This window comes from Wyeomyia smithii, chromosome 2 (genome assembly GCF_029784165.1).
Source record: "Wyeomyia smithii strain HCP4-BCI-WySm-NY-G18 chromosome 2, ASM2978416v1, whole genome shotgun sequence".
NCBI lineage: Eukaryota > Metazoa > Arthropoda > Insecta > Diptera > Culicidae > Wyeomyia > Wyeomyia smithii.
In genome coordinates this window covers 118,086,743-118,229,585 of record NC_073695.1, presented here as the reverse complement: position 1 = coordinate 118,229,585, position 142,843 = coordinate 118,086,743, and the positions used below count along the sequence as shown (strand labels likewise).

Genomic DNA, 142,843 nt, shown 5'->3' with positions numbered 1-142,843 from the left:
AGATTTGAAATGCTCGAATGCAAGCCAATCTCGACCCCTCTGGGGCACCGTCTAAAATTACCGAAAGGAGAAGAGGAGAAAAGGATTACGAAGCCGTACCGTGAATTGGTAGGCTGCCTGACCTATGCGGCAATGACAACAAGACCTGATCTAGCTGCTGCGGTAAACTTTCTGAGCCAGTTCCAGAGTTGTCCGAACGAAATTCACTGGGTGCGTCTGAAAAGAGTTTTACGATACATCAAAGGAACAGTTACTATGGGCTTGGAATACCGCAGAAAAAGTGATGTACCAACGATGGAAGTTTATTCGGACGCTGATTGGGCTAACGATCAATATGATAGGCGTTCAGTCAGTGGCTGCATTTTTAAAGTGTTTGGAGCAACGGTTGGTTGGATAACCCGGAAGCAACAAACAGTCACTTTATCGTCAACGTAGGCAGAACTTACCGCATTATGTGTGGCGCCATGTCATGAAATGTGGTTGAATCGTTTACTGGAGGACCTGTGGAATAAACCGAAGGAGGCGACTAGGTTCTATGAGGACAATCAGTCTGTGATGCGTATTACGGAAAACTCGAAGGACTTTGGCAGGCCATGGATGTGAAATTCCATTTCCTACGAGACTTAGTTAAGCAAGGCCGAATTCGTCTTAAATTCATGCCATCGTCGGATCAGCAAGCTGATTTGATGACAAAGGGTCTAACGGTGGCAGTTTTTCAAAACATCGATCTGCTATTGAAATGACAAGTTGCAGCGATTGAGCAGGGGTGTTAAAGAATAATCTCTGGCCGCACGATTGTGCGTTCCCTTATGCAACCGCCGCTACTGTGGTTTGCCCGTGTGCCCCCAATGAGTGCGCCGCTGGTATAGCTGTCACCTTATCGATATTATTTTTTCATTATAGTCGTGAAATACAAACGTGTTTAATTTCTCTCTCAATTGCCCTGTCGGCTAATCCACACCATTCCGAAAAACCCTTTTCATAAAACAGTCCTTCGGCAGCTTCGACAAACACTCGTCCGAGTTGTCCCGAGGTTCGAGCAAAAACCTCGAGAGCCCACTGCTTACACGTGTTTTGTCAAACGCCTTATTTTTGCAAAAGTACTACGAACAAATATGCGGTGGCTTCATGTTATCCAGTATTATATCACTGCCGTTAGATTAAGATCTCATCGTGGCGACTAATGCTTGTGTTCCCCGAAACTACAAGACTTCGATTGCCTCATGTACCGAAGTCAAAAACCCTCGGCTCTCGTGTTTGGGTATGGCTTGCCGTGTTTTGTCTTGAGCTCGCGGCGTGCTGGTCACGTGGCACGAATGTCGGAGGCGTGACCAGCGAAGATAATATGCAGCAAAGGTCGGCGACTCCGTGGTAGACCTCGTACTAGGGGTGGGCGAAACGGCTTTTTTGCAAGTGTTCCATCCGTCACGACAGCAACAATAAGAACGCGAATACATAGACAAGGCAAAATGAGTACACACATCCCTCGCTACCTAGCAGCTCAATGGAGTGAGCACCGTTTCATCGATTCTATTCCCATTCATTCTATGTACGATCATTGTAGTGTTTTCAGCTCGTAGTCCGCGCGATCATAAATTAAATTTAAAGTTAATAAAGGTACCCAAGTAACCAAAAGTTCGGATAGCAGTAGAATTCATAGACTAATCAGCCAATCTAACGATCATGAATAGAATTCTATTCAGCTCAGTTTTTAAGTAACTAACCGTACTTTCAAGTTCGCATTTGTTGAATAAACTTCGAGTAGCATGCAAAGCAGCTTCTAAACCGAACTAGAAAGTTCACATTAAGTTCGGTTAGATCGCTGAACAGAGCGCTGTTCAGCTTGAAAAGAAAACTTCAAAATACTTAAAATAAAAATCAATTTGCAATTTTTCAATTCTCTCACTCATCATTCGTGTTGCTTCATCAATCATTAACTAAAGAAATTTAGATCAGAAGAATAATGTCTGGCTCCATTTATTATTAGATTTCATATTTTTTTGCAACTTACTACACCGAGCTTCGAACTCGAGTCCTCCCTCTTTGAAGCCTAGATTCATACCACTGCTCCGTTCCCGCTATATGAGACCAGCATCGATTTTACTCGATGTGCTGATATCTCTTCGTTACCTACACGTTCATGGCTAGAAACATACCGGGTCTCTCTTTCAGCTTGAAAGTTCAGATAAAGTACAGGCGGAACCTCATGCGAACTAGGAAGTTCAGAAAAGGCTGACGCGGAACTTTCAAGTTCAAAAGAAGTACGCGCGGAACGCAATGTGAACTTTAGTCTGACAGTTCTCTAGTTTGTTTTGATTTTGCTGCAGTTCGTTTGTAATGTAATTGAGAAAGGTTGTGTACGCAATATTTTCCTTCCAAACGTTAACTGAAATTTCATTCTGGTAAGCAGTATATACAAAATATGATAAATGTTCAAAATAAATAAAAAACTTTTTCGGTCAATAGATATGCTGTGTGCCACAGTCGAAACGACGAACGCCTTGGAACACGCAACTCTCGGTGGTGTCCGAGCAATGGATTCGGACCTCCAAAACCGGCAACATCATGCTGTGGCCTGTGGCCTTAATAAAAAAACACCCAAGATTTGGGCAAATTGCTCATGGATGAAAGCATCACGCACAGCAAATATCTAACAGTAATTCACAGCTTACATCCGGTTTATTTTTTTTCTTTTGACCTGCACATTCATGAGTATCTAAATTCATGATTGATTTCCTGTAAGGTAACAAAAGAAAGTGTTTAGATAGAGAAACCTTTAAGCATACTAATATTACCTATTGGAATCATAGATTTGTTGTCTTTTTGACATTAATTTATATAATAAAATTCCGATGATAATAAAATAGACCACTTTTTTTATTGCTTTTGAAAAACTCATTTTTTATCACCAATCTTGAAGCAAACTTCACTTTCGCCAAAGAAGAGTAAAGCACGAGTCAGAACTTAACATGAACTTTAAAGTGGAAATGAAGTACGACATAGACTTTTCCTGAACTTTCGTGCTGATTAAAGGCACGGATAAAATGCTAACCGTACTTTAATTTCCGGCGGCTTTAAGGTTCACGTGTGAACTTCAAGGTTCCAATGAAGAGGAGCAAGCAGCTTCTCCTGAACCTTCGTGCTGATTAGAAGTACGGATGAAATGCTAACCGAACTTGAATTCTAAGGGTTTTGAAGTTCACGTGTGAACTTTATGTGAGCTTTAAGGTTCCAATGAAGAGTATTAAGCAGCTTCTACTGAACTTTCATGCTGATTAGAAGTACGGATAAAATTTTAACCGAACTTTAATTTCCGGGGGTTTTGAAGTTCACGTGTGAACTTTATGTGAACTTTAAGGTTCCAATAAAGGGGAACAAGCAGCTTCTCATGAACTTTTAAGTTGCTTTCAGGTATAGACGGTACTTTATTTAGAATGTAGTTCGGTTTGTGAGTAATGAGTCTTGTTGTTCAGCAAGAAAGTTCCGCGGAACCAAATCCGAACCCTATGTGAACTTCTAAGTTCGTTTGTTAAGTGAAATTCGAACTTCTGGTTGCTTGGGTAGTTTGCTAAGTGTTAATCACGTGTATTCCATCGATCGATCAACCGTTTACCGTCCACTTCAAATTAATCCAGCCAGGGAATCGTAAACAAACTTTGAGTGTCACGGGTTTCACGTTTCTAACCCACGTTTTATGGTCCAGTTCATAAAAGGTTTCCTTTCAAGAAGGAATCATTCCAAGAACACGTGATAAAACAGCAGATCGGAGAGTACAGCCGTCGCGAAGTACAGTCGTCGCGTGCGCGTCGCGAGGTAAAAATTGCAGAGTCGATACAAGAGAGAACGTGTTCAAGGACGTTATCGCTGCGCGTGTGCTACGTTGCCGTTTGTGGGTGAAAGAGAGTCTCGAGACGTACACTGTGTGAGAAAAGCATCGAACAAAAAAGAAGTGAAGTGAGATGTTTCGAAAATGTCGCTAGAACGTTCACCAATGAAACCAGTAAGAAATATGCTAGAAAATGAAAACCAAGTGGACCAACTGCAAGAAGGTCAGAATGTTCCATTTCTGTGTCGAAGCCAAGACAGTATTACTCCAACCGGACAACATTCAAGGTCCAATTCGTCCGCTTCATTTCACGGATTCAACTGGGAGGAGGGAATGGAGCTGGAGCCGATGCGAAAATTGAAGGGCTTGTTCCGGCAGAGAGGACAGATCGAGCAGAAGCTAGTGAGGATTCAGTTGACTTTGCGAACGCAGAGTAGTATGACGTTAGCCCAGTTGCAGTGCGCGGAGAAGAAACTAGTTATGATCTACACCGAGTTCAGCCACTTCCATAAAGAAATCATGGCCTTGATTCCTGATGAAGCATTGAATGAGCAAGACGAAATTTACTGCGCTTTTTAGGATCGTCATACCGAGTTGTCGAATCACATCCAGGAAAGAATCAATGCTGCTACTCCAATGCAAACCGTAAGTTCATCTGTTTCCCCACAGGTTATTTTTAAGCAGCAGCCGTTGAAAACACCTATCCCTACATTTGACGGTGACTATGCTAATTGGCCAAAGTTCAAGGCAATTTTCCAAAACCTGATGGCACAGTCCGGGGACTCAGAGGCATTAAAACTGTACCACCTAGACAAAGCATCGATTGGGTCCGCAGCACAGTAGGTATATTAGTTGCAAAAATAATCAACGAGGGTAATTATGAGCAAGCGTGAAGGTACTAACAGACCGTTACGAAAACACACGTGTAATCGTTGAGTCACACATTCGAAGATTGCTTACCCTAAGAAAAATGTCTAAAGCAACATTCAAACAATTAGATGGCCTGCTAACTGGAGCAACCGGTCATGGTAAAGGCCTACGGTACCAAAAACAACAATTGACGGGTATCTCCGAGCACATCGAGGTGCATCTTATCGTCAGTGCTTCGGATGATTCGATCCGCATGGCCTGGGAACGTACCCAGCAAAGAGTTGTACTCCCGAAATATGAACAAACAGTCTCCTTTCTCAAAACCAGTTGTCAAGTGCTGGAGCAGTGTGAATCGTCGCAAGCTTTTTCCCAACGAACCGCCGTAAAATGAAAGGTTGCACCAGTCAACAACAAAATGCCATCGCTCCCACACGGTTGTGATATCAAGTTCGATTCCCGATCGAGTCGAGGATCTTTTCGAGCTGGAAATTTTCTTGACTCAGCACTGGGGCACGGTGTATCGTTGTACTAATCCTACAAATACAAAATGTGCCAAAAACAATATCGATAACGAATTCTCTCAACTAATCTAGTAGATCGAGACCGCTATTAGCCCCAAGGCCGTGCGATATTGTTGTAAAGACCAACGCAGCTACTTCAAGTTCCAGTAAGTTTCCAGGTTCCTGCCACTTTTGTGGAGGTTCACATCCTTCCAATGTGAGGAATTCAAGCAGCTGACAGCAACTCAAAGGGCAGAAAGGGTTCGAGCAAAAAGTTTGTGCTTTAACTGCCTCCGGAAGGGACATCAGTCAAAACAGTGCACGTCCAACAACACGTGTCGAAAATGCAGCCGCAAACATCACACCATTCTCCACCATGATGATGAAAGGAACAGCGGTCAGGATGCCAAAGCCGACATCGCCGCGCCAAAGCAACCTGTCGCGAATAATCAACCAACTGTTGTTCAACCTTCTGTTTCGGTGGTGGATCAACCAGTATTCACTACATGCTCAAGCAATCACGTTTCAACATCAAATATCGCCTTGCTACTGACTGCTGTCGTTTAAGCTATTGATGAACATAACCAGTCCCACCCTTGTCGAGTCCTACTTGACAGTGGTTCTCTAGTTAATTTCGTCACCGAGAAAATGGCAACCCGCCTCGGTTGTTCTAGAATTTACTTTACGAACTAATTTCATTTTTGTCATTTGACTTACATTTTAAGTTTAGTAAAGCGGGCAATGTATGCAGTTTACGAGAATGCGAAAATGAACGGGAATAGAAGGTGTGACTTTAGGCTTAAAAAAAAAAATTTCCTCGTCCAGACGGAACTCGAACCCGCAATCTCCGTTGTGCAGCACATTTTTTGGGGTTCAATTTTTTATACCCATTTTCACTGCTTGCACAGTAAAATTTCACTGTTAGGCGCTATTATTTTAGTGACAATCATAGTCTCTCCTAAGTCGAGACTCGTACCTAGAAGTCAATCATCGTCAATTTCTTGTAAACGTTACGTTTAATGTTACATAAAACATAATTACACAAATTTTCTTGTAAAATAGATGTGAAAATTACATTGAGTACAATTTTGTAAAAATATTGCAACTTACCTTCATTGAATAGTTGAATTTGTAAAACAAAGCACAGCTTTACCATTCCGCAAACGAAATTTGATCTTGATCTGTTCAAACCATTGACTGATTCCAACTGGGAGGTTATACTGAGTGAATATTTCCTAAACAATTGAGAACAAGTGTACTTTACTATGTCGCAGCTAACAAAAGGGGTTCTCAAATATTATTCAACAAAAAGATTTCAATTTAACGTTTATTACGATTATTTGTTTATCAATGATCCTGTATTGTAAAAATAATAATAGAGTGCAAGCTGATACAGATAAAACAACGGATGTCATTTCAGTACTCCATTTGCGTTTCGTGAGGATTTTCTGCTTGGCAAGGGAATTCGATTTTGCTAATTATCTACCTTGATGAGAAAAACGAGTCAAGTATGACCATCATGCTGTTTGGTGACAAACATATCATATCATATCATCTGGTATTGAGCAAATTCCACATAAAAATAGAGATGTTTATGTTCAGAGTGGACAAAAAATATTTTAAATATTTTTATTGCATGACTTTAATTTTCTAAATTTCAAATCTATAGTTCATTTTTAGTTCACAAGATTTGCATTCTCTCTTTACTTAAATTCTTCTTGAAATATCAGTAATCAAAACTGAATATTTGGGAATAAATTTTTATTTCCTATACATGTCCCAACTGAAAGAGAGTAAAAAATTCATAAACCAGAATAGCATTGTGAGAAAATCAATTTTATCTTCAGCTCGATGCATTCATTTTTTTTAACTGTTTGTGTTGATAGTGGTACACAATAACTACAGGGCCCTATTACAATTGACGAGTATACTCAACTCGCCTACGTATTTTAAATGAGGCAAGCTGCTCGTCGATTCTGTTCTACGGCCCACAATCTTCGTTCACTAAGGATTTGCAGCTGTTTGTTGTGTATTCAGGTTATACAACACCTGTGGTTATTTTTCAATTCATGTTAATTTCAAAGGAAACGCATCAGTTTTATATTGTAGAACTAGATTCGTACTACTTATTCGATTATCGTTTGGTTTAAATCGTTTTTTGCTTGATGGCTCTTGGCTCAATCATCTCATGTGAAATCCATTTGTTTTCGATTTTGATCTTCAAAATTATTTCCTGTGATTCCAGTCGGTAGTATATTCGCTGCCTCCTTGCTTTCTCTTTACTTTTCTTACATCTGGTATTGTATGTGTAGTTTATGTGCTTTTGTGTTAATTCTACGATTCTGATATTGCATAAACTGATGCGAGTGGTGTGTGGATCGCATTTGCTTAAAACATAACTTTTTTACTGTTGATGCATTAGTAAGTACATTTTCAATGTTACGTTTATTTGTGAAAATTGATAAGCTGTAAAATGAGCAATCGTGAGATGGTCAAATGGAATACATTTCGCCATTACTTTGTTGCATGGATTTTTTTGTTGAAATTATGTAAGAGGCCTCGAATTTAAACGCGCATACAATAATAATTGCATCTTTATAGGCAGTCGATTTTTCTCATTTTCATAAATCTTTTTTCTACTCTTTATGTCTGGTTACGATAACTAGCAACATCTTCTAACTCCTCTAGCAGTAGGTAATAAATTTCAGCCTGTATCTTTGCTGCGTGTTATTATAGTTTAGTACGACACTCATTGGCAAAAACTGTCTTTATATAAGGTATAACGATTACCAATCATAGCGTTCATCGTGGTAAACTGAAGAGACAATTTGAAATGTTTATTCAGATGATGACATGGCTATATTACGAAAGTGGTGGATTGATAAGTCATTGCGAAAAGAAATCTTTTTTTTACAATGATTTGTTCCACGTGCTTTCTTAATAAAACTTAAACGACCGTTTTCTTCGATGGAAATAATGAGTCTGAGATAGAATCATTTCATTGCGTAATTCTTTTACTATTTTATGATTGCAAGGTAAAACAGACGTAATTTTAACTGACTATTCTGCGGATATTATATCAAGAATGTGTCCCGAACATTAACCCAACAACGTTTGCAGTATGTTTACAATATGAAAGTTATTAAAAATTTGAATTTTTCAAAACTGGTTCGGTGTCTCATATTATTCAAATTTTAACAACCCCAATATACCAATAAGATTATGCCAACATACTCAACGGGCAGAGATCCCATTATTTACCATTCTATCACATTAAGCACGGCTGCTCTTGAAGTTTTTTTTTTCATATCGTTTCGTATTTTTGCTACGTAGTATCTTGCTGTTGCCATGCACGCACTCAAATAGTTGAATTTTGTTTTACAAAATAAATGTTATATATGTAAATGACTAATTCATAAACAATAGTTATTAGAAATAGTAAATCAATTTAACAATGAGGAAAATTCATTATGCATTAAATGTTCATAAATCCTTCCATTCGATTTGCTTGCTTTGCTTGCTTCTTCTGCTTTTCGTTCTTGTTATTTACGAACACACGTCGTTTTCTCTTATCGAATTTTGAATCGTGAAGATAATGAAACGTATTTAGTCCTTATACATTGAAGTATCCATTGGACTGGCCGGTTGCACAAAGGATGTATTTCCACCGAAGGAAATGTTGCTGCTAGTGTTATATGTTGAGGACGATGTCATACTATTGTTGAGTGAATTATTGGCACCAGCACTTGAAACGCCTCCACCCCCGCCACTACCAGTGCCTGCACCAGTGGAAAGCATTGGGAAGTGGCTACTGTTGCCACCGGCACCGCTTCCACTGCTACTGCAGAGACCAGACATACTATTGTGATGATGTAGCACATTTGGTGCAGATGTATTGAGTCCAAGCGGAATCGCTGGCTTGATGAATCTTTCGCTTGTTCTACGTGTAACAAGTTGACCGCACGCGTGACATCTTGTTAGAGCTCCTGGACTAAGCGGTCGATTACTGTTGCTACCTGTACCACCGAAGGCAGACACACTCTCATTGAAAAGCCGCTCCTCTTCAAACTCCAGGGAAGATTCCGATTCGGACAAATGTCGAGAAAGAGCTTCGCGGCGCTCCACTTCCTGCTGTAGTTTTCGCTGTAAACGCTTATTTTCATCTCGAATGCATTTTTCTTCTTGAGCAAATTGTTGAGATTTTTCTTTGCTTTCCTTTTCTGCAGCAGCTAAATTACTACGAAGCTGATCTACTTCCGATCGGAGGTTTTGAATATGTGCTGTCAGTTGCGAGGCAGTGTCATTGCCGTTTTCGTTACGATGATGAATTTCCCTAAAAAAAAAATTATATATTTGGTTTGATGTTACATTATGTTGAACTATAGCTAACTTTGGGCTGGTTGGATCCGAAACAGGTTGATCGAGTTTAATCTGTAGTGAGCGTTTTTCAGCTTCCAACTTATCCATTCGCTTCCACAGTTTATTAACTAGTGCTTCCTGTTCCTGTTCTAGTGTGTTTTCTAATTCAACCATTTCACGTCGCAACTGTTCCAAATGATTTTGCTTAGCGGACGTTTCTGCCTCCAGCTTTTCGATCTTTCGCATCAACTTGTTTACTAGACATTCTTGTTCCTGTTCTAATGTAAGTTCAAGTTTACATTTTTCTTGTCGCAATTGGTCTAATTTACGTGACAAATCATTTGTTAGGCATTCTTCCTCGCGCTCGTAATGATGAGCCAAGGTTTCTTTTTCTTTTTTCAATGCTTGGATCTTCTTCAGCAAGGTATTGGAAATGTATTCTTCCTCTTGTTCGGCTTTTGCTTGCTGTAAGAATGGAAAAAAAATCTAAATTAATCATGTCTTCTGAAGATAGCTTCATTATTCTTTCTGTTATATTTCGTAATCAGGACAAATAGTGGCAACATATTAAAATTGTCAATTGGTCTTATGGTTTGTTAATCATAGTCATTTATCTATATAAACATAATTAAACAATGTGTTTATGATAGCAGCTTGTTGAATAAATAGAAGGTCAATTTTAAAATCGGGATATAGTGTATTTACTTGTCCCTAGATTTTTTCATGGTTAACAATATCTTTCGATTTCACAACTATTTTCAATTCATCCATGAACGAAAATATGTCAACAACCGGTTTACTGCAAACGTGTGAAAAAAGTGAAAAAAAAAAAAGATTTCAGTTGACCTGCTGAAGCATTCATCTCAAGCAGCCTCTCAAAAAATGATTTTCAGGAGTTTTTTGAATTGAGATAGTCTTCCAGCTCAAAAATTTTTAGGTCCCAGAAAGCCTTTTTAACACCAGATCTCGATGTTCTATGTATTTCTAAGACATTTGACATCAAAGAAATTTTTTTAATCCCGAACATTTTTCACGTATCTTTTCAAAAGGACCTAAGTGGCAATGTGAGACTCTCTCATCTTTCACTCTGTTACGTTAATTAGATCGTCATTAAAAACAAACAACTGTTTCTCTCCACAAATCGAAAGATTATAAATTTGCCTAGCTCATGATCATTTCTTTCGAGAAAATGAACCTTTTGAGCCATAATTATTTCTTTTCAGAAAAAATCCCTATGTCACTGAAAGTCAGTTTTTTTTTTTCGAAATAATACCAGATTCTTACAATTTATGCATTTCTGAGATATTTGGTATAAAAAAAATCGATTTCGACAACTCCATGAACTACTGTGTCTGTGCTTCCTTTCATCGGTCAAAAAGTAAAACAGGGTGGCGAAATTGTTTTTGAAATTAAATTCCCTGATTTTCCCAGAAATATAATGTAAATTTCCCTGATATTTTTCAGCATTCAGTACCAAAAAGGGCAACGTAAATGAACAATTCTGGAATCCTTATTAAAGAAGTGTTTGATTGGATATGGAACCAAATAGTAGAGGACCGCATTAGCCTTTTATGCTAAAAAAACCCTCTGTAACCCCGCCATATTTTGTCCGAGGGGCAAGGCATCATTTTGCCTCGATAATGCTAGAAAGTTGGTGCCTTTTTCAGTTTTTCTGATAGTTTTATTTATTATTTCTAAACTTCACAACCCTCACGCCATTTTGCGAAACTGTGGTCTAGTTGCTTTAAAAACTGCTAGTCCAATGACTAAACGTCAAGACGTATCGCACGTAAAATGTACCACATCCACAGAAAGTATATTCCCGAAAATACCACTTTCCCGAAAGATATTTCACCGAATAAACTATTTTCCCGAAACCCAGTATTAATTTTTTTGATTTATTTTCACAGTAAGTATCAAGTGTAACCAACTAATACTCCGGCTCAAAACGTGCATTTATAACTGTTACTGTTTCACCTGCGCTATGTATGTAGTTCTTTCGTTGAAAAGTGAAAAAAAGAAAAACGTACCGCGATAAACCCAAGTATCCAGAAGTCCAGATAAATCTTAAAACTATAACTTACAAGCTCATGCGAAATCAAAACCAGGTTCTTGGAACTTCTTGTTGGATTATAGGGTCAAAACCAGTATTTGAGAAACTACAGGCCACTTGTTTGGCTCTTTCAAGTACATACAGTACAACAGTTCAGTCTAATTCTTTTTAACTGTTTCTTGATTGATTAGCATTTGAAGCTGAACTATTTCCACTATAAACATTCTAAACAGCTGTAAAGTTCACAAGTTTCGTTCGAACCTCTATTAGTTCATAGTCTGTCATTGTTTCAGTTGGTACCGTGTAAGTTTGTTATTATTTTAAGTCAATTTGTAGATAGGTTCATTCTATTATAGGTGCCAGAAACTATTGAGTGAGTAAGAACCAGAGAATCTGTCCGATCCGAAAAGTACTGAGACTTTTAAAAATTTTCTAGGAGAGAGTGCATCACTTTCTAAAATTGTACTTGTGGAGCGAACTAGAGGCATGAATTGAATTGACACCCCATAATTGAATATGCATCTTTGTCCGCAACTATCAATTCAAGAATCTCGGCCAAGCCATCATCTACTCTATTCGTGTTTCAGTTTGAAACTGATTATTTTACTTCAAAAACATAAATATAATTGACTACCAACAGCAAGGTTGTTACTGATTAAAAATGTTTATATGATATATATCACTTCTATTCTCCAATGTTCCGTGTATACTGATTAAAAATATATTCTTTCTTACTGACACGATATCAAATTTTCATAAGAGCTTCAAAATAGTTAATGTGGAGGTTACGAATTCATTACGAAATTTAAATAAGATTTGATTATCAAGAATTTTTGTACTTACAATAATAACCGAAGCTTGACGCAGTGCGCGGTTTTCTTCTTGGATAACCTTTACACGAATCTTATATGTTTCTAGCTCCACTTTAAGCACCCTAATTTTATCATAAAAAAAGATATGTGAAAATTAAAGTTGCTAGTGCGCTAATATTTGCTACTTACTTATTCTGTTGTGTCAGGCTTTCGATACGCTTCTGCAGCTGTTCACGTGAAACTGGACTTGGTGGGAGCATAGCTCCACCATCCAAAGAGCTCTCCGATTCACAGGGACTATCCATTTCTATCGAAGTTTGAGAATCTGAAAAGAAAAGCGTATATTTTTTGTAGGACGCGATCCACTGCAACTATTATTTTAATTATTTGTGATATACTATGTTATATTATTCACAATCAAGAAACATCTGGGTAAAGTAAATAGTAAAGCCCTAAGTTATAAACTGATATGTGGTTTTTAGAGTATTGATTCAATTATATCTATAAGAATAGATATGAGAGGAATGATGCAAGCTAGATTGTTTGAATATTTTAAGTTAGTTTAAATAATTTGTAACTGTTTAAATTCTGTTTAGCATACGGATCAATTTTCTTATTTTTCCTAGCATTTCCTGGAACATAAAATAAATTTCTCTTATTTTCAAAAGAATGTTTGTTTTATTTAACATAGTTTTGCAGCTGACAGTTATGTTATTTGTTTCTGGTTAAATTGTTCATTCTTGATCACAGCTGGGTCATTATATCGTTCATAGGTTGTTCAAAGCAAGTGAGCTTCTTAAAAAACTTTTCAGTTGAAATTTTTCTGGTTGAATAAATACCTAAAATCCCTCACATGTCGAGATTTCATGTTCACTGGTTATACTCTAATTTAGGGGATTATCATTTGTTAAAGTTATATCATGAACTAAAAAAGTGGAGTTCTACCTATAAAATATATAGAAACTATGAACAAATTTTCATAAACCTGGGTTAATGTATTACATTAGTAAAGGTGAATAGGTAACACAAGTTAACTACTTACAATGGCTTTTCTTCAACAATGATTCTTATAGAAAATACAATCCAACAAAACAGGTGTTCAATATGTAGTGGATTTTTACTGTATGCACGTAAAACATAAAAAACATTAGTTGCTACAAATGGCCATTGCAACTTAGTTATTTTCTGCTGATGTCAAAGATCACCGAAAAGGGGGCGAACGACTGACTGCCGTCAAGAGCTACTCGTCACGAAATCCTTGCTATCTTCAATACATCAAATTTGCTAGTTTCGATCACTTCAAAAGACGAAATTAATCAACACAGTATTTTCTTTATAGAAAATACAATTTCTCACTAGAAATGAAACAAAACGAAATGAATATTGATGCGATAATTCCCGAAATTTTCGTAATGGTTCCGAAAAACTGCTTGCAATGCAAAAGCGAAAACTGCGACGAAAGACTGGTTTCTGCTCAAGGTTACCATGCGGCAGGGCAGGCTAGAAAATGGTAATTGACAGATGACGTCAGATTAATTGTATAACAGTTCAAGCTTCTAAAATGACATCATATTTTAGACGTGTCGTGGGTAAAAATGTCCTAATTACATGTTTGTTGCTGAAATTTTAGGGGGGGGGGGGGGTAGGGTTTTGAGGGTTCAAAATAAGTGATTTGGACATTTGGACATTCTTGACGAAAGTTCTATACTCTATGGTCCCGGCATTGATGATTCTATGTGAGTAAAATAAAAAATAAATAGCTTACTAAGTTTCATCGGGGTCTTTTCGCTACGAAAAACTTTAAACGCGTTTTTCTCAAAAGTTTTGAGTCGGTGCACTCTGTATCTCAAAATCTATTCAACCGATCGTTCTCAATTTTTTTACAGTATTTCCTTACATAATTCATGAGGTAACCCTGTTGAGATTTTTTCGTTTTTGATTTTATTTTTTTTATTATTAACAACAATAGTCATGAATTTAGGCCAAAAATCGGTATTTTCACTTTCAAGTCTTGTAAAAAGTTCAAAAATTAAAAACAAATGGAAAAACTCGACAGAGATACCTAGAGGGACATAAAAATTAAAGGAAAAACTTTGGTTATTTCATTTGAGATGATCCAGTGCTGAGGTATGACGTGCACTGCAAAAAGTATTTTTTCTGAGTCGCCTGCGAAGAATTGCTACCATTCGGTCAATTTTCAATATTTTTCAACCAATATTTTACAGAATATAGTTCAATTACTACTCTTTGATGTACAATAATCAGAAATAAATTTACTTTCACCGTACGCCTAAAAAAAAATCTGTAAAAACCTGTTTTTTTTACCTTCAAAACTCTAATGTTTTTATAATCAGTAGATAAAAAATAAAATTACTTCGGTTTGTTCCGACTTTTTTGTAAATTTTCGAGCATCAGCTCAGCTAATGCAATTTTAATAATAATATAGTCATAAAGAACAGATTACTCGCCAAACATCTGAAAAGGGCCCATGTGTCATATGTAAACAAGTCAAATTTTGTCGTTTCTTGATTATTTCAAGAATAATCTACCCTTGCAAATAAGATTTGCAGTGGTGGGTACCATTCCGCTAATTCGCTAATTCGCTAATTAGCGACGCTAAAATTCAGTTAGCGATTTAGCGATTTCGCTAATTTTTAAGCTGATTAGCGAAACTGTTAGCGTAGCTTAAATTTTGGCCTTCAAAACGCTAATCGCTAATTCGCTAAATTTTGTGGAGAAGCGACAATAGAAATATATAGAAAAACTGTGGATTGTTGATGGCGTACGTAAATTGCTTCGAAAGATGAAAGATTTTTTACCCTAGAATGGAGTTCCAGTTATCGTACAAGCCACAGGAGCATTTTGAAGAACAAGCACAAGGTCCCCGATCAGAAAGACAAAATAAAAATGTAACAGAAGCTGTTGTTTTGTTATACAAAAAACCTTTCAGGTTGTGTTTCAAATTAGATCTCGTTAGGTGTTAAAATAACAGAAATTATAACAATAAATATTCTACTAATATCAAACCCATATCAAGTTTTGTTACTAACGTATCAGCTTTCTAACAAAATGAGATAGCATATGGAACAGTATAATAACAACCATTGTTATAAACTACAGGTTTTGATAGAGACGAAAAAAATGTGAGATTTGTCTCAAAACAACTCTATTTCAGGATCTGTTTTTAAAACTCATTCAGATTATATTTTGATATCAAAAACATATGGAAAAATACAAAATCGTATCAAATTATGTTATTTGTATCTCGTGTTGATAGAATTTTGTAATTTTTTTGTTATGCTCTTCTGATCGGGTCTAGATTGAATTTTTGGCACACCAAGAACTTTGGTAAATTGCAATGCGCTTGAAATTATGAGAACTTTGGTTCTACTTTTTCGATTCCGATAATAATTGAATTTTCATGAAAACATTCCTAAGAGTATCTATTTTCAATGCAAGCTAAATAACTTTTGTTATTCTTGTTTTTACAAAATCAAATATGAATACCGTTTCGTGAACCTCTTACTGTAAATAGCTTTAAAAAGTAATTGTTTTCGTTTGTTTAACCAAAACAGATCAAAGTGGTCCAAATCTTACAAAACATGAGCAATAAATATAGTGATAAGACTATTTTCATATTAAAAAGTAAGTGATTAGCGATTAGCGAAAGTTCCGCTAATGTGGGTTTAGCGTTTAGCATTTAGCGATTATCGAGCTAAATTTTCCGGTTAGCGACTTAGCGATTAGCGTCGCTAAATTTTCGGTTAGCGGTGCCCACCACTGAAGATTTGTAGTCTAAAGATTCAAACAATCTTATTTGTACAGATATACTTGCACCATAATTGGGTTGTTTAGCTATATCAGTTTTTTATATCATCTGAAAGATCTGCATTTTCTGAGTAAAACGTGATTTTAAATAGTAGGAGGGTGGTATTCAAGACACGACCGCATGACGTTGACTACCGTATTCTTATATTCCATTAAAACAAATAGTAGAGGGAATTGCAACTCCAGTATTTGTTGCAATTTTATCTAACAGTGCATTTCTGAATGCTGAGACGTTAAAACGTTATAAATAATAATATATACTAGAAGAATGGATCTCACTTATTTAATCGCTGTCATTTCATACATATTCGAATCAAACCTTTGTTCGTAACTGCACTATCAAGACAATCATTTAATTTAGCGAATTGGGTAAAATTTTCCTATCTAAGCAAAAGGCAAACTCAACGAAACTATCTGAAATTGGAGACCAGAACGATTCAAGCAAAAATTTTAAATTTAAAAATAGTTTGACATTAAATAGATAAAGCTCATGCTAGGTTAGGTCCAGCCCAGCATATAACTTCATGTATTTAAAATAGTAGAAGGGTGGTATTAAAGACCCGACCGCATGACGTAGGACTCTATATTTTTCATCTAACAGTGCTTTCTTATTTGCTGACATTAGAGCGCTTTGAACAATAATTATTAAATAATATAAATGACATATATGGATGAAACCTTATTTATATTGGCATCCCCGCTTCCCAGGTATTCTTATTAGAAAAGCATTTGCTCGTAGTTTGAAATGACAAGACAAACATTAGAATTAACAAATTCGCTGTATTCCGAGAATTGCGCTTATAGATCATGTTCATGTGTCGAGACATTGCGAAGATTCTCAATATATTCGTTTTAGCACTAGACGAAACTGCTAGCAAATTACTATAGCTGTAAACCTTTATTACAAAAATCTGTATCGTCCGTATGTCACTGGTGCGGTTTTGGAATCAAAATGATGGGGCGCCGACCGCTGTCGTAAAATTAACACCAACAATCATAGTGCGTCTTGAGCTGCCCGACAGATCAGACGTATTTTCGGTTGCTTGTGGACTGGTCTTTGACTGCCTATAGCTTCAAAGTTCGTGTTTTGTCAGTGTGTCTTTTAAAGATTACCTGGAAGCACAGACTAACAGACATAACAAGTCGAGCAAATTTTCAATAAAATCATCGTTTGGATGATTCCAGTACTTTACGTTAGTAACACTAGCACCATCTGCTGTCGTGTTCGCGCTGCGTCATGTAATTCGACATCAGCGCCAGCGTTACTGCATGTGTCAAATGGGAAACTACAAAAGATGTATGAGATTGCATGACAGCGCCCCAGACGACGTTTTCGCGCGATGACTGTTATTCGATTGAAAATTCGAAATGAACGTTTTTTGTGGCGATGGAGCTAGGTTCCAGTGTTACGTCTGTTAGTCTGTGCTAGAAGTTAACTTACATCAGTCTTTCTCAAGAGTACCTATTTCTTTCTTTCTCAATACTTGCAATTTGATATTATTTTTGAACTTTTTTCGTATCACCTGAAATGGCAGGACGAAAAAAGAAACCACGCATCGCTACGGGGAGGAAAAGAGAGGCATCTCTTTCTGAAACTAGCTTATGCAGTGAAAATTTATATGATATTCTGCTTGAAAAAGAAGCTGGCGAAATTGAAATGTTCGAAAGTAAAACCACAGACTAACAGACATAACACTTCGAACAAATTTTCAATAAATTCATCGTTCGGATGATTCCAGTACTTTACGTTAGTAACACTAGCACCATCTGCTGTCATGTTCGCGCTGCGTCATGTATTTCGACATCAGCGCCAGCGTTACTGCATGTGTCAAATGGGGAACCACAAAATATGTATGAGACTGCATGACAGCGCCCCAGACGGCGTTATCGCGTGATGATTGTTATTCGATTGGAAATTTGAAATGATCGTTTTTTGTGGCGATGGAGCTAGGTTCCAGTGTTACGTCTGTTAGTCTGTGGTGCTAGTGTTACTAACGTGAAGTACTGGTATCGTCCGAACGATGATTTTATTGAAAATTTGTTCGACGTATTATGTCTGTTAGTCTGTGCTATAATGTTGAGTTGTATAAACAGGGATACCATCTGGCCGGAGGTGGAAATCAGGACATTTCATAGTTTCATAACCCACCCTGGTAGAGACAGTTATAATAAAACCGGAGCGCTAGCCCCGCAATTATTTTGTATGCTAATAGTTGTCTGCGAAGTCTGTGCTTAATAAATAATAAGGTCAAGTTTGTACAGCGTGATGTTCGTACCAATACTTTGCCCACAGACTAACAGACGTAACACTGGAACCTAGCTCCATCGCCACAAAAAACGTTCATTTCAAATTTTCAATCGAATAACAGTCATCGCGCGAAAACGTCGTCTGGGGCGCTGTCATGCAATCTCATACATATTTTGTAGTTTCCCATTTGACACATGCAGTAACGCTGGCGCTGATGTCGAATTACATGACGCAGCGCGAACACGACAGCAGATGGTGCTAGTGTTACTAACGTAAAGTACTGGAATCATCCAAGCGATGATTTTATTGAAAATTTGCTCGACTTGTTATGTCTGTTAGTCTGTGCTTTGCCTTTTATTTGATTTACGCTTTTTTGATTTAACTGTTATAGATGTGAAGAGGCAGAAAAATGAGTAGAATGCTTGTCTGAGAGGCACACTGTCGCAGTGAAAAAATATGACATCGAGTGATTCAATTCTGTTAAAACCGAGGGGCATTTCAAAGGCGTGCGACACGCCTCGCGGGACAAATTTCTGAGCGGGCGTGTTGTTGAAATGAGGGACCGTATAGTCACTTCATAACTAGATGTTTAACGATTTCAACACCTAGAAGATTCCTCTCGTCACTTCGCTGAGATTCAACAGAAGAAAAAATTCGTTTGCGTTGTGTCCTGAAATGGTTCACTTTGAAAACCAGGACAAAAGCCAGAATATAAAAAATTAATCAGTACGCTCAAATAGGATCTCAGAATTAGGACATGCTCTGCTAAATCAGGACGGATGGTATCCCTATGTATAAATGTACATATATGATTGTTTTGAACGCTTCGTATCGTATTTGTGATCGAACGCAATTTGGTCGAATCAGTTGAATATATGATGTTCACTTATACGAGAGTGTTGCATCGATTTGTTCGTAAAAGGGATACTTGGTCAGCAATAATAAAAGTGTTAAAAATATCTATTTTTAACACTTTTACTATTGCTTACGGATGTTCATTTGTAACTCAAGTGTTTTATGGTAAATTATCAATTGTTTATTTTGTGTGGCTAATCAATCAACACTATTTTAATGTGAAATTATAATTGTTAGGATTTATTTGCTCTGGCGATTAGGGCTTTTTATTCGTAGGGATTTAAACCTTCTTGTCAAGTAAAGAGAACTAATCTTACAACTAATTAAGTTGCTCACTAATTGACTATGAGGAAAGCTTATCGTAGCAATTGGGGGTTGCAGCGATTTTTATCGAATGTTGGGAATAATTTTATTTGACATAGCTTCTAACATTTTGATACCAGTAAGTCTGTAAATCGAGTGTACCAAACCAATGATGACGCTTTAAAATCTTTTGAAGTAGAATACTTCTCTCAGGAAGTTCGGCTACATAGGGATGAGAAATGAAAATCTAAAACCGAAAAAAGTGAAAAATATGTCCAATTTCAAATGCTAATAAATCGGTTAGTATTCGATGGACTTCCTTCGCTCTTGCAGCAATAGATTGGGAAATCTTCTAAGATTTTTCCCAAATGAAGATAATTGTAATTGTATTATTCAAACTATTGTACTATTGAAAATAGTCAAGCCTTGTCAGTAAGAAAATTTCGACCTCTGATTGGTCGTTATATGATTGCTTCCCAAGCTCGGTCGACAGAATCATATACCTTGCAATTGAAAATATGCCTATATATGAGCCTGTTTCAGCCGAAGCCGCTCATAATAGTTCTAGACAGCGACAACAGCAGTCATCCCTTAGCAGCAGTAGTAGCAGTGCAGTGGATACCAGCGATAGGGGATAGCGGCCACAGCTGTGTCGTAGCAATGGATAGCGCACTAGTTGCAGCGGATCTCAGCATCGAAAGCAGCTGGGTCAGCTGATGCATATATCTGACCATGAAGCAATAATGCAATAATTGAATGAAAATTGCAATTGCAGCAAGCGGTCTTTTTCAAGGCTACTAAATGTTTTTGGAAGAGCATAATGAACGGTTATTAATAAACTGCTACTGAGGTTTGATGATGCTGCAAAAGCACAGCAGTATGATGTTTATTACGATTTGTTTATACTGTGCATACCCTATAACTCGGTGACGGAATCGTGAATGGAATCACAAACACGATCCGGAGGATTCCCAATCACGATTCTTATTTCAAGAATCCTAGAGCCATATTCAGGGCATTCCTGAGGATTCTTTTTCAGGAATCCTTTTCAAGGACGCTCAGGAATCCAATGTGAGAAATCTTAGAGAATCTATGCGAATCGTATGTGTTCGTCCGGGTAACAAGCGATATATACGAAACAAATCCGATTTTAAACAGAAAAGTTCGGCACGTTCTGCTCACGATGCTGAGTCTGTTTTAGAAAATTCACAACACTGCATTAACAAGGATGTGACGCCTTGAAGAAGACGGTTATGGTTAGACATCACAGCAGAATTTCGATACTCATGTCTACCATCGGCAATATAAAACACGCGACAATCTGCTTCCATGCGACACGGGGACGGGAACATTTTCTTCTTCCAAGCCGCGCAACACGATATAATACATGTTATTTTGTTGCCTTTTTTTTTATTCTCGCTTATTTTCCGTCGGTCTATTTCCGCCACTGTTGTGGCCAATTACCGACGCCCAGGGAGGCGACTCCACACCCAGGTCCCTAACTCACGACCCGTTTATTAACGGACTGGCGCCAACGGCTTTACTTCCTCATGCGATGGAAGGCGTGATCCCAGAGATTTTTCGCCTCAGAAAATCTCCCGGTGTCGGCTAGGATTGAATCTAGACCAGTTGGGATGGTTGTGAGTGGATCACGCCACCCCACAACCATCGACACCTATGTCGGCGGTGGGATTCGAACCCAGGCGTCGAGCGTGGTTGGCGGAACGTTACCAACCACACTAGGCCCCCGCCGAATTTTGTTGCCTTAATGAGTGCTCTATCGGTCCGGCTCGACAGAATGTCCACAAGAAATCATTTTTGTACTTCCGTGTTACGAAACTGAGGAAAAACTGTAGGAACTGAAAATAAAGGCGTGGCCAGGATGAATGAGATGTATTTTTTTTTCGTATATGAGTATTAAGACATACGAAATAAAAATTTTCGAACGTTGTAGAATGGTATAACTGGAAATAATTTAGCCACACCACAACGTTCGAAAAAGTTATTATGTCAGAGCGGATATCGTACGCTATCTGACCATGAAGCATTTATGCAATAATTTAATGAAAATTACAATTGCAGCAATCGGCCTTTTTTAAGGCTACTAAATTCATTGGGAAGAGCATAATGAATGGTTATTAATAAACTGCAACTGAGGTTTGATGCTGCTTAAATACACAGCAGTGTGATGTTTATTACGATTTGTTGATACTGTGCTTAACAAGCGGTATCTATGAAACAAATCCGATTTCAAAATGCACACAACCCTCCTGTGATTTTTCAGAATTTAATTCTGAATCCTTCGAAGCGTTTTTTTTCTCGTTGAACATCAACTCGATCAGGTTGGTATTGCATAAAGCATTGCTGGTCTGAAAATTTGTTTGTAAATCAAAAGTTTATTCTTCAAACAAAGTTTAGGGTTACTAGTAATTAGACGACATAAAAATCATATATATTTATTGCACTATGCCTGTATACTTTCAATTTACTGTTTGAAAATAAGTTTTATGATTAAACTATCTGTTTTTCTAGTTGCTGGAGGAGTGATTACTGATGATGCGGGAGGAGAGGGTGGAACAATGTAGCTACAACAAAACGACAACACAGAAAAAGAAAGGTGTAAAAGATTGTGTATTAGGCCATTTTCTACATAGTTTTAAGTTATATATATTGTTTATTCAAAAGCAAGCTTAATCTGTAATCTGTAAATCTGTATTAGGACATAAAAAAAGATTCAACATTATGTATTCCTACTGAATGTACGAAAAAAGAATGATTTTTATTTAATAAAAGGCACTTTTTCATCACACATCAATAAATTTCAATCGGTCTCGTTTCTTTCCAATAGGGTGCTTAGTACTCAGTATTATTGCAAAACAAAAATTGAATTTCGATATCTTTCGTGTTATAGATTCAAGCTTTATGCAATGCAATGACGCAACCGGTTACGGAACACCGGAACCAAGCTGAACGCGAAAGACGATTCTGATAGAATTTATTGTAGTGAATATTTAACTGGGTATGGGGCTAACAGCAAAGGCATGAAAACGCTGTTAAACGCACCCAAATTTATGTTTCTTTAATTGATTATTACTGATTATGCTTTGATATGAAATAATCCACCTTGTAACCAACCTGATAACCTGATTTCAAAATACCTAATCGTAACAAACTCGGTTGACTGACCGTTTGCTTAATTTATTTATTTAAGTTGTGTGCTCGACGGAGAATACGGGTGCCTTTTTAGGTATTTCATTTTTTTTCACCTTAATCTATAGTGCTAGAAATTGGTGACATCTCAGAACTCGTTGAAAGGCAACTTTGGATATTAGTTTTTAAACAGCAGCGGAGGGAGTGGGGACTAGCATGAGGGACTTTTTTTGCGCCTTACGTGTATAGTGGGGTACCCGTGTACCCAGAAATTAATATTCTTGTAACGTTTGCAATTTTTATCCGATTTAAATAGTTATAGCACTAAAAAAATCAGCAACTTCAGTTTTCCCGTGGGTATATTCCGAAACAGAGGAGCTCTATGAATTTTTGAACAGAATCTCACACTTATTGATTCATAGTTTATGAAATTACTTCAACAATCTATTTTCATGGTTTCGTGTGCTCTTGGTGATATACCTCCAACATGGTCCTTGTTTTGTTTACTGAATGATTACTCTAGAAGAGCCCCATAAGAAATTTGTTCCCGAAATGGCTTGCTAAAGTTAATTCATGAATTGGCTTTCATGATATGGCTATAATATCGTCAAATTTTTTTTTGTTTGGAATAAAAAAAAACTTCAGGGGGAACACTGAAAATTTTAAAAGAAGATAAGCTGCGAATCTAAGGCAATTCATGAGACAGTTGCGATCAGCTGAAACCAGTTTGTTTTCATCTTTTGACATCTTCACGTTTGTACGAACGGTCGCAACTTGGATGCAATGCGAATCGAAAAGCGTGAAAAACAACAGTTGTCCGATTGGTTGCTCTAGTATTGCGTGGAGCAATACTTTACCCAACAATAGAATACCACTTTAGATTTACTTTCCAACGCTCAAAGGTCTCGTGTTCGGTTATGTTTTGGAGTTGCAACTTGAAAAACAACAACAATAACAAACCAATGGAACGTCACCCGTGGATTGCCTTTTTTAGTGGTTTGAAAACAACGTTTATGCTGCGTTAAACTAACTATACGACGCGTTGAGAAGGATGTTCCATAAAACCGGTAGTCTAACGTTCGCGTCGTCCATCTGATGACTCAAAAGCGCAATCTGTAAATCTGTATTAGGACATAAAAAAAGATTCAACATTATGTATTCCTACTGAATGTACGAAAATAGAATGATTTTTATTTAATAAAAGGCACTTTTTCATCACACATCAATAAATTTTCAATCGGTCTCGTTTCTTTCCAATAGGGTGCTTAGTACTCAGTATTATTGCAAAAGAAAAATTGAATTTCGATATCTTTCGTGTTATAGATTCAAGCTTTATGCAATGCAATGACGCAACCGGTTACGGAACACCGGAACCAAGCTGAACGCGAAAGACGATTCTGATAGAATTTATTGTAGTGAATATTTAACTGGGTATGGGGCTAACAGCAAAACGCTGTTAAACGCACCCAAATTTATGTTTCTTTAATTGATTATTACTAATTATGCTTTGATATGAAATAATCCACCTTGTAACCAACCTGATAACCTGATTTCAAAATACCTAATCGTAACAAACTCGGTTGACTGACCGTTTGCTTAATTTATTTATTTAAGTTGTGTGCTCGACGGAGAATCCGGGTGCCTTTTTAGGTATTTCATTTTTTTTTCACCTTAATCTATAGTGCTAGAAATTGGTGACATCTCAGAACTCGTTGAAAGGCAACTTTGGATATTAGTTTTTAAACAGCAGCGGAGGGAGTGGGGACTAGCATGAGGGACTTTTTTTACTCCTTACGTGTATAGTGGGGTACCCGTGTACCCAGAAATTAATATTCTTGTAACGTTTGCAATTTTTATCCGATTTAAATAGTTATAGCACTAAAAAAATCAGCAACTTCAGTTCTCCCGTGGGTATATTCCGAAACAGAGGAGCTCTATGAATTTTTGAACAGAATCTCACACTTATTGATTCATAGTTTATGAAATTACTTCAACAATCTATTTTCATGGTTTCGTGTGTTCTTGGTGATATACCTCCAACATGGTCCTTGTTTTGTTCACTGAATGATTACTCTAGAAGAGCCCCATAAGAAATTTGTTCCCGAAATGGCTTGCTAAAGTTAATTCATGAATTGGCTTTCATGATATGGCTATAATATCATCAAATTTTTTTTTGTTTGGAATAAAAAAAACTTCAGGGGGAACACTGAAAGATTTAAAAGAAGATAAGCTGCGAATCTAAGGCAATTCATGAGACAGTTGCGATCAGCTGAAACCAGTTTGTTTTCATCTTTTGACATCTTCACGTTTGTACGAACGTTCGCAACTTGGATGCAATGCGAATCGAAAAGCGTGAAAAACAACAGTTGTCCGATTGGTTGCTCTAGTATTGCGTGGAGCAATACTTTACCCAACAATAGAATACCACTTTAGATTTACTTTCCAACGCTCAAAGGTCTCGTGTTCGGTTATGTTTTGGAGTTGCAACTTGAAAAACAACAACAATAACAAACCAATGGAACGTCACCCGTGGATTGCCTTTTTTTAGTGGTTTGAAAACAACGTTTATGCTGCGTTAAACTAACTATACGATGCGTTGAGAAGGATGTTCCATAAAACCGGTAGTCTAACGTTCGCGCTCCTTGAAAGACTTAAAATTCATATGTGCAGCATTTGAACAACACGTGCAGAATAACAGTCGCCAGGTTTCCGTTTGAAATGTTCAAATCGCTTTTATTAGGCGAGAACGCAACTGATGAGCGGAGACCTTTAAAGCGCTTTAACGCAGCACATATTTATTAGTGTTGCTAATAATCTCTTGCAAACGTTTAAACAACTTCTGTTAAGCTGGAGTTCCACTATTGGAATAATATATGAATAAAGAATGCGGCAACGTTTGTACAACAAATAATTCAACGTGTTGTTTATTCAGCACCGGTTGCATCTACACTGCTCTTATTCCACATTTGCCTTTATAAGGGCTTCCAAATTGTTCCTTGGGTGGTGCTGTGTTAAAAGTGAATATGCTTCTAAACGTTCAGATCTAATAAATAAAACTACACTACACACTACACCGCCTATCACCTGATATCAGGCGGCTCGTGCTATCGAGGTCATATCACCATCCATATTACCTGATTTCCCATACAATCGAGCTGTCAACGGATATCACCTCGGCTACATGCTATCGCGGATATCATGTTCGAAAACCAGTAATAACCACATTTCCAGCAGTTGGCAACACGGCCAACAGACATTTGACGCAACCCTACAAATTTCGCAATTCGCGTTGCATGCGAGAAAAAAAGAAGGAAACATTTTTGCTATTTTCATCCCGCACATTTTGACAATTGCATATGAGAGTTCGCGTGGGTGCGAGTCAACTAGCTGACATCTCTATCCTAATCCCATTGCTCTTGTTGTCTTGTTTGAGCTTTGACCTGTTTTCGTTTTCTTCTCTTTTCAATTACCAAAGCAAATGTCAAATCATATCAGCTCACTGTAGTCGGAACGCTCGAAGTGATATCTGATGTCATCTGGCGATATCAGGTGATATCCGGCGTAGTCTGAACAAGGCAAAAGATGACTAGAATAAGATACCTGACTTCCAGTTTTTTTCATACATTTTGCCCATGACACCCTTACAACGGTTAGTGCTACCATCTGATGACTTAAAAGCGCATAAAATTAATTATTAGCAAAATCAATTTATCGTGCATAATCCGCCAGATGAAAATGAAAACTAGATGGCAGCACCATATGAGAGTATTGAGTGATGATAAGAGTATTGAGAATTGGTTGGCCGCACCGAGCAAGGATTTTGAAAATCAGATGGCAGGACCATGCAAGGATATTAAAAAAAAATGATCCACCTTTCTGTCATCACCAATCACCAGTTCTATACAAATATTAGTTCGACTTTCGTTCACGCGCAGCGTTAGGGACGAATGACCGTTTGGGATTATAGGTATCTCGTTCTTGTCATCTTTAGTTGCACTAAACCGACGATATGTGCTCTAGTGAGCCTGTATATAAGAGAGGCGACATAGAACTCATCGTTATTTGCGACTACGAAGCTTCAAGAGGTTTTCAAGACTGTAAACTCTCATATAGATTGTCAAAATGTGTGTGATGACAAAACGGACAAAACCAAATAAATATCAGCAGCTGCGTAGTCCTGAATAGTAACTGTCATAGCAATAAACCCGATGAGCAAAAACTTTGCGGCCTTTTGACGCATTTCTGCATTCACTAGGGGCACCAGAATTTATAGGAATGGTTAATAAGTTAGAATCTTTTTAGGGCAACTTTAATTTCACTTTTGTCAATCAGCGTTATTTAATAACCGGAGCATCACATAATCGATAAATCAAAAGCATAATTTAGATAGCCTTATTTCAAGACTATAATATAAATAATAATGTATAATAATTTTTCATCGTCGTTGAAGAATAAACGAAACACACGTAAAAAAACACTGCAAATGTTGGGATAAAATCTCTACTCTAAGATCTATGCCAAACGCAATACCAGAGATAACAGTTTTTCAACTATAGAGTTCATATCCTTGACAACTCTTTTCTTACTCTTAGATATGCTATAATATAGAAATATAGGACGTTTTTTATGTTTATTAACATGAGATGTTTTTACAGTTTTTAAACTTAGGTACATTTAATTAAAAAATCAATTGAGGGAAATTTAATGTTCTGCATTCTGTTACTATATAAAATGTAGAAACTATTTTTGTTTCATCTAAAAAAATTACTTTCTTTTTTTCAACTCTTCGAACCGCCTGGACAGTTCATCAAAATCAATCTCATCGTTGTCATCGCGATCGTTTCCACCTACATCCGGATTATCATCATTGGGTATATCCGGCAAATCAGAAGGAACGTTTGGCAGAACTGGGTAATTCATCTCTGGTGAAAACTTTGACCGTGGCTGGGGTTTGGGTTTTGAAGAGTTCTGTGTAATAAACCAAAAGAGTGTAAATTCATTGTAAAAATATTTTACTTTCGAGCTTACATTATTTTTTAAACTTTACTATTAGAAACGTACTCACAAGGATCCAAAAATCAGGTCATTCGAGTATTGAATAGAAAAATTATGAAAATCATGCAAAAACACTTTCACTAACGTGGCTTACCTGCATATTATCGTCTGGACTTAGCGAAGCGTACGATGGTGGAGGTTCCAAATCTGAATTTTTTTCCTGCTTCAAAAAGTTTGAATTTATGTTCAAATCTTTCTCTTCATTTGTAGGTAGTACAGACGGATTCGGCGGAATATTATAGTTAAACGGTGGCGCTGAAGCAGAACCAAAGTTCTGTCCACTAGAACCCTGTGAAATAAACGATTCAATTTATCCGTTTGGACATATGAATATCGACAGGTCTCATCTATTCTAAGAGATGATTTGGGGAAAATACGGTTTTAGCTATTGAAATGCTTTACATGTTGGTATATCTGCTCTGTATTTTTGTGCCGAAAGAGGTGCAGCTTTCGTAAAGGTATGTTATTCATATAAATTTGTATTTTTAATTAAATTTATAATTATATTTTTTGTTTTATAAAATGTTAAATAAATGAGCTTGATTTTGCTTTTACTTTTTTGCTAAAAACTATTTTTTTAAAATGCTTATTTTTTTCGAAAAGACAAAATTATTATCTACAACTTTGCTTCAATATTTATCAGCCTTTTTTCTTGTGAAAACAGTCGTGATTAAAAAAAAATATTACCAATAAGCAAAAGATGACATTTTTAGCTTATAGGAACATCTGAGCAGATTTTCATCCAGGTCAAAAATGGTAGCTACAAATGGTTGCCCGTGTTTTGTGGAATTTCACTATTTACTTAATGTCGAAAATTAGGATTGTCTGCTTACCGGGTAGCTGAAAGGTACAGTCGGTGGTAGAATAGGTAACTGTGGTAAATTTGGAGGCTGTGGGTAACCTATGAATCCGGGTGGAGCTGGTGTTCCACCTCCTCCCCCAGACGATGATCCACCATGAGAACCACCATCAAGATTGTTTCGATCCGACAGATCTATAAGTATACTATCCCCAGAATTCGTTTTATCACTCTGCATGACTATCGGATCTGGTTCGTAATCAACGTTAAAAATCTTTGCAATTTCGATCAAATATTTTTCAACCAGTAGCTTCGGGGGAGCTTGTATTGCCATTTTATGCATTAGTTTGTCAGAGACTTTATGAGGGGGAATAGCCGCTCGTACTGACTCTGCCCACTGTTTTCCATATTTAATAGTAAATACATCAGCACATATTTTGAGTTCTTGCACATCTGCTTGCAGTCGTGGTGCAACCCAAACAATGCTGCTGACTGCTTCCTCTATACCTTCATCGATTTCTTTCATTTGTGTGACTAATCCGAATCTAGCTAGAATTAAATCGCAGTACATTTCAACTATTTCCATTGCTTCCACCAGGAAATCCTCCCGCACTATATGTTCCACTCGAATTTTGGCACGCTCAGGTTTTCCAGCTACTAAATAATCTGCTATTTCCTTCCGAGCTTTTTGGGCTAATTCCGTTTTCTTTTTCTCCAACAGTTTTAATCTATTGACTGCCAATCGAAGATTGGTTTTTAATTTCGTGTAGTTAGGACCACTTGAAAACATTTTTATGCTATTTTCTCGTCGATCTTGGTTCAAAATTAGAGCATATAAATTTTTATCTTGCGTGAGTCACAGAGCAAATTTTCTACTATCGTTGAACACTAAGAACACTGTATTTGCGTTGGGTGACTTGATGAATGACAGCATTATTTACCTATTTGGTTTTTGCTAGAAGTATTGTGATTTCAGAGAAAAATTAGAATTTTGCGCTCTAACTGACAACCGCAACTGACAACCGCAACTGACAACCGAAAATGACAATCTCAGACAGCACCGATAAAAATGCGACTCATGAACTTGTTTGTCAAAGCGTATACACTCTTAATTTACTTCAATTCAAATTAAATAGCATTGAAGCCCCCTTGATTACTTGCTTTCGACTATGCAGCAGAGCCGCATTGATATGGTTTGCAATCAGAATGTTCTACGAATAAACTAGTTGTAATCCATTATTTGATGTTGCTTAAACAGTATGCAATATAACCTAGTTTTCTGGTGAATGACCGCCGGTTAAAACCTCAACAAAAAAATGTGTCGATGATATATATGGGAAAAAGACCTCTGAATTTCGTTCAGAGATTTAGAGGCACGGCTCAAGAGTTTCGTCTTCTCGAAAAAAGTCACTATTCTAAATTCCAGCACAATCGGACTTCGGGAAGTCGTGCGGGTAAAATTATACCTTTTCACCAATAAAAAAATGTTCGATAAAAAAAATTGTGATGCCAAATTCCTTAAAGATGCAATAAACGTTAAAATCTAGTGTTTTTTTTTTTTTTTTTTGTAAGATTTGGACCACTGCCATTATTTTGATCTTTAGTGGTAAAAAAAAAAATATATATTTTTCAGCTGGGAACTCTCTCAGCTTTAATTCATTTTCACCATTGAGGACATTTTTCGAAAAACCGAAGCTTCTGAGCCCTACCGCTAAACGAAATTCGAAGGCCTAGTTTCCCCATAACTTCTGTTGGTTCCAGCTTGAGAATTCCTATGCTTCAGAAAGTCTTTTTTTTTTGAAAATTTGTTTCCTGAGATAACATAAATGTCTTCCAGTACCGCAAAAGTCTACAGCGCATCGTTTCTATGTCTGTCTCCTGCATCTTCAAAATTGAGCTTAATAGACATAGGGTAGGTGAGCCAGATATGGCAAGTGCACCAGTTATGGCTATATCGCATAAACGCAATGGTACCAGTTATGGCAATACTCCATTTAAACTCCATAGGCCATAACTGGTTCATGCCATAACTGGTACATTTTTTAGGTATTGCCATAACTGGTACTCCTCCCCTAGTTGTCCCACAACTTTTATTTTATATCATGGCATTGTTGTGATAAATACATCAAATCACCAAAAGCATGCGAACTTTAACAAACCCGTACCCGATGTTGTCGTATCATATTCACTAACCGATCTAAAAATAGGCGAAATGGTGCCCATCGCTGTTAGCAATAAATCGTACATGCCTTTGATGATGAATATGATATTCTTTGCTCGATCAAGACAAACGAAAACCTAAGAAACAAATAAAAAGACTCTAATTAACTAATGAGGTGTAGAGAATAAAACTTATTCGGATATTTTTGTATTTCAATTACGAACATTTCACTATCCCCAGTTGAACGTGTATCGAGTGCTATTCCTTACAGCACTTTTTACCAGTGTTTGAGATGTCTGTCAGTTGCGGGTGTTGCTTCTTCTTTCTCTTAAAAATACCCTGCATTCTAATTTTTTGTGAAAGGACAATATTGTTATTTTAATCAAAAAAAGCATTTTGCGCTTGAACTAGCATTGGGCGATACGACGGAGAGTATCGATACTTCAGTATCGATACCCGAAGAACCAAAGGTATCGAGATACCCGGTCAAAAAGTATCGATACCAGCAGTATCGATACAATAGCTGATATCATTTTTTGAATTTTTGATGCTTACATTTACTGAAAACCAGTAATCGATTCAGTGATTCGCGAAAATACAGCAGACTATTTGCTGCACAGAAAACAGTAAATGAATGTTTGCTGGAATCCAGCAAAAGAATTGATATGGCAAAAAATTTACGTCAAGCTGTCATTAGTAAAACGCGCCAAATCGCTGTGCAGCTGGTACGGGATCATCGCTAAGCCCCTGATAGCGAATATGGGACCATAGCTAAGTCCTTGTTGGGCTAGATGAACTTATAAGTTGAAATGATAATCATACATCTCTAGCACAACAGTAATTTGCCTATGATCCGATGGGCGGATGGAATCTGGTGCCTGACGGAAACATGGTTCCCTTGAACTAACTGGTTAACCAGCAAATTGATTGATGCTTTGCTGAATGAACAGCAAATTGTCATAGCTGCCAACCAGCAAGTTGTATTTTGTTTTACTGAACATGCAGCAAACGACCTGTCACTTTTAAGCAATTGAGCATTACTGAATAATTAGCAAATTTCATTTTGCTGAACAGATTGCTGGAAGCACAGCAAACCAAAAATCAGCAAAATTTTGGTGGTTTCCAGCAATAAAAATTTGATGTGCCGACTTTTTGTTGTTTTTCTGGTATCTATCCGCATTCTCTAGAGCAGCATGAATCAAATGACTTCACAAACAAATACATACAGGTAATGCAGAAATTCTGAGCTTTGGCAAACAAATGAATTAAACAACTTATCTTCAAGATTTGTATTCACTGGCCCAAAGGGCTCTGAAGCTCCCGTCTTATTTGTATAAATTATTGACACGCTTCCATATTAATTGATGAGGAAGTTGATGACATAAAAAGTTAGATATGTCAGCGAAAATAAGATAGTGAAGTCTACCGCTGATTTTTTCTAACTAATTAATATTGCAATTTTATTTTTCACTTGTAGTTAGAGAACTTGTGTCGACGGAAAGCATGAGTTAGTTTCCACTTGCCAATATTCGATATGAACAGTGTAACCAGAAAACTTATATTTATTTTTGAAATACAGTCAAATTTCGCTCGTTGGGCTACGTTTAGGTTGGGCTCCCGCTCGTTGGGTTATAGCTAAAGTGACCAGACGTCCCGCATTTCGTGGGACAGTCCCGCGTTTTAACAAAATGTCCCGCGTAGAAAAACGTCCCGCGAAATGTCCCGCGTTCATCTTAAGTGTAATACGCGCCTTTGAAAAGTTCCGCGGTTTCAAGATATTGAACCACCAGATGTCTCATATTTTCTATGAGACGCATATAGGAGTCCTTCAAGTAAAAACCAGATCAAAAGTCAAAAAAGCAAAAGTTTATTAACCATGATCTGCATGGTCTTATTATGAAGTGTGATACCTACTGAATCTTTTGAAAAGTCATGAGCGTCCAGAAGTATTGTTAACCTTTGCTACAGCTGGTTGAAATCGATAAAATTTTAGTTGTCTGTTGATGCATTCGATGCTCCCGTACTGTTCACTGTTTTTCAAAACAAGTGCAACGTAGTGTTTTATGTTTTATGTAATAAATGAGTGTTTTGAGACATTTTCAACAGGTTGCTAATGGATTTGGATCCTTTGATTATGAGCTCTAGGCCAAAATCCATAAAAAACGGCCATTCTTTTTCGTCTGAAGCAATGCAAATGTTGCGAGTGAAATGTTCGTACACGGACAATGATGATCAAACTAAGGACTCTTCAGACTCTTTTGAGTACTCAGATTGATTAATGAACGAATAATAGTTATGTTTCATTCATAATGGTTCAGTCATTTATTGTCGACAAAAAAAATTACATTGAATCTGAACTAGGGTATGTTTATTTTTTTTTATGTTTATGTAGGGAACATATTCTAAGCAGCTTTAGGAACCGCCCGTGTATTCAGACGAAATACTCGAAATGTGTTGGGTGAAACTCAAACAGTAGTATATCAATCTGTTTTCTATCGTTTTCTCTGTCAGAACTTGTTTTCAGATTGTAAAACTAAGTTAGCAAACTTTAACAATCATCAATCAAAGTTACCATTCGAGGGACACTATTCCAATCACCCCGAACCTATTTTAAGCAGTTTTCATCTGTTTTGCAGGTGTTTTTTTCAGCACCCGAGTGGCTCCTGAATGGCTGCAATATAGGTCGATTTGTTTCAATTGCAATAGTTCACTGATTTCTTTGTGATTAACGGTATTTCTTACATTCGTAAGACAGCTAGACAATCAAAGTTTTCGTTTCCATAATTGAAATTGTCGATATTGATCAAAATGCAAGAGTTTGAGGCCTGTTTTCTCCGACTGATTAAAATAGGCGCTACTGCTTAAGTCGTTTCCTACCCTACATCATCTGAATAGTAACAAATTAATCAAAGATGAATTATTCCATAAAAATTTTCAGTTACAACTAATAATTATACAATATTTTCGATTCATGATACATTTTTAGTCCGAAAAACCTTCAAAATAATTCTGACCAGGTTTGATGTTCAAAGTGCTCCACTGTGGCACGGTTGTCGGTTTCGAACTTTTAAATGCCAAATGTCTTAAAAATACATGAAACGTCGGGATCTGGTGTTATCCTGGTAAAACGACTTCGTGGGACTCAGAAATTCCCGAGTTGGGCCAACGGAGAGTTTTCCAGCCCAAAAATTTCCTCGAAAAAAGCCCAGAAAGTCAATTTTTCGATTTTTTAGATAACATCAGTTCCTGCTGTTTTTGCATTTTTAAAACATTTGACATTAAAAAATTCGATACCGACAACCGTCCCAGTTACAGTTTGATATCGAAATGAACATTTTATGAACTTTATCAGATAAAATAGGGAAACTTGGGCCGCTTTGAGGCATAACTTTTCGAAGTCCAATTGTGTTGTATGAGAAAATTGTTCAAGAAAATTGTTCATACGAATCTTTTGAATCTTACTGCACAACGAAATTCAAACATCAAATTTTTCCCATACAAGTCAAGTCATTGCCACCCTACTACAGTGACATGCGTTCGTTTAGACGCACCATGTTTTTCATAGATTTTTCTTTCAAAACTATTTGGATTTTGAATGTCGTCACCTCCCCATGCCATAACCGTTCCTCCCCCAAAATTTCGCTCGGATCGGGTGACATTAAAATCCACCAATGATCATCTCGAAGAAAAGTATTCAAACCAAACCACACAACCCTCCCCCCCTCGTCTAAGAATTAAATTGGTGTCCCGCGCTTAAGCCCTAACTGTCTGGTCACTTTAGTTGTAGCCCAACTAAATCGAAGCCAAACAACATTTCTGATAACGTTGAATTTCGTTTGAGGGGTTTGTGGATGCATTTTAACGCAGAAAGTAGAATTAATTCAAATAAAAACTAATGAAGTTGAGTATAAATGTAAACAAACAATATTTTAATCAATTGTCAAAGAAACAATATAAGTTTTGTGGCTTGATAATGCAACGTAGAGCTATGCCTTTTTTTGAAAGTATTTGAGAACACGTTATTATTGAGCACTCCTTTTTGGCTTTAAATGTGTGGCTTAAGTAAAACAAATTTCGAATTTGGCCCTATGCAGCGCTTGGCTCAGACAGTTCGTTTGGCTCACAACATTCTCTCTATCTATTTCTCCATCTAAGTTTTGCTAGTGCAAATAGACTTGTGCAATATTTATACTGACAGTGGCAGCTTTTCAGTGGTTCCAGCTCGTATCAACTAGCTGGCATCTCTATCCGATTTGCTTTGCTTTATCGCAGCAAACATCGCAGCGGTTCTACGATGTGTGGGCTCCACTGACACTGACAGACAGCATAACATAGCGTATGAAAAGTGGCGGTGATCTCGTGTACACATTGAAATGTTAGCCCTTGTAACATGGCGCGATGTCAGCTAGCTGGTCCGTATGCATAAAAGAATATCGATACAAATATCGCGGTTCTCAGTATCGATACGGTCGAGTACCGGGCGCTTGTGTATCGATTCAAAAAATCGAAATATCGCCTCAAAAGTATCGATATTTCCGATACCGATACAATATCGCCCATTGCTAGCTTGAACTGACAACCGCAAAATGGCAAGCTCAGGCAGCACACGCTCGGACATTTACACTCTCAATTGAGTAGAATTCGACTCAATTGAGTAGAATTCACTGACTTGAAACTTAATTTATTCCTACGCAACAGTATCGCCCAATACTATTCGCCCTGTTTTGCTTTTTTGCGAAGTGTCACCCTTTACTGTACGCCCAATTTTCCTTTGCTTAACAGTATCGCCCTTCACTTTACGCCTTGTTTACGTTACAGCTCCGAATACGCCTTTTACTTTTCATTGGTTTTAAATAAAATCTAATGTTTCAAATGAGTAATAATTTAAGCAGTTTGTTAAATATAAACACTTCCCATTAACCGCTTAAACAGCATATGGTAAATAATGTATGTAGATTTATACAGTTAAGATTCGCTCGTTGGATGTTCGTTAGTTGGGTGTTCGCTAGTTGGGCTGTGACCCAACTAAAAAGCACTCTAATGTCAGAATCCAACGTCATTCAAATGCATTTCAGGGGTCCGAAAAGTGAAAAAAATATAACTAAAATAAAATTATATTATTTGTTGTTGTAAAAAAATTGTAAACATGTTTAGTTATTACGCTTAATCCATTCAGCACTAATAAGTTTGTTCCTCAGTGCTATTAACTGGACACTTCATGCAGATCATCTCTGGCATAATCAATCGCGTAACTTGAAAAGTACATGTTATAAATTTACAACATTTTGCGTGTAATTTAAAGGTTTACTGTTCGGTTGTTTGTTCTTTTATTTCTTCAACGCCGTCACCGAAAATATCCAGCGTAGCGATTCTCCATTTTTTAGGCAAGAAGCAGAGTGATGTGCTTGCGCTTTATCGTTTTGCTTCTCGTTGGATTTTTTGTATGAAAAAGTATTGACCAAATGCATAAAATATTTACTACAGCAGCAAGACAGATAAGCAAAGTTAATTTTCTTTGACATAGTTTTACCGCAATGAAATTAGGAAATTTTTCAAAGCAGGAAGAAAACAATCGGCGCTCCCCTTTGAAAAATTTGCCCAGTTGTCAGTTCATCCAACTAACGAACACGATTCGCTAGTTGGGTGGCAGTTGTGTTCCAACCAACGAATTTCGGCTGTATTACCGAATAATATATAAAAGATTTTTTCCCTTTACAGATTTTACTCGCAAATAGATAACTATTTCGGCATAAACGCGTCCAAAAGATTTAGATAAACCGCATTTAAGTGAAACTGAGGCTAGAATGTGTCAGGAGACTGTGACGAAATTAAGCCAAAACTTATTTTTCGTAACCACGAAGCATAAAACATGCTTATGCGAGCTCAACCAATGTTTGAAATATCCATAACTGCAAACTAACATGGATATCAGGGCATCCATGTCCATCAATCGTTCACCAACAGTATCTTAATCTTTATTATGAAACGGAGAAGGCATGCTTTTGCTGTCTACTGATTTGAGGAGCATAGTACTGTGCCCTTTAGAGCGTTATGGGATTACACGTAGAACGTTCATTATACAGTTTTTTAGCTAAGACAAGACGCGACAGCTGGCTTCTTATTTTTCTTTTCGTAACGGCCGTCATCCCCGTCGGAATTTTTTCGAACGTTCCATACCGTTGATGCCAGAATGATTATTTTTAACAACTTCTGCAGGTCAATTAAAAAAAAAAAAAAAACAAATTAAAATTGCAATATATAGGCGAATAGTACTCAATTTTTATTTATTATGTTATGTTTAATAAAGCATACTTCTACTATCAATTTTTTTCTTCCTAAGTTTCTTGGACTTCAACCGAAATAGTAAAAACCGATTAATCAATGCATTTTTAAAGTTATAACAGTGAAATACATTACTCGGTAATATCATGTACCTTGCATACTTTTGCATCATTATTTATGAACAATTATAATAGCTAAATTATGACTCTCCAGCATCACTGCTTTACAGTGAAAAGTAACCAGGGGGAATCTATCTGTTAAATATCGTGAAACCGTGACCAACTCATTTGGCAACAAGGCGTCTGTATGTTTTGGTATTTGTCGTTTTGATCGAAGTGAAATGGAACGTTCTCTTTTACCAAAACTCGAGAAATCGCGGAAAACTTTTATTAATAATGCGTTCCGTAGTGAAATTTTGGGACAGCAACAAGTTTTGATGGTGATGGTGTTTTATCAAACTATTTATCAAACGTCATGGACCAACAAACTTCATGGACCAGAGTTGATCTGCGATAACGCACACATATATGAAATTTGACAGCGGTAAATCCTCCCTGAAAGTAACCTCGTTGTATTTTCTAGGTGACGATTGCGTTATCGGATTCAGCCAATCAGCAGCCGGTTCAAATTGGTTGAATGTAACGGTGACCAGCTGTCGCGTCTTGTCTTAGTTTTTTCGCATAAATAACACACGGTAAATAATGTTCTTATGTCGATTTATGTTACCGCATAATATGAAGAAATATTTTTTTTCTTTACGGATTTTAATTGCAAATAGAATACTATTTTGACATAAACACATTCAAAAGAATCAGATGAACAAAATCTAAGCGGAATTAAGGCTAGAATGTTTCGGGAGGCTGGCGCAACTAAGGCAACTTTTTTCTCGCAACCACGAAGCATAAAACATGCTTATGCGAGCACAACTCATTTTGATGTTTCGAATTAAAAATCAATAGTCATATTAGACACAGGAGACACTCGATAGGGCTCCAATGAGATAAAGTGACGTACATTGAGTCGAATGGATAAACCTGGAGGCAGATCAAAACCCGTGGAATAAGGATAATTTCTTTTTACAGCAGAAAAGATACATTCCGTAAACATATACTACATGTACCAAAGTACAGTGGGTTAGTTTTCAAATGTATTTCATTTTATTGAGAAATGATTATAAAAGTCAATTTTATGAGACTTTCCAATCGGAATTTTCTTCCTCAGTCAAATCTGCATCATAATTATCCTTTTTTTATTCTGTGCTCGTCTTCCTCTTTTCTTGGGAACGAGATTTTTCAAAAATGTTTCACAATATTGCTTATTTGTTACAAAATCATCAGCTTTTCAAATCTTGCAACTTTTCGGGTGCAAGGGGAAGTGGTATTGTCGCGATGGGCTCTAATTCGGGAATCTCCTTCAGTTTCAACTCTAAACGATTGAAATTCTTCCTAGACATGATACTTGTAACGAACAATATCTGGTTTCATCGAATTATATTCAAATGCACTAATTTCTCGGAATTTAATTTTTTGACCGATGGTGTTCATAGTTGGACGTTTGAAATGCTGTTCGAGTTTTTTCAATGCCATGAAGTTTTGGTGGTTCAATTCGTGAACTTTAAATGGAACCTTCCTCTCTATGGATCCTATGAAGACTGCCCAGTCTCTAGGGGTTTCAATATTGATTGTACATTGCTTTCTCGCTTTTTCTATCGAGGCATGTACTGAGTCGACCTCCATATGGCTGTGTCCAGACGCCATCAATTTATGTTGAATTGTTATTTCTCGATCGATCAAGTGACTCAACTTTAAAAATGTCATGCATATCACAAAATTTAGATTTTGACTGGAGCAACGATCTGAATAAAAATATACTAGTGTAATGGTAGTAGCCATGTTGTTCAAATCATGTAGCAGGCAAGATCCAATTTCCTGGGAGTAAGCTGACCAGACGTACCGTTTTGAATGGGACAGTACCGTCTTTTCGACTATTTTTAACCGTCCCGTCTTTTTACCATTTCGAACCGTTTTCGGATACTCCTTGAAAAAATCTTAAATAGAGCTTTGCATTGAAATTTCCCTAAATTGAAAATAAGTTCCCAAGCAGCCAGGATTTCTCTGAAATTACTGAGTACGTTTTGTGCATTCTTGAAGTACCGCACCACTGGAAGGACATCCCCTATCGTGAACTGATGAAAAAGTCGCGCTTGAAATTTGAGACCATGATAATTGATAGTCAAAATCTCGATCATTATGTGAAAAGTTTCAGGAACTCATTGCAAAAAATCACACTCTTCAGGATCGGGCAAGTTCATCAAAGCAATAAATAATTGTTTGTATGCTTTGATTGGTAAAAATTTCCAAAAATCTATTTTATCATGTGTTCCGTTTTTTGAACCTATTCGTCCCGTTTTTATCTCGAGAAAACCTGGTCAGCCTACCTGGGAGCCACGCTTAGCTTTTGTTTCATCCCACAGGTAGCAATCAGTTTTGTTTTGGTTACCTTCAGTGCTAAAAATAGTAAAGTTGAATGTATAAAACTGTCGACTATAATACGCCGTCCCGCACTGTAAATGTGGCGTTGGCAGACACTTTTGCATTGCAGGTCGAAGGATACCTTCCTACCCCCTTTTAACATTCTTGGCCTCACATACATCTTCCTTTTTTTCACCGTACATGCGCTTCGTGTAATGCTGATGTACATCACGAAGTTTAGATAAACTCGACTTTTCTTCACCTGAAGCTTTCAATTTTATTGCAAATTTGTCACACTCAAAGCATGTGTCTTTACTGGGTCTGCGAAATGCCAATTTAAATGTCCCAAACACAATTCTATACCAGTTGTAATTTCCTGGTTCGAGCCCTTCATCGAAGCATTTCTTCTTGTACAACCGAAACATCTTTGCAATGGATAGATCGCTACTCAAGTACATTTTTGAAGATTTCTCTCGGCCGTAATGTGATGCATAAGCTGGAAACGAATTAATGTGGTTCTCTATATACTTGATGTGCTCCATCGGTACACGACGCTGACCGCCATTTTAGCTCGTTGGTCGTCGTAGTACATCCCATTGTTGAAAATCATCTTTTTTGAAAGGCAACGGTTTTTTTATCTTTGATATTGAGCGTTGATTAAAAAATTTTTTTACACACTCGAATTTTCCCATTAATAGCTGGTAAAAAATATTTACGTGTGTATAATCTCCGTGAGTTGAGAACTTATAAAAATAATGTATGTGTTATTTTTATAGTTTTGAAAATTAATGTTATTTAACTAACCGTTTGTCGACTTGTTTCACTAATCACTATATGATTACTAATAAATTGATTTTGGTCTGAAGATGAAAGTTTCGAGAGATTTGTTAATAACCGCTTACGTATAGCATTACTGTACTTTTCATAGCATATATCAAGAAAAAACAGTTGCATGGGTCCTGTATTTTCCTAGCTGGAACAACTGTACCGTCCATTCTTAGATATTTTTCACCACGTTCCTTAGCAGTTTTGTTTATTTGCCACAGTGACATTTTCTTTATTTTCTTACTACAATCATCTTTCCCCACTTCTTCAAATCCAGGATCCTCGTTTTCATGTGTTGATAAATAAATTAATAGATAGTTAAATATTCTCACGTTAAACAACACTGGTATTAGTGACGCTAATTTTCAGTTGGTTTAGTAATTTTTCAAATTTTTAAGCTAGTTAGCGTCGCTTAAATTTTGGCTTTCAAAACGCTAATCGCTAATCCGTGGGTTTAGTGTTCAGTGATTATCGAGCTAAATTTTATAGTTAGCGGATCAACGATTAGCGTCGCTAAATACATTTTCCATTTTATTTTTTTGTATTTTTCCTGGCGACTAGATATGAATGCCTTTAATTTGATCCTAAAAGATCGAAAATTGATCAACTGGTGTTGTAGTATTGGCGCACCCCTCGTCCATTCCAATACTACTACTATTATAATGCTTCATACTACTACTACTATCGATAGGCTGTACAAGTCTAAGAACAAGAGAGTGTTAAATCAATCAGTTAGAGACCACCGCACGGTTAAGTTCGCTCATAATAAATACTCGTTAAATCGTAGAATACGGAGTTTTATACGACGAGAACATGGTGTCAGATGCGGACACGGACTAGTTAGTCATTTGTTGTATTTGTGTTTCCCCGAAATAAAAAAAACGGGAGTGAAGAACATTTTGGACACGTTTTGTGAAGGCATCGGAAGCCATTTTGTAATACGGGTGATTTTTGCATATAGGAATTCGGAATCCTCATCGATATGGATGCTACACAATTCCAACACTTTATGACCCAACAGGCAGAATTTCTGATGAGGCTGATGGAGGGAGTGACCACGGCGGTCAATCAACAGCCGTCGCCGTCGTCGAGAATTCCAGTTCCCCAGCCATCACCGTTAGTCGTAGACGGCGACATGGAGGAGAATTTAGATTTTTGAAGTAGAATACTTCTCTCAGGAAGTTCGGCTACATAGGGATGTGAAATGAAAATCTAAAACCGAAAAGAGTGAGAAATATGTCCAATTTCAAATGCTAATAAAACGGTTAGTTTTCGATGGATTTCCTTCGTTTTTGCAGTAATCGATTAGAAAATCTTCTAAGATTCCTTACAAATGCAGGAAATTGCAATTTTATTATTAGAACTGTTGTACTATTGAAAATTCTTAAGCCTTGTCAAAACACAAAATTCCCCGACCTCTGATTGGTCGTTATACGATTGCTTTCCCAAGCACGGTCGACAGAGTAATGGACCTAGTGAATTGGGAATGCATTATTTGGCCTATATAAGAGCCTTCATCAGATATTAAACAGACATTTCATCAGATATTAAATTGAACTGAAATTTGAAGAATACAAATGAATATTTGAAGAGTTAATGTTTTCTCGTTTTGCGCTATAATCCAAAGTTAATTATCTTCATCTTCATGCATACTTTGACTATAATTTCGTGTTTGCGTCGCTAAGTGTTTGGCTACGGTTATGCAGAACGCAAATGACGGCGCGATGCGATTCGGCAATACGAAATGTGTTGAAATGTATAGTTCTACTACGCTGTAAAAAGAGCTGTACATTTCACCACAATAAGGCGAATCGCATCGCGCCGACATTCGCGTTCTGCATAACTGTAGCCTTTGTTCCGTTCACGTTCAATGATGTCGTATTTAATGTGCATACTATAATTCTGCAGCACTTCAACTGCTCGTTTGCGCAAAATTTTAAAAATATTCAATAAAGTTCATTCAAAATATCAAACAAAGTGAAATTACAATACTGCCAATGAACGGTCAACGTTTATTTACTAGAAAAAATGACTGACACGCAAGCATCCGGGTTATCTTTCTTGTGAAAGTATTCTACTTCAACCTTGCGGTCGTGGCTTTGCATACAACCTTCCTGTGATTTTTTTTTATTAAAAGCTGGAACGAATATTCGAGAGCTATCGGGATGGACCAGTGGCCGATTGCAGAGAACGCCAAGAAAGTCAGCATTCTTCTTTCGGTGATCGGAGAGACGGCCAGAAGAAAATATTTCAACTTCGAAGCGGAGCAGCAGGTAGATCCGATCACAGCATTGGCCGCCATCAAGGAAAAAGTCGTGGCGAAGCGAAACATTATTATCGATCGGTTAGATTTCTTTTTGGCTGGTCAACTCTCGCATGAGTCGATCGATGATTATTCAGCACGTCTCAAAACTCTTGCAAAGTTGGCAAAGCTTGGTAATCTAGAAAATGAGCTTATCACGTTTAAGATCGTTACGGCTAACCGATGGTCACAGTTGAGGACAAAAATGTTGTCGATGACTGATATAACACTAATGAAAGCCGTGGATATGTATCGAGCCGAAGAGATCGCGGCCAAGCGGTCACTGGATCTGGCGATGTCAACACCTAAAACGGCAGATGTCAACAAAGTAAATAAAGATAAGTCAGTAAAAGGATCACTTCGATGCAAGTTCTGTGGAGATCGCCACGAATTTTCCAAAGGATCTTGTCCTGCCCTGGGAAAACGCTGCTACAAGTGTAACGGTAAAAACCATTTTGGAAAAGTTTGCAAAGCTAACAAAAGACCGCAGAATCGGCGATCTCGACGAATAAAGGAAGTGAAGGATGAGAGCAGTGAATCCAACGACGCAACGTCATCGGACGATAACACTTCATCGGAAGAATCAGAAGAGTACGAGATCGGGAAAGTATTCGACAGTTCGGACCACAGCGGTAGCGTTTTAGCGAAACATGATTTGAAATTCGCCAACGATTGGAAATCCGTAACTTGTGAAGTCGACACCGGGGCTAATACAAGTCTGATCGGATTCTCGAGTCTTGCTAAGCTTAGCGGAATTGACAACCCACCGGTACAGCCTTCCAAGCTGCGGCTTCAAAGCTTTGGCGGTGGTCCTATCAACGTGTTAGGACAGGTCAAGATCCCATGCCGTCGAAATGATAGAAAGTATCGCTTAGTTCTCCAGGTGGTGGACGTTGATCACCGTCCTCTGCTTTCTGCTAAAGCTTCTCGAGAACTTGGTTTCGTGAAGTTTTGCAAAACAGTGCAGTTCACTCAACCAAAATCTACGGCCCCACCAGAGAACCTACTTAACATTTACCGAATTGAGGCTCAAAAGATAATCGATAATCATCGGGATCTTTTCACTGGCTACGGAAAATTTTCCGGTACCGTTTCGTTAGAGATCGAAAAAAATGTACCACCATCAATCCAGCCTCCCAGACGGATCCCGGTAGCAATGAGAAACAATCTGAAGAAAGAACTCGAGCAGCTAGAAAAGGATGGCCTCATAGTCAAGGAAGCATCGCACACTGACTGGGTTAGCAATCTAGTAATTGTACAACGTCCTGGATCGAATGGAATTCGAGTTTGTCTGGATCCAGTTCCCCTAAATAAGGCGCTGAAAAGACTACATCTGCAGGTTGTCACGTTGGATGAAATTTTACCGGAGCTCGGACAGGCGAAGGTTTTTTCAACCGTTGATGCTAAGAAAGGATTCTGGCATGTGGAATTAGACGAAGCCAGCAGTAAGCTGACCACTTTTTGGACACCTTACGGACGCTTTCGTTGGACACGTTTGCCTTTCGGTATCGCCTCGGCACCGGAAATTTTTCAGCTAAAGTTACAAGAAGCTATTGAAGGACTGGATGGTGTTGAATGTATTGCAGACGATGTTTTGGTTTATGGATCAGATCACGGATTAAAGCCAGACGAAACTAAGGTTACTGCCATTCGAGAATTTCCTAAACCAACGAACAGAAAGGAAGTGCACCGCTTTATCGGAATGGTAAACTACCTGAGCCGGTTTGTAAGGAATCTCAGCGTCAATCTCACTTACCTACTTAAACTAACCTACGACCTAACCTACGAAAACTAATCTCTGAAGAATTTGATTGGAATTGGACAAAAGTTGAAGAAGAGGAATTCAACAAAGTAAAGTCGCTGTTTGCTGAGATCGGGACGCTACGTTACTATGACCCCAATCTTCCAATAACGATAGAGTGTGATGCCAGTTGCTACAGTTTGGGTGCGGCAATATATCAGCAAGATGGAGTGGTCGGATTTGCATCGAGAACGTTGACACCAGCAGAAAGAAACTATGCGCAAATAGAAAAGGAGCTGTTGGCGATCCTGTTCGCGTGTGTACGGTTTGATCAACTTATCGTAGGAAATCCGAAGGCTGTCGTCAAGACTGACCACCGACCATTGATCAACATTTTCCAGAAACCACTGCTGTCGGCACCGCGCCGGCTGCAACACATGCTGCTCAACCTACAACGGTACAATTTGTCGGTAATGTACGTAACTGGCAAAGACAACGTAGTTGCCGACGCTCTTTCTCGAGCTCCATTAACCTCCAATGAAACAGTGAACGAATACCGAAAGCTGAATATTTTCAAAGTTCTGAAAGAAATCGAAGATGTAAAACCAACCACTTACCTAAGCATCTCTGACCAACGTTTTAGCGAGATAATTCAAGCAACAAAAGCCGATTCGTCGATGCAGTTGATCATTAACTACATTCAAACCGGTTAGCCGATGGTGATTGATAAAGTGCCTGATGGTGTTCGAGTTTATTACAACTACAGAAACGAATTGAGCACTGTTGATGATTTGGTTTTGCGAAATGATCGAATTGTGGTACCATACGTTCTACGACGCAACCTGATTGAATGCTTCCATGTGAGTCATGGCGGAGTAGAAGCAACATTGAAGTTGGCCAGAGCGAATCTCTTTTGGCCTGGCATGAGTTCCCACATTAAGGATGTCGTGAAAGAGTGCGAAGTCTGCGCGAAATACGCCGCTTCTCAACCAAACCCTCCGATGATGAGTCACAGTATCACAGTGTTCCCATTCCAAATGGTGAGTATGGATGTATTTTTCATAGAGCACCGCGGTCGCAAGCGAAAATTCCTCGTCGACTCGTCGAATTACGGTCGATCACTACTCCGACTACTTTGAGGTCGACCCCTTAGAAGATTTGACTCCGGAATCCGTAATTAAACTGTGCAAAAGAAACTTTGCGCGGCATGGTGTGCCGCAGATGGTTTTGACGGACAATGGCACGAACTTCATCAACCGCAAGATGGCTCAATTCGCAAAAGACTGGGACTTCGAACACATTACGTCATCGCCGCATCATCAACAGGCAAATGGAAAGTCAGAGGCAGCGGTCAAAATTGTCAAGAAAATGATGAAGAAATGTGAAGACACAGACGAAGATTTTTGGTTCGCCCTACTTCACTGGCGCAATGTTCCGAACAAGATTGGCTCCAGTCCGGCTGCGCGACTTTTCTCACGATCCACACGGTGCAGTGTTCCAGTGTTCTTCAGTCACTAAGTTGCTCCCAAAAGTGGTAGAAGGAGTACCGCAAGCCATCGAGAAACAGCGTAAAAAATCCAAATTCAACTACGATGCAAGAACCCGAAACTTGCCTGATTTACAGGTGGGTTCACCGGTTTTCGCTCAGCTAAATCCTGAAGAAACTAAAATTTGGACACCAGGAATTGTAACAAGACGCTTGAATGATCGCTCCTACTTGATAAACGCAGCTGGCACAGAATATCGACGTAGTTTGGTTCACCTTAAGCCACGGCATGAGACCGCCGAGAACATTTCCGAATCGCTTACTTTGGTACGAGTAAACCAACCATTTGCTGAGTTTTCCAATCGTCATGAATCAGCAAATTCGACTGCTTAATTCGCGAAGTTCCCGAGGTAACGTCTGATCAAGCGTATGATGCGGCGACGCGTAATCACAAACCGAAGCAACGCGTTGAAAGGTCAGCTAAACCGAGGGAATGCCTTTCCCTATCCCTCGCTGTACATTTGACAGAGTATAACATCGAAGATACGAAAACGTCAAACCTGATACGGAAACGTCAAACCTGATACAAAAACGTCAAACCTGATACAAAAACGTCAATATCGGTCGGATTATTTTCATTATTTTGCTGTTTCGGTTGGAGCTTAGCCCTTGCGCTTCTTAAGTAGACACAGTGGATCTGGTTATTATCCAAAAAATTGATGTAATCTAAGTAAAAATTTCTTCCAAACACAAGCAAGAAAACAGAAAAGAGCAAAAACATCAGATTTAACGTTTCTATGTTGTACTCGATGTTATAACTCATAGCACATTCCCTCGAGCTAAACAAGCAGACTATACCAGTGCGACCAGACCCAAACGTAAAACACGCATGCCACAGAAGTTGAAGGATTACGATGTGAGTTTTAAATAAATGTGATTCTTTCCAAAGTGTTGTAATATTGGCGCACCCCTCGTCCATTCCAATACTACTACTATTATAATGCTTCATACTACTACTACTATCGATAGGCTGTACAAGTCTAAGAACAAGAGAGTGTAAAATCAATCAGTTATAGACTAGGGATGGGAAATATCGACTAAAATGGCTATCGATAATTATCGATCAATTCCCTAATACCATCGATAACTATCGATAATTATCGATAGTTTGACAGCTAGAACCAGATAAAGAAAAACAACAAAGTGTTGCTCCCGTTGTGGACAAAAAAACGGAAAGGAAAGTTTATTCGCACGCATAATTCGCACTTAGCGACTTAGCGAAATCTCGCCGGTGTCCGTGTAAGGTAGAGTGAGCGAAAATGAGTATCCTTCAATTTTCTAACAATTTTAAAGAGGATTTCATGTGAGAGCGAACAATCATCGAATTCTCTTTGAACAAAGGCAAGGCCAATATATTTTTTCAGTTCTGGCATCATTGTGGAGTAGAAATGCCATGCCAATGCAAGGAAAATATCAATAACTATCGATAATGCGAAAAGCTTAACGATTCTATCGTTAACCGGCAGCTATCGATAATATCAATAATTATCGAAAGGTTTCCCATCCCTATTATAGACCACCGCGTGGTTAAGTTCGCTCATAATAAATACTCGTTAAATCGTAGAATACGGAGTTTTATTTACGACGAGAACAACTGGTTCAATGACAATACAATTTTTTGGGAAGTGAAATACATCGAATAAAGTCGTGTTTTATAGTCACCCTATGGTTGCCCTTACTACCCAACAAAGATACGGGTTTGATTTTTTACGACGAAGATTCCCTACAGTTCCGAAATAGGGTTACGGTAGTTATTTCTAGTTTTAGGAGAGAATATCAAAAAATTAAATCTTTATGCTTTCACATGTGAAATCTATAAAAATATTACAATTTTTGTCATGTTTTTAACCCATTTTGGACCGGGTGTTCGGTTTTCCGAACAGTACTTTAGAAATTTTTCACGAATAACTGAGATAAGATAAAAACATTCCGTCTTCTGTATATGATAGCTGGGAATGTTGGCTACAAAAAAATGTTCTGGACACCCCTCCCCAACCATCCCGTAGGGTGGCTAGAGTTTCGCGCAGTTGTCTTCAAAAACACAATTTTTCATTATAATTTTTAAAACTGAAAAAAATAATTGAAGCTATTGATATTGATATATTCTAGTTGCCAATGGATGACTTTTATTGTATACCATTTATCAATACTCTACGAGCATTACAACGCGCGTACCCTTTGATCGAAAATGCCTGTTCGTTTTTCCGAACAGTGGTCCTATAGGTGTTCACTTTGTTTACGTACTGTCAAACGCAGTTAGTTGAATGGCTGGATTGGTTTTGAATGTTTATTTTATAGTGCTTCAATCATTATTGTTTTATGTGGGCTGAATCTGTATTGAAGCTATCGTAAGTATCAGTTTCATGTCTTTTGATTACTTTGCTCTAAGTATATCTATAGTGAATTCGATCCTCATGTTTAGAAATCAAGATGAATCGACGCCGCGCATTGGCGATGCATGAAGTTTTTGCTACACTGCAGGAAAAGAGTGATGATGAAGAAATTTTAGCTATTCATCGGGCATCTGAAGAAAATGTGGTATATATTCCCCCTCTCGTTGATTTTAAGTATTAGACTACACTTTCCAGCTAGAGCTCACGATGAAAAGTCAAGTAGATGCAGGCATTGTCACAAACTTATAATATTCATCTGTAAAAAATGTAATGTTCATGTACATCCCAAATGTTTTGAAGCTCTTGAACCACATGAATAATAATTTTAAACGAAATCATAGGACTCAGGATTCATTGATTTGTTATCACACATTGGCCCACTGTTCGGAAAAACGAACAGTAAAATACTCGGTTGTGGAAAGTCGGAAAATTTTTTCTTCACCATTTTTTTCTTGATGAGAACAATACAAGCCTGTGTTGTGAAAATCGATTTGGAGAAAAATCAGGATCTAGGTCCGGTCCATAATGGGTTAATTTTAAGCAAGTGTAGAAAAAAGTTTTGCTCTATCTTTGAAAATAACCGATTTAAATTTTTTTTCAATTCTCACATTCAAACTGTCTTTGAACAACTTTTAGGGTTTTTCATGGAAAACAATTCACAATACTGACATCATGAGTATTTCAACTCTACCTAAAGTTATTAATATTTTTCATCAAATGTGTATTAACATTTTTTTATTATTGTTAGTCGTTCTTTTTGGGATAAACATGAAAAATATCTGTGGGCCTCATTTTTAAGAACACATTTGACTCTATATATGGAGAATTTTTTTTGGAAATGTGTTATTTTTATATTTGAGTAAATTCATTTTAACGAAGATATAACATTGTAGAACAACTTTTTGTTCTATCTACAAACACAAAATAATTAAATAAATGATTTCATCGGTAATTCGGGTTACCCTAATTTTTGATAATTTTCGAATAAGTTGTTACATATGTAACACCTTGTAGGAGAAAGTTCTACTCTCAAATATTGCTGTCGAGCTCTAGATAATATTTTCCCCCTAACTTCGGTTTCTGCACCATTGTGCAATGGCCTAAGGTCAAGTAACTCCCAAAATGATAAAAGTCCAAAATATTATACCTGCATACTTTCTATTATTGTTCGCATCATCTTCTAACTCATTATCGCTGATAATGGTTCTGTTACAATATTGCGACTTTTACGCCAAATTGGACTACCCCGAAATACATGATTATCACAGTCGAATCTCGCACACGATTTCGCAGTTTGGGTGATGGGTATCGATACTAGCGTTATCGAAACGCTTGAAAGAAATATTTTATTATATAGACAAAAAAAATCTCTATCATGACTGCAACCTTGGTAGGTTAATAAGAAATCACTCCAGCAATGGTCAGTGCTTGATACCTATGTATATTGGCCCTGACACAAGTAAAAGAGATTTTTAAGGCTGTTCGCACCTACGCGAATTTTCATATGCAATTGTCAATTTATGTGTGAAAACAAAAACAAAAATATTTCCTTCCTTCACTTTCACAAGTAAAAACCAAACCAATATCAACAGAGTCGTCAGGGCCAAATAATAAAGTATTCTTAAAACCGTGAGGTCTGGTATCGATACAATGACAATTGAGAAAGTATCGATACTTAGTATCACCCAATCAATCATGCAACACTAGTTTTGTTTTGATATTCAACCTAATTTTCAACTAAAGCTGCTCAAAAATATATACTTAATGTTGCAAATGAAAAACAAAACAAACAATGCACCCAAAAAAAACTGCCACTGCGCTACTGGGGTGTCAATTTGATAGAGCGAAATAAGAAATTGGGGAATGAATGATTATCACAGAAGTCCAAATAGTCATGCGAGGGGCAATATTTTTCAAAATATTCATCCATCGTAAAATTTGTCATTGGTTCAACATCTCCTATTATATTATACAATCTTTCATCGTCTATGCCACCATCCTCAAATTCATCATATTCTGAGTTCAGATCACCTGGCTCGTATTCTGAGTCGAGAAAATCAATTTGGAGGTGATGATATGGGGTTTCTTCGGTATTCACTCTATTTATACCATTCGCGAACTCACAAACTTTTAAATGTTTCGGTGTACTACAGTAAACGTTACGGAATGACAAATCATCCAATCGAATCCAATGTTAAATTTGGTTCAAGTCTCTTTTCTACTGAATTTAGTTGAAGCAATGATCGACTGTGTGGATAACCAGAACGCCCCGTAGGCCTTGTTGTTGACCAATCTTCATCAGTGTTTGATTTATACTGCCATATTCCATAACTTTTTTCATATTCATCGTTTGAATAGTTATTCTGATCGTCCTTCTTTCGCATGCTATAGTGTTTAGTAGGAAGTCTGGTTAATAGTATATTGCCACCCGAATAACGTGCGAGACTTGTGTCATCCGTCGTACTGAGCTTGCTACTGCGTTTTGTGCTACTATCATTTTGCTTTGCACATCGCAATGAGCTAGAATTTTCTCGATTAGAGTTACTTTTGAACAGTATGTTACCTCTAGAGTAGTTAGTAATATTCAATAATGGGAGTGTGTGGACAAGTCTATTACTAGTCCGACTGCTGCTGACATTCGGTCTTTTGCGTGATCTTATCTGTGAGCGAAAAGTTTCATCAGCAGGGATTCTTCTCGAAAGCAGATTTTCACCCGGAAGGTTAGAAACTCTGCGAGCAGTAAGTAAGGTACTGAATCTATCGGTGACCACAGAGCCGGATTTGAGGGGAGGCCCAGGGGGCCCGGGCCCCTACATTTTTGGGGCCCCCACAAAACGAGAAAAAGTTCTTTTCGCTATCAATAATGAGATTCAATCAAAAGTTCAATTTACAGCAAGAAAATTTAAACAGACCATTCCAATCTGAAACTTTCCTTCAGTGTTATTTTTCCGCGAGCGTCAATATCACAACTACATCCATAAGAGTTCACCTTCGATTCTCTTGGAATGACACACATTACACAGCGCGCATGGAAGGTAAAGCAAAGGAAGAAAATAATCCAGAAGTTTTTTTAATGCATTGCTGTTGATTCCAAAGAAAAATAAGCTTAGCTACTTTTTTTTTTATTCTCGCTTATTTTCCGTCGGTCTAGTTCCGCCACTGTTGTGGCCAATCACCGACGCCCAGGGAGGCGACTCCATACCCAGGACCCTAACTCACGACCCGTTTATCAACGGACCGGCGCCAACGGCTTTACTTCCTCATGCGATGGAAGGCGTGATCCCAGAGATTTTTCGCCTCAGAAAATCTCTCGGTGTCGGCTAGGATTGAATCTAGACCAGTTGGGTTGGTTGTGAGTAGATCACGCCACCTCACAACCATCGACACCTATGTCGGCGGTGGGATTCGAACCCAGGCGTCGAGCGTGGTTGGCGGAGACGTTACCAACCACACTAGGCCCCCGCTCTAAATAAGCTTACTTGTCCGTGTGCAAATTTTATTGACCTGCAGATGTGTGTAGTTTTTTCCTAGTTTCTGTAGATTATTGCTTATATTTGCGCCTTATATTTGCGCAGTCTCTCAAATCGTGTGCAAATTTTTGCCTGTGGATTGCAATTTTTTAAAATTGCCGTAGGATTTTTTTAGATATCAAGAAAAAATTTTCGAATTTCAGGTTAGGCTGTAAACAGTAAGCAAGCACCGAATTTATTATTACATTTGTTCAAAATGTGCGATCGCCACAAAACCCCGCGTGTATATCAAAGTGGAGCTTGAAAAAGAAGATTACAGAAGAAAAAAATCAAAAACTCTTTAGTGCCTTCAAAAATCATTTTATTTGAGGATTTATTTGAGCCTAATACCCCGTTCACACTACACTCCTTATTACCCGAAATCGGGCCATTCGTGCTGTCGAGGCCATATCACCATGTCATATCCATATCACCTGATATTCCATACAATCGATATCATGTTCGAAAACCAATAAAAACTAGATTCGCAGCAGTTGGCAACACGGCCAACAAACATTTGACGCAAGCCTACAAATTCCGAAATTCGCTTAGCGAAATAGAAGGAAGGAAATATTTTTACTCTTGTCATCCCGCACATTTTGACAATTGCTTATGAGAGTTCACATTGGTGCGAGCCAACTAGCTGAAATCTCTATCCTAATTACATTGCTCTTGTTGTCTTGTTTTTGCCTTGACCTGTTTTTGTTTTCTTCTCTTTTCAATTACCGAAGTAAATGTCAAACCATATCATCTGACTGTAGAGTGAACACCCGAAGTGATATCCAATATCATCTGGCGATATCAGGAAATATGCGGCGTAGTCTAAACAAGGCATAATGATCTCGAACGTAACTGGAGAAAGGTCTTTTTCGAAGATGAAGATGAAGATGATTGGAAATAGGTTGCGTACGACTATGAAAAATGAAAGGCTGTCAAACTTAGCATTTTTAAGTTGAGAGTACGATATTCTGAAAGAGTTGAATGTTGATTATTTAATTAATAAGTTCTCTGAACAAAAAAACTCTAACAAATTTTTGGTAACTTTTCAATACGATTTAACTCGTACGATAAAAAAAAACGGTTTTGTTTTATTTCGAGGCCCCCACTGTAAACTGGGCCCCGGGCCCCTACAATCGTAAATCCGGCTCTGGGTGACCATATCGTTTTTTCCAAGTCCAATTAAGGTTTTCATGTGCTGATTATTCGAAAGCCATTGTGGCTCTAAATTAAATCCAGAAAACTGTGACAAATTGTAAACATTGCTTGAAATCATTATTTAACAATCTTTGGTGCATTCGCCAGTTGACATTTCAGCTGAAAATAAAAGGGAAATATTTTTTTTTAATTAATGTGATTGATTACCATTAGATAGACTGTTCAACGAATGATCCAACTTCTTCGACAGTGACTCGTTGTTAAGTATTCCTGTGCAGTCATCCACTGTGATACTTTCGAATGTTTGATTTTGGAATCCGCTATATTTTTCATGTGACGGCTTGTAAGCAGTTAACGTAGTCTGTGTACATTCTTGGCATGATTCCAGCCGTTTCCAATCAAGTGAAATTCTTATGTTTACGGTTTGCGATTTTTTGTGCGCTGCAGTGCGTAGTAAAATATCCGAATGTAAATAACATACTTTTAACCTATATAAATCAATGAAAATACAATCATTCGTTATTTGTATAATTAATTTCGCGATTCCCCGGAAATGCAGTAGAAAAAGATTTTTCTGTGTCGTTCATCGCATTTAAAACATTACACTCACAGGCCGAAAGGCTTGTTCTCGCTTTGTCATTCCCGTTCACGATTTTTTCATTGTAAACCTCTAAAATGTTGCTGGGTTGAAGAGAAGAGTGCTCAGCAGTCAGAGTGGTTAGTGTTGGTTCACATTCCGAAAACGAGCTATCTATGAACGAAACAGGCGACTTGTCCAACAAAGCAGCTGCATCTGAAATTATTCAAATGTTGCTTATGGCCTTTATTTGGTTGTAAAAATATTATCTTACCAACTAGCATTCGAAAATTCGAAAAATTCATCTTCAGTCTTTAAAAAAAATGCTACATCGATTTTACTACAAACCCCCCCCCCTCCCCCCTTGTCACAGCTTGTCACAAAATGATGATATCCCCCCCTCCCCCCATAAATGCTACGTCATTTAAGTATGGTCCCTTAGCAGCAACCGGTACGGTATGAAGTGATGATAAGAGCGCTACCAAACGGGGTATCCAGCTTTTTACGCGCCATAATGGCGGACGCTATACTGAAAAATTCGTAATATGTTACCTACCCTTTTGACAACTCTGCTTACGTCAGTTTGACTCTTCATGTATTTCGTACAAAAAACAATAAATCTGGCAACATTAATGTTGCCAAATCTACAGAAATCACGAATCTGACGTAAGCAGAGAGGTTCACAAATTACGAACACGCATTCTAGCACCCGCCATTATGGTGCGTAAAAAGCTGGATAGAAGCGCACGGTTAAGGATGCCCTTAGAACTGTAAACAAATTCGATCCAGCGAAATCAAAGATTGTGGATCGCATCTTTTTCACTTGGGCTTACTTTTTTCACGCATGCACACACTCGTGAAAAAAAAGCAGCTAGCGAAAACTTGACTTTTCAGCGCGTTTATATTCTGTCAGCTCCGGCGCATTTTCACTTCGCATGAACTGTAAACTGCAGGCTGGTGAAATATTTGTGTGTATCATTAAGCATAGTTTACAGTTTCAACCGAAGTGAAAAATCTGAGAAATGAAAAAGCATAAATTTTCGCTAGCGAAATCTGTCGTGAAAACTCGGTTGTTGAACACACAGGTATTTCCCCAGCCTGTAGCTTACAGTTTCTGCGAAGCGTAATTCACGATTTTACACTTCGAGGAAAGTGAAGATTGGCCGGAGCTTACAGAATATAAACACGCTGGAATGTCAAATTTTCACTAGCTGCTTCATTTTTCACAATTGTGTGCATGCGTGGAAAAAGTAAGCCTAAGTGAAAAATATTTGATCCACAGCCTTTGATTTCGCTGGATCGAATTTGTTTACAGTTCCAAGCGAAGTGAAAATTTTGCAGATTGCATGAGATTTTCACTTCGCTTGGAACTCTAAACAGGTCTTAACCGGATTTTTACGACAGATTTTGCCAACCTCTTTTTCACTTGTTAAATTTTTCACTTCGCTTGGAACTGTAAACTATGCTTACAGGCGAATCTAACAAATTGTAAACAAACAGAGATTTTACCTTTAAACTTTGAGGAAATATTGTATGTACTTCTTTTCTAAGTATTAAAATACTCGACATTTGTTAAGGGCGAAATCTACTTTATTTCAAAACGAACATAGAATTAGGAATACGCCCTTTTTGTTTACGTCAGTGAAGTGCGAAACTTGGCCTGACAAATGGGCGGAATTGGCCCTGACTCAAGTAAAAGAGATTTTTGAGGCTGTTCGCACCTACGCGAATTGTCAATTTATGTGTGAAAACAAAAGCAAAAATATTTCTCTCCTTCACTTTCGCAAGTAAAAACCAAACCAATATCAACAGAGTTGTCAAGGCCAATAGAAGTTGTCAACAAAATAAACATAGAAAGCAGAAGGCCTATTCCGATACCATAACGTAAACACGGCGTTTAGTAAAGGACGATACTGTCAAGCAGATGAAAAAGGGGGAAAGTAAAGGGCGATACTGTCGAGCAGATAAAGCAAAGGAGCATAGTGAAAAGCGAAAAGATATACTGACGCCGTTAAACATTATGTTGTGCTGTGAATGGAAAATAAGGGCGAAAATAACAAATTCTTGGATGTACAATGTGACGAGACTGAAATTCAAGTTTTGAGCGTGGTATGTACTGAATTTTGCTTTTATTAGCATATTTGGATGACAAATATAATGTTGAATCGTTAATTAGGGACCATACTTAAATGACGTAGCATTTATGAGGGGAGGGGGGATATCATCATTTTGTGACAGGCTGTGACAAGGGGGGAGGGGGGGTTGTAGTGAAATCGACGTAGCATTTTTTTAAAAGACTGATTTTTTTGCAGGAAAAATGTATTCTAAAAATACACTAAAACATTGCACAAAGTATTGCAGCGAAATCTATCGAAATGTTTTTATCTGTGGCATTCTGAAATCTTCTAAAAGCTTTGCTACATAAACAATCACTTGGATTTCCAAACACACAATCTGTTTTGAATACAAAAATCGTTTGCTTTTTTGTGAATAGTGAAAATTACAAGATACTCGTTTCATTTCCGGAATAGTTTCTGTGTTTTCTGCAGACATGGATCATACTAAGTTGTTTACATCTTTACGCCTTGTACCAAAACACAAGCCCTTCGAAGCAGAAGATGTAGTCACGAGTCTATAAGTTATAAATAAATTGAATTAGACACGGTTTTTTTTCAAGTATTTTTTGTATGTATGTTACTACAGTAAGGTTTTAATTACGTACCTCGTAAAAAACCGCGTTAATTCGAAAATCCACGTAAAAAAACGCGCTAATTCAAAAATACGCGTAAAAACCGCGTTATTAAAAAATCCGCCCCAGCAAGAAGGGCTTAGAAAAAACCCGAGACGCTCTGGAACCAGTATTTAAAATTGTCCTCTTTGACGGTCATTCCGGATCTTTCGGAGGGCGGTGGGTATTTTTTGGACTAAGTCTTCTACTAGATAAACACTTAAACGTTTCTGGTTCCAAACCCACCGTAATTCGAAAATTCGCGAACAAGTTTTTGAATTAGCGCGGTATCGCGTCAAAAAACGCGTTAATTCAAAAATCCGCGTCAATTAAAAAATCCGCGTAGAAAAAAAAAATCCGCGTATAAAAACCGCGTAAAAACCTGACTGCACGTATTTCTGTACGTTTTTTTCAGAAGCGGAGAAGGGGGGGAAGGTATTCGAATGCTAGGTTTTTTTTCAGGGGGGGTTTAGGTTTTGGGACCAAATGCTACGAGGGGGGAGGGGGGGGCTTAAAAATCATGAAAAAAATGCTACGTCATTTAAGTATGTTCCCTAAACGCGCTAGAGAAATAGTAGCCGGGCCTCCGGGAAGCATCGCGCTCTCAAATTTGGCAGCCCGGTAACAGCGCTGCTAAATGTTTATGCTGGATGAAACGCCAAACAGAGACGATAGCAACGACCGGTGTGAAAACGGGTGAGTGCGTAAAATAGCTGCGCTGTACACAGTCGCCATAACAACTTAAATAGTAGCGCACTGTTAAGGATGCCCTAAGCGAATGCACGTGAAAAAACGAACATTTTGTATGAGATTTTCACTTCGCCTGGAATTCTTAACAGGGCTTTATCACGAATTATTCCGGATGTGGTTTATTTCATGCATTCGTTCATTGTTGTTTCGGCCGCTGGTGAAGTACGTGAATGAGCAGAGAATACCCGTATGTTAAGAATTATCGCTCTTTTTAAGCTTGTTTTTGGTACTTTGACACGAAAAATTTAAGACCTTTTTCCAAGTGCATTCAAGCATTAAATCTTAGCGTTTACAGTAGCACCACAGACAAACAGACGTGCCACTCGATGGCGATTTCATCGACCAGAAAAATTACGATGATTTTGAAATTTTGCTTAGTGTGCAATAATGCCGCTAGTGTCGCTATTAGCAAGCGTGCACATTCATTATCAAAGACAAAAACCATTTTACGGAAATAAGTTAGTAGGCAATAAGCTAACATGGTAACGCATGAGTGTAACGTTTCGAATAAGGACGAAGATTTTTCAGGATTTTTTTCAAAGAGGCACGTCTGTTTGTCTGTGGTAGCACTGTTGTTGATTAATAGCGAATTTCTTTATTCCACTGTGTGCGGGCAAAACTGCCGAGCAATAATAAAACGTCATTTCCATTTAAGACGCAAGAGAGAGATGCCAGATAATTGTTTACGAACTTAGCACGTGCGGTGGTGGGTTGAAGCTGACAAATTTTACAGTTTTTTACGCTACAGTTTTACGCTTTGGGCAGCACGGCAGGTCAAAACTCGGTCAAAATCGAGCGAATAAAGAAGGGTTTTGACAGCAGTTAGTGCGCTTCCAGGTCAAAACGAGGTGAGCTGGTGGAATAAAGAAATTCGATATAAGTTGGATATCTATGTTTCAATCATGATGAGTAGAACATGGTGCAACGGTTTGATCAAAAAGTAGGCGCGGGGTGAGGAAGCGTTTGTTCTCTTTGGAGGGTTGGAGACGAAGCATCACTATGCAACAGCGAATAACTTTTTCGTGTTTGTTGATATATCCTGACTAACTAGACAATTGAATACCGCAAATTCAGGTGATTTAAGTAGGAAATTGTTTCTTAAATTAATGAGCAAGATATGTAGCATTGCCATATTTATGATTTAATGCATTCAAATGATATATTATGAGATGCGATAATTTTTATGCCCTAGTTGTTTATAAACAAACCTACTCGCTGGCAATTTTTTTTCCAATATGGCCGATTCTGCTTTTGACATATCGTTATACCATGTACATTGTAGTTTCAATAAGCTAATGCCGAATTTGTTTTCGCGACGGTGCTGCACTTTTTAGCTCGAAAACGAACACTCAAACGAAACTACACTCAACTGTAATTTTTTCCGTTGGACATTTGACAGTATTTGTTTTTGTTGTTGGTGTTGCTTTCGGGTGTAGTATGGGACAGAAAAAGTGTAGTTTTGGTGTAGTCCGGAAAGTAAGAAGGACAGCTACAGGGCTAAAATGTAGTCTTCATGTAGCTACACCGCATAGAGCTTTCTACGCCAGATCTCACCAATACAGACTTAGTCTATATCCTAATAAAATCGATTTATTTTCAACCAAAAAATCAGCTGATATTAAATTTCGAAAAATATTGCACTTATGAATCCTAGTTCATTAGTGTTACCTGTTTTAAAAAACTTTGTTTTCGTGGAAAACCAGATGAAATAAAACTAAAAATCGGCTTACAACTTAAATAAAAGCTCGGGGCAGGAGAAATTTTTTTGTTACTACCAGCGTGTTGATTATTTGCAACCAAAATTAAACTTGTATTAGTGAAATCGACCACTAATACTAGCGCAAATAGGAAGGTCTATAAACAAATTCGACATAAGATAAAACTGTATAAAAGCTACTCAATTTAGAGTGAAATTGAACGAGCGTGCGTAGTGAATCGCATCGTTTCTGAAGGGTTAGCATCAGAAAGATGATTCGTCTTGACAGAAAACAGTTTTTCCATGCTCTTCACACTGTCGCGAGACTGCATATGTCAATTTGATCCTTGATCCTTTCACTTTTCCTCAAACACAAACCAAAGCAATACCAACCGTAATGGCTTTGAAGCTAGCGCCGTCATCGCAAATTCCGTCATTTCACCCTCAGTGGTTCCGCTATACAGTGATAGTGGTCCTGCTAACACACGTTGTGGGATGATGAAATGAAATACTCAGAATGTAGGTTAAAACATTGATCTGAAATGGAAGAAAGAGAAGCGTTTTGGCCTATGTTTCAAAAAAATATTTTAAAATATCATACTTGATAATGCAATAAAAACGTTTGCTTTCTTTACTATATGAACAATTTGTATAGAACATCGATCATGTAATTTGAATGTTGAAATATGCAAAACACGAAAAAGACACAAAGCGAACACAAAATCAGCATTGTTTCTGCAAGGTATTGCTACAATGAAACAAAATTGTGCGTGTAGTGATTCGAACGATTCGAATAATGGGGTCTGCGAAGTTTTTAGCCTACCTTACTGAAGTGGTTTACCGCGTTGCTGATAGTTTCTACAAGATGGCGTCTTGATTGAAGTGAAATCCGTCAGTACAGCAAGTATAGACAGAGGAAGACTACTAACATAAAAAAGCAGAAGGCAACCTTAAGATTTTTTCACGCTGTCGAATTTCGAGACGGGTGCAGGGAAAGTTTTGAATTACTCCTGTGATTGAAAGTTTAATCTTCGATTACCTGGTAGCGTAGAGATTCGTGAGCTATAATTGGTTGGTTAAAAAGTTGTCGAATGTGAACAAAAAATCCCACTTATAATGCTGGATTTGCATGTCTAGGCTTTTTTTCTTCCATTATGTCGCTTGGCAGACGAAAGTGGAGCAATCAAGCGCTGCTGCAGTTTGATGTGTTGGTGCGACTGATTGAGTAATACGCAAGAAACTAGTTATTACAGTGTGTGTGCTCCTACTGTGGGTGACAGGTATGACAGTAGCAACAACGGTGAAGGTGACGCGCTTGAACAGAGAATCGTTTCTCGGTGAAAAAATTGAAGCTCATAAAGTTTACGCGGAATATTCGGTTATAAGGTTGAAAAAATCAACGATAGGCTTTAAAAAACAAACAAATCTCAAATTTTTTGTTTTGTGATTGTTGAATAAGCAAAAAGTATAGCGGTGATAATAAAAGGTGCAAAGTGATTGCGTTAAGAGCATGATACAGCCATAGTAAAAAACATCGATTTTACTAAAATCAGCAGTTAGCGAAATGGCTTACTATCAAATCGTTCCGACTGATGATTTGAAAAATTTGTACACACAACTGAATATTGAAAATGGAGGCATTCAATTGGTAATGGGAGACGATGTTCAATTCGGTTCACAACAAGTGATATTAGCTCCAGAACAGTCGGATTTAATTTTGAACGAAAATAACCAGCATCAATTGCCGCAAATTGTGTATCAAGCCCAGCAGACACAACAACCACAGGCTCAACCTCATCGGCCGCAAGCGCAACAGCACGAAACCCATTATTTAATACAGCAGGAAGATGGAGCGTTGACGGAGGCATTTGGGCAGCCTAGTCAGACTCAACATATCTATTATTCGGAAGCCCCTGGTGAGAATTCTCAAATGATTCCGGCTAATTTGGTCCACGAACAGTCCCAACAGACTACACTGCATACGATGCAAACCGCTGCAGAACAAATTCAACAGCAGCAACAACAGCAGCAGCAACAAGTTTTACAGGTGGTTCATGGTGTTCCGCGATCAGGCCAGCAGATAATATTGCGGCAGCAACCTCAGGAACCACCTAAATCACAGCCACAACAAGCACAGATAGCTATCCAACAACCGCAACAACATATTCTTACACATCAACCACAGACACAAGTTATCCTTCAACACCAACCTGCGCATCAGATTGTTCATCGACAGCCGCAGCAGCAGCCGCAACATCAAATCATTTATGAACATGTACAGCAGCAGGGACACGCTGTACAGCAGAATATTCAGCTCGCACCCCAGTTGGTACATCAAACTATTCCATCTCAGTCCGTTCCGCAATTGCAACAACCGACGCAGCGCGTTAGTATCCAAAAATTGACCCCACAACAGCAACAACAATATTTACAACAACAATTACATCATCAACAGCAACAACAAGTAATCCAACAACCAGGTCAAATCTTGCAACAACAATCCGGCATACGTCCCTGCTTAATCATCACTAAACCTCAGAATCCACAGGTGCAACCAAACACCGTAGCAGTTGCTTCTCATCCTCCTTCTACTCAACAGCAGCAACAGTCGCAGGTTCCGCAAACTCAAACTACGCAAAGCGCTCCGCGGGCTCGCAATTATCGACCTAGGCCACCTAAGAATTCTAATCCACGTCCTCGAGCCAATGTTCCAGTTACGCCTATAGCATCGAATCAGTCACAAGTTCGTCCAGTTCGTCCTGCTGCTCCTACGACAAAGGTATCGCAACAGTCGGTAATACGTCAACCTGGTGTTGTCCAACAGCAGCCACATGTTCAACTTCAGCAGCAGCAGCAACAACAGCAGCAGCGAGCAAATATTATTCTCACCAGCACTGGACAAAAAATAGTTACTCTGACAAACAGACAGCAACAGTTGGTGCCTACAACGTTTGCCGCAGCCAAAGGAACTCAGGTTAAAAGAGTAGTTGCAACTTCTACATCACAATCTTCCCAAGCGCCACAGAATTCCCAACCACAACAAGCACCAGCGGACAGTGCCACTCAACAGTTACAACAAATACAGAAACCTGAAAACTTTGCAAATGACTTGGAAGATCTGGAGGATAGTATTCAGGCAGCCGTTGTTGCCAAAGCTCCGCCCAACTCGACATCGGCGGGTTCCCAGCAACAAGCAGTGATGGATCAAACCACTACTTATGCACAACCATCGATTTCTTCTATGCAGCAAACGCAACCACAGCCATCGGCACAAGTTGTACAGCAGCCTCCGCAGTTGGCTCAACAACAAACCCAACAGCAATCTCAGCAAACACTACCGTCTCCCTTTGATGATCCCAATAATATAATTCAACTGGGAAATGGACAAACAATGACGGCAGTACAATTCCGACAATTTCAGGAAAAACAACAGCTGCGCCAACAGGAGAATCTTCGAGGTGGCTTTACACAGCGTGGTCGAAATGTCATGACTGCACGTGGTATGGTGATTCGAAAGTCTATACCTCTGAACCGACAGCAACTTGCTCTTCAACAACAACAACAACAACAGCAGCAGCAACAACAACAACAGAACACTCAAATGCAGTTATCGCAGCAGCATCATCTTATGCAGCAACAACAAATGGTCCAACAGCAACAACCACCACCTCCACCACCACCACCTCCACCACCACCACCACCCGAGCCAGAACCACGCGAAAGTGCTAAAATGTTAGTTATCTTGCAAAGCGGCGAGCAACGATTGATTACTTTCACCTTACCGAAGGAAAGCTGCACTGTGCAGGAGCTGTTAGAACAAGTTGGTGTTCAATTTTCTCCTGATAGCAACATCCAGTGTATCTCGAATCCAGGTGCCGACATCGATTATATCGTAACAGTTGGTGTTACTATGCAAGAAACTACTGAGTACCTAAAGGCAGCTGAGAATACTATTAAAAGTCAACAGCAGCAGCAGCAGCAACAACAGCAACACCAGCAGATGCAACAGCAAACAGTAAGCTCGTTTTTAAATATTAACCTTAAATCCAGGAAAAATTATATAGATGCTACCTTTCGAAAGTTTGGTTGTGTACGTTTGTTACGTAGAATGTTTTTATTCCGTATATTTTACGAAAACCAATTGTATGTATTTTTTGTAAAACATTCACGCCAAATATTTAAACACTTTTAAATGCAAAAGCGTAAACAAATGTTAGCCTCGAATCATTTTTTGGCCGTTAATGCTCAACGTACAAAATTTTCAAGTAAAAATTGTGCTAAAGTTTCACGCAAACGTAGTAGGTTGAATATTTTTAATCAAACGATATTGCAAATTGAATTCCTGATCGGCATAAGAGCGGCTTCAGGTTCAGTCAGTGTGGTCACATTTCAAAATAACGCTTTTATTCTCGTTATTGGTTGTCTGTTTTATTTTTCAAGGAAACGTTATTTTTCCAGATTTTTTTTATGTTAAAGAGCTCCATCATTCTGCGTAGGTTCACTAGTAAAATAATCTATCCAGAACATGTAAATAACAGAACACCATTCTCTCAAAGTAAAACATTACACATAGTATTCGTGTACGCCCAAGACTAAATCGAATATTGTTGTAAAAACACAGAATTTGAACGATGTTTTATACCTAATAGATTTATTATATGTTCAAACTTTTTTTTATGAAAAATAGAACATTACCTTGGCATCCATTTATTAAAAAATGGCGCTCAGTTTGGTTTTTATGAATCTCGACCAAATAAAGTTTGGAAAGAAGCTACGCCAGCTAATGTTTCAAAATTGATGGATTAGAGTTGTGGCATTTGTTTGAAATTAAAGGCTTTTAATGAAGTGAATGTAAATTTTAAAAATTCACATTGTTTCCAAAAATCATGAATCCCTCTGTCGACCTAATAAGCACCTAACAAAATATAAAAAAAGTCTCTGAAGTTGCCTAAGTTTTTTGCATAATCACAAACACCACTAACACACTTAATTCACCCCGTGTATTCGTTATGCCTTGAACCCCCTTATAGTCGTCTGAATAAATGAAACAGATTGTTATTGTGGAAACGATATTTTTGCGTGTTTTCGAGAGATCCAGTTTAAAAAGTTTTCATTTTCATTTCACCAGCAAATCGTTCAACAGCAACAAATGGTTCAGCAGCAGCAATTGGCTCAACAACAGCAACAGCAGCAACAACAGCATCAGCAGCAAATACACCAGCAATCGTTGCATCATCAAGCCCCGATGGGTACTGCACCTCAGCAACAATTACAACAAACGCCTTCTCACCATCAGCAATCACGTTTCAATGATTCGTTTCGAGCTACAATGACCCCATCTACCCCAGCGGTGCATTCTCAGGCGTCACAGCATTCTTTGGTTGTAGAAACACCAAAGATAAGCGTTGAACAGAGTGATTCCAAGAAAGAACCGCCAGTAAAGATTGTAAAAGGTTTTCTTGCCGTGTGTCAAACTTGCGGTTATACCGGAATTGATCATGCTAAATGTCAGCGTTGCAAACGTATTTTCACTGATCCACCTCGCAGGATACCGGAACCTGACAAACCAATGATATCGCCACATCCACCACCACTGGTTCCGACGGCTACGTCAACCCCGGTTCATACAAAAGTATTACTGTCGAGTGACAAAGCTGGTTTAGTTGGCGGTCCTGAACGTGAATCATTAGTTGGTATTAAGGGAGTAACATTGCAGAAGAAGACATCACAGAACTCACTCGGAAATATGTTGTCTATTCGGGGTATGGCGCGAGGCGGTGCGTCGGCTGCACGCGGAGGCCGAGGTGGTCGTGGTAGGGGTACGTCTTCCAAGTATCAGGATGTGGAGCCGGTGGTTTTCACTCTGAGCAGTGACGACGAGGACCACGAATCAGCTGATAAGGCTAAAAATGGAGGCAACGTGGCACCGGTATGCGGCCCACAGAGGGTGAGAAGTTGGAGTTGAACCTTAAATATAGAATTCTAAGATTTTTCGTTCCCAACAGGCACCAACACCAAAGGTTATGGAAAAACGTGAACCACTTAAATGTGAGCCAGTGATAAATGAGAATGATAGAATTGAAGGTAAGTTGGTTTTTGTTTCTTTGAATTTAAAGCTAAAAGAATGGATAACTGGAATCCACGATATAACCACGATATAACGATATCCACGAAGTTGAGGGCGAGGGGAGGAATTGGGACGTAGAAAAGGGTGACATCCGCGAGATTAATTGTCAATTAGGTGGAAGTCGAGCTGAAACCCTCGAAAATTGTATAAATTTTTCGAAAATGGGTAGACTTAGTGCAATTGAAAACGAGCGTGCTAACTCTCAAAATTTTTCATAACCAGATGATTCCACTACAATCTGGGGGGAGACGGGGGGTGAGAGCCAAATTTTATCGATAGTATCGATAGAATCCTTAAATTTTCAGCGTTATCGATAATTATTGATATTTTTCTCGCATTGGCATTCAGCGAAGCGTTATATTGCGTGTAGCAAACATGTAGAATTGCGTTACATGGAGGTGGGTGGGTATTGAAAATGGCCAAATTCCGCGTTATGTAATATTTGAATGGTTCCTAATAGATCATTGCACCATGACGTCACCAAACAAGAAGAAGAAAGAGATTTGACAGATGTCGCCGGTTTGTTTACATGGAAAGTTTTTGGCTCGAATAAAAAAGCGGAAGTTTCTTGTTAAAAATTGCGTTTCCAAGAATAAACCAAAATATCACAGTAACGAATTCGCATAGGCGAAGAGTTTTCACATCTTTTTCGTACTCGTATCATTCATTTTCACTCCGATAACATAAAAAGTGAATAGAACACCTTGTAAACAAACCCGTGGGAAGTGTCAGAAAAGTGAGGTTATTTTTCGTGTGCAATGATCTATTGCAGCCCAATGGCATCGCGCCTCGTTTCAAGGGCGAACATCTCAACATATGTGTAAACGAGATAGCATATCATCGCCACTTTTCATACACCTTTATCTGACAGCTGACAGCGGGCACAAATGAGTTTGAGCCCAGGACATGAGTTCATTGTCATTAACTGTTACTCGGTATACCAATTATGATGACAGTTCTACAAGGTATGCTATTCACGTCGATGCATTAGTATTAGTGATCGTTATGAACTTTTTCCAATTTTGTATGAAATTTGAAATGATTTGCATTTTAAACTAAACTTATGAAACATACTTTCCTGAAAAGTTATAGAAATGATGTTGAAACCTGTTTTATTTGTTAGGAATACATCAACATGCTGCGGTTTAGGTAAAATATGCTGTTTTTCTTCAATTTGCCGGTAACCTTTTCGCACTTTTCGTTTTTTTTTGTACTCTAATAGCGCTTCTAAATAGAGTCGCTTATGTTTCATACAATAACAAAAGTCATGAGCTATGACAATGACTAAGATTTTGCTCCAACTATTAGAAATATAGCATTTTTATATATTTTATTTCGACATATTGCCGCAATTTTTCGCACTAAATCTAAATTAATATCAATTTCTAGTGTGTTTCAACTGGAGATTCACGCTCCAACCAAAAAAAATCAGATATAAAACAACATAAAACGAGAAATTTCCAAAAATGTTCTGAATTTCATACAAAACGCGAAATTTTTCATAACGAGATTTGTTTCTGTGCGTTGATAGACAAAAATGTAGCATACCTTGTAGAACTGTCATCATACTTGGCTCGGTATAGACCTTTTCACGTACGAATGTGTTAGTGCAACCAGTTGAGGAAAATATTTACAAAGAGCTGTTTTGTTTGTAATGCTATGTTTTTAGCAGCTGGACAACTATTCAGTTAAACACTCATTATATGTTTTAAACTTGTTTCTGAATAATTTTTTCATTCGTGGTCAGAAACCGGAAGAAGCTGCTGAACATTATCGACCAAAAATGGTAAAAAGTGATAAATGTCGAAGCAACGAGATGCGATGATTTTCAGTTTGGAAGAAACAAAAGCAACTTTACACGGGTTTACACGTTTACTAGTATGCGTAGGTGAAAAGTCACTTATCTCTAAAGGGATGCCAATCAGCGTTGCCAACCCTCCAGTTTTTCCTGGATATCTCAAGTTTTTTTTAAGATCGCCAGTGAAACAGTTGAAGGTTGAATATTTTCAGTTTTTTTAAAAATTGTTCCAGTTTTTTCAGTTTTCACCACTTTTTTTCAACTGATTCCCATTACATGTATGGTTTTTTTCAGTATTTTGTACATTCATGCCCCTCGGTTGTAAGATTTTAATCGAAATACGCTCTATTTCAAGTACACCAGTGACTATAATCTCCATCAGTAAAAAAATTTATTTTTTTTTATTTCGAATTCTTCCAGCTTTTTATAAAAAAAGGTTGGCATCGCTGATGCCAATGGCTCGCCCAGGGGGGATTTACTGCTGTCAAAATTCATTAGGGATGGGAAATATCGACTAAAATGGCTATCGATAATTATCGATAAATTCCCTAATACCATCGATAACTATCGATAATTATCGATAGTTTGACAACTAGAACCAGGTGGAGAAAAACAACAAAATGTTGCTCCCGTTGTGGACAGGAACAATATTTAAAAGTTTATTCGCACACATAATTCGCACTTAGGCGAAATCTTGTCGTTGTCCGTATAAGGTAGAGTGAGCGAAAATGAGTATCCATCAATTTTCTAACAATTTTAAAGAGGATTTCATGTGAAAGCAAACAATCATCGAATTCTCTTTAAACAAAGCCTAGGCCATTATATTTTTTCAGTTCTGGCATCATTGTGGAGTATAAATGCCAATGCGAGGACAATATCAATAACTATCGATATCGGGAAAGCTTAACGATTCTATCGATAGCCGGCAACTATCGATACTATCGATAATTATCGATAGGTTTCCCATCCCTAATTCATATATGTGTGCGTCATCGCAGATTAACTCTGGTCCATGAAGTTTGTTGGTCCATGACGTTTAAAAGGTTTCCTGTGTGGCGAGGAAACTTCATGATTTTTAGCTAATTGCAGGCTGCTCCCACCAAATTTTACCACGCAACGCAGTATGAATAAAAGTTTTCCGCGATTTCTAGAGTTTTGTTGAAAAGAACGTTACAATTATACTAAATTTTACTTCAATCAAAACGACAAAAACCAAAACAACCGGACGCCTTGTTGCCAAATATGCTGGTCACGGTTACACGATATTTGACAGATAGATTCCCCCTGGGCTCGCCTAATTGCGATTTACGATGCAAGTAAGAAAGAGATGCCAGAGATTTTTTTGCGAACTAAGCTCATGTCAGAGATGCCAGATATTTTCGAAAATGTCTGCAACTGCTCGAAAAACCGGAAAAATCTGCTTGAAGTCTGAAAAAATCCATCCGTGATTCGGAAAAATTGCGCTCACTGCGTTTTACAGCAAATCTGCACATCTGGTATCCCTGGCTCAAGTTAGCCTTTATTCGGTTTATTCCACCCCTATGGCATCGCGCCATGTTTTAAGGGCTTACATTTCAACATATGTGTAAACGAGATAGCATATCACCGCCACTTTTCATACATCTATATCTTACTGCTGACAGCGGGTACAAATTAATTTAAGCCCAGGACATGAGTTCATTATCATTCACTGTTACTCGGTATAGGGATGACAAAGGCTCGGTTTATTCGCGTTGAAAGAGATTTTGAAGGCTTTTCGCACCTACGTGAACTCTCATATGTAATTGCCAAAATCTGCGTGATGACGGTGATGACAAAAGCAAAAACATTTCCTTTTTCTTTTTCGCACGCAAAAACAAAATATCAGCAACACCGTCAACGCGATTTCAAAGGCTATCCTCACACATATAGCGAATTTCTTTATTCCATCAGCTCACCTCGTTTTGAACTGGAAGCAACCTAACTGCTGCCAAAACCCTTCTTTATTCGTTCGATTTTGACCCAGTATTGACCTGGCGTGCTGCCCGAAGCGCACTGTAAAATTTGTCAGCTTCAACCCACCTCCGGACGTGCTTAGTTAGTAAACAATTATTTGGCATCTCTTTCTTACTTGCGTCGTAAATCGTAAACTAGAGTAAACACTTTCAAAATTATGAAAACTTGTCAGTGCCATTCTAAACGTGCAAACTACCTATTAAATTCGTGTGGAGAAAAGAGACTGACACTCTAATGTCGTATTCGTTTTTACGGTGTAGCTACAACAGGGCTACACATTTGTCCTGTAACTGTTTTTTGACCTTTCCGGACTACACCAAAACTACACTTTTTCTGTCCGGGACTAACCGGAAAGAGACAGGGTGTAGTTTGAAAACACCAACAACAAAAACAAATGCCGTCAAATGCCGTACGAAAAAAATTACAGCTGAGTGTAGTTTCGTTAGTGTACCCCGGGACGGTGAAGCACGGTTTCGACGAATTCGACATAAGAGCAAGCGCACCGGTGAGTTGCATTTGAGTTGCTATTTTCACCACGCTGGCCGTTGCTATTTTGGATAGCAACCCATTTTCGCACCGGTCGTTGCTAATGGGGATTACCAATTCCACTTTTTCTTTTTCACACCGGCAGTTGCCAATTTCTGAAGACCGTCACTAGCCAGCGTTGGCAAAATGTTTGTTTGTGATGTATTTCGCATATTTTTTGCGTATCTAGTAATAACCAACCTATCCGTCAGTCAATCTTTTCCGGAATGATCTACGTTCTTTTTGCTTCATAAAATGTTCCCTCCATTTCACGCAACTTCGTTTTAACTTTGTTTCCGTTTTCCCAAGTTATCGATAACATAATTCTTTTGCAGGTTTTTTTACTTTTGCGTACATGGATTTTTTCATCCTTACATGTTTATTTGAAGTAATTTCGTAAAACTGGGCACGTCCCGCAACGTTGGCTAAAACGACTATTCTACTGAAAGCTGGCGAACTTTCATTAGTTGTATTCTGTATTCTATGATGTCTTGGTTCCCACAGTTTGCTAATTATATTTGAAAATTTGCCACCAAAAAAAAAACTTGAATATAGAACGCGGAAATTGTTCTCGAGTATTTGGTTGATTCTAGTGATGAAGAAAGTGATTTCGCAAAACAAATTTCCTTATACGCGATTAAGAAAAGGGTTTTTTGGAAAGATTCGGGGCGGCTCTCAGCCAAGTAAATAGCTAAACATTGACCGCCATACAGAGGAAGGTGCCATCCAGTGTTTTAACAATATTTTTATGGGAAACACCGGTCAATACAGATGACCATTTCCAACGCCGCTTTCGAACGCATCTCAGGTTGTTTTTTAAGATTGGAATAGCGGTAAAGGAGAAAAATGGTTTTTTATACAACGACCGAACTAAACGGGAAAATAGTTGGTAATACTCCCGAGCAGATTTGCTTAAACCTTCCAGGTATATTGAATAATATTGGCCAATCTTGTGAGGATTTGCGCTCTCCGCATCGTGTAGGTTGCACACCAAAATGCCAACCAAAATGGCCATTTCAATAAAAAAAACTATACAAAATGTTTACCTGCCCGAAAAAACACCCTGTGCAAAAATTCAGCTCAATCGGAAACAAAATTGAGTAGTAGTTCACGCCGACACTTGCGTTCTACGACGTGTTTAACAAGCGAGGCAAAACATCTCGTCTTCCGTGGCCGACCAATTGAGTCCGCATTCGAAACACTCATCATCTTCGTAATATTATTACGAACAGTCACTATCGAGCACAAAAAAACAACAGTTTGACATTTCATCAAATAGCAACGATTCGGCTCGTTGCTATCGCGTTGCCAAATTTAATAACTCGCTACTACCCGAGGTGGGGATTGCTGTTTCCCAAACCAACATAGCAACGCGCGGTTGCCGCGTTATGGTGGGAGTTGCCAAACTAGCTTGAGAAACTTCAATTTAGCCACTGATGGGCTTGCTCTAAGCATTATATCACCACAGACAGTGTTGCAAATTTTCACTGTCAGTGATAGGTTCACAGTTGACACTGACAACTGCGTTTATCAGTTTCAACACGAACGAGCTGAAAATGATAATTACTTTCAGCTCCAATCAGTGGACATTGATTACTTTAGCTATGTTTATGGGGTGGAGGATCTTCATCGCCTACCTGATTCATCGACTTCATGCAATGGATTGGCTCAGAGCAAATAATTTCGATATTAATTAGGACATATCATTTATTTCACTGATATAATTTTCACTGAGAATTGACTCCGGTGACATTCAATATCAGCTTGAAGAGAGTGAGAGAAAAATCACAGGAAGGTTGTATACGAAGCCACGACCGCAAGGTTGAAGTAGAATACTTTTACAAGAAAGATAACCCGGCTGCTTGGGTGTCAGTCATTTTTTTCAAGTAAATAAACGTTGACCGTTCATTGGCAGTATTGTAATCCCACTTTGTTTGATATTTTGAATGAAGTTTATTGAATATTTTTAAAAATTTGCGCAAATGAGCAGTTGAAGTGCTGCCGAATTGTAGTATGCACATTAAATACGACATCATTGAACGGGAACGGAACAAAGGCTACTGTTATGCAGAACGCGAATGACGGCTCGATGCGATTCGCCTTACCGTGGTGAAATGTACAGCTCTTTTAACGGCGAAGTAGAGCTATACATTTCAACACATTTCGTGTCTTGCCGAATCGCATCGCGCCGTCATTTGCGTTCTGCATAATCGTAGCCAAGTATGAATGTAGATGAAGATAATTAACTTTGGATTATAGCGCAAAACGAGAAAATATTACCTCTTCAAATATTCATTTGTGTTCATCAAATTTCAGTTGTTCAATTTAATATCTGATGAAATGTCTGTTGATAATCTGATGAAGGCTTTTATGTAGGCCAAATAATGCATTCCCAATTTACTAGGTCCATAATTCTGTCGACCGTGCTTGGGGAAGCAATCGTATAACGACCAATCAGAGGTCGAATTTTGTGTTTTGACAAGGCTTAAGAATTTTCAATAGTACAATAGTTCGAATAAAAAAATTGCAATTTCCTGCATTTGGTAGGAATCTTAGAAGATTTTCTAATCGATTACTGCAAAAACGAAGGAAATCCATCGAAAACTAACCGATTTATTGGCATTTGAAATTGGACATATTTCCTCCTCTTTTTGGTTTTAGATTTTCATTTCACATCCCTATGTAGCCGAACTTCCTGAGAGAAGTATTCTACTTCAAAAGCATTTTGCGGTTCAAAATCGGTTGCTAATTACAACCTTTGAGCTGCCCTAACATTGGGGGAATTAAGATACACGGACAACATGCACTGTGGAAGCTATTTCACATTCAGTAAATTAGACGGGTGCGACAAATTTAAATTGCTAGGATGCAACACAGAATACTTGCTTGCGTTGACAAAAATTATTAACTTTCAATGACTTGTTTATTTGCCTTCAAAAAGGCATTTTGATTTCCAAAATTGGATTTCCTGATGGCAATCTTCATGCTGCCCCAACACGGGGGGAATAATGACTGTCTGGCGACACACGCTGAGAAAAACCGCGCTGCTCCTGAGACGTGGTGACCAACCACAGGGCTAGTGCTGCTGCTAAGGAAGGACGACTGCTGTTGTCGCTGTCTAGAACTATTATGAGCGGCTCCGGCTGAAACAGGCTCTTATATAGGGATGAAAATAGGAATGAATTATTTTTCGTAGGTGGTGGAATGATATAACTTGAAAAATATGTGTGATTTCATTCCGGCTCAGAGCGATCATTTGATAAGCTCCATCTCTTTTTTTAGTTTCTAAAGTTTTTCCTCAGTTTCGTAGCACGGATGCACAAAAATGATTTCTTGTCGAGCCGGACCGATAGCACTCTCATTGAAGCAACAAAATAACATGTTTTGTGTCGTGTTGTGCAGCTTGGTTGAAGAAAATGTTCCCGTCCCCGTGTCGCATGTAAGCAGATTATTTCGTTCAGTAGACAGCAGATAGTGTATCCAGCGAATAAACACCGATGGTGCTCTCATACACGCAACGGTTTTAACCCGTATCTTATTGCGGTTTGTAACATCAAGCGATTTCGTTTGCTCGCTGTTGCGTGTTGCATCATGTTGCAACTTGGCAGCTGGAAGACGACGAAATTCTGTTTACGCTGATTGATTGAATCGTCTTCATATTAGCTCTGCATAGTCGAACTAACTGCTTTTGTTAATGCGTTCTAACAGGGCAGTTTATTATTCAATGTCGGTTATGCTGATCGCAGTGTTTGCGCTGCCCCTACAGTGGGGAGTTTACTAAATAAAGTAAAAATTAGATAACTACAACAGAATTTGATTGCATCCCGCACAGAATGTCTGCTTGTGTTGATGCCAGAAAATTATTAACCTTCAATTATTTTTTTTATTTGCCTTCAAAAAAGCTTTTTGCTGTTCAAAATCGGTTGCTAATTACAACCTTTGAGCTGCCCTAACATTGGGGGAATTAAGATACACGGACAACATGCACTGTGGAAGCTATTCGCATTCAGTAAATTAGACGGGTGCGACAAATTTAAATTGCTAGGATGCAACACAGAATACTTGCTTGCGTTGACAAAAAGTATTAACTTTCAATGACTTGTTTATTTGCCTTCAAAAAGGCATTTTGATTTCCAAAATTGGATTTCCTGATGGCAATCTTCATGCTGCCCCAACACGGGGGGAATAATGGCTGTCTGGCGACACACGCTGAGAAAAACCGCGCTGCTCCTGAGACGTGGTGACCAACCACAGGGCTAGTGCTGCTGCTAAGGAAGGACGACTGCTGTTGTCGCTGTCTATAACTATTATAAGCGGCTCCGGCAGTAACAGGCTCTTATATAGGGATGAAAATAGAAATGAATTATTTTTCGTAGGTGGTGGAATGATATAACTTGAAAAATATGTGTGACTTCATTCCGGCTCAGAGCGATCATTTGATAAGCTCCATCTCTTTTTTTAGTTTCTAAAGTTTTTCCTCAGTTTCGTAGCACGGATGCACAAAAATGATTTCTTGTCGAGCCGGACCGATAGCACTCTCATTGAAGCAACAAAATAACATGTTTTGTGTCGTGTTGTGCAGCTTGGTTGAAGAAAATGTTCCCGTCCCCGTGTCGCATGTAAGCAGATTATTGCGTTCAGTAGACAGTAGATAGTGTATCCAGCGAATAAACACCGATGGTGCTCTCACACACGCAACGGTTTTAACCCGTATCTTATTGCGGTTTGTAACATCAAGCGATTTCGTTTGCTCGCTGTTGCGTGTTGCATCATGTTGCAACTTGGCAGCTGGAAGACGACGAAATTCTGTTTACGCTGATTGATTGAATCGTCTTCATATTAGCTCTGCATAGTCGAACTAACTGCTTTTGTTAATGCGTTCTAACAGGGCAGTTTATTATTCAATGTCGGTTATGCTGATCGCAGTGTTTGCGCTGCCCCTACAGTGGGGAGTTTACTAAATAAAGTAAAAATTAGATAACTACAACAGAATTTGATTGCATCCCGCACAGAATGTCTGCTTGTGTTGATGCCAGAAAATTATTAACCTTCAATTATTTTTTTTATTTGCCTTCAAAAAAGCTTTTTGCTGTTCAAAATCGGTTGCTAATTACAACCTTTGAGCTGCCCTAACATTGGGGGAATTAAGATACACGGACAACATGCACTGTGGAAGCTGTTCGCATTCAGTAAATTAGACGGGTGCGACAAATTTAAATTGCTAGGATGCAACACAGAATACTTGCTTGCGTTGACAAAAAGTATTAACTTTCAATGACTTGTTTATTTGCCTTCAAAAAGGCATTTTGATTTCCAAAATTGGATTTCCTGATGGCAATCTTCATGCTGCCCCAACACGGGGGGAATAATGGCTGTCTGGCGACACACGCTGAGAAAAACCGCGCTGCTCCTGAGACGTGGTGACCAACCACAGGGCTAGTGCTGTTGCTAAGGAAGGACGACTGCTGTTGTCGCTGTCTATAACTATTCTAAGCGGCTCCGGCAGTAACAGGCTCTTATATAGGGATGAAAATAGAAATGAATTATTTTTCGTAGGTGGTGGAATGATATAACTTGAAAAATATGTGTGACTTCATTCCGGCTCAGAGCGATCATTTGATAAGCTCCATCTCTTTTTTTAGTTTCTAAAGTTTTTCCTCAGTTTCGTAGCACGGATGCACAAAAATGATTTCTTGTCGAGCCGGACCGATAGCACTCTCATTGAAGCAACAAAATAACATGTTTTGTGTCGTGTTGTGCAGCTTGGTTGAAGAAAATGTTCCCGTCCCCGTGTCGCATGTAAGCAGATTATTGCGTTCAGTAGACAGTAGATAGTGTATCCAGCGAATAAACACCGATGGTGCTCTCACACACGCAACGGTTTTAACCCGTATCTTATTGCGGTTTGTAACATCAAGCGATTTCGTTTGCTCGCTGTTGCGTGTTGCATCATGTTGCAACTTGGCAGCTGGAAGACGACGAAATTCTGTTTACGCTGATTGATTGAATCGTCTTCATATTAGCTCTGCATAGTCGAACTAACTGCTTTTGTTAATGCGTTCTAACAGGGCAGTTTATTATTCAATGTCGGTTATGCTGATCGCAGTGTTTGCGCTGCCCCTACAGTGGGGAGTTTACTAAATAAAGTAAAAATTAGATAACTACAACAGAATTTGATTGCATCCCGCACAGAATGTCTGCTTGTGTTGATGCCAGAAAATTATTAACCTTCAATTATTTTTTTTATTTGCCTTCAAAAAAGCTTTTTGCTGTTCAAAATCGGTTGCTAATTACAACCTTTGAGCTGCCCTAACATTGGGGGAATTAAGATACACGGACAACATGCACTGTGGAAGCTGTTCGCATTCAGTAAATTAGACGGGTGCGACAAATTTAAATTGCTAGGATGCAACACAGAATACTTGCTTGCGTTGACAAAAAGTATTAACTTTCAATGACTTGTTTATTTGCCTTCAAAAAGGCATTTTGATTTCCAAAATTGGATTTCCTGATGGCAATCTTCATGCTGCCCCAACACGGGAGGGAATAATGGCTGTCTGGCGACACACGCTGAGAAAAACCGCACTGCTCCTGAGACGTGGTGACCAACCACAGGGCTAGTGCTGTTGCTAAGGAAGGACGACTGCTGTTGTCGCTGTCTATAACTATTATAAGCGGCTCCGGCAGTAACAGGCTCTTATATAGGGATGAAAATAGAAATGAATTATTTTTCGTAGGTGGTGGAATGATATAACTTGAAAAATATGTGTGACTTCATTCCGGCTCAGAGCGATCATTTGATAAGCTCCATCTCTTTTTTTAGTTTCTAAAGTTTTTCCTCAGTTTCGTAGCACGGATGCACAAAAATGATTTCTTGTCGAGCCGGACCGATAGCACTCTCATTGAAGCAACAAAATAACATGTTTTGTGTCGTGTTGTGCAGCTTGGTTGAAGAAAATGTTCCCGTCCCCGTGTCGCATGTAAGCAGATTATTGCGTTCAGTAGACAGTAGATAGTGTATCCAGCGAATAAACACCGATGGTGCTCTCACACACGCAACGGTTTTAACCCGTATCTTATTGCGGTTTGTAACATCAAGCGATTTCGTTTGCTCGCTGTTGCGTGTTGCATCATGTTGCAACTTGGCAGCTGGAAGACGACGAAATTCTGTTTACGCTGATTGATTGAATCGTCTTCATATTAGCTCTGCATAGTCGAACTAACTGCTTTTGTTAATGCGTTCTAACAGGGCAGTTTATTATTCAATGTCGGTTATGCTGATCGCAGTGTTTGCGCTGCCCCTACAGTGGGGAGTTTACTAAATAAAGTCAAAATTAGATAACTACAACAGAATTTGATTGCATCCCGCACAGAATGTCTGCTTGTGTTGATGCCAGAAAATTATTAACCTTCAATTATTTTTTTTATTTGCCTTCAAAAAAGCTTTTTGCTGTTCAAAATCGGTTGCTAATTACAACCTTTGAGCTGCCCTAACATTGGGGGAATTAAGATACACGGACAACATGCACTGTGGAAGCTGTTCGCATTCAGTAAATTAGACGGGTGCGACAAATTTAAATTGCTAGGATGCAACACAGAATACTTGCTTGCGTTGACAAAAAGTATTAACTTTCAATGACTTGTTTATTTGCCTTCAAAAAGGCATTTTGATTTCCAAAATTGGATTTCCTGATGGCAATCTTCATGCTGCCCCAACACGGGGGGAATAATGGCTGTCTGGCGACACACGCTGAGAAAAACCGCACTGCTCCTGAGACGTGGTGACCAACCACAGGGCTAGTGCTGTTGCTAAGGAAGGACGACTGCTGTTGTCGCTGTCTATAACTATTCTAAGCGGCTCCGGCAGTAACAGGCTCTTATATAGGGATGAAAATAGAAATGAATTATTTTTCGTAGGTGGTGGAATGATATAACTTGAAAAATATGTGTGACTTCATTCCGGCTCAGAGCGATCATTTGATAAGCTCCATCTCTTTTTTTAGTTTCTAAAGTTTTTCCTCAGTTTCGTAGCACGGATGCACAAAAATGATTTCTTGTCGAGCCGGACCGATAGCACTCTCATTGAAGCAACAAAATAACATGTTTTGTGTCGTGTTGTGCAGCTTGGTTGAAGAAAATGTTCCCGTCCCCGTTTCGCATGTAAGCAGATTATTGCGTTCAGTAGACAGTAGATAGTGTATCCAGCGAATAAACACCGATGGTGCTCTCACACACCCAACGGTTTTAACCCGTATCCAGCGTTGCCAGGTCATTTTTATAAAAATCTGGAAAAGGAAAAATAAAAATCTGGAAAAAATCTGGCAGTCATTTCGTGGGGTGAAAGGTTAATTTTTGGGATAAAAGTCTTGGGGTACGCAAAATTTGAGGTGACAAAATTGCAAAATTTCGCGCCAAAATTTAAGTGATGACCTTTTTGTGGTACAAAGAAAATAAAATCTGGATAAAATCTGGATCATCCATGAAAAATCTGGATAATTGGACATCAAAGCTGTTTACTTGGATACATGTTCAAAAATCTGGATAATCCAGCTAAATCTGGATACCTGGCAACGCTGCCCGTATCTTATTGCGGTTTGTAACATCAAGCGATTTCGTTTACTCGCTGTTGCGTGTTGCATCATGTTGCAACTTGGCAGCTGGGAGACGACGAAATTCTGTTTACGCTGATTGATTGAATCGTCTTCATATTACTCATGTCTTCATGCTTATCGCAGCCTTTGCGCTGCCCCTACAGTGGGGAGTTTACTAAATAAAGTAAAAATTAGACAACTACAACAGAATTTGATTGCATCCCGCACAGAATGGCTGCTTGTGTTGATGCCAGAAAATTATTAACCTTCAATTATTTTTTTGTTTGCCTTGAAAAAAGCATGTTGCGGTTCAAAATCGGTTGCTAATTACAACCTTTGAGCTGCCCTAACATTGGTGGAATTAAGATACACGGACAACATGCACTGTGGAAGCTATATTACATTCAGTAAATTAGACGGGTGCGACAAATTTGAATTGCTAGGATGCAACACAGAATGCTTGCTTGCGTTGACAAAAATTAATTACTTTCAATGACTTGTTTATTTGCTTAAAAAAAGGCATTTTGATTTCCGAAATTGGATTTCCTGATGGCAATCTTCATGCTGCCCCAACACGGGGGGAATAATGGCTGTCTGGCGACACACGCTGAGAAAAACCGCGCTGCTCCTGAGACGTGGTGACCAACCACAGGGCTAGTGCTGCTGCTAAGGAAGGACGACTGCTGTTGTCGCTGTCTAGAACTATTATGAGCGGCTCCGGATATTTTTTTTTGGATTCAATATTCTTTATTTTTCTTACGGTATTTTAATTATACATTTGTTTTTTGAACATTGTGAGAGATTCAATTTTATCAACTTTTCAACTCTGATGTTTTTAATGTACTATACTGCCGGTACCCGGATAACTGTCCCATAATGAAAAACAACAAGTTGAGAAAACGGCGATTTAATATTATCCGTGAATTTTCGGATTTCCAGCAATTACATCCAGAACCAATGGCCATAACAGTTTCATGGCACCACAAGTTTATCGTTGAGAACAAAAAACCATGGATGGAATTGGTTTTACGCTATATAACTTGAAAAAAAAAAAAAGACAAAATGGGACAAAATATGCGGGTACATTTCAAAAGTACTCGCATATTCCTTCCCATCACATATAAATTCAACCAGCAACCGGCAGTATCATTGACAACGTAGATTGTACTACAGAAAAACAACATTAGTCTAGTTAACTAAATGACATACTTCTATATGCCTAAAATAATCCAATATACACTAATCTGGAACAAAATTATATGTTTGCAGTTTGTACCACTATGCAGTGGGACTGTAATGCGGGTACTTTTAATATGGGACAAAAACAACTTGGTATTTTTTCCATGTTTTTCCATACAAAAGTATCAATTTTAATTTTTTCCCAGAAAATATGATAACAATTAAGTCGATTCCCGATGATAACTCAAAAGTGATCAAAATCAGTATGGGACAGTTATGCGGGTACCGGCAGTATAAGTGTTACTACTTTTTCCTTTTCTACGTACATGATTTACATTTTAATGCTCGGCATTAGAGTTTTAATTATTAAATAAATATACCTAGCTACTTATAAATAAAGCTCACGAATGAGCACCGCACTAGAGTTAAGTGCATTGTTTTTAGTGTTTTCAGCGTGTGCAGAGATTATGTTTTCGGTCATATCGATACCAGCTATTTGATGCACTTCTGATGTTCGGGTTCCGAAGGGCACGTTCAAGATCATTTTCAGGAACTTGTTCTGGATCCGTTGAATCTTTTGCAGGTGGTTTCTCGCGCAGGTTCTCCAGATCGACGAGGCGTATAGAAGCATCGGCAGGATGACCTGTTTGTATACCGTCAATTTATTCACGACGGATAATTTCGATTTTCGGTTGATTAGCGGGTACAACTTCTTCATTAGCACTAAGCTTTTCGTTACTGTTTGTTCAATGTGGGGGCGATAAAGTAGCTTATGATCATAGGTCAAACCAAGGTAGCGAACATTTGACGACCAGGGAATATCCACATTGTTCAACCGAATCTTTGTTGTCGGCACCAAACGTTGACTATTCCGATGTGGGAATAAGTTGTACAGAACAGGACCAAGGTTGCTGCCCTGTGGAACACCAGCTCCTACGTCGTATGGGTCAGACAGGCCACCCAGCACACAGACCTGAGATTTGCGCAGCGTAAGATAGTTTTGCACAATCTTCACTAGATAAACGGGATAATTGTAGCGCTGTAGCTTGTAGATAAGCCCGTCGTGCCACACGTTGTCGAATGCTTTTTCTATGTCCAGGCAGGCCATGGCAGTTGTTTTAGATAGCTCCTTGTTCCGATTGATGAGTTTTGTTACTCTCTGCAGTTGATATGTTGTTGAATGGCCTCTGCGAAAACCGAACTGTTCGTCCAGGAATATGTTGTTCACTTCTGCGTGGCACAGAATACGGCTGTAGATGCATCGTTCGAATACCTTGCTGAGGGCAGAAAGCAGACTGATGGGACGGCAGCTTTTCGGCATGTGGGGCATGTGGGATCCTTTCCTGGTTTCAAAATGGGAATCACTTTCGCCAGTTTCCACTTTGTTGGAAAGTACGCCAATTCAAGGCATCGGTTGAACACTTTTTCCACCACAGGCAAGGCTGTTGGTCCAAGGTTTTTGAGCACAAAGTTGAACACTCCGTCAAATCCGGGAGCCTTCATGTTCCGAGAGAATTTAATGTTGTTTTGTACCTCGTCCACTGTTATCCGCTGATCAGGTGGTAAGATATTTGGTGTGCGGGCCAGAATTACTATCGATTCACTGACAGCTGGTTCGATTCCACTCACAATATCACGACCAAGATTGTGGGAAGCGGCAAAATGCTGAGAGATAGCACAAGCCTTTTCGCGGGAAGTGAGCAAAGTTTCACTATTCACTATTAATGGCGGAATGGGTTTTGGTTTGTTCTTCAACACTTTAGCCACACGCCAAAATGGCCGTGAGCAGTTGGGCAAATTACGTAATTCGGTTGCAAACTGTCTGTTTTTCACTTTCTCCAGACGTTCTTGAACGATTTTTGTCAGCTGTCTAGCGTAGAATCGGTGCCTAGGGTTGCGGGTACGTTGATATTGCCTTTTCAGCGAGTTTCGCAAGGATATTATGCGCTTGGTGTTATCGTCGATTTGCGCAAACTTACGTTTCACTGGGACAGATGGGATGTAGCGGCACTCTGCTTCCTGGATGACGTCTATCATGGACTGTAGAGTACGATCGATGTCTCCAGTGCTGTTCAAAGTGGTGTCCGCATCAAGATGGTTTTCAACATACCGCTGCAGCTGAACCCAATTTGCACGATGGTAATTTCTTCTTTGTTGAACTTGACGCCGCTCTACGTTAGCACCAATCTCAGCGATGACCGGAAGATGATCCGAGGAGAGCTCTGTTATGGTTTTCGGAATCGAAAATCGATCGGTGATATTGGTCAGAAAAATGTCAAGCTTAGAGCCTACACCACCAGGAGAGATGTAAGTTGGCAATTCCGGATGAGCGGGATAGTAATATCCAGCTTCGGAATCTTCTACGATGATGTTACCATTTGAGTTGCACCTGGAGTTACCCCAAGCGGAGTGGCGAGCATTGAGATCACCTGTGATGACGAAATTGCCTCCTCTTCTAGACAGCTTTTGGATGTCGTTCTTCAATTTCACCGTGGTTCCATTTGCCCGTCGAGACTGCTTCGGACAATAGACCGCAATAAATGTGAGTGGTCCATCAGTGGTGGTAATTTCGATTCCTACAGCTTCGACAAAGGTTGTGTTGAAACTCGGTAGTGATTTGTATGGTAGTCCTCTCCTTATGGCGATTGCACCCCCGCCCCCAGCTGAGGTTGTGCGGTCCAGTCTGACTACCGAGTGTTCCGGCAGGCAGAAGTTTATGTTCGGCTTCAAATGTGTTTCGGTTATTGCAGCGACATCGATGTGGTGTGTGTTCAGAAAATGTAGAAGTTCTAACTTCTTGTTGGCCACAGAGCGGGCATTCCAGTTAAGGATTCGAAAGAATGGATCCATGACGGTAGTAAAAAGTCATCATGACCGCAATCTGTTCCTGGTTGGTGCGACAAGCCTTTGTTTGCTGATCGAGTTTAAGAAACAGCGTAGCTAGCTGTTCCATCGAGTACAAATTGCTACTTGCTGGGGGCATGGTGGCAGCCTGTGCATAACTCAAAAATCCGGGGGGGTCCCGGCTAGGAACACCACCAGTTGGAGGAGGTGGAAACGGCAACGTACTTGAAGTTGCTGGCGGGGTTGGTGTAACACTAGGTTGTACACTTTTTCTATTCGACGGTCGCTGCCGTTTGCCACTTCACTTCGAATTTTGTTAAATTCTGCTCGTTTTGGACAGGAACGGCTGTTCGTAGCATGCTCTTTGTCACAGTTGAGACACTTGATTTGTTCGGCTTCCTCAACAAGACAATCCACTGTTCGATGCGGACCTGCACATTTCATGCAGCGACTCTTGATGTGGCAATTCTTTGTGCCATGTCCATAGTTCAAGCAATTGGAACACTGCGTGACATCGCGATGAATCGGTTTGTATCGCTCCCATTGCACGATGATGTTGAATAGGGCGGTGATTGTTTTCACTGTGCTCAGTGTAGTTGAACCCCTGGTCAGGTGGATCAGGTATAACTGATCACGATACTTGATGGCTTTGTTGTGTCTTATCATTTTGTATACTGCTTCCACTTCTAGGCCGCAAGCGACAAGCTCCGTTTTTAACTCGTCCAGTTCCAATTCCGGTAAACCACGCAGTACAACTTTGAATGGTTTTGTAGCTGCAATATCGTGAGTAAAATACTCCGCTTTTGTTTGCTTCAGGTAAGCCTCTACTGCCTTGTAATGTGGATGAGCGGCTCCGGCTGAAACAGGCTCTTATATAGGCCAAATAGCATGTTTTCAATTGCAAGGTATATGATCCTGTCGACCGTGCTTGGGAAGCAAGCATATAACGACCAATCAGAGGTCGAGTTTTTCGTTTTGACAAGGCTTGACTATTTTCAATAGTACAATAGTGTGAATAATAAAATTACAATTATATTATTTTGGGAAGAATCTTAGAAGATTTTCCAATGTATTGCTGCAAGAACGTAGGAAATCCATCGAATACTAACTGATTTATTAGCATTTGAAATTGGACATATTTTTCACTTTTTTCGGTTTTAGATTTTCATTTCACATCCCTATGTAACCGAACTTCCTGAGAGAAGTATTCTACTTCAAAAACTGCTGTTGAATCATTATCATTTTGCAGTGGCGATATTTCGCAACACTATTTGCTGTGAATTATTCACAGCAAATAGGGTTAGGAACGGCTTAAGCAGTAGCGCCTATATTAATCAGTCGAAGAAAATAGGCCTCAAACTCCTGCATTTTGATCAATATCGATAATTTCAATGCTGTAAACGAAAGCTTTGATTGCCTAGCTGTCTTACGAATATAAGAAATACCGTTAATCACAAAGAAATCTGTTAACAATTGCAATTGAAACAAATCGACCTATATTGTAGCCATTCAGGAGCCACTTCGGGTGCTGGAAAAAACGCCTGCAAAACAGATGGAAACTGCTTAAAATAGGTTCGGGGTGATTGGAATAGTGTCCCTCGATTGGTAACTTTGATTGATGATTGTTAAAGTTTGCTAACTTAGTTTTACAATATGGAAACAAGTTCTGGCAGAGAAAACGATAGAGAACAGATTTATATACTACTGTTTGAGTTTCACCTAACACATTTCGAGTATTTCGTCTGAATACACAGGCGGTTCCTAAAGCTGCTTAGAATATGTTCCCTACCCTATATGGTAGTGTTTTCACCTGTGACGTTATAACTATTTCCGAATCTTGTACCTTTGAAAACTCAAAGTCGACTATTTGTTGCTCGTATACAGTTCCCACCTCAAACGCGTTTAGAGAAAAAGAAAGTTCTATTTAGTTTTGCGGGCGGTGCTATTTCGCACATGTGTACAAACCGGCAGGGAAAGTACGCTAAAATCAGTGACGGTTGCCGATGGGCAGCGATTACTGGCTGCCAAGCGGTCAGGCTACGATACAAAACCAGTTTAGTCGTTTGCTTTGTTGATGACATGGACATTATCGGCAGAGCAGCTGCGGTGGCAGAATAGTACACCAGACTAAAACGGGAAGCAGCGAGGATTGGGTTGCAGGTAAATACCATGATACCAGCCGTAAGATCCGGAGACGTATTATCAGCGAAATTCGTGACAACTATGGGCTCCACAATTAATTGCGGTCGAACAGACTAAGCCCCTGTACGAAGTGTAACCTTTGAAAAACGCTCATAAGACCGGTTATTCTCTACGGACATAAAACGTGAACAATGCTCGAGGAGGACCTGCGAGTGCTCGGAGTTTTCAAACTTCGGGTACTAAGATTTATCTTTGGCGGTGTGCAGGGAAACGGAATATGGAGACAGATGATGAACCATTAGCTCGCGTAACTCTACGGCGAACCTAGTATTCAAAAGGTGGCTAAAGCTGGACGGATACGCTACCCGAAAAAAAAATAACATTAATAAAAACCTTAAAAGTTGCTGTAATTGTACATAGTTATACCATAAATTAACTATGTTTTTCATTGTAAATACATCAATTTTACATCAAATATTTTTGTCCAGAACAATAAAAAGCATCGTTTTTACCATTTTTACCAGGAAAAAGGGACGGTATGTATCTTAATAGCATTTTTTCAAGCATTTTTCCTATACATTTAGAAGTCACTGACAATGTTTTTCATGGTAAAATTATTGTCGGTGGTAGATTCAACTACAAAAAACGTTGTTAAAACATGATAATGACAACAATCGTTTGCAAGCTACAGTAAAAATACCGTGTTTTTCATGGTAACAATGAAACACATTGTCCGTTTACTGTTCTCATCGCAAAATACATCGTAAATTTTTTTCGAGTAGGCATGACATGTTGCAAGAATACCGGAACAACTATCCTGAAGATGGTGGTTGCCTCTAATCCGGTAGGAAGAAAACGACCAGGGGCACCGCGGGCAAGATGGGGAGTACACGGTGTCACAGGGATTGGTGAGCGGCAGCCAATAACCGAGTGAATTGAAGAAACTTTGTAAATCAGGCCATGTCATTATGATGGAATGCCAAATAAATTAACAAAAATAAATAAACGAGCAAGCTCGTGCAGAAAAATGTGCGAGCCACTTTCGACCGAAAAGGCTGCACGATTAAGAGTGGTGACTGAGCACTGAGGTGCAAAGACCTCTATCATCTTCTGATGGTGGAGCAGGTCAACGTTGACTCGAATCAGTGTTATGAGTGGCCCTAAAAATTTAGGTCATCAGCAATACTACTTGTGAACCGTGCTTGCAAGGGAAGATTGCTTGATATCCATTTTCCATGAAGCCAATGCGTAAGTCCAAGGATCAGGTACACAGTGTTTTGTGTGAGTCGATGAATACGGCTACAGTGGTCGTCGGTACATCATGACATTAATCGAGACCACTCTGTATGTTTTGGCGAAGCTGTCGGAAACCGTGGATGCAATTCGAGACTTTTTGTGTAGCATAAAGATGCAAATTCGGTAGGCCACCAAGAGTGATCAGATCGGATTAAGGAGGAAAGTACCGGAGCGCTGGGCTGGTACAGTTTTCGAAACTGGAAAACCATACGGGGTCATCGAGCGCAAGAACCGTTCGCTGATTGAGATAGTGCGGTGCATGGTCATCGAATCTGGTTTGCGCTTTCAGGACTGGGCCGAAGTGATTAGTACAACAAACGCCTCTCTAAATTTGGAATGGTACGAAGCCGGACATCAATGAGTATAGAAAGAAGGTTAAGGGAAGCATCGCATGTGCCTTTTTCTTCATAGTATTATTAAATGCTTTAAATGTAAACAACTAATAAACTCGATGGTAAAACCAAAAATCTACGTCACTATCTGGCTTCAACTGAGAGCAGAGGGGGACGAACAGGGGGAGGGGGGGCGTGCAAGTGTTAGTAAGTTTCCTCCTCACTTTCCTTTAAGCTCATTGGCCGGACATCAGTATGCTGCAAGCGTTTGACACTTAGGTATATGTCTACATATTGAAGGAAAATCGGTGGACGATTTCGGTGCACTCTCAACAGCATAAAGATAAAGTATGACGTTTTATTGATTTGAAGACAAGCAAAATCGTTTTCAATGGTGACTCGTATTTTGACGACGTCCACGATCAGGACGTACTCGAGGATGAATAACTCCAGTTGCTCGAACCATAAGCCATTGGAGCAGAATTTTGTTTTCAATAACTAATAGCACAAAACGACATCTTCACACACTTAGATTTTATTGCCGAAAACTCAACAGCTGATAAATTCAGCGGAATGTTCTACAAGTTTTCGGCAGAATTTCCAAGAACTACGGCAAACGAAATTTAATATCTGCTGGTTTACGGTAGATCAATATATTTACTGAATGTTCGTCGAAATATATTGCTGACATTTGTTAAAAAATTCGCCGAGCTTCATCAGCTGTTGGGAAGTTTGCCGAGATCAGCTGTTGGGAAGTTTGCCGAGATCAGCTGTTGGGAAGTTTGCCGAGATAAATTGATTGAAATGCTTGCCCTATGTTGCGTGGAATTGCATCAACTAGCTTGGAGTATTGGAACCGAGCTGTGATAATCTCTTACCTTGATTCTCTTGTAACCTCACTGGAAACACGGTTCGGTGAAGATAGTGCACCTGCCTACGCGTTGTCCTTGCTGCATCCCGCCAACGTAGTACGCATGTCGTTGGAAGAGTTCAAGCGCAAAACCGAAGCTTTCGTAAGTTTTCACGAAGTTGACAATTTTGTTGGAGAGGTGGAAGTCTGGTATCAACATTGTAGCAGCAGACCGTGATAACTTGAAAGAGCTGGATCTTATAGACCTGCTTGCTGAAGCCCGTATTTTCTTCCCTGCGACTGAGAAATCAATTAAAATCGCACTTGCTCTACCATGTACAATATGCGCGATTGAACACTCGTTAAGCACATTACGTCGGGTGAAAACCTGGCTAAGGTCAACAATGGTTGTCAACAGCGGTCGAGTACTCTCTGCTGGCTGAGTGTTGCTGAGAGTGAGTGTGAAACTAAGCACTTTAAATGGTCCGGTGTTAGATTCTGGAACTGAAAATCTTCACAGGCTCGATTGACGTTGCCGCCGTAGCTGATAATATCTTCAGAATCGCATTTCACTAACTTCAGACACTCGAACCGTTTCCGGAACGTTGACGTTGGATGCCCGAAGATTTTATTGAGAATCTTGACTGTGTCTTCAAACTTCACGTCCTTGGGAAGCTTTGGCAGGATGTAGTTGAGATAGCGGCTGTGCGAATGGGTGTCCAGCTTCCGGAGAAGTAGACGTACCTTTGCCGCATCATTCAGCTGGCCTGCATCGTTCTCGAAGAGGTTCTGATAGCGGTTAAAGCAGCGTTCGAACGTAACTACGTTTTCTTCGTCGAAGACAAACTCGGTGATGTTCGATGAGAGGGACTCCAAAGTCTGCTCCGGGTTTGATACTGAGGCTGCTGCTGCTGGGCCGCCTTCTGCTGTAAAAGTTGGGCCATCTTGAGAATCATATCTTGAATTACCGGTTGCGGCTGCTGATCAACTCTATCTTCTGCCATGCTCGTGGATTCTTGAGATCCTCGTCGTCAAAATGATATGCCCAAAACTTTAAATGAACCTAAGAGTTTTTACTAAAAAACATCTATTTATATTCGAGGTTGGACGAAAAATAATCAAATTTTCTACTCTGGTGTCAAGGACAACTTTTCACTGGTTGCCTTGATGTAACAATCACTAAACACTAGTTTTTATTTCTATTTTTCGAAATACCATTTTTCCACTTCTAAAATTTTGAAGAACTTGCCCCCCCCCCTTAATTGAAATTCTGGCTTCGTCCATGGCCCGAACTATCAGTTTGACCAAATTGCGGTGCCGAAGCGAATAATTCTATTGATGATTCTGTTGCTGAGTCGAAAAATTTCGATGAAGAGTTCAAAGTGGAGCGGAGGAATGAGAGTGAAAAGTGAAAAAAATCACTTTCCCGATAACAAGTTCTTTTACTTTAAGCAGGATGTTCCACGCTGTTATTAAGACAAAGTCAACAGTCCATGGCTGCCATAGATGTTAAGCTGAAGTCGGCGTAAATGGTACACATGGTAATGTAAAGCGTTATTTATAAGTACGAAATACGGAGTGTGCAAATACCTACTATTTGGACCACAAAGTTTACATTATCAAGTTGGTAGCGCAATTCGGACCTGTGGATTCGAAGTGATCAAGTATTCCAATAGACGTCGGATACCTACAGCAAAAGGAGGAGCTTGAGAGTCTCCCGAATAATGAGAAATTCCAGAGTGTCGTCTAAGATTTGCTGTATTTATTGGTGAACACTCGGCTTGATATTGCATATCAGTTCATCGGTCCCTGAAAGCCGGGTGACCAAGCCAACGAACGAGGATTGGACTGCAAAGAGGGTTTTACAATATCTGACGGCGACAAGCGATTTGAAACCTAAAATGGCTTACAGCACGAGAAACTTCAAGGGTATGCGGACGCTGACAAAACCGGAAATGTGAAATATAGGAAGTCGAATTCGGGCTATTTGTTTCAATTGGCTCGTGGTGTGCTAGAAAGCAAGCATGTGTGGCACTTTTAAGGACACCGGGGCAAATGCTCCGGGTCCAGTGTTGATCTTTGGAAATGATCAAAGTTGCATCAAGGGTATGTAGACACCAAGTTTCATTTTGTGCTGGATTTGTCGGAAAAGAAAAACCAGACCGATGTCATGGCAGCTGTTTCCTGAAGCCGTCGACGATGATGATGGCGCTAGTGTTGAACACATTGCCCTAAGCTTCGTTCATTGTGCTGCATGTGTTACTGTACGGTTTTTCTGCTTGCTTGTAACTATATTGAATGTACGGCTACCCGAAACGTGTTGAAACATGTTTGAAAGTGACCATTTATGTCCTGCACAAAATCCATAAAACGTTCAAAACAAAACAAACGTTCCCCTTTTTTTTTTTTGCATTTCTACACACCACTAGCAGCAACAGTTGATCTCATATGGACGGAGCTTATTCGGCTGTTTCACAAGTACTGACAGCCTTTTGACGTATAATCGAGCGAGAAAGCCAGAGAGCAATATGTATAGGGATGACGTTCGTGACAGGGATGTAAGGAAAACAGACCATATTGTCGCTTTACAGCCAGTAAAAAATTCAGAAACCTGCCTGGAAGTTTGTGCTTACCGTCACGTGATTTTCTCGTAATCGTCACGTGTTTCATGTGTAGGGAGTGCCCAGTTCACCTCTGATTTTAAACTAAAACTACGTCTATACTAATGTGTAATCTAAAAACTAAAATGAACTGAAAAAACTGAAGAAAATCAAAATCAAAATTGTTTTTATGCTAATAGAGGTGTGTAATTTATGGGCAAATCTGTGTATCTGAAAATTTTCGCATTGCGAAAATCTCAGGACACGAAACTAGACCTTAGTTCACTGTAATATTCAATTCTTCAATTTTACTGCTCTCAATTAATAACTTGAAAACAGTACTCTAGGATAAATACTGTTAACTTTAAAAAAAGGTAGATAGTTTGCCTAGTGGAATGTTACAGATGTGATTTTTTAGACATCTGCAGATGCGGATGTGGATGCAGATATGTGATTACGGATGCAGATTTGAATGCGGATGTCGATTTTCATGCGAATGTTCTGCATTTACGGATGCTGATGCGGATATCCGTACGTCTTGGGTGTTTTATTTCGCCTATTTCGCATAATCAATCGCATCCCAGTGCACAAGCTATTGAAGCTTAAAAATTTTCTTTGTTTTTCAACATTTGCATGGTGTCTCGTGATATCCGTAACATTCCTAATACAGGCAGCTTAAGGTTCTATTATGTTTATAATTCATTTGCACTTTAACCAGTATATGTGTCAGAAGATTGTGGGATATGAGCTGGATTAAATCATGTTATTTTTAAAATAAGTATCTCTTCACGTGGCATGTAGAATGTGTGAACATAAACTTCCTATTTACACAGTTCGAATAACAAAAGTTTGTTAAACCAAAGACGAGATAACAAAATATACAAGTGTCAGATCTTCTCATATACCTTGCGAACTTCCAGTAATGTGGCGCCGCCGAACGACTCCCAGAAACATTAATGGTGAATGTGTGTGTAATGTGCATAAACTATCGAATACGAGCTTGACAATAACAATTACAGAAATGTCTTGTCAAACGTGTCAAACCGATAATACGCACACAGACACAGTTGATGTTTCTTGGACGCGATGAGGGCGTTTCGAACTTGTTTCTAGTCACATGCAGGAAGCTGTGTGTCTTGTTATTGCTCGTCTCAGGTTAAACGCTCGGGTTGAATAGCACGACCGCTCTTTTTGCAGACTTCACGATAGCATTACACTGTTTTTCGAACTGTGTAAATAGGAAGTTTATATTCACACATTCTACACGCCACGTGAAGAGATCTTTTTTTGGGATTATATAATTTAACCTGGCTTTTATCCCACAGAGATTAACTATTATTTCGTGTTAGAAAAAATCATAGATTCAGTCTATACCATTGATATTTTGCGAAATGTTTACGATATTAAACATTATTATATCTTATTAACCCTCTAGTGCCCAGCGCCGCCCTTAGACACGCTCCAGTTGAACCTCTAAAAAGCTTCAATAATATGTATATGTTTTCCCTTTTTACATATTTGGATGAATATTGTAACGAATTATAACGATTTTTTTGAACATTGTTGAAACCACCTATACTTTATTGTATAAATCATGTATGTAATTTATTTAAGGGGTTATATACCTTTTTGGTTTTCAAAAAACCGGAAAATTTTTTATTACATTATCTTCAAATAAAACATCTTGAGAACATTTCCACAAATTTTCATAAAGATCTGAGCAATAGGAAGAAAGTTAGAGCGATTTGCAACGCGCCTCGCCACGGCCGCATAAGCTAAACTTGAAACTTTACACGCGATTATCTCGGAATAGTTTTTTCCGGAAAATGACTTTGCCGTGAACCTGATTGCGGAAAACCACTGAACCGATTTCCTTCATCTTTTTTTTTATATTTTCGTTATAAAATTCGCCGGTCCTTTAAACGATCGCTTTTTGAAACATACAGTTACATTTTGCCGCAAAAAAATTTTTAATGCAATTTTTTGCGTTCAAAACGTGCATTTTTTTGGGAAAAACAAAATACTCATAAAAGCGATCGTTACAGGACCCGGCACAATTCTAAACTAATGAAATAATATGAGTTTTTTGATTTCGGTTGATCCGCTGAGTCTCTATCAGGATCACCGCAAGCCTCTGCTAAAAAATAGCGTTTCGGGGAAATGGCCATTACTCCAGTGATAATTGGTATATCTCAAAATCAAACGTATTTTCTTGTTGTTGATAAACTGTACTTTCAGAAAAATACCACTTTGATGCAATGAAAATGGCGCTATGCACTTAAAAATAAATTCAAACTTCCCTTATTTTTCTCGACCAAAAAGGTATATAACCCCTTAAAGCATGTTTATAACATTCAATTCATTCAGAGAGGATATTGTTATTTCACCATACTGCAATCGTACTACAATTTATGTGACAGAATCGGGATAGTGTAATTTGTGAAAAGTCTACCTGTACAACAAGCGTCTGAGTAGTGAACAGGGATACCAGGTGTGCAGATTTGTCTGCAAAACGCAGATTTGCATGCCGGAAAGGGGCCGTTCCTAAACCACATGGTCATATTTTGATCATTTTTTATACCCCCTAACCCCCCCCCCCCCGTGGTCTTTCGTGGTCTTGTGGCCAACCCCCCCCCCCCCTTGCGACTTTGACCACGGGGTTTTTTTATGTGTCAAGTGCCAAAAATTTGCTTGAATTTTTTACATTTTGATTATTAAACTTTCAATACATTCTATATTTCTAAAATGCAAAAGCTTTTGCTCTTGACTTGGTGGCAACAATAAATTATATGTCAGGAAAAAAGACCACGTGGTCATTTCGTTAATCCCCCCACTTCCGTGCGTGGTCTTTCGTGGTCTTTTGACAAACCCCCCCGTCCCCCTCTTTATGACCACGTGGTTTAGGAACGGCCCCATCACCTCCCTGACACGTTCGTAGCCTGTACTTTTGCATACGTGGGAATGAAATGGCATGTTACACTGCTATAAACAGCGACATCGATAAATTAGGCAACACTGCACGGGAGTAAAGAGCACGTCAGATGTCTTCCCTTTGCGGCCATTGTTGTTTGGGGCTCGGCATCGAGGGGTTCGTCATAATGGGGGTACTGTCAAACTATAGGAAATGAGATTACGGTGTCAGGGAGGTGGGCCCCATACTTACATGTTCTGTGTAGGAAAAGTAATAAATATAATTCTCGCGTAATTTTTCAAACCGGCGTAAGTCGCGAAATGTAAATGAGGTTAAATGTTATGTTATTATGCAATATGCAATGTTACTTAACTTACTTACTTATGCAATATGCAATGTTAATTAACTTTTCGACGCTTACTAACAATTTTGACAAAACGATCGATTGAATAAATATTGTTCGGTTTTAAAATAGGATTCAAATGTTAAGTGAAATCTTTCAAAGTTGATTTTCACAGTTCGATGCAAATATTAGATTGGCCAAAGGACAACGATATTATTTTTTGAAATCACGTTTCAAAAAAAATATCGTTCTTGGGCTAATCTAACGAACCTACTGCTCATCAGGAAACCATCGTTTCTTGCTATAGTTTTTGCTTTCCTACCCCTTACCAGAGCGTGAGCGTGACAGTCGGACATGTTGGATTTAGCTACATGTTTTTGGCTGTCACTAATACAGAGCCATCGGAATTTCACTGGCTTTCGATTCTTATCGTTTGATTCTCGGCTGTTCCGTGCGGACATTAGGTTATTCATTGATTCTTGTAACAAATTTCTGCCGAAAGGTGTGTTTTTCACGAGTAAACACCGCTTTGCTTATTTGAAGAACCTAGTTTTGTAACTTACTTGTAAAAAAAGTAATATAAAAACGTGCCCTTGAGCTTGCCGAACGAATTGTTACTAGTGTTTTGCGACAGGATTTTGCTGGTGAAGGAAGGTTGCAATTTTTCAGAATAAAAATGGGAGAGCGTGGTATGAGAATGAATGTTCATTGATTTTTTTGTTTTGTGTCACTAATTTGTACATTATCTGTTACTTCTTTGGCCAGGACTACACCGGTTAGATGTAACCGATGTCAAAAATATGCCGGATGGTCTCATAACGCATCTCGACTGCCGTACGATACGGATAGGCACGTTGAAGTACGACACCAATGAAAAGGTAAGTTGTTTCGGTAGCATTATTTTACTACTGTTCGGCTCTGTTTATTTGGTTCATTTCAAGTGCATGTGATTTATTCTTAGGTGTGGAGAAAAATCGCATGATTTTACATGTTCATGTAGACTTTTCGCTTCATTTCTTTAAACTTTTCCAATGATATTTAAAAGTACATGATAGAATATGATTTCTACGCCAAAAATTGTTGTATTAGAATCGTTCAGAATTATTAAAAACACAATAAGCAATTACAAATTTTTCGCAAATCAAAGGCTGACTAGCTTTGAACTCTCTTTAGAATATATTTTGGTCATGTATTATTTTAGTAGAAACGAACAATTTTAAATTCGCATGAACATTACGAAAACTGTAGTAGGTTTTTTTGTTCCATCTCCTCTATATTTTTAAGTTTAAGGTTGGCTCAAAACCATCGTGGTTGTTTTTTTTGACAGGTTACTATTTCATCTCGTGGCATACGCATCATAGCACCAAATGTGAAGCGATTGAACGAAAATTGTATACTCGATCTACAACTAACAGAGATCGTCAAGGCCGTAGTACATTTTTCTAAAGTACTAAATGTGATGTTTTTGTATACACTTCCGTCGTGCAGCGAATACATTCGCTTAAGCTTAGAAATGGGGACGAAACCAGAAGATAAACGTAAGTATGATAAGATCCACTCTGCGCATAGTTTGGAATAAAAAAATAATCGCGAATCATTTTGTATAGTTCCGTATTTCAATCCGCTCAGTCGGCATGATGATACTCATCGCCGAATAACGTTGGTGATGGATTGTATTACTGAGGAATCTAAATCAATTGTCAAAAGTATCATGCTTACTGAAAAACTGGAGGAAATCTCAGCAAGGGATGCAAACGAGCTATTATTGCGCTCTTGCGGCAATCACAAAGGGTTGGAAAATAATTCAAATAAGTTAGTATATCCCGATGTAAAGTTTAGCTTACAGTGTAATTTAAATTTGTTTTTCATGTTTACAGTACTGCAGGTGCCAACTCTGGCGATATGACAGAGATTAGAAAAATTCTTATTTACCCTCAGGGCAAGGGTGGAATTTCTATCAACACCGAAGATTACATGTGCTTGGCTATCGACCAGTATTTAAATGATGTTATTATCGATTTTTATCTAAACTATCTAAAACTGGAACTGCTCAAGGATGATGAAAGGCGCAGTGTCCATATATTTAGTACTTTTTTCTATAAACGGTTGACAACTATTGGAACACGACACCGTGGACAGGAAAAGGATGCTAAGCTGACAGCTTCGCAAAAACGACATGCTCGTGTTGCTAGCTGGACTAAGAAAGAGAACATTTTTGAAAAGGATTTTGTTGTGATTCCCATAAATGAACAGTCGCACTGGTTTTTAGCAATAATTTGTTTTCCTGGACTCGAAATGCCCGTTTCGTTAAACAGCAATACTCCAACACCAATCCGACGAAAAAAGGCCACCCCGAAGAACAACAAAAACATAACACTCCAAATAGGAAATACTACGATCACTCCTGTCTCCAAAAGAGAGATGGAATCGATTAATCTAGGGGACGATGATATGAGCGAGCGTGACGAAGCCGAAGGCGATGACAGTGAGTTGGCCAGTGATATGGAAGAGACAGATGACGAACCAACTGACGGGAAGCAACCAGTTAAACAGTAGGTTATTTCTTAAAAAAAAATGTTTTTTTAAATATGTTATTTTTATTTTGTTTAGGCCAATCATTCTTATATTTGATTCTTTAACGGGTGCATCAAGAAGTCGAGTAGTAGCTACACTACGAGATTATCTGACATGCGAGTATAAGAACAAAATGCCAAACAAGCCACCAAAAGTGTTCAACAAAAATAATATGCCAGGACACTGTGTGAAAGTACCGCAACAGAACAACTTTACAGATTGCGGCCTTTACCTCCTGCAATATGTTGAGCACTTCTTTTTGGTAAGCGCAAATCTTCCAGTTATTGTCTCCCACAAAAAGACAATAACAATTCCGCTTTTACTTACAGGATCCTATTAAAGATTACCGTATACCGATCAAATTACAAGATTGGTTTGACACCATTACGGTGACAAAAAAGAGAGAAGATATATCGAATCTACTGAAGGATCTTATTAAAAAGCACAATCCTAGTGGATTACCTTTGCCGGATATAACATTTCCGACTTTAAATGGTAAATAATTATTCACTGCATCTTTATTATCTAATATTTTGTTTGTGATGCCATAACAACATAACAAATGTGTTACTCATTACTCTCTACAGGCAAGCTGATAATAGATCCCGAGGATAACTTCAATGATGCGGAGTTCGAAGAGGAAGAGCTAGATGATTCATATAACCCTGCCACAGAATCGTCCAGCAATGAACGGTTAACTTCAACCGAAGAAGAAACAGCGAAAGTCGTTGCTACAGTGGTACCGAAGAAGGCAATCAAGCTGAAAAGGTTTAACTCTTCGAATCTTCCTTCGGTTGTATCATCTTCTACTGGAACAGCACTTGTGGGGACGTTGGGTGCGGTTTCCACTTCTAACTGCAGTGGTCAGTCAATTCTAGCTGTATCCCAAAAACGAGCTCTGGAGAATAGTGGTAGCAAAACGAACACAGACTGTAGTAGTATAAGGCCCAAGGCACCGAAGATCAGTGATAGCCCTAATAAAATAGTTACTACACAAAACTAGAGAATAAATGAATTTGAAGCTGAGAGCGTGTGAATGCTGGACAGGATGTTGGAAAATACGTAATAGGAAGTTCTGGATGCTCTCGTTTAAGTGACGTCATTGAAGCAGGTCTATCTATATAAAAGGTATCTTGGTAGCAATGATGTTAAAAATTATACAAAATTTAGTGCACAAAAGCTGGCTTCGAATTGTTCCTAGACGCATGACTTTCCTAAAAGTGAATACTAAGAAAATGTATAGTTATAATTTTGGAAAAAATAATGGACATGGAGAAACACATTTTTCGTGTTGTCCTATGTTTGAGCTGTAAAAGTGATAACTTACATGTTTTATTTAACTAGATGTGTACTGTAAAGTTTTACTACTCAGAAATACATAACCAAACTTAAATGCAGGCGGTAATTTTTTCTTGTTTTTGTTTTCACTACAGTTCATTGACCTTGCTCAATGTTCCCATGTATAGTTATTCTTGCTGTTTGTTTACTCAGCAAATCCATAGCTTGGCGGCCAAAACAAAAACAATTTCATAACCTTAAAGATAAAAATAGCCTTTGATAAGCAAAAGTTGATAATTTCTCACAGATGTCAGGACGAATGCCAGCTTTTTTAGGTTAGGTGCACCATGTATTGCTACAAATGAGACTAACTTTACTCTCACACAAGTGTATACATGGCATGTATATCTTTGCAACTTCAATTCTTTTAATACATGGATTGAAATAACACATGTTTTAGAAATAATATTATACACAAGGCAGTGTCGATAATAAATAATAGTTCCGCTACTTATAATATAATAACATTAAAATTGTATCTTGCAACATGAATATAATAAAGCACGTTTAGTGAAAAATAATGTGTTTGTATGTTCACTTTAAATGTTATCATTATTTAAATTCGTTGTAGTTCGATTAGTGTCGTAGTGATAAAACGTGTTTTGTGGGATACAAGCACCGATATTGAATGTGTGTCCTAGCTATTATCAGCATCAATGTAATACTATACATGGAATAAATCAAATTTTTGTGCTCCATGTATATATAATTAAAATAAGTTGGTTATGTCGCATACAGTTCAGTACCACACTGCTCTGGTTTGTCTGCATACATGGCATGTATAGCTGGTGACGTCATTGAAGCAAGCACGAAAAAGAAACAGCGAGCACTCAACAGGTAGGGCTGAGAACAGGTAGGGTTGAAGATATCTTAAAAATATCGATATTATATTTTTCGATGAAAACAATGTGGTCGATGATCAGGGATACCAGATGTGCAGACTTGTTGGCAAAAGGTAAATTTTTAGAACCTGTGTGCAGATTTTTATTGAATTACAAATATTTACGTTTTTATATAGTTTTTGCCGATTTTTGTCAATCTTCTTATACTTGCGCAGATTGTTTAAAAATGTGTGCAGATTTATGCTTGTGCCAGCGTATTTTTTTCGAGCTGTGGGTAGATTTTTTTCCAGGGGGTTTTATCACTTACATAAGACATACGTAATACTCTGGAAGAAATCTTCCAAAAGAGTTAGTGAAAAATGAATTACTTAATGGCACAAATTTCCTAAATGTGTGCGTTATCGCAGATCAACTCTGGACCATCGACCGATTCTGGCAGCACACTGAAGGCGACGTCTAGGGTGCTAATCGCTAATTAGCGACGATAATATTCAATTAGCGATTTAGCGATTCCGCTAATTTTTGAGCTGGTTAGCGAAACTATTAGCGTTGTTAAATTTTGGCTAATCGCTAATTCGCTAAATTTTGTAGAGAAGAGACAATATAACTATTTAAGAAAAAACTGGGAATTACTGATGGCGTACGTAAATTGCTTCAAAGATGAACATTCTTTACAACAAAAGTTACGTTTGTAACGTATGTTTCATTCAAACAATGTTCAATTGTCTTAATTATTTAGAGTTCCTCTCTTTACGACACAAGTGAAAGTCAGTCTTTTTACCCTAGAATGGAGCCCCAGTTATCGTACAAGCTACAGGAGTATTTTGAAGAACAAGCTCAAGGTTTAGATTGAATTTTCGGCACACCAAGAACTTTTGTAAATTGCAATACGCTTGAAATTATAACAACTTTGGTTCTACTTTTTCGATTCAGATAATAATTGAATTTTTATAAAAACATTCCTAAAAGTATTTATTTTTAATGCAAGCTTGTGAACTAGTCAATCTTGAATTAAACTTAAAAAGCACTCTAGCTAGCTGAGTCCCGGCCTTTTTCAACCACGTCATGGTCAGGCAGCATATAGCAGAGAACTACTTCAGGTTGCCCATCGAATAACCTTAACAGTGGTAGTAGACTGAGCGACGACTTTGCTTTCAGACTACAGAACTCAGCTAGCCAGTATAGGGATGTGTTTTAATATACTCTCCTCAGGCCTTTCGGAGACTTGTAACTTCTTACAAGCTGAATATAATGTATGCCTGAAGGGCACTGGGTACTGAAATGCCACTGCGACATTCTTGCTGATTGTCTTTTGTGGCGGGCCCCGATTGCTGTGCACAGGTTACGGATTGCTCGTACTCATTGATGGAGTAGAGCTGTTTTGTTGTAAACCTGTACCCCAATTAGGTACAACATAGTTGATGAAACTAATTACCTGCTTAGGATTAGAACTCCACACTTGGTATGGAGTTAAAAGGTTACTTCCTAAGAAGTTGTACCTAAAGGAAGCAAGAGCTTCGCAAGAGCAAAGCAAATGCTCTGAACTCTCTGGTTCAGATTTGCAGAATCGGCAGGTGTCGTTCAACACTACACCGATTTCCTTTAAATGATAAAAAGCGGGACAGTGTCCGGTAAGGAGTCCCGTAATTATCCGTAGGTCACTACGATTTAGACTAAGTAGCTTTCTGGCGGTTCCAGGGTTCGGATAGATAAACTGTTTAGCTTGTCTACAACCCTGTGCCTGTTACCATTGGGATACTATTTCTAGCCTTTCCCAAGTTAGTAGTTCGCTTTTGATAGCGGAAATGGACGTACCCAGAAACGGCTCGGGGCCAATAAACCGCTGAGCTGATCACTGTCTTGCTAGGTAGTAAGCGTGTTCATTACCCTCGACTCCATAGTGTCCAGGCACCCAAAACAGAAAAACTGAATTCTGTCGGGAAAGTTCCCGTAGAGTTTCAATGCATTCCCAAACAAGTTTGGAAGCGCATTTGACGGACTTAAGTGCTAGTAGTGCTGCTTGACTGTCGGAGAATATACCGATTTTCGCATGTCTGTAGTTGCTTTGCAGACATATTTTTGCGCAGATATATATGGCATATATCTCTGCTTGAAAAACGGTGGGCCATTTTCCTAGGGAAAACGTTTCTCTGATACCGGGTCCGTATATACCAGATCCCGTTAGGGATCCCATTTTAGCCATCCGTATAAAAACTGACGATGCCAGGTGGAAGATTAGGCCCTTCATTGTTCCACATAGAGCGGTTTGTTTCAATCACTCTATATGGAATATCCATGTTGGTCCTAACGTCCATCCAGTCGCAGACTGTGGTTAATAGCGGAGTTAGTTTGAACTCCCTAAGTATGCGAAGGTGGCCGATTTGGTCCCCTTCAAGTATAGTTTTACACCTTTGCAGCCTTAGAACATCAAGCTCTGCTTCCTTTTTCACATGAAGGTGTAGAGGTAGTATGCAAAGCATAGCTTCCATGGCTGCAGTTGGAGTTGTTCCCATAGCGCTGGTAACCGAAAGACATGCAAGTCTTTGAACTTTTTTGAGTTTGGCTTGCGCAGTCACTTCGTTCACCTTAGGCCACCACACTAGGGCAGCATAGGTGATTCTTGGTCGGGCAATGGTCTTGTAAGACCAGAGTGCCAAGTCTGGTTTCAGTCCCCAGGTTTTACCGAACAGAGTTCTGCAGGCCCAGATCGCTGAGATCGCTTTCTTAGCGGCATGATCCAGTTGTGCAGACCAGTTTTGTTTCTTGCCCAGAATAATTCCGAGGTATTTGACTTCATTGCTGAAGCCCAGTCTAACTCCATTCAGTATTGGAGGAGTGATGGAGATCTTCCTTCGTCTGCCGAATGGAATTAGGACTGTTTTTCAGGGGTTTATGTTTAGACCCTCCTGTAAACATCATGACATGGTGTACAAGCTGAATAACTTTTGTTACTCTTTGTTTTTATAAAATCAAGTCTGAAAACAGTTTTGTGGACCCTTTATTGTAAATAGCTCTAAAAAGTTTTCGTTTGTTTTGCTACAAAAGACCAAAGTGGTCCAAATCTTACAAAACACGAGCAATAAATATAGCGATATGACTATTTAGATATTAATAAGTTAGTGATTAGCGAAAGTTCCGCTAATGTGGGTTTAGCGTTTAGCGATTATCGAGCTAAAGTTTCCGGTTAGCGGCTCAGCGATTAGCGTCGCTAAATTTTCGGTTAGCGGTGCCCGCCACTGATGATTAGTAACTCGATTTTGACCCAGTTTTGACCTGCCGTGCTGCCCAAAGCGCACTGTAAAATTAGTCAGCTTCAACCCACCACCGCACGTGCTAAGTTCGTAAACAATTATCTGGCATCTCTTTCTTACTTGCGTCTTAAATGCGATGACGTTGTATTATTCCTCGGCAGTTTTGTCCGCACACAGTGGAATAAAGAAATTCACTATTAAATACACTATATTTAGTTTTTCAAATGAATCTGAAAAAATAGAGTGTAGAGTTCGAAAATAAACAACGCATTTTATCTGTACAATGCACCAAATTTATATACCCTGTTATCTGCTTCTACCGACACGTACAGAATTTTGTTGTCCCCGTCGGCGCGCCGTATTTTGCGGCCATTCAGCGAAGCGTTATATTGCATGTGGCAAACATGTAAAATTGCGTTACATAGGGGTGGGTGGGTATTGAAAATTGCCGAATTCCGCGTTATGTAATATTTGAATGGTTCCTAACCGTTTGAAATCTTTCATTCCGACGTTGCACCCTGGTTTTAGTTTTCGCAGAATGTATACCGATATAGTGCGGTTAGACGTAGTCCTACGTCAAAAAGAAAAATTATAGCTATTTAACCATTCCTATGAATTTTGGTGTCGAGGCTCTTTTTCAGTTGCCAGAATTTCCATTAAGGAATATGGCATACAAAAATAAAAGTTAAAGAGAGGTTGTAGAAGGATTGTGTAAGTTTTGTCCAAATTTACTTTTCTTATGTCATTCGTTGTCTTGCTTTCGTTTCGAACAGACGCAAATTGTTTTACTCCGGTTGATTCGAAATATAACAATACGGCACACGAGTTGTCGTTCGACGGGTATTGTTTTATCGGTTCGTTCTTGTGCAGTGCCCTGTGCTACAACAATAGCCTGCAATTTATCAGCAGAAGCATCTTTTGCGCACTGGCAGGCTACCCCGCCAGTGGCCGGTCCGGTCACGCAGCTGGAATCATAGCAGCAAAAACATTCCCTCGCACCGCTGGTACCCCGCTAGCAGCACGGATCTCCATACGGCCGAGTGAGTGGATTCAACTGCAAGTCTCATCTACAAGGCCGCGCGCAAATAAGACCACCGTGATACAACACAAAACGGGATCATTCGATGTCGGCATTGTTTGTTTTGCTGAGACACTCTTCCTGATTGATCCAACTAGCAGCCATCAGGCAAAAGACCGTGTAGGCAAAAGACCTAGACGTTCGGTGAAGTATTCGCTTTATAATTATAATTTTTATTTTTATTATCATTATTATTATAATTGTTATTATTATAATTATTATAATTATTATTATTATTTTTCGTCCCCAATACGATTGTCTTTTTTTTTCATTTGATCCATCTTACCTTGAAAAATTGTTTTTTTTTATTTAATACCAATTATTTGATCCCCCGTATATTCGGATAATTATCGTTTGTGTGCGGTAGAGCGTAACGCTCCCGCAAAAATGGACAACAACCAGATTGAACTATTCCTGGATGTGGAAACAAATGGGGAAGAGATTGAAATCTCCCCCTGCCTTCCCCTGTACCATCCCCGCTACCTAGCCCTGTACCAAGGGTACCTGAAATACGGGTGAAAGCTTACCCAGATGCTTCGAAAGGTCCGTTCATAGTTTTTTTCAGGCCCATTAAAAAGCCTCTTAATATAATACAAATCGGCAAGGACCTGACAAAACAGTTTTCGGACGTAACCAAAATTATTAAGGTTAGACCGAACAAACTGCGAGTTGTCGTGAGTAGCTTGAAGCAAGCAAATGCAATTGCTAGCTACGAGCTCTTCACGAGAGAGTACCGCGTGTACATCCCTGCCAAGGACGTGGAGATCGACGGTGTGGTTACCGAAGGAAACCTCACGGTCGATGACATTTTGCGTCACGGGGTTGGCTGTTTCAAGAACCCCCTGATTCAAAATGTAAAGATACTGGATGTCAAGCAATTGCATTCAGTATCCATCGAAGAAGGGAAGAAGAAATTCCTCCCTTCGGATTCCTTCCGTGTAACATTCGCCGGATCTGCACTGCCGAACTACATCTCTCTGGACAGGGTTCGTCTGCCTGTACGCCTGTTCGTACCGCGGGTCATGCATTGCCAAAACTGCAAGCAGTTAGGTCATACAGCCACCTACTGCTGCAACAAGGCACGCTGCAGCAAGTGCGGAGGCAATCATGTTGAGACCGCTTGCAGTGAGGATACTGAAAAGTGTCTTTACTGTGAAGGAACTCGGCATGACCTTTCGGCGTGTCCCGCGTACAAACAGCGCGAGGAAAAAATTAAGCGTTCCCTCAAGGAACGATCAAAGCGCTCTTTTGCAGAAATGCTTAAAAGGGCTGAGCCACCCTCGACAGGAAACATCTTTTCCTTTTTGCCAACCGATGAGGGTACATCTGACGATCCCGTTGAAGGGTGTTCTTATGCCATGCCAGAAGGATCTAGGAAGAGGAGAATGCTTAACTCTCCTAATCTTTCTCGCAAAGGTCGTAAGATAACCCCTAGCGGAATGACCAATAAGCCAACACAAAAAGGAAGTAGTGAAAAAAAAACCGAAGCAAGTACCTCCTGGTTTTAATTTCAATTCAAACCAGGAGTACCCACCGCTTCCTGGGGCACCAAAAACCCCTCGTGCACCCTTTGCTCAATCAGAAAATAGAAAAGAAACAGGGTTTATAAATTTCTCTGATATTGTGGATTGGATATTTAAAACGTTCAACATACCAGATCCCCTTCAAAATATTCTTCTTGCCCTCCTCCCCACAGTGAAAACCTTTTTGAAGCAACTAGCAGCAACTTGGCCCCTCATTTCAGCTATCATATCTTTCGATGAATAATAGGTCGAAAGAGGTTAGGAATTTTATCACTGTATTACAGTGGAATTGCAGAAGTATCATCCCCAAATTCGATCTATTTTCTCATTTGATAAACACACACAATTGTGACGCGTTTGCGCTCTGTGAAACTTTTCTCAATTCAAACGATCAACTTAATTTCCACGATTTTAACATTATTCGTCGAGATCGAGACTCACACGGAGGAGGGGTACCTTTAGGGATCAAAAAGTGCTATTCTTTTTTTAGAATCGACCTCCCCTCGTTCTCAAATATTGAAGTCGTTGCCATTCAAACGAATATGAATGGAAAAGACCTATGCCTTGCTTCGATATATATCCCTCCGTCCGCGCGGATTGAACAGAGGCAACTTACTGATATAGCAGAGTTGCTTCCTGCGCCTTTTTTGATATTAGGAGATTTTAACTCTCACTGTTCGCTATGGGGGTCGCTGTACGACGACAACCGATCTTCTTTAATCTGTAACTTAATCGACGACTTCTATATGACACTTTTGAATACTGGGGAAGCGACACGTGTACCTAATCCTCCAGCACGTGAAAGCGTGCTTGACCCATCCCTCTGCTCGACATCACTAGCGTTAGATTGCCAGTGGAAAGTAATCAATGATCCCCACGGTAGTGATCATCTTCCAATCGTTATTTCAATTGCTAATGGTTCAACTCCCCCGGATCCAATCAATATCTCATACGACCTTACACGTAATATTGATTGGAAGTCTTATGAGACGATTAATGCGGAATCCATCGAGACTTACGAGGAACTTCCTCCGGAGGAAGAATACGCGCTCCTTTCTGGCTTGATCATCGACGCCGCGACTCGACTCAAGCTCAGACGAAACCGATACCCGGGGTAACGATTAGACGGCGCCCTCCTACCAAATGGTGGGACAAAGAGTGCTCTGAACTGTACGCGCGAAGGTCCTCGGCGTATAAGGACTACCGAAAGTACGGCTCTGTTAAGCTGCTTCGAAGGTACGAGGTACTCGACAGGCAGATGAAGAGCTTGATGAAAGCGAAAAAACGCGGATACTGGCGGCGGTTTGTAAACGCGTTGTCGAGGGAAACAGCGATGAGCACCCTTTGGGATACCACCAGGCGCATGCGGAACCGTGACGTTTCAAATGAGAGTGAGGAGTATTCAGATCGCTGGATACTCGATTTTGCCAAAAAGGTCTGTTCGGACTCTGTACCGGAACAGAAAACCTTTCGCGACGCGTTATTAGTAACTACGGAAGAGCCTCCATTTTCAATGTTGGAATTTTCAATGGCTCTCCTGTCGTGCAACAATAAGGCTCCAGGGTTAGATAGAATAAAATTCAACCTGTTGAAGAATCTACCCGACTCTGCAAAAAGACGCTTGTTGAATTTGTTCAACAAGTTTCTTGAGCTAAATATTGTTCCGCACGACTGGAGGGAGGTAAAAGTCATTGCTATTCGGAAACCCGGGAAACCTGCCTCTGATCACAATTCATATAGGCCGATTGCGATGCTCTCTTGCCTCCGGAAATTAATGGAGAAAATGATCCTCTTACGGTTAGACAAATGGGTCGAAACAAACGGTTTACTTTCAGATACTCAATTTGGCCTTCGCCGGGGCAAAGGGACGAACGATTGCCTAGCGTTGCTTTCTACTGAAATTCAACTCGCATTTGCTCGAAAAGAGCAAATGGCTTCTGCGTTCTTGGATATTAAGGGTGCCTTTGACTCTGTCTCTGTAGAAGTTTTAAGCGCGAAACTTCAATCGCAGGGACTTTCACCAAATTTGAATAACTTTTTGCTCAATTTGTTGTCAGAAAAGCATATGTATTTCTCACATGGCGATTCGACAACTTCCCGAATAAGTTACATGGGCCTTCCCCAGGGCTCATGTTTAAGTCCTCTCTTATATAATTTTTACGTCAAGGACATCGATGAATGTCTTGCAAATTCATGCACGCTAAGGCAACTTGCAGACGATAGCGTTGTATCCATTACTGGTAGCGAAGCTATCGCAAGGACCATTGCAAGATACCTTAGACAATTTTTCTGAATGGGCTCTTAAGCTGGGTATCGAATTCTCTCCGGAGAAAACTGAGTTGGTCGTTTTTTCTAGGAAGCATAACCCAGCTCAGCTGCAGCTCCTACTAACGGGTAAAACGATCTCTCAGGTTTTAGTCGCTAAATATCTCGGGGTCTGGTTCGACTCTAAATGCACCTGGGCTTGTCATATTAGGTATCTAACACGAAAATGCCAACAGAGGATTAATTTTCTTCGTACGATTACCGGAACCTGGTGGGGTGCCCACCCAGGAGACCTTCTAAGGTTTTACCAAACAACGATATTGTCTGTAATTGAGTACGGGTGTTTCTGCTTCCGCTCCGCAGCAAACACACATTTGATCAAACTGGAGCGAATACAATATCGTTGTTTGCGTATTGCCTTAGGCTGCATGCAGTCGACCCATACGATGAGTCTTGAAGTGCTAGCAGGTATTCTCCCGTTGAAACATCGCTTTTGGAATCTCTCTTACCGGTTGCTAATCCGATGCACAGTTATGAGCCATTAGTAATTGAAAATTTCGAGAGGTTGGTCGACCTTCAATCTCAATCCAGATTTATGACTTTATATTTTGACTATATGGCTTAAGATATTAACCCTTCTTCATACGTTTCCTCCAATGTCGCACTTTTAGGTACTTCTGACAATGCTATATTCTTCGACACCACCATGAAAACAGACATTATTGGTATCCCGGATCAATTGCGACCACAAGAGATCCCTAAGATTTTTTCCAATAAGTTTAAACATGTTAGTTATAATAAAAGGTTTTACACTGACGGATCTAATCTAGATGAGTCCACTGGCTTCGGTGTTTATCATGAAAATTTTACCGCCTCTTACAAACTCGATGCTCCTGCTTCCGTGTTCGTCGCAGAACTTGCTGCTATTCAGTACTCTCTTGGGATCATCGAAACCCTGCCCATAGACCACTACTTCATCTTCACAGATAGTCTCAGTGCCATTGAGGCTCTGCGATCGATGAAGCCTGTGAAGCACACCCCGTATTTCCTGGGGAAAATACGGCGGTTTTTAAGTGCTTTAACAGATAAAAATTATCGGGATACCTTAGCGTGGGTCCCTTCTCATTGCTCGATTCCGAGTAATGAAAAGGCTGACTCTTTAGCTAAGGTGGGTGCTATTGATGGCGATATTTATGAAAGACCAATTGCTTATGATGAATTTTATAGCATTTTGCGTCAGAGAACACTCAACAGTTGGCAATTATCATGGAACTCAGATGAACTGGGACGGTGGCTACATTCCATTTTTCCTAAGGTATCGACGAAAGCATGGTTCAAGGGGTTGGATGTAGGTCGGGACTTCATTCGCGTGATGTCCAGACTTATGTCCAATCACTACACGTTAAACACGCATCTCTATCGTATAGGGTTTGTAGACAGTAATCACTGCGTTTGTGGCGATGGCTACCATGACATCGAGCATGTTGTTTGGTCGTGTACCGAATACTGTGGTGTTAGGTCCGAGCTTATAGATTCCCTTCGGGCCCGAGGAAAACAACCGAACGTACCCGTTAGAGACATTCTGGGAAGCCGTGATCTCCAGTACATGACACAGCTATACGGGTTTATAAAAATTGCTGGATTTAAAATTTGATTTTTCTTATCTATTTGTTAGATTACAATTCCCGTTATAAACTGAATGAAAATGATACACCATGCTGGAGACACTAAATCGAAGACTCGGCATCTTCATGTTCACGCAGACACCTCAGACCAAAACTGCTCAACTGGAACATCACTGCTTAGCCATGTACAAATAAATAAATCCTGTTAGTGTTAGTGTATCCTGAGTGGCACGCCTGTTTGTCTGTGCCCCTAGTATTTACGTACGAATATCATGTTAGTGCCACTCGCCGAGGAAAACATAAATAAATGGCTGTTTTGTTTGCAATACTACGTTTTCAGCAGCTGGACAAGTATCCATCTGAACACATATTATATCTTTTAGATTCGGTTCTAAATAAACTTTTCATTCTTGACCAGGTATCGGCAGAAGCTGCTGAACATAATCGACCAGGAATGGCAAAAAGTGATAGAAAGTCGAAACAACGAGATGCGATGATTTCCAGTTTGGAGGAAACAAAAGCAACTTTACACGACTTGACACGTTTACTAGTGTGCGTGGGTGAAAAGTCACTTATCTCTATGCAATCCAAAGCACATTTTGTGGTTCCCAATTTGACACATTTACGTACGCTGGCGTTGATGTCGAAATATAAGACGCAGCGCGAACACGGCAGCAGTTGGTGCAAGTGTAACTAACGTAAATTACTGATATACGAACGATGATGTCATTGAAAATTTGTTAAAGTGTGTCAAAACTTTAAAATTTTAAACTTCCCATCTTCATTAAACTTATTCGGGTCTATTATGTACATAATATGGGCCAGTGGTAAGAGTTAACCCTCCATTTTTACAACCTTCATAAGGAAATCTGGATTTGAGCAGTAAAGGTACTTTGAATAATAACTTTGATTTTTTTTGCGAATTTTGAATCTTAACAGTGTTTGGCACCGGAGCTGTGACTATTTTCATAATTATAAATATAAACTCGAAAATAAAAGGCAGCTTTATTTGTTAACAATGAATTCAATTGACAAATATTACGTTTTATTATAGTTAAATTTTCATGCTTCCAATGAAGAACAGCGGAAAGAGATTTAATGTTTGTTGAAATTTCCGAAACAATTCTTGATTCATTGAATTTGATTTTTTTATTTTGTGTCATTACCCAAAAGTTTCACAACATTCTATTTCTATTAAGGCCCAACCTATCACAAATTTTTCTGGGAATCACCGTTTTCAATGTTTTCCTTCGCCTTTTCGCTTTGATCTGTGCCGTCTAATTTATGTTCATTTCCTTCAATATCACTGCTTTGTTTATTTTTGTTCAAAGTAATTGCTTCATTTTCTTCATATTGATCACTTTCTGGTTGGCTTTCGCCAAAGTCTATTGTGTCTTCAGGGATATCTTGGACAGCTTGAACGGTTGATGATTCAAAAAGATTATTTCTTTTGAGGGTTAGTACTTCTCGAATAATATCTAAAAACAAAAGTTTGTTTATTTGATATGTATAAGAATAGATTAATAAACTACCTTCTAACAGCTCCTTGGAATCAATCATTTGTCCGATTTCTTGTGCAACTTCCTTAGCTAGCCACGGAGCAATTTGTCGCTCGAAATCCTCACGATCTCTATCATCTTTGATGTTCTCAACTGCATCAATTACACTTGGCATAAGGTTATCGATTCTACCCTGTAAAAGCTTTGAAGCAGTGATGCGTTCTTGCATTTCTCTGTCAAGATTCTGTGCAATTTTGTCTTGCAGAATTCTTCGCTCCTTTTCTGCCTGCAACTTTCGATCTTCTAGCTCCAGACGTCGAAGCTCGGCAAGTTCCGCTTCTCTGATTGCCATTATCTGCTGCTGTTGTCGTTTCATCTCTGCAATTTCTTCCTCATGGAGCACTTCAATCAACGCTTGCTCAATGGTGCGTCCAACAAGAACATCAATGATAGGCTGTACTTCTGTATCGAAATCGAACAACTCGCCGTCGAGAATTTCGGTGGCCGCATCGCAGCCAAGTTTTTGCGGAATGTAAGGCGGTGAAGGGGGTCTGTTCAAGAACAAATCCGTCTGACAGCCAGCATCCATCTCAGGTGGCCGAACAAAAAGCTGAAACACATGTGGAAAATGTAATTACACAAAACGGACACAGTAGCGTGCTAGAACCTCTTCAAGAAACTTTTCGGTCTGTACATTCTCATGCTTGCGTCCACGCACCGCAGGCGGAGTGCCAATGATTCCCCGTTGGTTACGCGCAACGTGCTTCTTTCGTAAAATCTGCCTTCGACGAGCTTCAGATTCTTTCTGGATGTTATCTCCGTCACCCTGTTGAAAGAAGAGTAGTGTTTGATGTTTTTTCGAATTCATAAATAAATACTAAACAAACAGAAAATAAACATCCAAACTGTGACTTTTATTCCGATTGAAGGGATAAAATTAGAATCGTATGAGTAGCAGTAGAGGTTCCTGGGGTAAAACGCACCAGTTAACGTAAGCAGAGTATATTCTTGTTAAAGCTGAGAGATACTGATCAAAATATAAAATCCCTGATTTATTCGTTCAAACTCTGCTGCTCAAACATTATAGAAAATGCATAACACACATTTTTTCAAGTGAGTGTTTGAATTTATAAAAGTCGTCAATCGAGTCAAAATGAACCCTTGCTGGGGTAAAATGCATCGCAACAAAGAGGCAAGAAGCACCATGCAAATGAGGTAAAATGCGGGGTCCACGGGGTAGAATGTACCACAATATTGGGGCAGTACGGCTCATTTTGTCATCTAATAAATAATGGCAAAATGGTTTTCTTTCGAATTCCATACACTCGAGCGGCATGGTTTTAGGAAAATTTATTGCCTCTAGCATCGATCGTAGCTGTTCAACGGTCCATGACCGCCGATTGGACCTCCGGGCAATGCTGGAAACGAGATGAGATAAAGCAAAAAACTTGTATACATACAATCCTTTTGCCCCGAGCTACGGGAAGCGTTATGCCCCGAACGCAACAAAAAAATGTTTCAGGTTATATAACGGTAAATCTCATTGAAACTCACCGATATTCCATCAGGAATATGTTGCTCGACGTTTATTCGATGCAATAATACTTTTCGCTGCTGGAAAATAACAATTAAAGAGCTAAAAACCCCTAAATCAGATGAGAAAAAAATTAGACCGTATGCCACGAAAACTTTTTTTTGTATTTATTTACATTTTCTGACAAGTGCTGCCAAATCGACAGGGTGACTAGAGAAAACATAGATTCAAATAATCGAATTATTATTTTGTTGTTAAAATGATTCCCCATTGTAAATCGGAGGGGGTGCATCTATTACCCCAAGTATCTCTATGAGTGTGCGTTTTTTTCCACACTACATCGATATGAAGCAATTAGGGATTATTGGTATGGTAGATTTACCCCATATTTGACATGAGCAGATAACTCTTGTTTGGATGTTTGTTGTGTTTCGGGTGCAAAAAACGACAGAAATCTAATAGACAGAAGCTTAATAGTTCGTTCCTTCAGCTCATGAAACATGGGATGCAATAGAGTTGCTTTAAGCATAATTCGAGTTATTCTGTGCATTTCAGTTTGATTAAAAAAAGAGGGAATCAATAGAAGAGGAAATTAATAAAAGAGAGAAAAGAGCGTCATTTGGTTCTCTTCGTCAGCGGCATAGAGACAAAAAAGGCGGGTGAAACTGTACTCGTTTCTTCTAATTTTTTTTTGCTATTTACAAACTAACGACGGTATCAGTTCTCCCTTACTAACACGCAGAGAATCCTGAGTAAGAATCCCCAGGATACCTTTAACTCGGTGACGGAATCGTGAAAGGAATCGCAAATACGATTCGGAGGATTCCCACTCTTATTCAAGAATCCTAGAGCCATATACAGGGCATTCCTGAGGATTCTTTTTTTCGAAAATCCTTTTCAAGGACGCTCACGAATCCAATGTGAGGAATTCTAGAGAATCTATGCGAATCGTATGTGTTCGTCCGGGCTACGTGCATCAAGGTAGAAAAATACTAGTTATATTTTGGAGCCTTCGACCAAGAGATAAGAAAGTTCCTTTTTTTTATTAAAAAAAGGGGGGTTTGTTTGTAACTTGAGTATCTTATGTTAAACCATAAGTTGATAAAAAAATGATTAGTTTGTGTGTCAATCACAAATGGTGACTTCTCAACACTGCTAGAAATTTGTAATTTTATTCGTAGGATTGGTTTGCGTTCGCAGTTAGGATTCATTATTCGCAGAGATTTACCTCATAATCTTTGAATTAAAGAGAATCGAGTGCAAAGACCACACATTTTCTTGTTACGTAACGCTGAGCTTGCCTTTTTCCTCCCCTATGTAACAAATCGTAACGCCCAAGGATACCTCCCTTCCCCCATGAGCGTAAGGTAACTTATGGATGCCGGCTTATGAATTTCTATTAATGAGAGGATATAAACGTCTTGTTTATTTAATGCACTTGGCTTGTGATTTGACACTTTACTAAAACGCTTTCGACGTTTAAATTTGATGACTTTATTTATATCAATTGTTTTTACATTGCTGTTGCTATTACATAGCTTGCTAACATCATAGCAATTATGGAGGGTATTAATTTGGTTTTGTTTTGAGTATGTTTCCAAGATCAAATTACCTTCTCATATACTCCACCCACGGCAACGTAATTCAAAATGCAAAGCAAAGCCAAGTCCGTCCTTAACATGAAAACATTGAAGTCCAGCACCCATCACTGGAGTTTTGAAGTCAACTCGCTTAATTTTAGTGAAATGGCTATAAAGTTAATAGTGGCGTCAGTTAATTTCACATGAACTGTTTTATGTTTATAACTAGCGTTAAAAACAGCGTTAAAAATCAAACAACGCTGTTGCCGCGTGAAAATTTTCATGACGGCCATTCCGTTCAAACGTTAATGTGAAAAAGTGCTTTCTACAATTTTTGAAAAAATGAGCAAGATTTGTGAATCAGTATGCTAAAATATTTCATGTTTTATAGCTCACAACCTGATTCACTGAGAATATGTTAATTTTGAGTGTCCGGTCACCAATTGCGGATTGGTATTGAAAATATTTCGGTCGGGCAGGGCAGGTAGGATGGGACTCGGGGACATCTGCGGAAGTGCTCATTTGCAGCATGTTCCTTTTTTCAAGAAAATGTTACAGTTATCCGGCAGCTCCGGCGCATTCTTCATTCTTTATTCCACTGCGTCAGGGCAAATCTGCCGAGAAATAAAAAAACGACATCGCGATATACGACGCAAGTAAGAAAGAGATGCCAGATAACTGTTTACGAACTAAGCACGTGCGGTGCTGGTTTGAAGCTGACAAATTTTACAGTGCGCTTCGGGCAGCACGCCAGGTCAATACTGGGTCAAAACTAAGCGAATGAAGAAGGATTTTGACAGCAGTTAGGTTGCTTCCAGGTCAAAACGAGGTGAGCCGATGAAATAAAATTTGTAACTTGCACTCAAATATATGTTGAAAAAAATAACACTTTTTTATTATTATTATTTATTTCGCTTGCCTTTTGACGACACTCTCGCTGTCACTGGACTTGTTTGTTGCTAAATAAAGCATTTATGCTGTCGGAAAACCAATAAAATGAACAAAACGGTTTGAGCTTTTTTTTTCTTCCCCTTCCAATATTCAAGATTTTTGAAGGGGTGGAGGGGGTGTGACATAAAATGAAAATAAAATTTGTAACGGCCTTATTTAAAAAGAAAATGATAGTTATTTCTGCACGAGAACTGTGTAATTTTAAATTTATTTTTATTTTAAAACGAACGTATCGAACGTCAAGTACTTGTAAAAAAAAAACAATTTATTTCGAAATTCAAGAAATAATCCCTATATCAGATTTGTATTCTCTAAATTGAGCGTTCTCTGATGCAAAGAAGGAAAACTTTTTATTGAATCGTCTATAACAAATGTCTTCGTGTCGTGTAATCGTGTATAACATATTTTTTACGCACGATTTGAAAATTTTATCACAAAGAAAGTTTTTGATATCAATTAACATGAGCAACAACTACATAAATTCTTCGCTTCTCGATAAATTTTGACAAAGTCGATAAGTTTCGTTGTTGTATGTGTGCTTGCATAAGCATGTTGTAGTTTGTGTGCTTCAAACGATTATGGAAGTGTACCAAACAGCGCCAGACTAAATTTACTTCCAGATACCGCAATGATATTGAACAGAATAATTGACCATTGAAAGGTTTGTTTAAAATTTGTTGTGTTATTGAATCGACAAAAAAAAAACTTGATTAATATTTCATAATAGTTGACTTCGTTTATAAAAAATATTTAAACTTTTGTTTGTTCACACAAGACACAACAATGATTTGACACGGCACAATACGTTTAAACTTCAAACTAAGGATTCTATGCTATTCGAAACGAATCGTTATTGTCGTCAAAACATGAATGAGACTGCTAGGTGCATCAAAAAGAACTTTTAAAATACGCGACTTCCAGAGTATTTATGTTGATTACTAAGCAAAAGTAAATATAAAGATTCAATATTTTTCTATTAGTAATTGCATATTAACCTATTTCCCCATATGGCATCACCTGATATCTAAACTTTGATAACAGTTTAACAACTAAACTTTAAATCCAAATGGTAAATCTAATAGATTGCTTGTTAGAGCTGGTGTGCTTCAGGGGAGTATCTTGGGCCCAATCTTATATAACATTTTTACTTCTGATCCTCCTGATTTAACACCAGGTTGTGAGAAATCTCTGTTTTGTGACGATACAAGCATTTCCGCAAAAGGATAAAACCTTCGTGTTATATGCAGTCGGCTTCAAAAAAGTTTAGATATATTTTCTTTGTACTTACAAGAATGGAAGATTTTCCCTAATGGTTTTAAAACTCAGTTAATTATTTTTCCTCATAAGCCAAGAGTTTCATTTCTCAAACCCACCCATAACCACGTTATTAAGATGAACAGTGTGGTCTTAAATTGGTCTGACCAAGTTAAAAACTAAGGACTTTATAGTCAGTAAGATAGTTTTAAGTTTATTTTAAGTTTCGTTTTATTCCTTTTTTTCTCCTTGACAAGTAGGTTTAATGATTTTCCTAAAATTACATTAACTTAACTGCGAAAGCTAATAATTGTCAAGAAGAAAAAAAAGGAATAAAACGAAACTTAAAATAAACTTAAAACTATCTTACTGACTATAAAGTGAGCTAATCGTTGCAATTGAGGATTGCAACGATTTTTGTTGGAATTCGTTGATAATTTGGCTTGACATATTTTCTAATGTTTCTACATTAGTGAGCCTATGTAGCTCGTTCGTGCTAAACCAGGGAGGACGCTTCAAAATCATTTACCAAAGTTTATTCTGAATCCTTTGAAGTATCTTCTTCCTGGTTGCACAACAACTTGTCCAGATGGGAACTGCATATAACATTGCTGGCCTAAAAATTTGTTTGTAAATTAACAGTTTATTCTCGAGACAAAGTCTAGAATTCCTGTTGATAAGAGGATATAAACATTTGATATACTAGTTGCGCTTTGACTGGATATTTTCAATGTGCTCCTTGAAAGTAAGATTCTTATCATAAATTAGCCCTAAGTTTTTAACTTGGTCAGACCAATTTAAGACCACACCGTTCATCTTAATAACGTGGTTATGGGTGGGTTTGGGAAATGAAACTCTTGGCTTATGAGGAAAAATAATTAACTGAGTTTTAGAACCATTAGGGAAAATCTTCCATTCTTGTAAGTATAAAGAAAATATATCTAAACTTTTTTGAAGCCGACTGCATATAACACGAAGGTTTTATCCTTTTGCGGAAATGCTTGTATCGTCACAAAACAGAGATTTCTCACAACCTGGTGTTAAATCAGGAGGATCAGAAGTAAAAATGTTTTATAAGATTGGGCCCAAGATAGTCCCCTGAAGCACACCAGCTCTAACAAGCAATCTATTAGATTTACCATTTGGATTTAAAGTTTAGTTGTTAAACTGTTATCAAAGTTTAGATATCAGGTGATGCCATATGGGGGAATAGGTTAATATGCAATTACTAATAGAAATATATTGAATCTTTATATTTACTTTTTCTTAGTAATCAACATAAATACTCTGGAAGTCGCGTATTTTAAATGTTCTTTTTGATGCACCCAGCAGTCTCATTCATGTTTTGACGACAATAACGATTCGTTTCGAATATCATAGAATCCTTAGTTTGAAGTTTAAACGTATTGTGCCGTGTCAAATCATTGTTGTGTCTTGTGTGAACAAACAAAAGTTTAAATATTTTTTATAAACGAAGTCAACTATTATGAAATATTAATCAAGTTTTTTTTTTGTCGATTCAATAACACAACAAATTTTAAACAAACCTTTCAATGGTCAATTATTCTGTTCAATATCATTGCGGAATCTGGAAGTAAATTTAGTCTGGCGCTGTTTGGTACACTTCCATAATCGTTTGAAGCACACAAACTACAACATGCTTATGCAAGCACACATACAACAACGAAACTTATCGACTTTGTCAAAATTTATCGAGAAGCGAAGAATTTATGTAGTTGTTGCTCATGTTAATTGATATCAAAAACTTTCTTTGTGATGAAATTTTCAAATCGTGCGTAAAAAATATGTTATACACGATTACACGACACGAAGACATTTGTTATAGACGATTCAATGTAAATTTTCCTTCTTTGCATCAGAGAACGCTCAATTTAGAGAATAAAAATCTGATATAGGGATTATTTCTTAAATTTCGAAATAAATTGTTTTTTTTTACAAGTACTTGACGTTCGATACGTTCGTTTTAAAATAAAAATAAATTTAAATAACTATCATTTTCTTTTTAAATAAGGCCGTTACAAATTTTATTTTCATTTTATGACACCCCCTCCCTCCCCCCCTTCAAAAATCTTGAATATTGGAAGGGGAAGAAAAAAAAAGCTCAAACCGTTTTGTTCATTTTATTGGTTTTCCGACAGCATAAATGCTTTATTTAGCAACAAACAAGTCCAGTGACAGCGAGAGTGTCGTCAAAAGGCAAGCGAAATAAATAATAATAATAATAAAGTGTTATTTTTCAACATATATTTGGGTGCAAGTTACAAACGTCATAACTTGCACACAAACTTTGATCAAAGATATTTATTTCTTTCTTTATTCCATCGGCTCATCTCGTTTTGACCTGAAAGCAACCTAACTGCTGTCAAAATCCCAAGTATGATGACAGTTCTACAAGGTATGCTACATTTTTGTCTATCCACGCACACAAACAAGTCTCGTTATGAAAAATTTCGCGTTTTGTATGGAACTCGGAACTTTTTTGGAAATTTCTCGTTTTATGTTGTTTTATATTTGATTTTTTTGGTTGGACAGTGAATCTTCAGTTGAAACACACTAGAAATTGATATTAATTTAGATTTAGTGTGAAAAATTGCGACAATATGTCGAAATAAAATATATAAAAATGCTATATTTCTAATAGTTGGAGCATAATCTTAGTCATTGTCATAGCTCATGAATTTTGTTACTGTATGAAACATAAGCGACTCTATTTAGAAGCGCTATTAGAGTACAAGAAAGTAACGAAAAGTGCAAGGAGCTAATAACATTCAATAATATAATATATATATATATATATATATATATATATATATATATATATATATATATATATATATATATATATATATATATATATATATTTATATATATATATATATATATATATATATATATATATATATATATATATATATATATATATATATATATATATATATATATATATATATATATATATATATATATATATATATATATATATATATATATATATATATATATATATATATATATATATATATATATATATATATATATATATATATATATATAGCGCTGAAATGTACTAAATATATATAATAGTTTTGAAATGTCACCATTTGTGGCAAAACACACAATATTGATTCTGAATAGATATTTAAGTACATAAATAAATCATTACAACCCCCCCCCCCCCCTCCTCTATTAACAAAAAAAAATTTACTTAAATTTTTTAACGATGCAACTTTTCAAAACGGTTGGAGAATAGAACGATCTTTAATATGCAACAGAGTTTGTGCCAATTGTGCAGGTAGTTGCTGAGTAATAAGCGTTTGAAGTTAATTTTTCGAGGTAAAAATTGATTTCTCTTCGCGGGGATAGGGTTACGGGGTCGTAACAAAAAGTCACAATAAAGAAACTCATTGGCGAAAAAAAACTTCATCTTGAATGAAGCGAAATTTTGAACTTTGAACTGATGAATCCGTAAAAGAAATTGATCGATATAGTCTGGGAAAAAATCAATTTCATTGTTTATTTTATTTCCATGCTTTTAGAGAAAAAAACTGTTGTGTTATGCTTAGTGAGAGGTATATATTTTTAAAAAGCAAAATAAAATTATTTTTAAAGCTAACATGGTAATGATCAAATGTGAAGCCATTAAAATAACGTAGCTTATTCTTGTATCAGGTGGTTTTTTATCATTGAAATCAAAAAGCTCTGTTGCCAATTTGACGCCGAAAGAGTAAATATGTTAGAGGTAGTATCTTATCTACATGCATTCGTTTCATAGATATTTGTGGCAGGTGGCAAATTATAAGTTCATTGAAAGTTTGCTTCGTTTATGGTATATCAAATACCCCAAACTCACCTTTCCTGATAGAAGACCAGCATACGCGAAATAAGGGTTCCACTGAGAATGGAAATTTACTTTATTTATTCTGTTACACTAAGCAAATTTAATCCGTCAACAGAATATTAATGTGTATGTTCAACAAATAATAAAAAAAAACACAGAGTAAAATTCAATCGGTTTCGTACAGATACATTTCTCCATGCTTAAAGTTTTGATAAGAGATTTTTCTCTGTGTTATAAATTATCAAACACTAAGATGGCTGGCTGCTAAGTCTAGGTTTAGTGCTACGGAACTTACCGCTTGTGCGATGCCATTGATGTAATTGCTTCCTCGGACGACTCGCCGATCGTGCATGACATTTTGGTAACTGGTATGGTGGTCTCTGTTATGGAGGGTGGTGAAAAAAGTGAAAATCATTAGAGTGATTGCATGTGTTACGTATTTGCATATCTTTTCAGCGAAGTATAAAATGAACATAATGAAATGGATTGAGGTGTTTTTTATAAGAAAAAAACTCCCAACTTTATCGTTTTGCTAACCATTACCATTGGCCGAAAAAGTTCTTACACAACTTGACATGTTGTGTAATGTATGTTGAAAAAATGAAAAGTAATTTCGTGCAAATTGACTGTCCCTCTAAATTGTACAATTCGTTTTCATATGAACATTGCTATTATTATTTAATCAACATTATTATTTAATCAATATTAATTTATATTCTAGAGAATAAACGCTAAAGTACACAAAACTGGTATCGCAAAAGCGATTTTTATGCAAAGATTTCAAACATGTTGACATCAATGCTAGTGATGCTAGCGATAAACATTTGATCTTCTTCAGCGTTTAAGGTGAATCGGGACGGTAGCTTTATTTTGTACAATTTTCAGGTTAGGTTTCATGTCACTTGACGATTTTGAGCGTAAAAATCTCAGCTTCCATTTAATAAATAGGGCCCGAATTGCTACTCTATGCAAGCGTCGGTAGTGCAAACAATCGGTCAAAGTTTTACACTTGTAATCTTAATGATTTTCGAGAACATTACCTTGTAAAATTTGGACGAAATTCGAGCACGGAGTTTCGCCTTAAGTGAATTTCGTCTCTCGGTCGATTGTGACAGTTATCATACGATACCATTCCATGAATGAACCTACTAGGTTTCACACGTCAGAGGTGCCAGATCTTTTCTCAAGGCGTAATGTTGACTAACTTTTTCATTCGATTCGTATACCTGATTCTGACGGTGAAAGTCCTGGGGAATAATGAAGTGCATCACAAAAGCGTGAAGGTTTTAAATGTTAGACTTAGGTTTATAATTGATCATTATTCTGTTCCCCTCTCAGAAATTGAATGTACAATAGCTTACAAACCGATGATTCACTTTTCGTTGATAGAAGAGAAGTGTGAATACGAGAGAGAATCGCGAGACGAGAATTATCGGAAGCGGTAGACGATCCCGGTTACTTGAACAATTTATTACTAGGCTTGCTAGATCTACGGATTTCTTCGTAGATCCATGGATTTGTATTATTTCGACGGATGTTGATATACGTATAAACCAGTAGAATCTAAGGAATTACACGATATAGTTCTAGCATCTCTATTTAACACTCATTCTCTCTGAGCGCAAGTGTTAACAATAAAATAGATTTTTCATCGTTGTACAGACTGTTGCTTGCTGTTGACGTTGAGAATCGATAATGAATTGGGTTAGAATTTCCAATATTGCAACCAAGCCGATTAAAATTTTTCGTGACAACTAGTTTGTGTGTTATACCTTGTACCTACATAGCATGGCCTATTATGATAGAACAGAAATTAGCTATGTTTTAGTAAAATTTACTGTTGAAAATTAGTCTTTTAAGATGAGTGAGCCGAAAAATGTGCTGGGTGGAATCACCTGTAAGGTTTGTTTTATTTATATGTTATTATGGAGTTTATGTTATTATGGAGTTGAAAATACAAGAAAAACCATTTGTCTGCTGTTCTGATGAATTCTCTATTTTTTCGTCGATTACTTCCAATCAATTTCTGCACAGTGACAACATCAACCGTATCGGCAATTTTTTCCACCATTTCGCCATATTAGATAATGTTTTGATTGATTTGCCACACTTATTTAATTTACGCTTGACTATTGTCCAAAATCTTTGGATGGAACGAAACTGTGGGCAGTATGGTGGATTAAACCTATTTTCGATAACATCAATATTATTCTGCTTGTACAATTTAAATACATTCCGGGAATAGTGGCAGCTAGCTAGATCGGGTCAGAACTTCATGGGGCCTTCGTGTGACTGGATGAACGGCAAAACTATCTTCTGAAGACACTTCTCCTTGTAAACTTGTCCATTCATGGTGGCTCTAGTGATGGAAACTTTTCTCTTCTTTCCACAGCTACAGATAGCTTGCCAAATCATCAACTTGTAGGATTTATCCACGAAAACAAATTTGAACCTACCTGAAGCATTCCCCTTACGGTTAGAATGGTAAAATGTCCGACCCAGGATTTGTTCAAAGTCCATTTTGACGTCTGTTTTATCGTCCATCAAAATACAGCCATCGTACTCTGTCAGGACTTGCTCGTATAGCTTTCTTGCATGGGTTTTGGTATGATACGACCATACTCCTTCACGCATACAGAGTCGACGAACCGTACTATGTGCTGCATTGATCCTTTTCGCCAAATGACGGAGGAAGACTCCAGGATTATTCCGGACTGCCGTGATAACCTTCGCTCGTAGTTTTTGGTCCAACGTTCCAATTCTACCATCAAAGTGTCCCGGTAACGTTTGAGCACAGTATTCAAGGTCGAGATTTCGGTAATTTGAGAGCCTTGGTGTCCATTCCTCCTAACCATGCTGGGTTTTCAACGTAGGCAAGCACAATTTTTTCTCGTCTCTCGCGTTTCAACTTAAATAACTATTCAAAGCGTGTACCAATCCTGACGAAATTTTCACCACTAAGTAAAAAAACCTTTCAGATCAAAACGCTGTCATTAGTTTCTCGGTACGACAACTAGAGGCTGCAGTACATAAAAGGAATATATGAGCTGTTGCGGAACAGAGTGGTCTAAAGACCATTTTTTTCGAAAATGAGTTTTTTGCATAAAACGCATCTACTCAAGAAGCTGGAGTTGGGAAATTGAGAAAATATCGAAAAATCGAACTTTGAAGCTGATTTATACCGTGTTGAAGTTTCGTCCGAAACACAGTGTCCGTTTTGTTCCGGAACAGCGTGGTCTATGTACATAAATCGGTGTAATACTATCACACGTAATGTAACACGAAAAATGTAGCATGTGAAATAATGTGTAATATGTAACATGTTGTGTTACTTGTAATGTTACACGTGACATCTTACATGTGGCATGCTATATGTATCAAATAACATAGGACACTGGCCATTTTATACGAGTTAACCGTTATTTTCTTTGTCATTTACCAGGTTTGTGCACATAGACCACTCTGTTCCGAAACGATTCGAGGATTCCAGTGAATATATATATTAGGGTGGGGAAAAGTGATCGATTTTCCAGAACCAAGTTTTTTTGGTTCCTTCTGGGGCCCCAAACAACCCTGAACTTATCGGAAGTAGATTGGTTTTGTCTCCGCTTGGCGCATTGCATTTCAAATTTGTAAGAAAATTTATATTAGAAAACCTACTTTTTTGCATTTACCTTTCTATAGAGCTCAATAATGATTTAATAATGCACTATATTATGTTAAAGTATAGTATTTTAGATGCCTAACAACTTTGCAGAAGGCACTGAAGAGCTAAGAGATCCCCAAGAAGGGCTATAGCTGTTCAAAGTTGGGTATGTTGATTTCAATGCAGAAAATCTTGTTTTCTGCCAACATTACCAATGTACCGGCGCCAGTAGCATTCCCATCAGAAATACCCTGTCGTAACGAGTTTATACACTCAACTAGATCAAACAAACAAATTCAGGTCAATATTCTAGGCGTAGGTAGAATCTACAACGTGTTTTAGAGGTTACTTCTGATGGAAATCTGACTAACGCCGGTACACTGGCAGTGTTGGCAGAAAAAACGATTTGCAACATAAATTTCGACATACTCATCTTCGAACAGCTCTAGTATTTTTTTTGGGACACCCTAGCTCTTTGATGTTTCCGGCCAACTTGTTAGGTATCTAAAAACCTATCATTTGAAGTCATGAAACCTATGGTTTGAGCCACTTTGAGCCACTTTAGAATGGAAAATGCAAAAACGTTGGTTTTTCCATACAAATCTCCATATAAATTTGAAATGCAATGCGCCAAGCGGAGATAAAACCAATCGAGTTCCGATAAATTTAGGATTGGCCCCAAATAGAACCAAAAAAACTTGGTTCTGGCTTCCTGCTATCAAGTTTGGTTTTTTCCATATAACGATTCCCCACCCTAATATATATGAAGTCAGAGTGGTCTATGTACATTGGTGAGACAAAATCACTTATTTCGCAAAGAAACTGTTAATTTTATGTATTCTAATGTTAAACCACTTCATAACCTTGATATTAGAACATTTTGTTTGAAAGAATCCGTTGAACAGAATTTTATTCAGAGATTTTTTCGAAAATTGCTTCTCCTGAAAAATTTGCTCGATGGCACATAGACCACTCTGTTCCGCAACGGCTCATATATGTGTGTATATAGTATATTTTCGTTCGAGATGATGCAAGCAAGCTGGGAGTGTCGTCTACAACTGTAAATCGAGCTGGAAAACAAGCTGGACTGTCGATTTAAAAAAAGGTGGTGACTTTAAATCCTTACGATAAGCAAAACGAAACAGCCAGACAACTATCGCGAAAGCTGTACGTTAAGATGCTGACGAAGTTTGATTGTGTGGCACAGGATGATGAAACGTCTGTTGCTTTTCCTTAAGCAACACAGTTGTTCCGCTCTGTTTTGCCCGGATTTGGCATTTTGCCATTACGGAAAAAGGGCCATGTAGTGGTATGCCGCGAACACCATCCAGGTGGGCTATCGTCAAGCGAAACTTTAAGTAGACACGAAAGACAGTTGTCAACGAGATGGCTAATTGGCGTTTTTCGGCGAACAAAGTGACCAAGAAGGCTATGCAAAACTTGATGGTAGAAGTCAAAAGTCCGGCAATTCGCATTTGCTAAAAATAAAGCTTTAGTCAATATATTCTGTATTCTGTACTGTTTGTCAAGTTCAACAAAGAAACATAATTTGATTTTTTAATAAAAAATGACCGGTTTACACATATTTTTGTTTGACCAATTTTTGATGACAATGGAAAACTTTCTTCATTATATCATCATGCTAAATTACTATATCTGAGAGTTTTGATATTTGTCGAATACCGTGACGAACATGTTTCTGATTAATCTTGATAACTTCTGGACCACAAATCCCATTGAAATAAAAGTCATTAGATAGAGGTTCAACATAAAAAACGGATATTATATTATATTAGATTTCTAAGATATTCGAACTTTTGTTATTTTTATGTAAAACTTTCAAATTAAAAACCTTAAATTTTATAGAGACCTTTGATTTAATAGCAAGCTGGTCAAAATCGATTAGGTCATCTTTGAGGAAAAGAGGAGGAACAGTGAGTATTACTCTCATACATATATGCGCTCATACAGATAATAAACAAGACCCAAATAGTGTTCCGAGGGAACCCCTAGACTAGAGAAACTTAGTCGAATGTTGGTCTGAATTCTGAGAAAGCTGGGTGAAAAATAAATGTATAAAAATGTTTTGCCAGATCCTCTGACTAATGGAACATGTGTTAGACGGTAGGATAGAGGCTAATACAAATACAGCAAATGCGCTCTCCATAAATTCACGAAAATTGCAGCTATTTCGAAACTAGTATTTTTAAGATTGTACCATGTTGATTTTGTGACAGTAATCTTCATTTGTACCGGTATCGGAAAACTTTTGCATAATGACTATATACTTTTTTATTATTTCACATTAGTTTGTGCTGATAACAATCGCAAAAATAATTAATCCACACGTAACACAGTTAAATATTTACCTTGCAATTCTATTAGTGCAGTTGTGCTTTGGGATTCCATTGCTCACGAAAGTCGTTCCTTTCGCTACGTCACACTCAGGATCGGGTTTGTTGTGGCTACCATGCTTGTAAGAATTCTGATGGTTGTGGTTCGGATGATTGATATCGTTATTATTGTTACTGCTGAGACTGTTGGCGGTCAAAATCCTTGGACGGCTTTCGTAGGCATATAGCCTACGCAAAGTGGACGCGGACGGTGCAAGAATGGGAAGGTCCTTGTTCGGCTGCAGGAAAATGCCCTTCGGCACGGTCGTAATGAAGAGCGGTTTTTTCTTGATGTTAACGTCCTGGGAGCTTCCCTGTGGCAGGGTGCATGGAGGGTAGAATTCCAGAGAAAGTGAGTTAAGTTTGCCGCATGTGATGTTGAAAAGTTTGCGGAATCTATTGAACCAGTTTTTCGAATGGGGCCAGCTGAGTTGTACATATCCTTGAGGCGAACATGTCTTTGTACAGTCAAGGAAGTGTGAACGAAAATACTTACAGCGACTGCAATTAACTACACGAACAGTTTTACTACTTAGGATAGAAACGCCTATTTGCAAAACGGGGAAAAGTTCGGTATGGTGTGAGGCACTGAATGAGTGAGTAGTAACATATAACTGTCTTTTCCCACGTACGCTCAAGTATCAAAACGCTTCTTCTTTATTTATGCATAACTTAACTTTTATCATTTGTTATAACAATCTATTTTGAATTTATGTATTTATTGAACTATTCCATTAAAACAAAATCACTTTTTTTGAAGGGCATTGTATGTCATATCTTGCATCTGCATCGACTGTACTGCCGGCACCCGGATAACTGTCCCATAATGAAAAACAACATGTTGAAAAAATGGCGATTTAACATTATCCGTGAATTTTCTGATTTCCAGCTATTTTATGCAATTACCAATAACCAGAACAGTTTCATGGCACGACAAGTTCAACGATGAAAACAAAAAACCATGGGTGGAATTGGTTTTATGTTACATAACTTGAAAAAAAAAAATTATTTTGTCCCATGACATATAAATTCAACCAGCAACCGGCAGTATCACTGGAAACGTAGATTGTGCTACTGAAAAACAACATTAGTCTAGGTAATTGAATGATATACTTCTATATGCCTAAAATTATCCGATATACACTAACCTGGAGCAAAATTATATGTTCGAAGTTTGTACCACTATGCAGTGGGATTGTAATGCGGGTACTTCCAATATGGGACAAACATAACTTGGTATTTTTTCCATGTTTTTCCATACAAAAGTATCAATTTTAGATTTTTTTGGAAAATGTGATAACAACTAAGTCGGTTCTCGATGATAACTCAAAAGTGACAAAAACCAGTATGGGACAGTTGTGCGGGTACCGGCAGTGTACATATGTTTACTGCATGTACATTTAATAACAATCCAATGAAGAGGGTGCCACAAATGGAAACAAACTGAAATATCATTGGCTGCTTTTCATGTGCTATACAAACTCACTCAACAGTTCACTTACGTTATATGACTCGTACGTTGTCTAGCAATTTTAGATCCCATGGGTTAGGTTCTTAATTTTTGTTCAAACATTAGAAAAAAAAGTATTTCATTTTATTTAGGGAAAAAATGCTGTTCAAGTGATTTCACCCATGTTATACCTTTTAGATATTTATAAAAACCTAGAGTGTTTTTAAAATTTATGTTTGCAGTTGAAAAGGGAGCAATATTGATAACTCTACAAAAAAGGCTGCGTGTTTGAAATTTTATAAAATCCTTCAGAATTGAGTGTCAGCGTGAATAATAATGTCAATTCGGTCCAGAGATAGAAAAAAACAGTGAAAAGAAAGCTTTGCAACTCTTACGTCATTTAGCTCGAGGACAAATTCAAAACAATTATAAAACACCGGTACCGTAAGCCGAGGTGAGATTGTGCCATACAAACCTGTTTGTTTGTTTGTCAGCCATCTCATAGTGATCACAAGATCAAACTTTCTTGAATAAGTTTCCTCGGATATTTAACTAAGAAAGACTAATCTTCTGACCTGGACGTCATGGGTTGGTTGGCACAATCTCACCCCAGCTGACGGTACTTAACAAAACTTGCAAATATACCGACATAAAGGTCAATCTATTTTATAGCTAGTTGCCTGTTTCGACCCGATTGATTCCTATTTGCCTTCCTTTCAAATAGGTGAATTGAATCGGATCAGGTCCATTCAAATATTGTTAGAAGATAAATTTTTAATTCAGCCCTGCATCTAATGTATTTCTGTCTGCTACCGAATGACCTAATAAAAGTCATATCAAGAAAAAAAGGACAACAAGGCACTGTCCTTGTAATAAATTTACTTGAAAGCATTCTGTTAGGTCAACAATCTACATTTCAATGTACATATATGGTGCAGAAAAATTAGGTCACACCACAATGCGGTTAATGATTTGGAACTTTACTCTTCGAATCGAAGTTCATTAAGTGAACATATGATATCGTCTCTTTCACTTTCTACTGGTGACATTGTGGGTTGTTAGTACAGTGTGGACAAATGCAAAGCATTCTATAATAGCCGGATGGCACGAATAGATAGGACTGTGCATGACGCATGTAATGAAATTACAGCTCACTCGTCCCTGACTGGCAGTAGCCCTGTTATTTATCACACGTGGGTGCGATGGATAGAATGGTATTTTTCTGATAGAATCATATTTTCAATAGATTTTGTAATACGAGACTAACTGCAAAACTTGAGTAGTCAAACGATTTTTTTTTCATTCAAGTTAACTGCAGTTTTACCACTCTGAGGTTTTGTTCTCTACAATATTTAAAGTATCATCCGTTTCCATCTGGCTCGTAAAACAATGGAAGCGCGTAGTATTTCGTTCACAGATGGTGTACGTAGCATCTGGCCCAATAACAAAAGAGGTTTAAATGGTTATGAATGAACCTACATTTTGGGATGATCGTTTGGATGAATCGTTCTGCAGTCTCCTTAGCTTAGCATCTAACTCTTTGGTGAATTCATTGTGTTTTCCACGGTCCGTTTTTTTGCTTGTAGAAATAACCGTGTTATGAGACTCGACGGTGTTAACGTTATTGTTGCTATCACTTTTACTGTTGATGGATTTTCGAATAAACTGTGTTTCCAGCTCGCGTATTAATTTATAATCCGGATGTAAATTTATGAGGTGCTGTCCTTCTATTACTTCCCTATTGTGACGAAGTGGTCGAACGATGGCATTGGGTTTACCAATTTGTTTGAAGTTATCAACCGGCACAATTGCAAACTCTGGACTCTCTTCCAATAGATCTTCCTGATGGCGTGTCGATAATGTTGGCATTTTCTCCGTACACTATCTTGTTTATTTGGACTGCAGTTGAAACTTCAAATGTTGTTGTCCACTAGATCGATAACACTGGTACTTGCAGATTCACGGTCATTTCGTTTTAAATGTCTGAATTTTTTATTTCACATCGTACTCTCAACATCGTGGTGCTAAGGCACTTCTGTTAATTTCCTACTCTTGAGTACGGCTTGGAGCGTTGGAAAATTGCTGCTCTATCGCAGGAAAAGCTTTTTCTCATGAATATTAACCGCGCTGAGATCGATCGAAAAAAAACGTAATACGCATCACACCATAGGCTCAGAATAGAAGACCATCGGTAGGCGGTTAGAACAAACGTGTTAGTTCGAGAAAAAGGTGTAAAAGCCAAAATGGCGTTGAACGCGTTTTTTCTTTTTACAACAGAAAAAAATCACGGGCACGTTTCACCCATTCCTTGAGGTTATGACCCAGATTAAGGTGAAGTCCGCTACTCAGTAATGTACACGAAAGAAAACACTGCCACAGCGGATTGTGTTACTGGATGATAGACAATGTTAACTGAAAAAGCTTAGCTTCTGAATTTTTTAAAATCCAACGCTCCTATAATTAACACGATTCTGAAGTTCGAGAATACTGGTACTGAAATCACTTTTGCGGAATTTAACCGGGCAGTTCAACAAGACGAAAACGGACTGAACTCGTCGACAGCCGACGTCCGAATGGCTATCGCGTAACCTTCCGCTATATGGTCAGTCCTTTTGAAAGAGAAAAACCGATTTTCCAAACAGCACCGCTGCCACACGAAACTCCCAACGCCGAGTGTGAGCTTCCTTTGCAGCACTGGTCATCGCTAGGCATGTTAATACATACTGGAAAAGCACACCTGCTGTATACATTCTATAAGAAAATAATTTAGCCGGTATGAAGCTATTTCAAGTTGGGTGAAATGATGGTGACACACAGAGAAAACCGCTGCTATCGTTGTATTACTGTTGTACTGTAATTATGTGTGTTTATATTAGCATGACTGTTGGATTTATGGTGCCACACACTTAGTTTTTCGTCCGGGCTCTTGATGGTTGACGTGCGAAGTACATAGGCTGTTTCCTGAATATTGTTTCAGATGTTCACTTTGCTTTGATGTTTTGGTATTATGATGTCGTAAGTGTACTTAGACAGATTTTGTCTTGCGTCAAACAACTCTACTTACTGTTATGCGTGCCATTATAGGATTGTACATTTTTGATATCAAAATAATGAAGCCTGGCGTCCACTAACTAATTCGCTAACTGGAAAATTAAGTTCGATAATCGCTAAAGGCTAAACCCATATTAGCGGAACTATCGGTAATCACTAACTAAACAATGCGTAGATTGTTATATGGCTATATTTTTAACTCATAAAAATAAACGAAAATAATTACTAGGTAATTCGCGGCAAAAAAGTTGAAAACTCGACCGTGGCAAAATAGAAAATATTCGAAATTCGCGGTAAGGGACCATCCACATTCCACGTGGACAGATTTTAAACGATTTTGACTCCCCCCCCTCTCCCCCGTGGACAACTGCCCATGAAAAAAGCAAAGCAAAGCCTCGGTGCTACATTCCGATTCGGAACTTGAGCTTCTGTTTATCATACACAGACTTCGCAGCCGACTGTTTAGAGTACAGGGCAATTGCGGGGCTAGCGCTACGATCCTACTGACACTAACGACCATCTGAGAGACGGACAACTGCCCATATAAATTTTAAAAATTTTGTATGGACCGTGGAATTACACATACCGCAAGGATGAAGTAGAATACTTTTACAAGAAAGAAAACCCGGCTGCTTGCGTGTCAGTCATTTTTTAATTTGTTGTTCAATTCAATATCAGATAAGAGCAAATACACTACGGTGTCGAAGTTGTCGAATGGGTGCATTAAAGTTTAATTTAAAAAGTAGTTCTGCTGAGTCAACGTTCTGCGAAACGATATCGTTTACAAATGAAGCCATCGCGTACTCTCGCCGTTCTTTTAATGTTTGAATGTCAATCAACATGCAGCGTGCTTCATATGATGGAAGACGATGTGCGGTCGAACCTAGCCTACGCAGAGAATATAGTAGAAATTGCTTTTGTACTGATTCTATTCTTTCTTCATGTACGCCAGGACGAGGAGACCACACAATGCTACAGTATTCCAGTATTGACCTCACACAGGCAATATACAAAGTTTTGATAGTGTACGGGTCTTGAAAATTGTAGCAGAAGCGTTTGATAAACCCTTACATGTTGTTTGCTTTGTGTATGATAGTGTTATAGTGGTCGATGAAATTAAGTTTAGAATCTAAGATTATTCCTAAATCCCTAACTTTATCACATTTCTTCACATTCTGATCCCCTAATGCAATTACAATTTTGGGCGTTGTTAATTTTCTGCTAAAGGATATTACATTCCGATCACATCTTGGCGTTATCACTGACAGTGCGAATAAAGTATTCCTTGTGATAAAATAAACAGTGAAAAGCTGATTTAACACTCAAAACTAGACGGCTCATGTGTTGTCAAAATGAGTCAACTTTTCATTGAATGCATTTACTAGTGCCCGCTATCGCATAGAGACTGCATTTGACTAAAGTGCCTCACTGCATCAGCTGCTATCGATGCTAAACCCGCTGCAACTGCTACTCTATCCGTAGCCATGCCAATGTTGTGGCCGCTATACGCTGCTATTGGTATCCGCTGTCCCTGCATCAGCTGGCTCAGCTGCTATCGATGCTGAGATCCGCTGCAGCTAGTGCACTATCCATTGCTATGCCACAGCTGTGGCCGTTATCCGCCTGGTATCAACTGCTCTGCTACTGCTGCTGCTAAGGGAAGACTGCTGTTGTCGCTGTCTAGAACTATTATGAGCGGCTTCGACTTGACTTGAATTATCTTTTATTTCGAATTTGTTTACAAAGGTATAATTTTTTGACAGGATAATTGCTCAGCCCTAATGGCTCATCATCTTTGTTCATAGTAGTGCTTATAGGTTAATTATTGAACCATCTTGGAGATTAATTATACATCTTTGCCTTAGGGGCATGGGAAGTTTATGAAATAAAATTAGATAACCTACCTAACTAATTCTAACTTAAAACTAAATTGGCAAAGTTAGAATTGCTTCGTGAATCGATCTCTGGTGAGCGGCTTCGACTGAAACAGGCTCTTATATACATCGTTGCCAACCCTCCAGTTTTTCCTGGATATCTCCAGTTTTTTTGAAGATCGCCAGCGAAACAGCTGAAGGTTGAATATTTCTAGTTTTTTGAAAATTGTTCCAGTTTCATCCAGTTTTTTGTTCATCACCACATTTTTTGAACTCATTCCCATTACATGTATGGTCTTTTCAGTGTTTTGTGCATTCATGCCCCTTGTTTGTAAGATTTTAATCGAAATCTACTCAATTTCAAGTACGCCAGTGACTATGATCTCCATCAGTAAAATTTTTTCCTTCAGCCTTTTTGGTTACATGCAATAATACGGTGCAGCACTTTTGAACCGAAAATCAAATAAATTTATGTAAAAGCTTCAAATTTATATATCCAGTTTTCTCCAGTTTTTTATTTTGAATTCTTCCAGCTTTTTATAAAAAAAGGTTGGCATCGCTGCTTATATAGGGATGAAAAACCTAAGGATAGTAGTAGGAAATCATCGATAACTATCGATAGTTATTTCAGTCGATAATTCCCATCCTTACTCTTATACTGACAAATAGCAAATTAAAAAAGGCAAGGTCCATGATTCTGTCGACCGTGCTTGGGAAGCAATTATATTAACGACTTATCAGATCAGTCGAATTTTGCGCTTTAACAAAGATTGACCATTCTCAATAATATAGTTGCTTGTCATGATTTGGACTTGAGAATTTTTGCATTTTAATTTTTATGCTGATAATGAAAGCTTTTCGGATGTTGTTCTCATGACCGAAGGAAAAGATAATTCAGTACGTTCTGAGACACGGAAATGAAGTCAAATATATATATCTGTTCCAAATTTCTCGAAAGTGTAAATTGATTTAAGAGAAAATATTAGGTTAGGTTCAATTAGGTTTTTATTTCATCCTGGAAAGGACAATTTGTTGTTTAATTCAATGTTTGATAAGATGCCGATCACATCTTTGCGTTATCACTGGCAGTGCGAATAAAGTATTCCTTGGGGGAAATAAACTCTGAAAAGTTTTCAAGAACGTTCTTTTCTTTGGATGCATTTGCTAGTGTGCCTGCTATCGCTCAGAGACAGCATTTCACTAAAATGCCACACTGCATCAGCTTATATAGACGCTGAGACCAACGTCAACCGCTGCGCTATCCCCGTTGCCACAGTGGTGGACGCTTCCGTTGCCATTGGTATCCGCTTCCCTGCATCACCTGGTCTTGCTATCGATGCTGAGACGCGCTCCGCTATCCGTTGCCATACCACAGCTGTGGCCGTTATCCTCTGCACTGCTACTGCTGCTGTATCCACTGCTGATGCTAAGAGAGGAGTCTAGAATTATAATGAGCGGCTTCGAGTGAAACAGGCTCTTATATAGGCCAAATTGCACATTTCAAATGGCAAGGTCTATGATTCTGTCGGCCGTTTCGTTTTGATAAGGCTTGACTATTTTCAATAGTACAATAGTTTGAATAATAAAATTACAATTATCTCCATTTGGGAAGAATCTTAGATTTTCCAATCTATTGCTGCAAGAACGAAGGAAATCCATCGAATACTAACCGATTTATTAGCATTTGAAATTGGACATATTTTTCACTTTTTTTGGTTTTAGATAATCATTTTATATCCCTATGTAGCTGAATTTCCTGAGAGAAATATTCTACTTCAAAAAAAAAAAAAAAAAAACGTACGGTTCATGATTTTTTTGTATTACTGACTAAAAGTACATACTGTGTCAAATTGTCTTTAGTCATATCTCGGTTCGGCACGTGTTATTCAAGGAATACTTGCTCACACTGCGTTCCGTATCTTCTCCTAACACAGTCGAGGGAATATTATACCTTGTTAACCGAGCGTGCAGTCTTTGAGCAGTATAAGAGTCTGCTTCTGCTCAACGCAATCATTTTACTAGTGAGTAGGATGCTAGGAAGAACGGTCCCAATTTAGTAGCACCTGATAGCAGCGGTAGCGCCAGCGAGTACCAGCAGCAGTAGCGGTAGCAGAAGACTTACCGAGTCTGCTTTCGGTTAAACAAATCATTATAATAGCAGATGGTGGAACAAAGGCGACCATTTCTTCCGATCATGCTTTGACTTGTTTTAGCAACAACACTTGCATTCTGGATCATGACAAATTTGCCAGCCGTCTCATTTTCAGTGTGGAAACATCATTCCACTGTGTTGTCAGAATGCCTTAATTCCTACTATCGTGGATCTCGACTCGGGGTAGCACAGAGATGTTACCAGAATTATATCCAATTTGAATTGAACCATAAATAGTCCTTTGAAGGATGTTTTGTCCTTAAATGATTGTAAATTTGATATTTCTGATTACGCGCTAGGGGTTTCAAATGTTGCGTTGACAACCTGAAAGGAACGTTAAACATGGCTCCGGCCCTCATAAGTTCCTATCTTACACCTCCACAAGTCATATGATTACACTGGACTGCCGGTTGAAACATGGACACAACTGGTTGGTGTTGCCTGGGCAATGTTGTCATCCGATAATAGCTAAGTGAGAAGGTGCGACGCGGTGCGGCGGTAGAGGAAATGGTTCGCCACCCCGAGCCTCTGATCACCAGGATAGTGCGGCTGAAAACAGCGTCTGATCTTCATGTTAGGAGCGGTTGATCAACATCCTGGTGTTAGCGTGGGATTCTAAACAAAGCTGACACGATGGTTCCCCGGCGAGACAGGGGTTGGGGAAGGCCCAACGAACCGCCCCGGAAAACAATGTGTTACAAACAACGTAAGAGATAATACGGATGGGAACAATCGGCATGGACCTAGGCAACGAAATAAGGACTAAGATTGGAAACTTGGGACATGGAACTGCAAATAGCTCTGCTTTCCAGGATGCGACAGGATAATCTACGACGAGCTACATCCACGCAACTTCGAAGTCGTAGCGCTGCAGGAACTTTGCTGGACAGGGCAAAAGGTATGGAAAAGCTAGCATCGGGCGGCTGCTTTCTACCAAAGTGGCACTACCAGCATGCTGGGAACCGGCTCAATAGTACTGGGCAAAATGCGACAACGCGTGATGGGGCGGCAGCCGACCAACGCAAAGATGTACAAGATGAGGATAAGGGGCAGTTCTTCAACTACAGCATCATCAACTTGCACTGCCCACATGAAGTAAAACCCGATGACGAGAAGGAAGCATTCTACGCGCAGCTGGAGCAGGTCTACGATTGCTGCCCGCGACGGGACGTGAAAGACGTCATTGGGGACATGAATGACAAGGTAGGACGGCAATGTACAGACCGGTAATGATGCCAAATAGCCTGTACGCCGTGTCTAATGATAACGGCGATCGGTGCGTAAACTTTGAAGCCTTCCGTGGGATGCTATCCGGAGTACCTTCTTCCCCCGCGAAGATATCCACAAATCCACCTGGAAATCACACGACCAACAGACAGAGAATCAAATCGACCACGTTCTAATTGACGGCAGGTTCTTCTCCGACATCATCAACGTTTGCACCTGCCGCAGTGCGAATATAGATTCGGACCACTACCTAATAGCTGTGTGCATGCGCTCAAACTATCGACGGTGTACAACACCCGCCGAAGTCGAACGCCGCGTCCAAACATTGAGCAACTGCGGGACACCGAGGATGCACAAGAATACGCGCAACAGCTGGAGACAGCGTTACCCACGGGAGAGCAGCTTGGCGCAGCTACTCTAGAAGATGGCTGAAGGAGCAGCCGATCCGCCTTAGGTAACACTGCTGTAGCACCAGAGCTGCGATTAATCCAAGCAACATGCTGACTATGACGAGAGAGAAAATATCATCGCACTCGTTTCTTTCTCTTATGAATAGCCAGCAACCATCACAGTAAGCGTGGAGATCCGACAAGTGATTCAATATCTTGTCTCTTTTGTTGCCATTTTCGGGTTCTCATTGTCAATCGTCGTGAATATACAGAGTTCACTCGGAAATGTCACTGCAATGCAAATCAAGGTGATTTTTGGAATATCAAAAATCGTTCCAGTAGCGTGATTATGTCAGTGCCAGCTTGAAGTTTGTTGCTATCAGGATTTTTTAAATTTGATCTGCTTTGCGGTCCGTGACGATCCCAACTCAAGATATGGCCACCAATGAACTAGGTTTATAATTTCAAACAGGTCCGCATTTTTACATTTTTCAATGAGAGGCATGGTAGGATTTTAGGCACTTCTAAGCACTGCTTTGATCATCGTTACCATGTTACTGAAACATATTCCGGCCATATATCCGAAACCAGTCGATTAACTCCGGCCATCCTCTTCGTTGAAAGAAAATGTGAATGAAAACTAGGAGAAAAGCAAAACCGTTCCGAACCGAAATTGAACAGTTTCAAAGTTGAACCGTGCCAAAATTTAACAGGATCTGTATATAAATATACATACCCATACATATTTTAAAGTTTTCTGTTTTGCCACCCGCGATTCATTTTTTGCCGCGAACTAACACTGTCTTTAGTTTAACCTACAACAAGCACAATATTCAAGAATCAAATTAATAAACTCATGCTGTCAAAAAACAAATAAAAATGCAATATTATTTTTCAGATATGAGATCATTTCAAAAATATTAATAGATTTCTTTCTATAACAATTGGTGTTATGAAAAAGCACCAAACTAAAATACGCTCAGTTACAAAACGAAGGAATAGTTGTTTATTGGCAATGCTTTTAGTCGGCGTGCAGTCAAACCGAACCAAGCTTCTAAAAACATTTACCGTCGCAATTGCTGTGTACAAGCTGTTACAGAGAATTTTTGTTATAATATCGTTATCAAATGCTCAAACGATTTCGTTACTTCATAATAGATAGATCATTACTTCTCATATCCACTGGGTGTCAATAACTCAATCTGAGAAAACGGCGCTTAATTCGGTTTGATCGCACGCCGACTATATATCAATATCATACATATCAATTGAAGAAAAATCATTGATTTTATGTTTGCTATCCTCATAACATCATGCTGTCAAAATGAACTTGATATTTCTGCTGGTTCAATCTCAGTACAGCCATACCCGAATGATCGAGAAAGATAGCAAGCAAAAAATGAGAGTGAGAGTTGACGCTAAGAGAATCATTATAACATCGCAAACTCTTTTGTAATGAACCATGCATCGTAGTTGGCTGATTCTGGTGTTGCATCATTTTGGCGTAATGTCAGTAGTATGATATTGACTTTTCGCAGCTCTGTGTAGCACTACTAGGTACAAGGGTTCTGAATCATAGAAATGACTGATTTGACGGCAAATGCAAACAGTTAGTCGAGAACGCACTACGGGCGAGAATGCTGCAACACCGTATGAGAGCGAACGTGGAACGACCGACCGACAGCCACGGAAAAGCCAGTCCTCCGAAGGAAGAAGTACCAGCAAGACGACCGAGATTGCGTAGCGATGTAAAAGTTATATCAAGCTAAGGACACTTGGAAGTTCTACGAGAAGTTGAATAGCTTTCGTAAAGGCTAAGTGCCACAAACCGATATGGACAGGAGCTTGGACGGCAACTTCCTTCCGAAAGGTGAAAGTAGCACTACGATGAGACATCCCCGGCTGAAAAACATAAAGCTGCTGAAGTGGACCAAGTTCCCAGCGAGCTGTTGAAATACGGTGGAGGAATACTGGCTAGAGCCGTGCACTGAGTCATTGTCGAGATTTGGGAGGAAGAACGAGTACCGGAGGAGTGGATGAAAGGTATTGTGTGTCCCATCTACAAAAAGGGTGACAAGCTGGAGTGCTGCAAATACCGGCAATCACTCTGCTGAACGCCGCCTACAAGGTACCCTCCCAAATACTCTGCCGTCAACTATCACCATTTGCGAAGCAGTTCATGGGGCGCTGCCAGGCGGGATTCATGGGTGCCCGCGCCACCACGGATCATTCTCGTTTCGGCAGGTTATTCAGAAATGCCACGAATACAACGTGCCCACGCACTCCCTATTCATCGATCTTAAATCGGTATACGACACAATCGATCGAGACTAGCTATGACAAATTATGCACGACTATGGACAAATTAGTTAGATAAAGCGACGAAGGATCGAGTGATGTGTGTAGTTCGAGTATCGCGGGCACTCTCGAGTCCCTTCGAAACCTGAGGAGGTTTAAGGCAAGGTGATGGTCTCTCGTGCCTACTGTTTAACATTGCCTTGGAAGGTGTCATTAGAAGAGCGGGGATTAACACGAGTAGCACAATATTCCAAAACTCGGTTCAACTGTTTGGATCCGCTGACGGTGTCTACTTTGTGGCTCGGACCTTTGTGAAGATGGCGGATACGTACATCGGACTAAAGGCCGAAGCCATACGGATTGTTTATTGACCAGGAAAACATTGTGTCTAAATACCATTCGTCCATGAGACCATGATGTTGATTTTGACAACAGTTCAAAATTAGGGCTGGAGCCGTGCGGTCGAGAGCAGGTGCCCGCAATACTCATTAAGGTGGATCAAGGTTGCAAAAAGTAGATTCTCCCATACACATTTTCATACAAACTCTAACTTATCACTTGCAATCACTCTCGAATGCAATAACCCATGTGTTGTAACAAGCGTTTTTATGTAGTTTAACGTCAAACTTGCGGTCGTAGCTTTGCACACAACCCTTCTGTTATTTCGGTACAACCAAAAATTTCCGAGTTACAATGCTTTGAATAAAGCCTACGCCAAAATGCTCACGCCCATCAAGAAATTTACTCTTGAGTCTGAAAAAAATTTCCAACAGTGAAATCCCTTTCCTATAGTGGGCCAATAATCAGATCAACTTAATTTATGCGAAAACTCGAGGGATTTTCAGAAGGTGTTTCATCCAGCCAATCTGTATCAAATTCACGAGAAACATTTATAAATTCCGATTCATGTTAAGAGAAATTAAGTTAATCTGACGAGTATACGAAAGGGGTTTATTTACGCTACTTAGTTTACTAAGGCAAATACGTGTGCAAAGTTTCATTCAAATCAAAAATGGTCGATATTCAACGATAGGTAATTTGACATGGAAACGCTCAGAAGTAAAACAAGTGTTCAACGTTCCGGTTATCTGTCTACAGCAGCTTGACTTTACACATGAAGAGTTGGTAGCAAAAGATTAGGGTAAATTAACCTATAATGGACCCCTTTCCTATAGTGGACCATTCGTCAGATTAGCTCAATTTCTCTCAACAGAAATCAGAATTATAGGGTAAATTAATTTATAGCGGATCTCTTTTCTATAGTGGACCACTGATCAGATAAACTCAATTTCTCTTAGCATAAATCGAATTTACACTTAGTGTAAGCTTCTCTTCTCTCATCTCCTTGGCACGTAAAAGTAGGGTAGAACAACCTTGGACGGATCACTTTCTTTAGTGGACCACCCTGAAGTAAAACTATTTAATTTTTTTTGTTATAGATGAATTAGATTTTACAAATGTTTCTTGTGATTCGGATGCGGATTAACTTAATGAGATGCTTCCCGATGAATTGTTTTCTGAAAATCGCTCGAGTTTTCGCATAAATTAAGTTAATCTGGCGGGTGGTTCATTAAAGAGTGTGGTCCATCCTAGATAGTTTTACTCTATTCAGTCTGGCATAACAGACAAATTGAAAATAAAAGTAAAGAACCACAAACAAAAAGCCAATAGAGCTTACAAAAAAACACAATAGCTTGTTACAAATCACTTGCTTCTAGTTGCTTTTTACTTCCCAGCTTCGGGTCGTTACTTTGGTCTCCTGTAGAAAATTCAATCGGGCGACTTTCAACCCACCTCTACCGTTGGTCACTGAGCGAAACAAGTCTGAGCGGAAACAAGTCAAAAGGACTCACAATTAATTTAACAAAGAACAGCTTGAAAATTACGAGACCATACAATAGTTTTATTATAATTATTTTCGCGGGAAGGAAGGGTTAGTAGGAATAATTTTACTTGCGCTCTTTTTCTTTTTTTCACGGTAAAACGACCGTCGGGCACTCCGCTCGCTGGGGGTGTAGATGTTGATTGGGTGGCTTGACTGCGTAGCTGATTTAGAGATGCCGTAGTTTCGCTGGTCGGATCCGGTCTTCTGGCCAGCTGGGCGTTGTAGTATCTGACAAGGTGGCCTCGGTGGTTATCGGTGAGGCGTCACAAGGGTATCACCGGCTTTTTGATCGATGGATAATCGGCTGGCGGGTAACCCGGAGGGTGTCACTGTTGCACTCTGGATGGCTTCAACTGGCTTTAACTCGCCTTTCACCACGGCCGCGGTTTTCAACGACGCGCCAAAACTTAGCGTACAAAATGGCCTTCCAATTTGGCCACAAAAGGTCTCACTTAGGGCTTTATTCCGCCAAAACTTCGACACTGGATCTTTAACGCGCGAATACACTCCACCGGGTTATACTCAAAAGTTCTCCCGCATATTTGCTATCCGACCTTTTTATTTACAACCTGTCCGCTTTCCATCGTAGACCCTCCCTGCCGCGTAGCGCACCACCCCGTTGTTTGTACCCGACGACTCGAAGCTTTTATTAACTTATCGTTTAGTTTGGTGCCAGGGTTTCATTTATCATTATTTGATTTTTTTAGAACAATTTATTGATTTGACCTAATCTACGACTTGTTTTCTCTTAAATATAAATTTCATATACATGCAAAATATAACAAAATAGTTTAAATAAACAATTCATATAAACAAACAATAGAAATAATTTATATACAAAAACTAAGCAAAATGACACCAAACGAGGCTATTAAACAAAAATTAAACAAAACTCGAACATAACAATGGAGTATGTATATGCAAAATTTCTGCTTAGACATTTACTGACAATTATTTTTACGCGTAAACAAACAACAGGTATCGTCAAACACAAACTGTGGACCTGGCACTGCGGTTTGCTAACACAAAAAAATACAATATGGGTATTCATGTCGAGCTCGTAAACAAATACCCAACCGTAAAAATACTCACCTCCATTGACGAGTAATGGAAGATACACAGTTTACGGCTGGGTATTCGTATACGAGCTCGATGTGAAGCCCCCTAATTTAAATAGGAGTAAAGATCAAGCTGGCTCAGCGACCAAAGGATTTTATTGTGACCGTCAAAGAGTTTGGTCACAAGCTTCGCGAGGCTATTGTCAAAATTAATTCCTAATATAGTCAATCGAATAACAGACAAACAAAAAGCCCACAAAACATACAAAAAACAATAGCAGTGAAATTTATCATTCCTGTCCAAAGAACTTTTTTGATTGGGGTAAATTAACCTATAGTGGACCACTCGTCCGATAAACTCAATTTCTCTTACCATAAATCTGAATTTATACATGTGATCCTGATGCAGATTAGCTGGATGAGATGTTTCCCGATGAAAGAATTCTGAAATTCCCTCGAATTTTCACATAAATTAAGTTGATCTTGCGGCTGGTCCTCTACAAGGAAATGGATCCACTATAGGTTAATTAACATGCGCCAAAAGAAAATTAAAATCAGGCAAGTTTACTTCAACAATGCAACAGGACGAACACGTTGGCGATGACTCGAAAAAAAATGTTATCATTTTTTTTTCATTTCACCTGTCCTTTTTCTGCAATTCACACTTCTAAGTATCCACAGTGGTCAAGTATCCTAAAATTATTAACTAAGACTAATTGGTCTTTTGGCCCCCAGGGATGGCTGAGAAGCAATGGGTTTGTATGGCACAATCTCACCCCTGCGTACGGCATATACATTTGTTTTTTTTTTCGATACAGTAATCCGCTTGGCGAAAGCTCCGCCAAAAGTAAAAATCTAAGATACGTAAAAAAGACTACAGTGTACCGCCTAGTTTCATTTGCAATGCTGAACGAATTGCTGTTGGTCTGTGAATAAATTTTTGAATTAATAACCTACGGAGGGATTCTTCTATAGACGGCTCTGATATCCAAATTGAATCTTTTCTTCTTATCGCAACGACGTTAGAAATGAACGACACATGACAAGTTAACTACATTTTCCACCAAAGTCGCTTATGAGGCTTATATAAGCAATATACTTTTCATTGCAAGCAGTGACCTTGAAAATTATATTAATTTCGCCAGGAGATTTGTATAGTGTTAGTGAAAAGCATCTATCTCAAGACCGCATAGCACTTCACGATACATAACGTCCACTCTGATTGGCTGTAACGATAAAGCTGGTGATTTCTAATAAGAAGAGTAGCCTGCCACCTCAGGTCAACGATTGCATCGCGTGCGTAGGTGAATATACAAAGCCCAAATTTTGTTGATACATTTTCTAACAGAAACGACGCGCCGCATATTATATTAAACATGTTGTGGGTTATTTTAGTGGTCGGTCAATGATCTCTATTCTGCAAAGTAATATGTTCTATGATCAGCATCACTTCTACTAATATTTTTCATGAAAAGTATTTGAACAAATATTAAATGACATTAGTTAGAACAATGATTTTGGGAATCTTATTATAGGTATTGATGATATTTCAAAATATACAATTTAATAACTATAGTTATAATCACCTATGAAGAGGAAGACAAATCAAAGTCGATGATTTCAGCATTGTACGGTATAAAACCCTTGACCTTCGAAGGACAAATTATTGGGCGCCGAGACAGGTTGCCTCATTTACATCCTTCGAACAGCGAAAGCTTGAGGTGTATAATGCACAGTAAGGAATCATTAAAAAAAACGCCATACTAACGAAAGCTAACGTGTAGCCTATGCTGACTCAGTAGGTGGTAGCAGTAGTGGTCAATAGCTGCGATATTTTCGTCCACGCGACTTGAAGTCATTTACCCTTTCAGTATATAGAAAGTCAAATGCGGCATACTCACAATCATACGAAATTCTTTTCTATCGTAAGAAGCAAATAACTGAGGAGTATCTTGAATAGACTTTGAAGATTTGCGGTTGTAATATGGATAATACTGAATAAAATTTCGTTTGATTTTGTTACTGTTCGGAAATTATAATTACTAGGCTTTTAACGGATACTCAAATGATAATTAGAATAAAATGAAAATAATAAAAACCGAGTTAGCGTTAGAAAGAATCATTTGTGTTGTAGTTTTAACTTCACTTTCGCTTTAATCAGACTTTGATATATAAGACTAGGATTTGCGCCTAAAACCCTAGTCTTATATCCCTTAATAGAGCTTGTTATAACCCGATAGCGCATTTCTTGATATCAAAGGTCATGCACCAAATCACATGTTATCCGCTATAGTGTTAACAAGGCATTAGTCAGAAATCATCTCCTCGCGGACTAGAGTGGTCCGTCAAAATTGATAGAATTGAGACAAAGAGATGCTAGTCGTGCCCAGAAAGTCTTTAATTGTTAGCCGACAGTTTCCTAGCACTAATTTCCTCAGTTATACGTAAGTGTGTGTTTCTTAATAATTTCGATATAATAATAATGTTGTTCAGCGTGGAGCTGAGAATCGTCTAGAAGAGCTTTTTCAAACTACTTTTTTACCTCCAATATGGGTTCTGACCCATTTGAAAAAAAAAATTGAATTCGCGATTTTTAGTGATCCATTTCACGATACAAGTTTTAATGAATTTTTTTTATTCAATTTCATTCAATCATTCTCGGCATTATTCACAAATATTAATATTATTTTATTCATTTTTTTAGACCCATGGTATAATTTCATGATTTTCACGGGATGAGCGAAGCAAACGTTTTTATTTAAACAGTTTAATATGCAATGAATAGCTCTATGATAACGTGATTGCATTATGTGTTGAATAATCGCAGATAATGTATATTACGCTACTCCGTATCTGGGAATACATTTGTCGAGCATATCGTATGTCAAATGTAGGTAGGTTCTATAAATACCAGAGAAGAATGACAAAGAGCAACAATTGGAAAGTCGTATGGTATGTATTGTATGCACAACGAAATTACAGATTGTTATTTTCAAACCATCATGGAAACAAAAGCCAATCTGTATGTGCTTCCATTGCTTGTGCATTTTGCTTTCGTATGTAACAGTAGGAAAAAATCCTTTCGTAACACGATAGAAGTATACGACTGTAAATCTAATTTTAATTTGACCATTTGCATTGTGAACCCAAGGACTATCATAGTGGCGAACAGTTGGGTTTGCCCTTTTGTTTTCAGTGGCAGTTAATGAACAAGAATTCAACCGACACAAGGAATTTATGTGGTCCATTTGTAAAATGCTAAGAAAAATGCTTTAGGTTTTTTTTTATTTATTGCACTAGCAATTTTATGGTTAAGGGGAAAATTTATTTGCTGTTTGAATTTTTGTATTTCTCAACGAGAAATGCTGCAATCACTGTGGAAATAAAATCCCAAATGTAAGCTGCTGGAGCGATTAGTACATATCAATTAACTCAGCTACGATGTTTTGAACGTGTGTTTGAGTAACGTTCGTAAATCTTACTCAAATGCCGCAAAATCAACAGGCATTGAAAAATATGTGCTGCATAAAGGTGTTAATATATTTCGACAAATGATACAGTATACGGCAGAAAAAATGCGAAAATGTTCAAACGTTAGTATTGGATTGGTTTGTATATCTAATGACCAATTCTGTTGGACAGTGTATTTGTTTACATTTTCTTTTAGGTGCTACAACATGTCGGAATCGGTTTATTGCAAATAAATGAATGTACGCCAAAGAAGTGATTACGAGTTCAGTGTCCGCCCAAAAGACGCCGGAAAAGATTACCGAGTCCGTTGGATGTCATTTGGCCACAGTTTATCGCACCAAAAAGTACTACAGGATGGCCCTAAGATAGCTGGGATGTGGATGTTTTCGCTTTACATGTACGCAAACCTTGATCAAATCGGTCCGTGCAAAGATTGCTTGCAACTCTGT

The 142,843-nt window shown here is 38.6% G+C and overlaps 5 protein-coding genes and 1 long non-coding RNA gene across 14 annotated transcripts; 2 read left to right on the top strand and 4 right to left on the bottom strand.

Moving 5' to 3' along the window:
• Positions 1 to 6,509: 6,509 nt before the first annotated feature.
• LOC129723632 (coiled-coil domain-containing protein 6) lies at positions 6,510 to 13,893 on the bottom strand. Its single transcript, XM_055677973.1, has 5 exons — positions 13,463 to 13,893; positions 12,610 to 12,745; positions 12,452 to 12,542; positions 9,587 to 10,020; positions 6,510 to 9,529 (listed from the first exon to the last, which is right to left on the bottom strand). The coding sequence occupies exons 2-5, from the start codon at positions 12,723 to 12,725 to the stop codon at positions 8,803 to 8,805; spliced, it is 1,368 nt and encodes a 455-aa protein (XP_055533948.1). The 5' UTR covers positions 12,726 to 12,745; positions 13,463 to 13,893; the 3' UTR covers positions 6,510 to 8,802.
• A 13,522-nt stretch (positions 13,894 to 27,415) lies between these two features.
• LOC129721928 (IST1 homolog) lies at positions 27,416 to 29,624 on the bottom strand. 5 transcript variants are annotated; one of them, XM_055675044.1, is made up of 3 exons: positions 28,693 to 29,624; positions 27,954 to 28,148; positions 27,416 to 27,748 (listed from the first exon to the last, which is right to left on the bottom strand). In XM_055675044.1, exons 1-3 carry the CDS (start codon positions 29,446 to 29,448, stop codon positions 27,569 to 27,571), a joined length of 1,131 nt encoding a protein of 376 aa, XP_055531019.1. In that variant the 5' UTR covers positions 29,449 to 29,624; the 3' UTR covers positions 27,416 to 27,568. The 5 variants fall into 5 exon arrangements, 3 of the variants coding, with proteins under 3 accessions (XP_055531019.1, XP_055531020.1, XP_055531018.1); XM_055675045.1 differs by having other exon boundaries at positions 27,416 to 27,736; XM_055675043.1 differs by having other exon boundaries at positions 27,416 to 27,772; positions 28,693 to 29,622.
• A 12,938-nt stretch (positions 29,625 to 42,562) lies between these two features.
• On the top strand, positions 42,563 to 45,153 carry LOC129719843 (uncharacterized protein K02A2.6-like). The gene is made up of 2 exons (XM_055671252.1): positions 42,563 to 44,421; positions 44,640 to 45,153. Exons 1-2 carry the CDS (start codon positions 42,563 to 42,565, stop codon positions 45,151 to 45,153), a joined length of 2,373 nt encoding a protein of 790 aa, XP_055527227.1.
• Positions 45,154 to 52,063: 6,910 nt separating this feature from the next.
• LOC129724729 (uncharacterized) lies at positions 52,064 to 60,000 on the bottom strand. Of its 3 annotated transcripts, XR_008727954.1 has the most exons (6): positions 59,834 to 60,000; positions 59,618 to 59,760; positions 59,396 to 59,542; positions 59,188 to 59,331; positions 53,654 to 53,836; positions 52,064 to 53,531 (listed from the first exon to the last, which is right to left on the bottom strand). It is a non-coding gene; the product is annotated as an uncharacterized LOC129724729 (long non-coding RNA). The 3 variants fall into 3 exon arrangements; XR_008727953.1 differs by having other exon boundaries at positions 52,064 to 53,836; XR_008727952.1 differs by lacking the exons at positions 52,064 to 53,531; positions 53,654 to 53,836 and having other exon boundaries at positions 57,888 to 59,331.
• Positions 59,694 to 96,306, top strand: LOC129724727 (uncharacterized). Of its 2 annotated transcripts, XM_055679860.1 has the most exons (11): positions 59,694 to 61,180; positions 61,250 to 62,809; positions 63,923 to 64,741; positions 64,800 to 64,878; positions 93,093 to 93,205; positions 93,655 to 93,865; positions 93,935 to 94,139; positions 94,205 to 94,879; positions 94,938 to 95,163; positions 95,231 to 95,396; positions 95,489 to 96,306. In XM_055679860.1, the coding sequence occupies exons 1-11, from the start codon at positions 60,359 to 60,361 to the stop codon at positions 95,902 to 95,904; spliced, it is 5,292 nt and encodes a 1,763-aa protein (XP_055535835.1). In that variant the 5' UTR covers positions 59,694 to 60,358; the 3' UTR covers positions 95,905 to 96,306. The 2 variants fall into 2 exon arrangements, with proteins under 2 accessions (XP_055535835.1, XP_055535834.1); XM_055679859.1 differs by having other exon boundaries at positions 59,694 to 62,809.
• An 11,633-nt stretch (positions 96,307 to 107,939) lies between these two features.
• Positions 107,940 to 127,696, bottom strand: LOC129724728 (radial spoke head protein 3 homolog A). Of its 2 annotated transcripts, XM_055679861.1 has the most exons (7): positions 126,469 to 127,696; positions 123,516 to 123,853; positions 117,796 to 117,880; positions 117,513 to 117,554; positions 108,990 to 109,148; positions 108,356 to 108,932; positions 107,940 to 108,301 (listed from the first exon to the last, which is right to left on the bottom strand). In XM_055679861.1, the coding sequence occupies exons 1-7, from the start codon at positions 126,856 to 126,858 to the stop codon at positions 108,033 to 108,035; spliced, it is 1,860 nt and encodes a 619-aa protein (XP_055535836.1). In that variant the 5' UTR covers positions 126,859 to 127,696; the 3' UTR covers positions 107,940 to 108,032. The 2 variants fall into 2 exon arrangements, with proteins under 2 accessions (XP_055535836.1, XP_055535837.1); XM_055679862.1 differs by lacking the exon at positions 117,513 to 117,554.
• Between the last annotated feature and the right edge of the window lie 15,147 nt (positions 127,697 to 142,843).

Bases quoted from the DNA above. Each gene is read 5' to 3' on its own strand.
- LOC129724728 (XM_055679861.1), bottom strand. From the start codon at position 126,858: ATGCCAACATTATCGACACGCCATCAGGAAGATCTATTGGAAGAGAGT. The intron at 117,881-123,515 runs GTAAATATTTAA...CCTCCATAACAG, and splicing joins TGCACTAATAGAATTGCAAG to AGACCACCATACCAGTTACC. The intron at 108,302-108,355 runs GTAGTTTATTAA...TTTTGTTTTTAG, and splicing joins TTCCAAGGAGCTGTTAGAAG to ATATTATTCGAGAAGTACTA.
- LOC129724727 (XM_055679859.1), top strand. From the start codon at position 60,359: ATGGCTTACTATCAAATCGTTCCGACTGATGATTTGAAAAATTTGTAC. The intron at 64,879-93,092 runs GTAAGTTGGTTT...TTCTTTGGCCAG, and splicing joins TGAGAATGATAGAATTGAAG to GACTACACCGGTTAGATGTA. The intron at 93,206-93,654 runs GTAAGTTGTTTC...TTTTTTTGACAG, and splicing joins AGTACGACACCAATGAAAAG to GTTACTATTTCATCTCGTGG.
- LOC129723632 (XM_055677973.1), bottom strand. From the start codon at position 12,725: ATGGATAGTCCCTGTGAATCGGAGAGCTCTTTGGATGGTGGAGCTATG. The intron at 10,021-12,451 runs GTAAGTACAAAA...CCATTCTTACAG, and splicing joins GTCAAGCTTCGGTTATTATT to CAAGCAAAAGCCGAACAAGA. The intron at 9,530-9,586 runs GTTAGCTATAGT...TTTTTTTTTTAG, and splicing joins TCGGATCCAACCAGCCCAAA to GGAAATTCATCATCGTAACG.
- LOC129721928 (XM_055675043.1), bottom strand. From the start codon at position 29,448: ATGTTTTCAAGTGGTCCTAACTACACGAAATTAAAAACCAATCTTCGA. The intron at 28,149-28,692 runs GTAAGCAGACAA...TTTATTTCACAG, and splicing joins CTGTACCTTTCAGCTACCCG to GGTTCTAGTGGACAGAACTT. The intron at 27,773-27,953 runs GTAAGCCACGTT...TTTATTACACAG, and splicing joins GTCCAGACGATAATATGCAG to AACTCTTCAAAACCCAAACC.
- LOC129719843 (XM_055671252.1), top strand. From the start codon at position 42,563: ATGGACCAGTGGCCGATTGCAGAGAACGCCAAGAAAGTCAGCATTCTT. The intron at 44,422-44,639 runs GTTTGTAAGGAA...CAGTTGCTACAG, and splicing joins ATGGTAAACTACCTGAGCCG to TTTGGGTGCGGCAATATATC.